The sequence below is a fragment of the Rhamphochromis longiceps genome, linkage group LG10, assembly GCF_057381845.1.
Source record: "Rhamphochromis longiceps isolate RC_006_pf linkage group LG10, R_longiceps_female_GT1.1, whole genome shotgun sequence".
Taxonomy (NCBI): Eukaryota; Metazoa; Chordata; class Actinopteri; order Cichliformes; family Cichlidae; genus Rhamphochromis; species Rhamphochromis longiceps.
Genome location: NC_140566.1, coordinates 26,420,071 through 26,557,859, shown reverse-complemented (window position 1 = coordinate 26,557,859; position 137,789 = coordinate 26,420,071). Strand labels below are relative to the sequence as shown.

At 40.0% G+C, this 137,789-nt stretch overlaps 2 protein-coding genes across 9 annotated transcripts; one reads left to right on the top strand and one right to left on the bottom strand.

Annotated features, from left to right (window-relative positions):
- Positions 1 to 27,532: 27,532 nt before the first annotated feature.
- Positions 27,533 to 108,038, bottom strand: LOC146661029 (uncharacterized). 6 transcript variants are annotated; one of them, XR_014913468.1, is made up of 7 exons: positions 107,932 to 108,038; positions 103,942 to 104,025; positions 31,669 to 31,796; positions 31,048 to 31,156; positions 30,729 to 30,789; positions 28,358 to 28,496; positions 27,533 to 27,904 (listed from the first exon to the last, which is right to left on the bottom strand). XR_014913468.1 is itself a non-coding variant. In XM_085419675.1 (7 exons), exons 3-7 carry the CDS (start codon positions 31,708 to 31,710, stop codon positions 27,832 to 27,834), a joined length of 393 nt encoding a protein of 130 aa, XP_085275801.1. In that variant the 5' UTR covers positions 31,711 to 31,796; positions 103,942 to 104,025; positions 107,932 to 108,038; the 3' UTR covers positions 27,537 to 27,831. The 6 variants fall into 6 exon arrangements, 4 of the variants coding, with proteins under 4 accessions (XP_085275801.1, XP_085275803.1, XP_085275805.1 ...); XM_085419675.1 differs by having other exon boundaries at positions 27,537 to 27,904; positions 31,048 to 31,125; XM_085419677.1 differs by lacking the exons at positions 103,942 to 104,025; positions 107,932 to 108,038 and adding an exon at positions 44,374 to 44,480 and having other exon boundaries at positions 27,537 to 27,904; positions 31,048 to 31,125.
- Positions 108,039 to 115,443: 7,405 nt separating this feature from the next.
- pitx1 (paired-like homeodomain 1) lies at positions 115,444 to 128,798 on the top strand. Of its 3 annotated transcripts, XM_085421125.1 has the most exons (5): positions 115,444 to 115,599; positions 116,687 to 116,741; positions 121,549 to 121,698; positions 122,840 to 123,042; positions 126,073 to 128,795. In XM_085421125.1, the coding sequence occupies exons 2-5, from the start codon at positions 116,696 to 116,698 to the stop codon at positions 126,619 to 126,621; spliced, it is 948 nt and encodes a 315-aa protein (XP_085277251.1). In that variant the 5' UTR covers positions 115,444 to 115,599; positions 116,687 to 116,695; the 3' UTR covers positions 126,622 to 128,795. The 3 variants fall into 3 exon arrangements, with proteins under 3 accessions (XP_085277251.1, XP_085277253.1, XP_085277252.1); XM_085421127.1 differs by lacking the exon at positions 121,549 to 121,698 and having other exon boundaries at positions 126,073 to 128,798; XM_085421126.1 differs by lacking the exons at positions 115,444 to 115,599; positions 116,687 to 116,741 and adding an exon at positions 121,235 to 121,440.
- Positions 128,799 to 137,789: the final 8,991 nt, after the last annotated feature.

The window sequence follows — 137,789 nt, the reverse complement described above, 5'->3', positions numbered from 1 at the left end:
ACCGCTGTGAGTCAATGTCACCCATGACTCTGAACAGCAGAGCAACACGGGGGCTTTGAAGGATGATAAAACAAGAAAAAATAACAGTGGTTGAGATGAGATTTTTAAAACTGCATAAGCTAATATTATAGTGTTTACATCCAGCTGGATTAGAAAGTTTTAACCCTAGTAATAGCATTAATGTGTGTAATGTTAATGCATATTTGTTGGTAAAATATTATGAATCAAGTAAGTGTAGTCTAAGTAACACAACACAATTCTGTGTCTGCTTATATGTTTTCTATTTAGATCTGTGGAGGCTGCAGCTTACTGCAGAACATCACTACGTCCCGTTATCTGCAAGGAAGAGTAAATATAGAAGAGGGTATAAAAGCTCTGGCTGACCATACCTGCTGTAATCATCTGTTTTTATCTTTGATATCAAGTAATTCATTTATTGCTTTAATCCATCTATATTTTGTCCTTTATATCTGTGAACCGTGAAACATTATTTCCTCAACAGAGTATCACATGCTGACTGACGGCAGCAATAATCCTCGGTTCTTTTGTCAAAAGGGACAAAACTCCCAAAGAGCTGCAGTTTTACAGCTGTGATACTGCATTATGTCAAAGAGAGGGGAAAGAAGTACTCATTTAAATTAAATTTTATTTATATAGCATCAAATCACAACAATGGTCACCTCGAGGTGCTTGATATCGTAAGGTAAAGACCCAACAATAATGCATAGAAAACAATCAACAAGTGGGAACCAAAAACCCTCTTTTAACAGGAAGAAACCTCCAGCAGAACCAGGCTCAGGGAGGGGCATCAGTTATGAGGGGAGGAAGACAAAACACACATTGTGGAAGAAAGTCAGCGATTAATGATAACTAAAGATTAAAGGCAGAGTGGTGTATAAACAGATAGAGAGTGAAGTGTTGAGTGAAGATGAAACACTTGGTGCATTATAGGAAGTCCCAGCAGTCTAGGCCCAGCTCTAACTGTAAGCTTTATCAAAAAGGAGAGTTTTAAGTCTAATCTTAAAAGTAGAGAGGGTGTCTGTGTCCTGAATTCAAACTGGGAGCTGGTTCCACAGAAGCGAGTCCTGAAAGCTGAAGGCTCTTCCTCTCATATGGTCCTAAAAAGACATGTTTGAGACACACTGCAGTCACACATACGTGACTTTCTATACATCCATTACTCCAGGATGTTTTTATGTTAAGAAAAGCAAATCTTTTGCCTGTATTCAGATCTGTGTCTGTCTCTGTGAATGAGACCAACAAGAAAGCTGAATCAAAAACTAGCTTTGGGGTGAGGAATTACAGCGCAGCCCAAGGCATCCATGTTGAATTACAAATTTAAACGAGTCATCAAAAGCCAGCCTAATATGAACGTGTGGACGGAGACGTAGAGTAGGGCTGGCTCTCGGGTTCTTTCTCGCCTTCCTTCTTGCTTATTCCATCCGTCAGCGGCAGACAAACAGACTGTGTGCTGTTCTTGTGTGATACATGAGCAGCTGTGGGTGGCCGCTGTGATGTCTTCATCCACCGTTTGGTGAGCAGTCAAACCGGAACAGAATTTCATTATAGTGGAATAAAGCGAAACCAGTTTTGTCCACCGAGGACATGAAGCCTCTGGGTTTTAGTGCAAAGAATGCTGACCTTGTAGCTCCACTTTCAGTGTTGCTCTGTTGTTTAAAGGGACAGCTTTATAACTTTAGGTTCAATTAAATGCCTTTACTAACTTATTTCGAAGAAAACAAAATGTGCAATAACCTCAGTAAAAATCTTCTGTTTAAGAATTGCGGCTGGATCTTTCAAAATAAACTCTGCTTCACGTTGACATTTGATAACAATCTGAGGATCATAAACTTTATCACTGGCTTAAACGTTAACACACAGCTAGGACAAATCTGTTACCATCATGAGGCTTTCTCTTTACTGCCAGGCAAATTAGCTTAACCTTTCAGTTTTAGCACTAGTCTGAGAAGGACACGCTAATGACGGGGCAATCAGATGTACTCTACAATTTGAACATATTAAACATAATTTCTGAACATTTTTAACATAGTAAAGAACAAATAGTTCCTTCTTAATACCATGCTGGGTTTTTAACAAGACCAAACTATTAATAAGAACTTCAGCACTCACCATGACGTATATAATGCATTTATTACGGCGTGGTAGTGGAAAAAACTGACCTGTTTCAGCCTGTGGCTTACCTCAGGTCTGAGGAAATTGCGAGCGTTGAAGTTATAATTAATATTTTGGTATTTTATTGGCTACACACTCATTAGATTGTTTAATTGCTTGGAGTTGGGCATGCGTTTTTTTTCTCCAAGACCAGCCAGCTGACCAATGCCAGATTAACATGAAGGATGAAACATTGCTGTGCAATTTGCAACATGTTGTTAGTAACTAAAAGGTATTAGTTACTATTTAGCACTACAGGAAAGACCTTGTGGGCATGAAAAGCATCACAAGTCCTGAGTTCAAATAAAGACTTTAGCTGCACAAGCTGCAACAGTGTCCAAAAGTTCATCCTCTGGGGAGCAAGAATGTCAAAAAACACAAGTCTGGCCACCAAAACCTTCTGGGGGCCATGGATATTCTGGGCTTGGTTATATTGCAGTATAATCAGGCAGAAAATGCTAACATGCTGATAATTTGTTGCTTGGTGCAGTGATGCAAACGTGTTCTCCAGTAGCATGATGTGATTAGCGAGAGTGATGCTGCGCTGAAAATGCAGTGGAAATATTTTTAGAACCTGACGTTTTATGGGTTCTGTTTGTTGAGCGGTTTTAGGCAAAGAGCAAATGAGCGATCACTTTTGAATGGGCTTTCGTTGTGTGTAGGTAAAGGGCTCATTTATTAAGCAAAAGGGGAATTGTATCTGCCAAAATGTAATCTCATCTTGATCTTGATAGTTTGACAAGTGAGAGATGGACAGAACTGAAGTCTTGGGTCTGACAGATCCTGTCTACACTGGGAGTCGACCCCTCAAAAAATTGTATATACTGCCCTCAGTAGCTAAGTCAGCAGGCTAGCCAGTAGGCTTGCCCATTCAACTTAGTGCTTGAGGGGGCAGCAAAAACCTGTTGTTCACCCTGCTATTCACTGTTTGATTAGAAATAATCAAATAAGCATATCAAATAAGTTTGATATGATTGTTCACAGTTCACTGCTTAAGAACTAATCTTACATTTTCTGTAAATTAGTATTTAGTTCTTTTACTATACATTTGCAGAAAAAAAGGATATTCATTAATATACAAATAATTTACATTAGTTGTACATTTACATACATGCCAGCTTCAAAAGGTCGAACTGAATGAGAATCATTCCAATAGCTAATGAGATACAGTACAGTATGGTGTGTGTGTGTGTGTGTGTGTGTGTGTGTGTGTGTGTGTGTGTGTGTGTGTGTGTGTGTGTGTGTGTGTGTGTGTGTGTGTGAGACTGCCATCTCCATCTTACTCTAGTGATTAATGAAAAAGCATTGCTGCAGAATCATAGATAAGGTGTTTACATGACAGACAAACATTACAGTGAATTTCTCCTGGGAACAGAACCGCAGGGTCAGGTAATGCATTGCTGGTCAGTTGTAAATAGCTTTTATTGGTCTTTCCAGGGTCTTTAGGGTCATACAGAGGTTATTCACCACTCAACCATCTCCACACACATATTCTCACACGACATATATGCTGACGGGACACACACACATGCGCACAGGCTCTATCTCTTTGTCTGCGGGGTTAATCTGAGGGCCAGATCAAAGGGTCAGGTCCAGAGATAAACTCCGGCCCCGGAGGTTCCAGCTTTCTTCTCTGCGTATATCTGCAAATCATTAAGCTCAGTGTGATTCACTGCAGTTCGAGCGGTGGGATTCTGGGCCAGATAGAGGAGGATTTGTTAGAGCCACTGCTATTGAGCCCACTGCCACTCATGCTGACGTTATTCTGTCGCTCAGCTTTGTGCCCCTGCATGTTCTGAACCAGACGTGCTCAAGACACCCGCAGAGATAAAAGAGTCTTCACCCCTGACAGGAGGGGATCTTGATGTAAACACACCACGCAAATTATACTCTCTCATGGCTTTGTACGAGGGCCCTCCAAGGAGGAATCCTTTTCAAAAGGCCAAATATTCAGCCAGTCGAATGTCTGGAGGCTTTATTGGGCAGAAAATTTTCAATGGGAAGCAAAGGGCTCTGCTTGTTCCTGCTTGACTTGGAATACTCTTCTAACAATGTAGACAGGGGAGGTTGAATGGGTACATGTGTCATCGCTGCTGACACGCTAAATGAAGGGTATCAAAGCATGGGGGTTTGGCATGAAGGGAGGGCCAGAATGAAGAGGGGGGGAAGGAGGCAAAGAGGAGAGGTGCAGGAGAGAAAGCCAAGAAAGAACTGGAGAGGAGAAAAGTGAATGGAGGCTGGGAGGCACCAACAGCTGGGCAGCTTTTCAACAAAGCAGGCCACAAAACACATGCAGCTGCCATTATGATTTTTAAAAAGAGGACTCGCCGCTCTGGCCTCTTTGGTCTCCACATTTCTTCATCACTGCGATGCTTGTGTGGAGGAGGATGCTGGCCTTCGGCTACCTAGGATCCCAACCTTCTTCAGAACAGCAAGAGGGCTCTCACCTCGGTGCTTTGACACCTTCAGAAACAGACAGGTGACACCAGGCCTCCCCTCCCCACCCAAGATGAAGAGGATAGAGAAGGGTGGAGGTAAGATGAGGGTTCACCTTGGGGCGAGCTTTAGCACCATGACTCATGCTCAGCTCCGTGTTGGTGGAAGTGTTGCTTTACCTGTGTCTTAGTGTATATATGATGTATACCTGTCTGTATTCATGCATGCACATGTGGAAGCCTGCACACTTTGAATACACAGGGAGGTGAGTGTGCGTTCGGTGCGTCCGACTGCTCATTCCTGCGATGCAGCACGGTGTGTAACTGGGAGTGAACACAGTGGGAAAAACTGACAGAAAAGTTCTTATACTCAATTAATGCCATAATTGATCATTAAAAGACAAAGAAAATGCATCAGAACTCCTAACTCACACATTTTCTTGCTGACTTTTGTAAAAATCAACAAAGTAAAATCAGCAGAAATCACTGTAAGTGTACACACCAACCAAAAAACTAAATGATATTGTAATTAATGAGCTATAAGTCAAGTGAGCCTAAAATATATGTACGTGCTAACAAAAGCACTACATAAGCAGTATTTTCTTATTAAATTTCCTTTTAATAACAAAGGGATTTAAAAATAATATTTATTCAGTTGTGCTCAAGTGACTTGAAATAATTTTTAAAATAGAACAAAGCCAACATTAAAGGTTTATCTCTTCCAGCTAGAATATTGTCAGAGAGCTGGAGACCATTTGCAGATTTGCATCTATCAGCATTTGGTTGGTGTTAGGCTGGTGTTAATTTCAAACACTGGGTGTGACCCTAAATCCACTGAAGCTGGTCTCAGCCATGCAGGCCCACTGACGCCACTTTCTTCAGCCAACTGATTTCCTGAATCTCCCGAGGCCAGAAGAAAGATGGCAACAGATGGAGGCATGGTGAGAATTGTGGACAATAGCGTGTTAGCTTTTCACATGCATCACTAGCAGCGAGAACACTTTAATATGGAGTCAACTGTCAAGTGTGTAACTTTTTTAATTATAAAGCAAAAGAAGAAAATGTGTCCCAAAGCATTACATTTTTAAATACTGTCAAAAATAAAATGCCTAGGGATTGTTATTGGACCTCAGATGAACTAGTTTTTCAGTGTCTTCCCAATCAGGAAAAATAGAAGTTTGCACCATTCCCTAAAGATCTCTATGTGCAATATCAGGAAAGAGTGTGTGTGACCCAAATACAAAAATAAATCAGATAAAGATTTTGACACGTTTGCACAAATTTAAGACGTCAGACATCACACATAAATTCATACAAGCAAAATGTTTCAATCCTAAACATCCTGCCTATCAATCTTGCACACACTCACATGGATACATCGGGGACAAATTGGAGTTCAGTGTCTTCGACATGCAGACTGGAGGAGCCAGGGCTCGATCTACCAACCTTCCTGCTGTTATCTGGCCGCTGTTGCCTCATAACAAGAAGTTTCTGGGTTTGAGCTCTCCTGAGGTCTTTGTTTTCCCTGTGTCACCTGGTGTTTGTTTTTTCTTCTTCTCCTGTTTCTATGCTATCTCCCCGAAAGTCCAAAGACACGCATGTTAGGTTAATTGGTAATTCTAAACTGGCTGTAGGTGAAATAAATAAGTAGATATTGTCACCAATGCTTGAAGACGAGTCTCTATGCTACATGATACAATAGAAAGATAAGTCCCCCCGTCAACGGTTCAACGACACCTTTGAGGGGACTGCACCTATCTACGGTTACAGCAATGTAGTTCATTTTCTGAGTGTGTGCTGTAAACTGTAGTTTATTTTTATTTTATTAATTAATTAGTTTATTTTTCAACAGGTGTCTGGATGGTATAAATATATTCATAATTCTTTAGAGGTAAAGAGCAACCGGTCATTATGTGGTTTGAATGGCAGGTAGAATAAAAAGCTACTTCTAGCTCCTCCTTATTCACAGAGGGTTGTCACGGTAAGGACAAATATCTCATTTGGCCGTTTTCCTTTAGACGGATGCACTTCCTGATGGAACCCAAAACAGATACAATCACGTTTGTATCTAAAAACACCTGTCTACAAATCAAAGAACAACCGCTTGTGATCACACAGCAGGCGATGGCTGCTCCTTATACCATTGTAAAAACCACAAAACTATGTGAACACTATTGAAAAAAAAATTACTTGGATCAAAGCGGCTTTGGATTTATTTTCACATGGTTCAAATGAAATTGTCAACAAGATCTGTAATGAGCTTAATCTCCATCTAAAGCAGTTACATCTGGCATCTACAAACAGATATCCAAGAATACTGGCACTAACAGACAACAGCACGTGCACAGATGGAAAATGCAAGTGTAGACATCATAGCTTACACGATCATCCCTCAGGTATCAGTAGGAAACTGTCTGTTTTCGATTTTCCTTTTGGTTTTAGGCCAGTGTTTAAAGATTTTTGTGATTTTTTTTTCCTTTTCTGAATCACTTCTTTTATAAAACATAGCTGGTATAATCATGAACTGCACCAGAACTTCATGGGCACTGTTTCTATCATCTACAACATCATAAATATGCTATTTCTGAAATAGCATATATGAACATTTCCACATAAAATTTCCATTTCATTAGGATTTCAGAGCAATGATGTCCACCCAATCCAAAGCTGATGACACTGGATCACTATTTATGGCCAAGTGTTGCATTCCCATGGCCACTCCAGGTCACATAGCTACACAACACAATTTGTAAGTTGCAATAACAGTTTATAGCTCTACCTATCTGATCTCCAGATCCACATCTTTTGCCAAACAGAATTTCACAATTTCAAAGAAAGTAATTTGCACTAAAATTGAATAAAAACATCCTGTGCCAGTGACCCACGTCTCCATCACAATACACAATCGTGTTTCCAAACACAGAGACAAAACAGACAATCAACCAGTGCCAATCACAAATCTCCAGAGACTGTGCCACAACAAACCGTAACCGAGACATCAGGAAGGATTTACTGCCAATCATTTGACTCGACCACACGATGGATGATTTTCACGCATCTACACTTTGATTATCAGTTTAGATAGAAGGGAGAAGTGCAAATGAGGGGCCATTACATCAAAATAATGAGTTGAAAAACACAGCCACTCATTATTTTGGCCCTGCTTTGAATCAGTTTAGGGTCCCAGTATACATTACCTTGGCAAAACCCAGCATAAACCCTGATAAGATGAAATTATTATTAATAATAATCATAATTATTTATTTATTTGTTTATTTTTCAACAGATGTCTGGATGGTATAAATATATTCATTATTTCTCAGAGTTAAGGAGCAATAGTTATATTTGTAATAATTTACCTTAATGCTTTACAGAATCTGGAACCGGTCATTATGTGGTTTGAACGACAGGTAGAATAAAAAGCTACTTCTAGCTCCTCCTTATTCACAGAGGGTTGTCACGGCAGGGACACATATTTCATTTGGCCGTTTTTTAAGCCGGATGCACTTCCTGATGGAACCCAAAACAGATACATCACGTTTGTATCTAAAAACACCTGTCTACAAATCAAAGAACAACCGCTTGTGATCACACAACAAACCGTAACCGAGACATCAGGGAGGATTTACTGACAATCACTTGACTCGACCACACGATGGATGATTTTCACGCAAGCCGCGCCAAACACTGCTTCTTACATATCTGCACTACGGATCTGTGCGAAAAATAATCATAAATAATAAATGACCCAGAGGGTACAAAATATTTTTACAGCACAGAACATCTAAGGATTAGTCAGGACGTGTCAGCTCATTGATTCTTAGATGTCCTGGGATGCATTTGGTTTCACATAAACGACCACCATGACACATAATGGCAGTGAGTAGTGTTGAATTTGGAGGAATTAAATCATCCCAGCGAGTACAAGTCTGTATCTGACTGAAAAAAGAAATGAAATAAATACAAATGCCACACATTTTCTTAACTGTTCATTTGATTACAGTCTTGGGGAGGCTACAGTCTAAAGACTCAGAAAGCTTTGAAGCAGGTGAAGAGGCTAAAAAACACAAGCGCACGCTGCATGCAGTCAAATTAAAATCTTGGAGGCCAAAAATACACACGCCTTAACAGATTTTAGCCTCTTTAATGCAATTGAAAAATGTCATATATCATAATGGGATTCATCGGGAAACTAGCGGATGATACCGTGGAGACAAAGACTATCACAACGTTTCCCAACCAGAAGCCGTGGGTGGATAAAACCATCCGCGACGCTCTGAGATCCCGCACCGCTGCCTACAACACGGGACTCATGACGGGGGATATGGACCCGTACAAAGCCGCGTCATATAACGTGCGGAGGGCGGTGAAAGAGACGAAGCAGCGCTACGGGAGGAAACTAGAGTCACAACTCCAACAGAGTGACTCTAGGAGCCTGTGGCGGGGACTAAGGACAATAACGGACTATAAAGCACCAACAACCGGTATGACGAACGCGGCCGTGACTCTGGCAGACGAGCTGAACACTTTCTATGCTCGCTTCGAGGCTGCAGCTAAGGTCTCCAACAATGCTAGTGTTAGCGGCGCTAACGGCTGCAGACAGGAAGATACTGCCAGCACCGGAAACGTGCTCGTCATCTCCGAGCATGAAGTAAGGAGAGCCTTCAAGAGAGTGAACACCAGGAAAGCAGCAGGACCAGACGGCATCCCAGGTCGTATCCTAAGAGACTGCGCATACCAGCTAGCTCCTGTGTTCACTGAGATATTCAACATCTCTTTATCTCAGTCGGTGATCCCCACATGCTTCAAGGAGTCCATCATTGTTCCTGTCCCGAAGAAACCCCACCCTGCTTCTCTCAATGACTATCGCCCTGTAGCCCTCACCTCAGTAGTGATGAAGTGCTTTGAACGCCTGGTCAGAGACTTCATCATTTCTTCACTACCAGACACACTGGACCCACTACAGTTCGCTTACCGTCCAAATCGTTCCACAGACGATGCCATCTCTCATCTCCTCCACACATCACTCACTCACTTGGACACTAGAAGGGGGAATTATGTTAAAATGCTCTTCATAGACTACAGCTCTGCATTTAACACCATAATTCCCTCCACACTCACCACCAAGCTGGAGCATCTGGGACTCAGCTCATCTATGTGTCAGTGGATCTCCAACTTCCTAACTGGCAGACCACAGGCAGTAAGGATGGGCGGACATGTCTCAGCCTCCACCACTCTCAGCACTGGAGCCCCCCAGGGGTGTGTTCTGAGCCCCCTGCTGTACTCTTTGTACACATATGACTGTGTGGCCACTACCAGCTCCACCACCATCATCAAGTTTGCTGACGACACCGTCGTGGTGGGCCTGATCTCTGATAACAACGAGACGGCCTACCTGAAGGAGATTAGGAATCTGGAGAACTGGTGCCAGAGGAACAACCTCCTTCTAAACGTCAGTAAGACAAAGGAGCTGATAGTGGACTTCAGCACTAAGCAGGAGAGGAACTACCAGACCCCCGTCATCAACGAGTGCCCAGTGGAGAGAGTGGACAGCTTCAAATACCTCGGAGTTCACATCACGCAGGACCTGTCATGGTCCTGTCACATCAACACCGTGGTGAAAAAGGCCCGTCAGCGTCTCTACCACCTCAGACGCTTGAGAGACTTCCAACTGCCCTCCAAGGTGCTCAGGAACTTTTACTCGTGCACCATAGAGAGCATCCTGGCGGGAAACATCTTAACCTGGTTCGGGAACAGCACCATGCAGGACAGACGAGCTCTACAGAGGGTTGTGCGGTCAGCTGAGCGCACCATCCGCTCCGAGCTCCCTGACCTGCACTCAATCTACAGCAGGCGGTGCTGGACTAAGGCCAGGAAGATCGTGAAGGACCTCAGCCATCCCAACAACAGACTGTTCTCTCTGTTGAGGTCAGGAAAGCGATTCTGCTCCCTAAAGACCAACACAGAGAGACTGAGGAGGAGCTTCTTCCCGCAGGCGATACGGTCTCTCAATCACACCACCACACAGTACTGACCCACACATATGGTTCTTACACACACACTGGACTTTCTGGACTTTGGTTTTGCACAACACTGGTCACTATATTCTTCATTTCCGGTTAATACTTGTACAGCTGCTGTTATTGTGTATATATTTATTTATATTTAGATTCCTTCATACATTCTTATATAGTTCTATATTGTGTATTGTGTATTTTGTTGTACAGTTATTTTATTTTCAACTTTAATTTATATATTTATCTTATTCTTCCCAGTTAAATTTACCCTTCATTCTAATTTGTGTTGTACAGTTATTTCATTTTTAACCTTAATTTATATTTTATTCCTTCCTAGTTAAATTTACCCTTTTTAATTTTTCATATTTATTTCCTATCTTATTCATAGCCTTTTCCTTTTTTGTTCTCTTTAGGTCACGAGCAGTTGTCCAAGCATTTCACTACATATCGTACTGTGTATGACTGTGTACGTGACAAATAAAATTTGAATTTGAATTTGAATTTGGTATTTCTACATATACATGGCTTATTTAAGCATGAACAATATAATGAGTAACTTAAATTTCTGGCCACTTTTTAAGGCCTAATTTGTCAACAAAAAAGAAGTTGAGACTGAGATATCTTCAAATGTGTTTGATCGCATAATGTTTTTCATCCTTCTGCTCTGAGATGTCAGGGGCTGCAACTTAGACTCTACAAACCAATTATGTTAGTAATTGTATCAAAAGAAAACCCTCCAACATCTATGGTGCAAACCTGTGCCATAGATATCTCAGCCCCTTTACACAACATGTACCACTGTGAGATAAGAAAACGACCCTGGAGACAGATTATGTCTGAGAAAATCTTTTCAGGGAAGATGGACAGGTGGAGCCAACCTGGTGGTCTTCAGCCTGGATGCTTTACGAGACACTCTGAATCACAAAGACTTTGGTCTGGGCATGAAAAGTGCATGTTTAGATGCATGTACCTCTGTGTTTATTGTCACACAGGTGTTTTGAGTCTTTATATATTTATATGCTGGGTTTTCATGCTTTTTCAGGCCACACATGTACACCTTTATCTGTGTGTTTTGGGTGTCAGGGTCTCGACACTTTAAGCTTCTGCTTTTTGTACCTTCAGGATCTGAGGCCTTAACCCATCCTATGCACACACAGCATGCACACAGACACACACACCACAGAGGGTGTACAGGAGTCAAACAGCAGCCCTGGGTGTCATCTATCACCTCTCAGAGTTCAAAGTCCAGCAGGACAATGGAGCTCAATTAGGAGCTTACAGGGGGATCTGGGCCTTTTGCTGCCAGGTTAACAAATACTGACAGGGGAGCACACTCGAAATCTCTCTGTGCCTGTATTTCTTTCATTTAATGCCTGCCTTTCTGTCTGCTTTCTATTATATGTAAAATCGACATTGTTTAACAGGAAATAAAGGCTGTTAGACGACTTCCACAGACTGTACAAGGATGACTGTACAAGATTGACAAGGATGAAGAGTCTTCACTATTTACCATTATCATCATTTCAAAGTCTATTACCTTATTGTGGAGTGTAAATGAATTTATTTTGAGTTTTAACAAAATAAATTGAGGTAACAAGTGTTTTGGTACTTTTCTTCTATTTTGTATTGATTTGTCGATAAAGCTTCAAAATGACAATAAATATCCAGTTCCCACAGCCCCACATTTGAATACCCATACCCTATAATAGTACATTTTTGAGATACCCCATTTGCAAAACAGAGAAGTGCAGTGAATCCTCATATTTAGGAAGCTCGTAGAAGTTAATACGTTTTTTCTGTCACACACACACACACACACACACACACACACACACACACACACACACACACACACACACACACACACACACACACACACACAGAGAGAGAGAGAGAGAGAGAGAAACCTCCTTCACCATTAAGCACATTGTCCATGGTGTCCCCACTGTCGGCATCCCAGTCATTGTGTGCGTCCACTGTAACTGGAGACCAGTCTAGACTGGCTGGCTACTACCTCTAATCCTCAGAAACATTCAGCTGAATCAATCTGAAACCAGAGAGCTGCCGTCACCCCTGTTAGCAGCCCAACAACACAAACACCCATTGTGAGGACAAACATACAAATAACAGACATCTACCAGCAGACAGGTCCTCATAATGCAACACCACGACTAGCCTGATGTACTGGTTTAAGTGGTGGTGGCACAACTAGCCGCAGATATGTTGGTTACTTTAATAAAGCAGCAGTAGCATGGAGTGAAGCAGGGATGTAGTACACATTTAACTGCAAGTTTCAACTAAAGCGCTTTTACCAAACTGATGCTTCACAAAACATGGTTTTAAATGTACTTGAATTTATCCGTTAGGCCATCAATTTAATTGAAAATACACCAGCAGCTGCTGAATTAATAACAGTTCATTGAGTAGTTCTCAAGTTCTAAACATCCACCACACTTTAATTGATCTTTGTGCACGACGAGCTGAAAATCAGTAAGCTAAACTGTATGTGGGGCTTTCAGAAGAAACTGGGAATATATTAACATAAACAAACACATGAGAGGAACTACTGAACAGGTTCTGTTGACTTATGGGCCACAATGATGCGGTCAGGGTTTATACAAAAATGTCTGTGGCACTCAGGAATGTGGTGTGGAAGAACCGGGCAGATTGTACTATGTCGGATACTTGTAACAAATGATTTTGTCTCTTCAAAGCAGAATGTAATAATGAGATGCAATGAGCAGCAGAATGGGACAAAAATGTTGATGAGCAGAGACACATGGTGACGAGGCGACAGGTGACCAGAGAAAATGTCGGCGATGGCCACATCTGTAGACCTCAGATCATCTTTACGTCCACGCTCTGGCTCATTCCACAGCGTGACACTGAGGGATGATTGTGAAATGACACTCCCTCACAGCCATATAACTAACACATGTCATTTGTCTTTAGATTTTTTTTCGGGGGGAAGATCATTTATGTGTAACCAAACCTCTGAGCAACATGCTGAAATACCTAGAAAAGGAAGACTTTGAAGGTGAATAAGTAAAATGACAACATGTCTTCTATTGTTTTTTAAAAAAAAAACCTACGCAGTGCATTGTCCATCTTAAACAGTAGTGATCCTATCACAACTCTGATAATTCTGATACCATCTTTTTTCCAGAAGTTTAACTTTCAAGGTCTTTAAAATAGGCCGGTAACCAAATGGGTTTAAAGGTCTTCAAAAGTGGTGCAGAGATTAGCACTGTTGCCTCACACCCTAAAAGCCTGGGTTTGAATCCTCTGTGTGGAGTGTGCATGTTCTCCCTCAGACTATGGATTTTCTCGAGGCACTCTGGTTTCCTCCCACAGTTCAAAGACATGCCTATTTGGTTAACTGATGATTCTGGCTGTTCACAGGTATAAATGTGTGTTTTAAAGTGTTAGCCCTGCAACAGAACGGCAATCCAACCAGAGTATACCTTGTTTTTCATTCTGTGACAACTGGCATAGGCTCCAGCTCCCAACAGTCCAGTGCTCCCAACTATTGCATGAGCATAAGAAAATTGATGGATGGCCTTTAATACATAGGTCTAATCTGGAAAATGCTTCTTTCCAGGGAAGATCTCCTTTTTTGCATAAAAATGATTGTAAACCATAATTAATTACATTAGAACATTTAAAATGCTGAACACAGATAAAGGTAACAGTAGAGTTAATTAAATATCATCACCATCTTGGTCATTTTTGTCACTACTTTTTTGAGGGTTAAAAGGTTTTCAGATGAAGTTCAAGTTTTGGCAAAAGAGCATTAAACTCATTAAATTTTCTCAACACAACTGCACAGACGTTGCTTCACTTGACCCCGTCCCCCAAGTAACCGTAGAGGAATACTCCAAAATTTCTACTAAACTCAATAAAGAATCAGGACTCAGAAACACATCGAGTGCACTGTGCAAATCATTCATGCACTAGCATCATACAGTAATCAGACCCTTATTTTCCATTACAAACCTCAATAAAGTTCCATTTAATGTCTCAAAATGTTAAGCTCTGTTCAGACCAAATGCACAGGAAAGTTTCATGTTAAAACAGAGAGCTTATTAATGCACTCAGTCACTCTCAGTCATGGTTAAAAGAAACCATTGTTGCATTAGAAGTGGAAAGCACTAACTTGTTGACCATTTCAACCGTTCTGCCTCAAGTGAGTAGAAATAAACAGTAGATGAAGACGCACAATGGAACGACTCCTTGGCCAGTAATTGTGTAGAGTCATATTTAAATTGGGATTAGAAATTAAATAAGTGAAGCAGAGAAAACAAAGTCATTCTATTTCCTTATTGGTTCTGAATGGACAAAAGTGATAAATCCCATGGCCAACAGATGCCTTTGTGATTTGAAGGTAAACATAGAGTACGCCATTTGCTATAACAACTGATGCCGGAGTACTGTGTCAACAATATTTTTCTAAAATCCCTTACCATGATCCGCACAGTCTACGAAGTCATATGTTATTCTGAGATTGTTCCTGAATCATTTTAAAAGCTTTAACAGGTTAAAATGAACAATTTTAAAAACAGAAACAAGTAAAATGTAGCAAAAATCACATTCATGTTTCCTATTGCCAAATCACGCCATTTTTTTTTGTGCAAACCCACCTGCTCTGCAGAGCCGGTAGCAGACATTATAATATCCCGCATCAGCCAGAATACAGTTGGCTTAGTAAAATGATCCTGTGGTTTTGTTTGCGAAATGTCTATTTGTTACCAGGCGTAATGTAAACAAACACTGCGGACAGACAGAGAAAGTTTTGTGCTGTGACAAAACCGGCCTGCGTGGAAACCACATCGTCAATCAAATCAAGAGCTCCGGGGCACAAAACCATGTTATATTTCTGAACTGTTTCCAACAAGGAAAGACAAAATTGTTTGATTTTTTAAATCTGATGATGTTTTCCTTCCCAGGAGCGACAAGCAACGCTAACTTTAGTGCTTCTCGCTGCTCACCTAGTGAGAGAGGATCACATTAATGGTGTAAATGGGCGCATGCTACACTGAGTTCGACTTCCCTCTTCTGATGGCCTCTGAGGATTGAGTTGTGTTTATACTATGACACCCTCCCATTTACCCCTCTCGTGTCAGCCAGCGATCCCAGCATACTTTAGCCGAGGACAGCTTGTTTTTCACTGTATAATCTGGGCCAGCAGCGTGACTCCATCTCTCTCTGTGAAGGGAGATGAAAGCGATGAAAGCGTCTGGGTCAGACGTGTATATTTGACTGAGGGGGCAACCACTCAAAGCTGGTCAAGATAAACCAACACTGCCTTTCCTCCCACCCTCTGTCCTCTCTCTTTCAGCCCTCTAACCATCAATTCATCCTTTTCTCATTTCCTCAGACTTGCTCACCCCACCCGTCACCACACCGCACGCTCTCACTATCACTCTCATGAGAAGAAGCTGGGAAATTATGAGTGGCTTCAATTACGGATAAAACAATTTCTGTCTTTAAATTCAGTCTTCATAAACCCCTGTAAAATGTTCAGCTTTCTGCTGAAGGACACGATTCAAAATCCAGGATTAAAAATGGAGCATTATATGCAAAAGAAATGTAGACACATCTTCATGTTACTAGAGGAATCAAGATCAGGTGAGACCCTGTATTCAGAGGGCTGCCATTGAAAAATGCTCATAGATGCCTAACTGCTGACCCAAAAAAGGCAGAGAGTATGTGATGAATAGGGACGACATTTAGGCTTCTCTTCTACTCACAAGGGGGTCACTACATTTTTATTCTGGATACCCTTCCCAACACAACTCCAAAGGGATTTGTGTATCTTCCCAGGATCAAACAGGGATCTTTCACTCATTAGGCAAATGGATAAACCACTACACTGTGGAGCCACTATATGAGGAAAAGGGTTGTTTTTTTTTAAGTGCTTTGAAGTCAGTTGCTAATACTGGTGTTCCACTTCATCGACATGTTACATAGGAAATAGCAGTTGCTGAGGTAAACTCCCTCACAGCTGCTACAGTAACCCATTTGGTGACAACAGTGCAATAGTTTGTCTGTCCACAGACCAACTGAGTTCACACTGAATCTCTCTGCAAGAAGAAGTGGGCATATATATATATATATATATATATACATATATATATATATGTATAAAAAAAAACACCCAGCACGCCCCTGCGGGCGGTTTATCCTTCAAGCTCGGGTCCTCTACCAGAGGCCTGGGAGCTTGAGGGTCCTGCGCAGTATCTTAGCTGTTCCCAGGACTGCGCTCTTCTGGACAGAGATCTCCGATGTTATTCCCGGGATCTGCTGGAGCCACTCGCCTAGCTTGGGAGTCACCGCACCTAGTGCTCCGATTACCACGGGGACCACCGTTACCTTCACCCTCCACATCCTCTCGAGCTCTTCTCTGAGCCCTTGGTATTTCTCCAGCTTCTCGTGTTCCTTCTTCCTGATATTGCTGTCATTCGGAACCGCTACATCGATCACTACGGCCGTCTTCTTCTGTTTGTCTACCACCACTATGTCCGGTTGGTTAGCCACCACCATTTTGTCCATCTGTATCTGGAAGTCCCACAGGATCTTAGCTCGGTCATTCTCCACCACCCTTGGGGGCATCTCCCATTTTGACCTCGGGACTTCCAGATTATACTCGGCACAGATGTTCCTGTACACTATGCCGGCCACTTGGTTATGGCGTTCCATGTATGCCTTGCCTGCTAGCATCTTGCACCCTGCTGTTATGTGCTGGATTGTCTCTGGGGCATCTTTACACAGCCTGCACCTGGGGTCTGGCCTGGTGTGATAGACCCCAGCCTCTATGGATCTTGTGCTCAGAGCTTGTTCTTGTGCTGCCATGATTAGTGCCTCTGTGCTGGCTTTCAGTCCAGCTTTGTCCAGGATTTCTGGATATCAGCCACCTCCTCTATCTACCGGTGGTACATACCGTGCAGGGGCCTGTCCTTCCATGATGGTTCCTCGTCTCCCTCCTCTTTCTTGGGTTTCTGCTGCCTGAGGTATTCACTGAGCACTCGGTCAGTTGGGGCCATCTTCCCAATGTATTCTTGGATGTTCCTTGTCTCATCCTGGACTGTGGTGCTGACACTCACCAGTCCCCGGCCCCCTTCCTTCCACTTAGCGTACAGCCTCAGGGTGCTGGACTTGGGGTGAAACCCTCCATGCATGGTAAGGAGCTTTCTTGTCTTTATGTCAATGGCTTCTATCTCCTCCTTTGGCCAGCTTATTACCCCAGCAGGGTACCTGATCACGGGCAGGGCGTACGTGTTGATGGCCCGGATCTTGTTCTTACCATTCAGCTGACTCCTCAGGACTTGCCTGACCCTCTGCAGGTACTTGGTGGTTGCAGCTTTTCTAGCGGCCTCTTCGTGGTTCCCATTCACCTGCGGGATCCCCAGGTACTTGTAACTGTCCTCTATGTCTGCAATGTTGCCTTCTGGTAGTTCAATCCCCTCAGTTCTGACTACCTTCCCTCTCTTTGTTACCATCCGACTACACTTCTCCAGTCCGAACGACATTCCAATGTCATTGCTGTATAGTCTGGTAGTGTGGGTCAGTGAATCGATGTCTCGTTCACTCTTGGCATACAGCTTGATGTCATCCATGTACAGGAGGTGGCTGACAACTGCTCCGTTCCGTAGTCGGTATCCGTAGCCAGTCTTGTTAATGATCTCACTGAGGGGGTTCAGGCCTATGCAGAACAGCAGTGGGGACAGAGCATCTACTTGGTAGATCCCGCACTTGATGGTGACTTGTGCTATGGGCTTGGAGTTGGCCTCTAGTGTTGTACGCCACATCCCCATTGAGTTCCTGATGAAGGCTCTTAGGGTCCCATTGATCTTGTATAATTCTAAGCATTCCAGTATCCAGTTGTGGGGCATTGAGTCATAGGCCTTCTTGTAATCAATCCAGGCAGTGCACAGGTTGGTCAGTCTGGTCTTGCAGTCTCAGCTGACTGTTCTGTCTACCAGTAGCTGGTGTTTTGCGCCTCTGGTATTCTTGCCAATCCCTTTCTGTGTCCCGCTCATGTATTGACCCATGTGCCTGTTCATCTTAGCCGATATGATGCCTGACAGGAGCTTCCATGTAGTACTGAGGCAGGTTATTGGTCGGTAGTTGGAGGGGACCGGTCCCTTCTTGGGGATCAGGACCGTCCGACCTTCGGTTAGCCATTCCGGGTGTCTCTCGTTAACTAGCAGCTGGTTCATGCCAGACGCTCGTGGAGTGCAGTCAGCTTCTTTAGCCAGTAGGGCCCTGGTGCTGTCCAACTCTTCATACTGGAGACCCTTTCTTGGATATCTGCCACTGTCCTCAGGGAGGTCGCTGTGGTCTGCCCTCAGATCCTCTAGCCACTGAGCATTGCCGTTATGGGTTGTGTCCTTCTCCCATATGCTCTTCCAGTATTGCTCCGTCTCCAGCCTTGGTGGTGCTGTTCTCTTATTATTATTGTTCCCTTGCCACTGAGAGTACACCTTTGCTGGTTCTGTGGAGAACAGCTGGTTTATTCTCCTGCCTTCTATCTCTCTGGTGTACCTCCTCAAGCGGCTGGCCAAGGCTATGAGTCTTTGCTTGGCAGTTTCCAAGGCCTCAGGTAAGGACAGCTTGCTGTATTTCTTATTATTCATGTAGCCCCTTCCGCCGGGGTTACTTGCGTAGTAGCATTCCAACAACGCCCTGTTTTCGTCTCTTGCCCACCGATGCCTTCTTGTTCCAGTAGCCCACTTTTCGTCAGGGTGCCCTGGTTCCTCAACACCTGACGCGGACCTTGTTGATCCGGGCGACGTCCGAGCCAGCATGCCTTCATATTTACAAACACATAAGTTAAGAAGAACAAGCTGATAAGAGATGATCGACACCATGTCACACTACACTGTATCTGTCTGTGTGTGGCGTGAGTGTTGTTGTATTTGCATCTGTATTAATCAGCAGATGCCTCATATTCCTGTACGCCCAGTGCTACCATAACACAAAACAGACCGTTGCAGTTAGTTTCATAAACACTGAACAGAAGAATAAAGAGGACTCTGTGTCTCTATCCCCAACCTCTTCAGCGCCCCCTGCACAACGCGATCTCATGACTTTGAAGCTAAAGACAAATAAACAATCTATTTAGAAAACAGCACCAGCACCACTTACTGTATAAATTGAGCATAATGAGCATAAGTCATGACAACCTGCAGGCAGAAATGGATCACCATCAGTCAGGATGTGGCTCAGAAGCTGATAAACAGCAAGGGTAAACACTGACTCTTTTGTTCCTCACTATATCATTGAAACATGTAAAACTGAACCTGAAGTGTTTCAGTGTATGAAACACAAGATTTGTCCCACTGCTAAAACTTTTGGCCATGACTCTGCCATCAACATCTTTATCATGGTTAGACGTGGTGAGCAAAATAAAATCAGCAAGATGAGTAATTTTCATAATTTCATCATATGGAAAGTTTTGCAGTGACTCCCAGCCATTCACCAAGTGACGTGTTCTCTCATAATACTCTCTTACTATATATATATATATATATATATATATATATATATATATATATATATATATATATATATATATACATATATATATATATATATATATATATATATATATATAAAAGATTGGAGTGTATACACACATACAGCAGAGGTCTGGGTCAAACACAGTTAAAGAGAACAAGCTGATAAGAGATGATCGACACCCTGTCACACTACACTGTATCTGTCTGTGTGTGGTGTGTGTGTTGCTGCATTTGCATCTGTATTATTTAGCAGATACCTCATATATCTGTGGCCTGGTGTTACCATAACACAAAACAGACCGTTGCAGTTAGTTTCCTAAACACTGAACAGAAGAATAAAGAGGACTCTGTGTCGCTATCCCCCAACCTCTTCAACTCCCCCTGCACAACGTGATTTCTGAAAGGCTTTTAAGCTATAAAGACAAATAAACAATCTATTTAGAAACAGCAGCACCACTTACTGTATAAATTGAGAATAATGAGCATAGCCTATGACAACCAAGCTAAAAACCTTTAAGCAGCTACATTGCTTCTGACTGAAAGTATTTGGCTTTTTAAGAATTGATCACACATTCTCAGTCACATTAAGATCTGGGGAGTTTCCATGAATCCAAAATGTTGATTTGTTGATCTCCGAGCCACTTATCACTTTTCCCTTGTCACATGGTGTTGCATCATGCTGGAAAATGCACATAGTCACCAAATTGCTCCCAGATCATCGAAAAAGTTGGTCTTTGATGAAATTTGTGTTGGTTGGACCTGAAAAAGCAGGTGGGCAAGAGAAACCCCCAGAACTCACAAACTGTGATTAACTTGGAGTACGGGTAAGGCAAATATGGATCGCCATCAGTCAAGATGTGGCTCAAAAGCTGATATCCAGCAAAGGTCAACGCTGTAAATACTGACTCTTTTGTTCCTCACAAAATCATAGAAACGTAAAAAAATCTTCAGAATTAAACCTGAAGTGGTGCAACGTCTGAAACACAAGATTTTTGCCAGTACTTTTGGCCATGACTCTTCTTTTCATGATTAGACATGTGGTGGGTAAAATAAACTGCAAACCAGCAAGACGAGCACATTTCATCATCACAGGCTATATGCAAATTTTTGTGTGGACGCCCGCATGCATTTCAGCTTGTCATGACTCGGAGACTTGGGTGCAGCAAATTGAGTAGAAGGGCATTAATTGTACACGAACGAAGTGCAAGCATCATCACTCTAACCTGTTCACAAAGAAAGCACATGGGCTGATGCAGCGGTGTAATGTTTACTGAATGAAAAAGGCTGAATATGTTTAATTTCTCAGGTATTTAGATTAACAACTTAATACCTAGTGTATCATATTTGATACACTGTCTGGGGTTTTTTTTTATTTATCAGAAGAATCAATAAACATCCTCACTTTCTGGCAATTATTTCATGGTTCAGGTTTTAAAGAGTTACTGCAATCCACTGTAGTCCAATATTTGCTATATATTTAGTTCCAGATATTTCACTGAAATTGTGACGCAACACTTCAGCCAACAAACACATTAGAGCCTTGCCACAAATTTCCAAGCCTTTGCATAACATGATGAGACATAAACATAGCAAAAGGACCAATGAGAGTCAGTGGGAGAAAGAGTGTGAGCGACCAAAAGGAGGGGTAATCAGAAGAGCTTCAGACCCAAAGAATCCAAAGAGAGGTGCCCCCCCAATCATGCACCAAGCCGACCTCGGCGGGAAATTGCACTGTTTATAATTAATGCTCAATTAAATTTGACATGGTCGCCCCAAAGCCTCTGTAAGGTAACAGATTAGTCTGCACAGCTGGTCCACATTGGCTGTGCTGCAGCAGACTCTAGAGTTACCATGTTAAGGTACATTCCCTTCCTCAATGATAGTATTTATGAGATTTGTTTCATCTCTCTCAGCCAGCCCCTGAATAAGAGAGAGAGAGAGACGGTAACTTCACCATTTGATTATAGCAGAGCAACCACTGACACTTTGTTAGCACACACGCAAACACACACAGGAGGAAATAATCTAGGGAATCCTTCTGCACGTGTGTGTATTAACTTCTTATTAACAACACATGTTATCTGAGGGGAGAAACAATATGTTGACAGTGAAATGCAGCGATGCGAAATCTGTGCTGTTATGCCTTCTGTCTGTGTCACTATGTGCAGATATTTATTTAACAAGGGCTTCGTCCATGTCTAACAAGGTTAGATGTGCTGCTAGGAGGTGGTAAAAGCTCTGGTCTTCTCTCGCAATGTTTGCCGTGCAATTAGGTGAGCAAACAGACGAGACTGATTTGTTTGTTGGATACAAAGATAATAAAGAGAAGAAACTTTTTTTAATGGAGTCTTTAGCTAATGAATTTTGAGCATCAGTATTGTGTACTAATCATTCATCTGCTCCACTTTGCTGTTACATGGTAGCATTTCAGGAATTATCTTTGAGAAACCATCTAGATCACTGTGAAAGAGTTGAGCTTTTACAGGAGATAGGCCAATAGTTAATACACCACATATTCACCAGATAATGATAAAATCCTTTTTCAATGTTTTAGTGTCAAATTTGAATTTTGACCAAAAGCCTGGGGTTCAAATCAGGCCTGGAACTATTTTTAAGTTGGGTTTTTTCTCGTTGTTCGGTTATGTTTCAGAAACAAAGCCACTGGGAAAGATTATGTTTTGGGTTCAAACAGGCAGTTTTACAATAGCAAACACATGTTGGAAAGCTGTTTTAACAGGTTTCCACCATGAAAAATTTTACACAATCTAAAGGTGAAAACTGGAGGTGTAACTAGAGCTCACATGTAACTATGAGCAATTATATGCTGCTTGCACATCACCTGTGATGTCATTATTTGTAGAAAGTTGGGTTCAAGTTTATTAGTATCTGTTTTAGTATCATTGAGGAAATACAAGAGTAAAAAAGTAAAGTAAAAGTGAAATAAAAACAAACAAACGATGAGCATAATGTTTATCTGATATTTAATCTGTAATAAAAATAAAAAAAATCTGGGATTATTAATCCTAACCATATCTCTTTTCAGCTCTATATCTATTTCCTGGAAAGGGAAATAGAACCTAAACTAAATTCTTTTCTTTGTTTACCCCATTTCTTTTTTTAAAAGAACCAAAAAAAATCTTTATTATAATATATGAAAATTTGTCTCATAGTAAAAAAATGTCATAACAGAAATGGTTTTACAAGCAGCTGATCTAAACATTCTTATATAAATGTCGCACATTTGGTGTTTGGTTTGACCTAAAAAGCCAAAACATTAACCCCTCATTGTCACTCATTCTCAAACAGCTTGCCTTCACCTGTGACATTCCTGCTCGTAGTTTTATATGCATACCTGTGTGAGTTCTGTTTGTCGAGCGGTCTTTGGTGTTGTTGACTCTTAGTCAATGTTTACCTCCCCTGCGTTGTGTTGCGACAGGAACTGCAGTGGACACACAGGAGGCCATCGTGATAAACACCTCGGCTGTTAATTTGGGGTTGGGATCTGTGGTAATCGATACTAAGCATTTGTTCACTCGCTGGGTTTGTGTCAGAGGAGAATTTGCATGTGCTGGTTATTGATCAATGTAATGACCTACATGCCAGGAAAAGAGGCCTTTAATCTGTGATCTGTCATGAAAAAATGTGGTTTTGTTTGGAGGTTTATTACATGAAGATCTTTGCTGCTGATACCTCGTGTATGCAGGTGTGTTTGACTCCCCGTTGATGTCTTCTGTCATTAAAGCAGAAAGTGCAACCTGCTCTAATGTTTGGATAGTGATGATGTTCAGTTTGTTTTGTCATGAGAGATACAAAAAACCCTGCATGATCTAAACCGGCAACGAGAGATCAAAGGTTAAATTAAGTTGCGGCTTTGCAACCTGCTAACACGACAGGATCAGTTACCTGTTCATTTTATAGTAACCCTTAAAGGAAAGACAACTACATCTTAGCTGTGAGAATACAGAGAATTTTGGGGATTTGAAATATTGTGCTGCTCTTTTTTTAAATACAATCGAGCCATTTCAAATCTTATAATTATACATTATACCACAGGATTGTTTTCATACTGACGTCACTCTTTGTTGCTTTAGTCAACTCATAACTCTCATAAATCTGAGCAATATGTTGCATGACGGTTCTTGACTTCATTGACCAAACATTTAAAAAGTATGGATAACAGAAAACATTAAACACGGCTCCTTCTGATCGAGGCCAAAAATACATACGAATACAAAGGTTAAAGTTCATATCAGTTGTTTTGTTTCTGGTAGCGTTTGTGTGCGTGTGTGTCATCATTCTGTTGATAGCTCAAAAAGTTTTGAATGAATAATATAATATAAAACTTTGCAGGGAGTGGGGTCATGTTAATTAATTGAAATATGGCTCGAGCCACCGAGGTCATCAAGCTCAACTTGACGATTTATTGGTCGAAAATTGACAAAAAGGCTAATAGCTTAAAAACTGTGATTCTTATAAGTGCGCTATGAATTGTCAACACATTAAAAGTATTGAATTAAGTATAAAGAATTCAAATATCATGTCACAGCTGACCTCTGATCTCTCCTTTAAGGTCAACAGATTTACCTGAAGGATAATCGAGCTATTTAAACTGTTTCTTATTGCCATTGCTTGAATTGACAACATGTAGGTATATGGGGATATACAGGGATTCTAAATACCTCATTACGTTGGACCTCTGACCTCTTCTTCAAGGTCAAACAAGGTCAAGCTTTCATTAAATTTTTTTTTAGAATTATAATTTTTTTTTGTATTTGTAACATTTAGGAAATGATACTGGTGTGTGGGGATTCTAAATATCACATTTATGTTCAAATATCATGCCACAGTTGACCTCTGACCTCACTTTTACATCTGCATTTCTTTAAAGTTGACCCCAAAATGTGTTGTTGCTTTTAAAGTATTTTCAAGAGAATGAGCTACCTAGTTAGTTAGAAATATACTGTAGTATATTATAATTATATAATAAACTCAAGCTTTATGTCTAGTTATTTACAAATCAATACCGATAATCCGCATTACCTACGCTTACACAATGTTTGTGCAATCAAAGGAAACCTCTGTCATGTGACACTTTTCTGATTTGTACTGCAATACAAATTTCTTTATGTGCATTTAAAAAGAACAAAGAGTACCAAGCCTTTAAACTATAAGTGATATTTAACCATAAATTCATAGAGCACTTTAGCCTATAAACCCAAAGCACTTTAGACCAAGACACAAGTCATGGTGTTTTTATACATCTAGATGAAATACTTTTATATGTTTTACTATTATGAACTGTTTATGGAGATTACCATAGAACAATAAAATAAGAATAACAGTGTAATAACAACCAAACAGCTTATAGTATTATTTGCTAAAGGTTACACTTTTTATAACACATTACAGTATTTTTACTGTGGCTATAAAAGTTAAAGGATGGCAACACTAGTTTTCATTGTCAGTGTTTTACTGTCATTTAACAGGGACATTTGTTATGGTGTACTTACACACATCTACATTTTTATGGTGTAGTATTTTATTATGTTTACAATTGGGCATTAAAAATCATAACATTTCAAAAACAACTATGTCACTGTGGAAATGAAATGCAACATAATGAGTAAAAAGTTTTACTAAACATCTAAAAAACAAATGGGGTTTGTGTGCGTGCGTGTGTCTGTGCGTGTCCTCAGATCCCTTGTTAAATAATTGTCTTTTGACTGAAAAAGTGACTTATCTTGCCAATAAAACGATACATTATGTTACATTTGTTATCAATGAAAAATGGTTGACACACAAAAAAAGTCTTCTAGTCTAATTAGAAAATAAAGATAATAAAATCTATGAAAAGTTTTACGATTGATAGCTCTAATTGTACTATTTGTCTTCATATGTGTGTACAATTATACTACATGGTTAAATAATGTACACAGACTAAGTTAACAAATCCCAGAGGCCCGGGTTGACATTACCTCAATATTTTGCTCACGCGTCACAGCTTTTGCTGTGAAAGTCAGGTCAAACTGGTCCGTCTGTCAGTCGGACTGCTGTTTTTCCACCCATAACCTGCCCAAGGTGTTAAAATGAAACTGACACATGTGACATGTAAGTATGATGTTTGGCGTCAGTGGGAGGCACGGCTCCGGGGCGTCCGGCTTGTGCGCTGCCTAAAAACTTAGACAGGAGCTCAAGTTATGCCTCATCGTTTGGGACAAGTGTGTGTTAGAAAATCTGCATGTCTGTGCGGTGCAATAAAGTAAAATATGTTTCTTTTAATGAGTATTTAAGGCCTTAAAGCTAGTGTGTCAATCTTGAAGATATGATCTGTGTTTAACGGTCTGTAAGCGACTTGTTTCACTATCTAGAGTCAGTGTTACTGACGCTGATGACATGATTACTGATGTCAAGCAGAAAAATGTTTATCATGTTTACTCATTTACCCCAGTGCTTTCAAATGCACAATATCTGCTTTTAAGACACAAACATAATGTACAGCTGAGAAAGGACTTTTTAATTGTTGTTCATTGAATTTTATCAATAAAATTTTTTAAACTAATGTTAGAGCACAGATTGCCAACCTTTACTATCAAAAGAGTCAAAATATCTTTTTGGAGCTGCAAAACATATTTAGGCCTTATAATAAGTAGGTCAGTTAAGTAGGTAAATAACAATTAGCCTTTAATGAACTAGTTTGCAGTGGGCTATTTATGATTATTTGAGACTTTATTTGGTAAAATGACATAAAGTCAACAACAAGAACAATTGTAAAGTGGTGTGAAAACATATTATAGTGTGCTGGCCTTCTTTGACAAGCTATAAAGTTATGTGAAATTAGACAGTCATAGTTAGGGGAACTCAGGATTAGCCATTGCCAGCTATATGTATAAATCCAGGCTAGGTACAACAGTTGAGGTTCATCAAAATTAAGAGGATAAGATGTCAGGTGGTAAGAAAGGGTGAAAACATTTGTTCGATGATCTGAAATACGTAAGATCTGGGGCAAATACTTTTTCACAGCTCTGCAACTGCACAGAGTCATGTGAAACTGTATTTGTTGACACAATGCTATGTGTCATCAATGACAGACATACAAAGAACAGCATTAAAATAGTTACCCCAAGCACACAGCTCTGGCTACAACCACAGCAGCTCCACTCACCTGCTGTTCAAACCTTTATTCGTTAGGGGCAGCCAATCAGAAGAATGTTGGTAGAGGTAGAGGATATGATAAGGGATCATTTCATACAGACGATGAGTTGAGGGGATGGCAGGAATAATAAGGATTATTTTAAATCATGTATCATACAAAGCTACTCAAATGGAAGAGTCCAAGAATAAGGAGCACTGATGCATCTCTTACTGTGGATTATTTAGACACAAACACACAAAAACACATCAATCATGTATTTTGTAACTGTAACTCATTTTATTTCTAAAAAGGGAACTCATCATTAACAAACTTATTTGCTTAACTTCCTTGAACACAACGTTACCAAATCAGTTTGTATCATCGCTGCTTACTGATGGGATACTGCCATGTTGTAGCAGCACATCATGCGTTAAAGATGATGAGATGGCAGATTGTTGTGCAACTCCGCCACTTCCCACTGTTGTCAATGTCTGAGAGGATGGATTTGTGAGTTAGTGTTTTCGAAGGTCTTAGTGAGAGCGGGACTGTTGTCCTTATCTGATCTGCATTTTAGCGTGGAGGAAGCAATCCACTGTCAGCAGCTGCTTGTGTAAACCAGGGGTGAAGCTGAGGAAAAGAGGAAGTGTCAGCTTGTGTGCAGAACAGGCTTAAGAGCATTTTCAATTCACACTGAAAGGTTTCTGCAAAGTTCACCTCCTGATGGCTGAGTTTGCCGCCAAGAGGCCAAATTTCTCTCCCGTGTAATGTTTTCACAGTAAGATAATGCATGCACACAAAAAAGAAGTTTTTCAGTACATAAATATGTTGCTGATTCCCAATGTGGTCTAAATGCTTTTGACTCTAAATAACCATAATACACATTTTATCTTTCTTTATTTGACGATTGTGAATCGAATATATTTGGGTTTTTGGAAAATGTACACTAACCACTAAACTTACAGCAACCTGTGGATAGAGACTCAAATAATGAGGTCATAACAGAGATAGGGTGAGGAGCTTGGTCATTTGAAAGGACTTTCAGATCAAAAAGACTCAGTTAAAGTGGTAAAGGCATCTCACTAGGCATCTTGCTGCCTCCTAGGTGATGTTTTCCAGTTAGTATCTTGGTGCCCCCCCGAAAAGCTGGAGGAAATGGCTGGGGAGTGGGAGGTCTGGGCATCTTTGCTTAGATCTGCCTCAAGGACCCGGATCCAGATACCTGGCAAAAAAGATGGATGGATCATCATATTGGAATTTAAAGGACTTACTGATTAATTGAGATAATAAATTAGATGTTAAAGAATATTAAAAACAACAATAGGTTCAAAGTCAAGATAAACAAAATACCTACTTATGTGGTGGTTTATTTATAATACAGTTAAAGTAAAACCAACATGTCTGATCCTGAGCAGACTTGTTGGCCGCTAAAGAGAGTTTTGTGTATTTAACAAACCCTTTTTATTCATTGTTTCACTTTATTACAAGTCATGAATTTACCAATCATGGTTTCTGGAAAGTACCTAAAATTACAGTTTACTGTAAATTTGTGTCTTTACCTTAATTGACTGTCTAAACAAGGTTAAAAAAAAAGAGTCACAAAACAAAAGATTACACTTTTAACTCTTCAGTAGCGCAGATCAAAACTTCACAGACTGAGCCTATATTCGTTCAACTTTAGCCCTGTTTAGAGATCCTTTAGGTGGCATTTGCTCCACAAATAGTTAAATGTTCTCTCTGATCCTCTGTAAATGTGGTCTAAAAGAGCGCAGTAAGCACTTACAGGTCTGTGCATGAGTCCAGAGCTGTGTGAGAAAGTGCTCTTTGTACTGCTGCTGCTGCCGAGTGCCAGCTACTCATCACATGTCACTGGTTAGAAGACTGAGAGAGCAGCTATTAAAAGGTTTTGTGCATATTCAGAGATTTCTAATGTTATTCAACTTGTAATTAAAGAGAAAAGGGATTTCTTCAGTGCGTGTATTTGTTTTAGACAGTTTGTATCGCCTTCATTCCTTTGGATTTTTTTATTAATAATGTGCAGTAGCTGAGCAATTTGCCAAGAAGATCTACAAAAAAGCAAAATAACAAAATACACGCAATTATTCCAAATTTTACTTAATAAGGCAGAAAACATTCCAGGAGTTTAATGAGGGTGACAATACATCCAACAAAACCAACATGAATTAATTTTATTAACATTTTCTCCAGATTTCTGCATGTTTGATATTATGCTTGATGTATTTAGTGCCTCATTAGTTTGTTATTCAGTAATTTTGTAAGTTTAGCTCGTCTAAACTAAGATATGCAATCAAAAAATTGAATAAATTATATCGCCATTATTCAACAGCCACTGTAGCAGTAATTTAAGTCTGGATTTGCCTTTGTGACACAAGCAGGGTCATGTCATCATGGGGGATGAGGAGGAGGAGAAGGAGGGTGTGAAGGCCAGCCTCCTCCCTCCTCCTCCCCTCGTTAGTTAGGAATTTGTTTACCCTCCGTCTCAAGCCGTGACCTGTAATGGACCACGAAGCCCTCTGGTCAACACTGGATTACCCAAGAGCCTCTCCTGAGGGCGAGGAACACACATGCACATGTGCACAAGCTACATACTGGGCGATAGGCCGTCTAAGCCCTACTGATAACAACCGTTACTAATGGCAATTAGCCCATTAGATCCTTGTTAATGCTCAATGACTTAAAGATAGTTTGGGTGAATGAATCTGGGAGTATTTGGTCAATGTGGCCTATCTCGTTTTACCTCTGTGTCCTTTTTAGAAGATATAAATCCCTGTTCAAACAGAAGGTGATGGTGATTTCCTCACAGTTTACCAGGAGTGATGTGGTTTGAGGAAGTTGGTCGATGAGTGCTTTAACATTTATGGCATGCAAAACTTTCAGAAATGAATATCGGAGAAGAAAGTGCCTCTATATCTGAGTTAGGAAATGAAATGAATCAGCAGAAATGACAGAATTCTGCATCAGATTGGGATTTGAGCTAATTGTAACTTAAATCAAAGGTCAGTAAATAAATCACTTTAATTAATATAAGGGAGCCTGCCATAGCTTGCTATAATGGCAAGTTTTTATAGTAGTTTACATTTCCATTTTTAACAACTACCATTTATCCATCAGAATACACAGACCACAGTGCTGAACACCAGGAGCCAGACTACCTGAGTATCTAAGTAAGTACCTAAAGCTTAAGTGGTGATCTTTAAATTTTGTTGGTGTGTTCAGTGTCTGTCCACCTCGAGCTCCATTAGAGGACTTTGTGTTAATCCGACAGGGATTCTGCAGCACCCCCCCACCAGCCCCAGGCCTCATACGTAGGAGATAGGATGGCCGGGGATGGTATGAAGGCTTGGAGGGAAGCCCAAACACTGCTAAAATAACTCACTAGCCTTTTCCCCCCCTCCCCGCATCCTTTCTGTGAGCAAAGACAACACACACATACCTGTTTGATGAATAGGAGTTTCTGCCTGGTCTGCACTGAAAACACCTTGGAGTGACTCATTCTATACACACAGACAAAGAAGAAGAAGAAGAAGAGGTAGAAGAAAGCACGTAAATGTAAAAATGGGGAGTTTTTGTGTTCCCTGCATCAAAAACATTTGCTTACTCTTTAATACAAGGCCAGAGTTGTATTGAACAATGTTAGGGAGTTTTTTCCCCTTGAAGGATGTAAAAGGATAATGCCTTTGTGAATATTTTGCCCCCCTATTGCCCCCCTTTCAATCAGTGTCAGTGCTCTTCCCTGACAGCAAAATACATACCAGTCGGCAACCATCTGTCAACCACTGGGAGGGAATAATGCGTGTTTGCCAACCAGTTTTTGAACTGTTGCTGCCAGTCTGTGGGTAAAAGTGGTCACAAAGAGGTGTCCTAGTTTGCATGGAAGACAGAAAATGTTCATCTTCAAAGGAAAAACCGTGCTTTTCTGCTGCAGCCAACACGTTTCAAAAGGCACAACTTTTACTTTGATGTTAATGTGCTCCATTCCCGGTCTCAGAATTTGAACTCAATGCCATCGATGACTTTGCACCTAATTGGTTGTATTGTCAAATAGCATAATTCAAACACCACTCAATGGTTTAATTTTTGCCAGTGCAGTAATTTGCAAAAATATTGATCTGTAAAGTAGATATTTTAAGAAAAACTGCTGAAAAATGGCAGAACAATTGCAATACTCTGTAGTAATTACTGACATACCGCTTTGATTAGAAGTAGTAGGAGTATTTATTAGTATTTATATCTGTTATGTTGCATGTTGGGAACATTTTCTGCATCATAAACAAGGAGTACACAACAGTACGAAAGTGTCTTGTCTGTGGATGGTGACCTGTGCAGAGACAAGTGCAGAGGTAGAGGAGGGGTGGGGTGAGTGGGTAAGCTACCTTGTGACGGACAGGAACGGATGAATTATGGGACTTTTGCATCAAGCCTGGTGGTACGGTTGCACAAAGTAAACTTCTTGGAAGGGAGTTTCCCTTTAAAATGCGTTCATTGGAAAAACAAGCTGGGTCTGAAACAAAGAGTAAACAAATGTAGATGAATAGGTGGACGACATGTTCTGTTTGGTGGGGCGAGGAGTGGTGAGTGAAAAGCAAAAAAGAAAAATGCTGTTTGACATCTTTTAATTTAGAGAAAGTTCACTGTCATTTCGTGCCAAGTGAAAATATCTACTGATGCACTCTTTATAATATGCCTTAGTCCAAAACAAAGCATATAGCAGTTGAAAGGAGACGTCTACAAGAAGATTTAGTGACAAATATGAAAATTCAGGGAAGAGAAGTTAAAACTGGGCAAATGACACGAATGCCTGTACAGTAAAGGCAAAAACAACTGAATAAACTCTTGCACAGTGGCCTTGATATTCAACCATTTACAACACTTAAAGTCATGATCAGCTTTTACCTGAAATGAGACCGATGCTCAAGTGGGGAAAAATCTTTTTTGAACAAAGCCTACAGTATCTGTAAGAAGTCATGGGTGCTGCAATGTTTATCAAAGGACTCGGCTGTTGTCAAAAAGACAGATAGTCACCCTTTGTCAACATTATTTTACGTAATGACCCTCATTATTTATTTGGTGACTACAGTTGGACTGACCTAATGTAGGCTGCAAGCACGTTTCTCAAAGCTCTGACAACGGCATTCTCTCTAATGACGCATCCAGCGTTTCACCAGGACCATGCACTGCATGAGAATCCAAGTGTGAAACACACTAAAGCAACAACGGCTAAGCAAAAGCTTTACGTGACACTTTGAAGTGCATTTCATCAGGAGATTACCGACAGGAGGAGGAGGAGGGAAAAGAAGATTGCTCTGAATTTACTTCATGGTTTTCTGGCACACTGTACACATGGAAAAAAGCACTGAAATCTAAATTAATGAAAGGAATTTGCCATTTCAGACGGTTTCGCCCTGTCACTAGTCTTGTCATGGTAACTGATGCCGTGAGCAAACACACTCCCAACAAGCACGACATTAAAACTTAGATTCCTTCAGTTGTTAATGTTTTACACAGCTAAGGCTCATAAAGCAATAGCAATAGCTCAAATGCCAAAGTATATGTATGTGTACGTTGGTTTGAGTCCGTGCCGTATTATCTGCGTGCACGTCTGATTTCGGGTCAGATGTGACGCGCTGCGCTGCAGTGCTTCATCACTGCACTGTGCAGCAGAGATGTTCGTCTGACCAGAAAACTCTGGTCTGAAGTGCGGAGCACGCTTTGATGTGAGCCTAATATGGCTTGTAAAAAGGGGGATCCTGCACTTTGAAGTGTTGCCTGACGCTGTCCAGACACAACTGCCTAAGTGTATGTGTGTATGTATGTGCAGAACTTGGGCTGTAGTAGGTCTGTGAATGTCATCCCAGACTTATAAAAAAGTGATGTAAACATTGGGAGAGAGGCCTAGATAGGAGAGAGGTCATGAAGGAGACTGCTGTCATAGACCAGGTTATTACGTTCTGCAGAGCATCCACTAATTCTTTTATTTAATTTTTGTATATAATTGAACCGTTAGTGAATTACGAGCTGTTTTTTTCCACCACAATTTAGGACAGATTTAAAGAAAAAAACTGCAAATGAAAAGCAGATTATGTACTTAATTGCTTTGCGCAAATTTTAGAAGTTGCTTCAGCAAGTTGGAGAGCTGCTGGAGGCAACTCTCAAATCAGCTACCATAAATCACTGCAAGAAGAAGAGGAAGAAATCAAGAAGGCTGCAATATTAAACAATTAAACAGCAGTAAAACATTAAACATCAGCCACTTCTTAACATACCTGAGGAGTACATAATTGATGCTTTATTTAGTGCAAGTTTGTTTTTGTAGCACTTATTGCAGCATCACAATTTTCATATATTTTAGTCCAAATATTGAGAAAGAACAAGATGAAAATGGAGAATGCAGCAGCTGGATGAAATATACATTTCGACTTTGCACTGGTTTCTACGAGCACTATTAACTATTATTCTTGTTTTGTTCATCATTTTATGCTTTAAACTTAGCGTTTTCGCCCATGTAGAGATTAATTTTCTATTTTCAAATTGTTTGGTTTAAGTTTTCTCCCTCTGGACATCACTCAGTATTTCCAGATTGCATTAGAGTTAACTGGGTGATTGAGAAATTATCGCCACAACCCTAAAGCTAAGATAGTTGTGATAAGTTGTGATAAATAGATCATATTATAATATATGTGCCATCTTGTTGGCAAAGTGATTTTTAAAGCATCAATCAAAATACCAATAACACTCAATCACTCTGATTGGGTATGGGGGCTATTGAGGGAAGTGGGAGAAAAGATGGAGAAACAAAAACACAATAAACAAAGAGTTTGTCTTTTAATTTGCACGTTCCTAAAATCACAATTTGATTTTTTTTATCGCACATAATCCAAATGCTATGTTGCATTTATGTATCTTTCCAAAAAGCAAACAGGCTTCATATCACAAAAACAGAAATCTATGTAATATTTTGTACACGTGTAAACATTAAACTTAAAAAATGTGTGACTGTCTTAATATATGATGGTTTGCAAAGACTTTATCTGACCAAACAAAGGTATTTTCTTTTACTATTTTATGGACCGAAAGGATCCTTTCACTATGTAATAAGCTCAAACAAAGATAAAGAGCTGTAACGACAGACATAAAAACCCCAAAGACCTTCAGATAACACATTAAAAAGGGAGTTACTCAGCCTTGGCTCTTCACAGCCAAGTTATAGCACATATTAAAAGAGCTGTGACTTTGAATGTGTCCGGTATATCGACCAGTGTTAGTTGACAGCAATTATTAGAAGTAGAGAAAACACCTTTAGTTTGCAAAAAGTGCTAAAAATTCACTATGAAAAGAAAATGTGAAGACTAAGAACATTAACATTAACTTTTAGTCAGATTCTTGCAGGCAGGACCTGGGAGTTGGTATGTTTGGCAGGGTGTGGTGTATAGGAGCTGGGGGCTGGAGAGTATAGATCACAGTGCTAGTGAGGAGGAGGTCAGGGCCAGTGCAACTAACTCTTCTACTGATTGTTATGAAGGGCCATGTGTCAGCATCCATCTGACCACTTTATAACTCTTGCCTGTTCCCTGCGCCTCTCCGGCAAAAGGTCCTAATGCATTCTCTTTGACCTTGCTGGTGTAAATCAAATATCTGGCCTCAGATCTTGTCGAGCTGCATGGTGCTGTATATGTGTGTGTGTGTGCGCGCAGGGGTGTGTGTATAAGGGAAGTTATGTGGGCCTGAGTGACTGAAAGAGATTTAAGAAAAGAAGGAAAGGAGAATACAGTTTTGTTACTGCTGCTCTCGAATGAGCTAACCAATCTAAAAATAGCAGATACCAGCAGCAGGAGCTATGCCAGAGGTAAACACGCATTCGGTCACATATATTTCCCATGTTAAAAATAAAAAGATAAGCCTTTGATAAGATGAAAATCCTATGATGAGGTCTGAAATGGAAAGAACTCGGTGCGGTTTGGGTGATAGTAATGGTTTGGATTAAAATAAGCACTTAGCAAGAGTTAGCAAGATTAATGCAATGATCTGTGCTAAAGGAAGTAATGCTGACAATCGGTTTAAAATAGGTATATAAAAAAAACAAAAAAACAGCCCGCTGCATTAAAGTGCAAAATCGCGTTGGCCACTCCACTGACCTCCATATTCCTGCACAGGCTTTTTGGCTCTGGAGCTATGTCACCAAACTTCCTGCTTTGCTCCACATATCATTTATATATAGTCTTTTAAGAGTGCTGTCTTTTGGAAAATTGTTGATTGATTTGGCCTCATGCAACCACTTAATGGTGCTTACCAACAGAAGATACCCATTGTTCATCATACCAGTGAGGTCTTTTTAATAGGAGGTCTCCATGTTCGGTGAGGAAAAGCTTGCATATGTGTTTTTTCAAATTATTCACTGGGAAAACTTCTAAAGATAAATAAAGCATGCTGGAGTGGGCGTTTCTATTGTGCTCATTTACACAGGCAGAAGTAAATAAAACTTAGCTCTGACCTGTGATGGCCAGAGATGGCTAGTGATCAGAGTTTGGCTCTGATCACTAGCCAATGTGTCAATGTAGGAGATGAGATACACACTGAATATTCAGATACACTGACACTATTTTATTAAATAAAAATGCATTGTGTACTCTTTATTTATATTAAAAAGGATACATCTGGTGGTTAGCACAATCACATCACAGCAAAAAAGCCCTGGGTTCAAATCCAACTGGCCAGATGGGACAATTCTGTTTGGAATCTGCTTGTTTTCTTCATTCTGCTACGACAAGGTCATAATTTGGCATAAGCAACATGAAAGCATGGATTCATCCAGCCTTGTATCAACAGTTCAGGCTGCTGCAGTGGTGTAATGATTTGGGTAATACTAACTCAGCATCATTTAAACTCCAAAGCCTACCTGACTGTTGCTCCTGCCCATGTCCATCCCTTTATTCCATCTTCTGTTAGCTCCTTCCAGCAGGATAACACAGGATGCCACAAAACTCAGATAGTATCAAACTGATTTCTTGAACACGACAGTGAGTTCACGGTATTCAAATGGCCTCCGCAGTCACCAGATCTCGTTCAATACAGCACCTTTGGAATGTGGCTGAACAGGAGACTGACATCATCAATGTGCATCCAAAACACCTGCAGCAACTGTGTGATGCCATCGTCTCAATATGGATGAAAGTCTCTGATGAATGTTTCCAGCACCTTGTTGAATCTGTGCTATCTGTGATTAATTACTGCACTTCTGAAGGCAAAGGGGTTAAAAAAAAGTCAGCAAAAATGGATGGTTTTTACCAACAAAATAGCAGACAGTCACAGGTCAGTGACAGAAACTAGCCAAGTTCCTGTCAAACTTGGCTAGTTTCTGTCCAAAGCTGACATCAGCTGGATGGACTTTTAATGTGGCGAGACATTAAATTTCCTGTGACACGGTTTCACTTTTTAATCAATCAACACCAAACACTTTGAGAAATGTACCATGCAACCACATCAATGTCTGCAGCTCGGAGAAAATGGACTTTAACCGTTAGTCCAAGCAAAAAAGAACTGACATTTAGCCATGAAACCACAGATGGTTTTATCCTCAGATTAATATTTTTTAAGAAAAAGTACTAAGAGTATAAAAGTTTCAAAAAAAAAAGAAGAAGAAAGAAATGAGATCCCTTTAACAATGACTCTATCTTGCTGCCTTTGTATTTTTTTTAAACTAGTACTTTGGCATTAACATACAATAAAAACACACTGTCTAAATCTAGAGTCAAATGTCTTGGTGCACTACTGGCCTGTGAGTTTGGGTGTGTCTTAAAATAACTCAAAGTAGATTTATACACTCCTGGACAAACATGTCATGCACGCAAAGCCCTGAAATACATCACATACAGGATTTACTCCAAAAACAAGAAGGTAGCAGCGGATCCATCACAACAATGATGTGAAATAGGATAAACATATCAATAATAATAATAACAACGGCAACCTTTCTTTTGTGGATAGTTTCCATGTCATTATGTCTACGATTGCCAGAAACTCTGCTCTCAGCATTCCCAGCATTCCCATGTAGCTCTTGACCCCTGACAGCCTTAAATTATTAACATTCCCATATGGGCTTAAACCCCCTGATCGCCGCTTGCAGCTACACTTTTCATGTGTTTTTCATATTACCGCAAGAATTGACACAGAAGATAAATATCTTATTCTTAATCAGGGCCTGTGTGTGTTTGCATTTTAGGCCTCTGACTTCCTGTTTATCTGTCTTGAAAGTCTCACAATCATGTACTAAATTTTACTTTTTGGAAAACTGCAGTCAGAAAACTCTTCATCTATCATGCCAAAGCCCTTGCAGTGTTCTCAGTGAGCACCTGAGGCCAATGGGGGGCAGTAGTTTGCCTCTTTCCACTGTAAAAACAGTGACTCAACTTTCTGCTGCTGTCTTTGTATCCAGGACCACTGACAGCACACAGGGGCCAACTGCACAATGGGTTATGAATGAGCTCCCATTTATCACAATTAATCAGTGGGCCAAACCCATTAACTGTCAGCCGGACGACGAGTTTGTCTTTGTAAGAATGACAGACTGCTTGACTGTTCAAATGCTTGAGACAGCCCCAGTCAGTCGAGGAAAAGGGGGTTTGAAACAGAGCTGGGATCTGTTTGTTTATGGGGTTTTTTGGAAAAAGTCACTCTTCTTTGTAGTTTCTTCAAAGAACCTTTAAAGATGTGTATTTTTTAAAAATTCTGAACAAAACCTGCTTTGTGATTTGATTAATCTGAAAACTACCCCTGCTTCATTTCAGAGCTCAAAAAAGCTTTTTAAAGTATATTTTGAGACACATATAGTCATTTTTCATGTACCGGTCCTTTTTACTCTAATGCTCCACTGCATTTTAGAAGAAAATATAGATTTTTTTTTAGCATTTTTCCAGATTTCAGTTATGAGTTTATTTTTTAAAAAAAAAACAGGATAAAATGTGAAACAAAGTAGCCACTTAATGTAACAGGATATTAATTTGTGGCAATAAGCTCAATTTAAATACACAAAAACAACAAAAGGGCTAGAGTTAGAGTAAATCATGTAGAATGAGTTTTGATGTGAGTTTCATTTATTAAAGTCTATTAAGAGTTGCTAAAATAAAACTACCTGTGCTGAATTTTTGTAACTTTTTCCTTGAGTTTTATATATTTTGAGTTCTATATGATATATGTTTAGATTTACAGCACATGAGCATCATTACATTCAGTAAAGTTTTGCCTAAGAATTTTTAGTATGGCGTGACCGTTATCCCAGACACTCTATGAAAAAGGTGGGGTGAGGACATTACCATATCATTTTGCATGATTTTTGATTAAAAGTAGCATGGATTAAACACGCGAGCCAGTGTAGCACGTGCTCGGTCAATAGCCCGTTGGTAACGTCTTAAAAGAGGAAGTCGAATGATAAGTATTTTAATCAAGTTTGAAAGAACGTCTGTAACATGTCTGAGTGGCCGAACTCTCAAAGTCTTCCTCAAACAAAACTAAATCTATCTTCTTTTCTGTTTTTTTCTCCCCTCTTTTCTCCTCACTATTCTCCCTCCATAACAAACACCACATAATGATTTTGGGTATCTGGTAGATCAAGCAGGGTTATGCCAGCAGCTGTGTGGTGGTTGCTGGGTTGCCAAACCAAACAGAGGGGGGCTCTCAAAGTCACCTCTGCCCAAACATACACCTAATCCTTCCAGCACCGGCCAGATCACAACTCTCAAAATGCACAAGACAGTTTAAAAATAGAGAAGGAGGACAAAGGTCAAATCTACAGAGGGATTTAAGGCCTTATCATTATCACGGAACAGCAGAACCGAGCTGCAGCCCTGAGAAAGTGCCTCTGTGTCTACCAGAGCTGGAGGCAGGACAGGAGGCCTGTGCATGACTAACAGCAGGCAGCAGGAGGAGAGACAAAGTAAACGTCCATACTGACCCAAGGCTTTTTTTCTTTCTTTTTTTTAAAACCAAGGTTAAAAATCCAACCTGTAATTTTGGGTAATATAATTACAAGTATCTTTACTTCTACTTTGTGTATTTTATAGAGTCAACACTAAAGGCCTACGGCTGCACCTTTAACCTCAAAAGAAGATCCTCAACAGCTCTAAATGTCACATTTTTATGTTTGGCCTATCACATCGCATATACAGCATAGGAACTTCAAGCTCACATGCAGACCTCAAATAAAATAATCATGAAAAGTCTGATAAACATACGTGCCTAAAGGTAGCTGTCTATCTACTCTAAAATAAAAAACTGTCAGAAAGCCTTCCTACTTGAGTGTACATTTAGAGGAAAAGCGTGAGGGCCTGCTTTTAACTCCAGGAAAATCCTTGGACAACATGAATGATAAAAATCAGGTTTTTCCTTACTGATCAAATGGAAAAATGCTGAATCTTAGTAACAAGGAAGCAGATGGCGGTCACGCAGTTGTGTCCTTGTGTGTGAACTTCATGTTATCAGCAATTGTCAGTATGAAGATCACTTCAGGTCTGATGAAAAGCATTTGCACAGGCCATTGAGGAGTGGAGAGAGAACTCCCAGCAACCATATCAAATACAAGCAGTCAGGGTGGCTCGAGCACTGGCTCTGGGCTCAGGGAAGGGCTGCAGAGCTGCTGATGGATACACGATGGAAGAACACTAAATGAGCTTTATTGGTTTGTTACGTTTGTGTTTTTAGGAGAATCAGTTCTGTTTTAATATTCATATTAATTTGGGGAAAAAGATTATACAAGAAATTCTCTGCATGTATTTTATATATGTAGTTTCAGTACTTTACACTTCAGTAAGTGCATTGTATTTGGAGTACATTCAAATGATGGAGAAAAAAAAAGTAGTAAAATACACATTATAAAGTGAAAAGCAACTGAGCTAAGGTTACCTTGCTGCAAACTGAGAGAAAAAACATTTTCTGCATCAATCAGAACCTTTTACCTCTTGATGACAGTGAAATCCCACATAGCCCCATTATGGTGAAGCTGCAGCACAACTTTACTCCAACCAGTTGAGGAATTTGATTAAAATTGTCTGGTTTTGTAACTAGTTGGCGAAAGTGACCACAGTGATATTAAATCAAAACCTATTGACATGTACTCATTTTTTTTTAATGAAATCTCCAAATCTTTGGCACACCAGTCATAATTCTGCAAGGCTTTAGCCACACCATGAGCAGTTAGCAGCTGGTTTATTATCACCTTGTTGTAGCTTAGCGTGTATACATACACTGTATACAAAGTTATTACAGACATGAAAGCACTTAAGCCCACTGAAGGAAAAAGGGTGTTCAGAGGCTTGATAAAAAAAAAAATCTCAGTTATTTCAAGGGGAGTTGAGGGCTTTATTGTTAGCTTTTGGCCACAAAGCTGGAGTCAGAGATGCTTTAAAAGTAAAACTCCAAAGCTGACCTTTAGGCTTCAATCAAAAACAGACCTTTGGTTAAAAATGAAGGAGGAAAGAAGGAGGGGAGAAGAATTTACCGCCCTTTAAGACAAAAAAGAAGCAGAAGAAGAAAGAGACTTGGCTCTGTGTGAGAAAGACATCATGAGGTTTGTTCAGAAACAAAAAGAAGTGAGCTGAGCTGATGGAGATTTAAACCTGCAGCAGAAACCTCAGCACTAATAACTGATCATTTTACTGCATTGTTTAAAAAGAGAGAGAAAAAGAACGAAAAAAGAAAAGCGTTCATGTCAGCAGTCTAATTACACTTATTTTAACTTCCTGCTCAGCTTTTGAACTAAAACGCCAAACACGTTTAATTTGACATGGCACTAATAAACAGACCACTGGTTAACCCATGCATGCAGTCTACCCACAGATGCTGTTAACTTTTCCATGACAGCCTTTATTGGGAGCCACCACTAAAAGCTGAAAATTATTTTGTGCAAGAAACGGCGATTAGCGACGATCCGTGTGCGTCTTCATTCATTTTAATATCGCGACAAGTGAATTTTCCCTCTTTGAAATAAAAAGCCACGAGCAACACCAAACGACTAAAAATCTTATGAGCTAATTTGCTCGGAATAAAAATCGGTTTTCCACGGATAATTCAAACAGGCAGACAGGCAGAGAAATCCGACGTTAATTGAACCTCGTTGACATTTCACTCCGCTTGTTAATATTCATTAAAACACGAGCAAAAACCTTTAATCAAAAGGAAACGTCGACAAGAGACGCTTTTTATTGAACCAGAGAAGACATCGGGGGTTAAAAATACAATTAGGATGACGTTTAGACAAAGTGGAGGAATTTAAGGGGATTAAAGCCAAAATAAGAGTTTTTCTTTTATTAATGAATAAAACAAACAAACTGTGACACACGTTGGCAGATTCAGGCTCAACTAAACGTGATTCATCATAGAAATATAAAAAGGGACATTTACTGTTTCATTTTGTCAGTTACGGTTGAAATATTTCTCAAAAGTCCCTTACCAAATCCAACTGTAACTGTAAGTAAGTAAACAAATCGTTTTTAATAACGGTTCCTTATACCATATTTCTAATCTAAGGAAAAATATCTAAAGGAATTTTAAAAAACTAAACATCAAAAAAAATATACACAGCGTAAAATTTATCTGGCCTTAAAAAGTGCCTGCGTGGTTTATTTATTTTATTTTATAAAATATGTGGGCATTCGTGTATTTATATTTCTTCCTGAAAATAAGGAACTAATGCTTCTTACTTCATACACACTCTTAGAAAAGTATAGGCTACTTAAACCTTGTCACTTTAAATGTCCACCTCCCCCGGAAACACAAAAGGACGGGAAGATAAGCAAAATAAACATTGCTTGCATCTCTAATCGTATTCTAAAATATTACAAATGAAGCTCCTTATTTACCAGGAGCAGAAAAATACCCCACTTAACGAAAATAATACTGGGAGAACATAATCCCGCACTTCAGTGTTTCTGACCCCAAAAAAGGCAGAAAAGAAGTCCCAGAGTGCACCGCGGAGGATATAAAGCGTCACAAGATGAAACCGTTTCGTTGTTTTGGTTCTCACAAAAAGAAGAGGAGAGAGATTATGATCCGAAAACATGAGGCCAGAAGAGCAAGGAAGATAAAAAGAGTGCAAATATCAGAAGTGATCATCTAACAGAAGCCAGAGGAGGCAGCAAATGTCACCTGATCTGATGGACACGGATCGATTTCCAGGCTTTAAACCTCAGTCTCCAGCTGAGGACGCATTATAGACATGAATCATCCCTTGGTGTATGCGTGCGCGCGCGCGCGCGTGTCATCGAATATTTGTCTTCCTGAAGGGAATTCAAGTATCTCAACTCATGGTCTTAATGCTTGAAATTATTCTTAGGTCACTGCGCTTTAAAGTCTGAAATATGTACGTGGATGCCCGCTCTTTTAATTAGACCCAATATATCTGCTGAGGTATCTATAATTTCAGAACAAATCATGTTGTCTCTTTTTTTTGTAGCCTGTCTGATCTCGAGAACTTTCAAAAACACTTTTAAACGTGCATTTATTTATTTATTTATTGAGCTAAATCAAATTAAATACATGAATGATTTGCAATTTAGGCCGTTTTTATTAGAAATGCATCAAATGCCAAAATGTAACATCATTTTTAGTGTTTATAACACCAATGTATATTTTAGTGTAACATCACTGCATCATGCAGTGACATTTATGTAGTCTTTTCTTTAATTTTTTATTATTTTAAATCTATTTTCATATACTTATATAAAAAGTGAATTAAAAAAATGTGAAAGCTGCTCTGAACTGACCCGAAGTGCAACTCTACTTGTGCTGCAAGTACAATCTTTTATTGTTCAGGCTTTCATAAAAATGCAGACAGCAAGAAATGGCTGTAAATCCCTTTGCTTCAGCAGTGAAAATTACTAGGAAACATGAATTTAAAGGAGATAATGCTAAAAAACAGAACAAAGAAAACCTTTTAAAAACCAAACAGCACGCTTTACAGAGCAAAGGGGTGAAACAAAAACAACAAACAAATAAAAAGAAGAATTTCAATGATGTAATAAGGACTTTAAATTTATACTGAAGTCTCCCACTATATGTTAGAGCACAGTCTTACCTCCAAACAGGCAGACAGAGTGCTTTATAATAGAGTCCTTACTGTCTTATAAACCCTGCCAGGCTGTTCGCTGGGCCAGCAGAGCCATAAGCCCCTCACACACACACACACACACACACACACACACACACACACACACACACACACACACACACACACACACACACACACACACACACACACACACAAAGCTCTGCCTGCCTTCTATAGGAGGCTTGTGCAGCAGATGTGGGGTCAGCGCTGCAGGGCCTTACATAAGGCCTCGACTGAGCCGAGCTGATCTTTTATAGCACTAAAGCCTCAACCTGGATCCTTTAATATTGTTTAATTAGTTTTCAATTAAAGCAATAATTACAAATGAATTCAGTTCAACCAAATAGTCCTAATAAGATTCATTAAAAAAAACCTTAAAGATTAGCAGATGTGGTTGTGGAGATAGGAAAAGACAATAGACGTGCAAAAAACTTTGCATGTAGAGCGGAAACGTCATCCGAAGCGTGTTTGCGCATTTTAACTTGATTACCTTTTTTATGTGAGCATATAAAAATTGAATCCTTCACAGCTTTGGAATACCAGGACCGAAAACCTCATGTTTCACTTATGTCAGTACTGGTCCGAACCCTTTTAAGGCCATTATGCAGGTTTTTGTGTGTTTTTCTGTTGTTTTTGTTTTATTTTTGTATTGAATTTGCTGAGCCAGGAAGACATTAAAAATGACTATAACATCTTGAAATGTGTTTTTAAATATGTAAACTGCCCCAAACCAATTAATCAAAAAAAATAAATAAATACAGGACCCAGCAAAAATGTACACGTTGATTAGGTTTTTTTCTCTGACCCCATGGTTGCTAACGAGCCACTGAGTTTACTCATCTTGCCTTTTTGTTGTTTTATGGTCTAAAGTAAAGGATTAGCATTAGTTAGAAAAGTAACCATGGCAGCATAATTACAAGCAAGTGTTGAATTGTATTGTTTATCCAAAAGTGCACCAGTTTCCAAAACATATTGCCATTCCTACCTGACTCTTAGTGGCGAGGCAAAGCCTTCAGTGTGTCTGGCTCAGGCGGCGGGGCATTTGAGATCACAGCTGCTGCAGAGCCGGGGGGAAGGCACCCAGCTAATGCAGCCAATTAAAGCCTAATCCAGTGATGAAGCATTGTCTCAGGAAGATAACTGAGCTGCTAAGTGGCACTGCTAATGACAAGGAAGAGGTGAAGATCACTGCTGGATAATGCTGAACACCCTGTCTTTGTGGAACACAATCAAATGAAAACAGTGTGATAGCGAGAAAACAGAGGTAGAGGTCTGGAGAACACAGCTGGATGTAACTAACAGGAAGCATGAAATCTGACAAATTTGCCAAAATGTGCCTTTTGGCAGCGTACTCAACGACAAACCTAGAAACTGCTTTGTCCTAATAAGACTAAATCTTATTTTGACACAGGATACTTCACCGTGTCATAGCTGATTTTTTTAGGCTGAAATCCTTTCAGTCAGAGTTTTGGCTGCCTTAGTTAGGAGTAGGATACAGGTAAACTGGTTTACTTTCCCAGGCATGACTTGTTTAATTACTAAATAAAAAGTAACATATGTAATTAATTGTTTTTGTATATAACACAAGCAAGCTTGTATTATGTGCAAAACCATTACTCGATATCCAAAAAAACTCTAAAAGGAGGCCGTGCACACGTGCAATTATGCAGCTAGGAGAGCTGAAGCATGCTCCACTTTTAGTGTAATCTTGCTTCTTTTGTGAGGTAGCTACACAACATTTTCTGCACTCCAGCTGCACTCCAGGAAATTAATTGCTCCTGAACCAGTAACACAATTTACAAGAGCGCACAAACACACATGAAGGATCTGAACCATCACGCACAACTTTTTGAAAACTCAGCTACAAAAAAGTACTGCAGAGAAAAGCATACACACTGACCTCCTCCAAAACATCAACACACCACACAGCCCGTACTACTGTGTTAATTCAGCAGGCTTCCTCAGGCTTAAGCCAACATTGTCGTGCAGATTAAAACGTTATGGTGTTTAGATGCAAAAACAAGATTAGCGGCAACTTCATCCACACCTTCTTGCTGGTGCAGAACACACAAGCAGCGTCAGAGAGCTCCATTTAGACAGTGAGGCTGCCGCAACCAAATATTTGACTGTAATTTTAAGGTAACAGCATGAATGTAGGGCAGAAGCTGTGGTGTGGTAACATGAGCTACTAGCCAACATTAAATGGAAAAAAATACCTTTAAGTTAGATTTAAAATGACTAAATATTGTGTGATGTTTTCATGAATTAGATAAACTGCTACCAATTAAACGTTTGTTGACTGCATGAATGCAGCATAATGGAGAAAAGAGTCCAGTATTTTATTTCTTTGTCCTTACGCTGAGGCTGAATTCTTTATTCTTGGTTAAACTAAACCTGCTACAGCGCAAAGAACAAAACACTCTGGATAAACATATCTAAGTAGCTCGTTACGCATTATTCATAATTACAACTTTACCTTAACTTAGTTCATTTAGAAAAAGACGTCCAAGCCTCTGAAAAACATGCATTTCAATCTACAAAGGCAGCTGGGTAACTTAGATGTTGAGAGTACAAAACATTTTAAAATAATATTTCAGCCATACCTTCTAAAATATGAAACAATCCTGCGCAGATTAACTGCATTGCTACTGTAATTGCAGTAAATCACAAATTTTTGCACAAATATGAAACATACATCTGAAGTTTTCTGCTCTCCTCTCTCCGTGTCTGTTTTCTTTTATTTCTGGGGGGTTTTCACATTTCATTTGTCTGCACACAGAGAATATCCATGTACAGTTTATCTGATGATGTTATGCTTGAGTAGGTAGTGTTGTGCATGGTTTTTATAGTTGCCAGGAAGCTCATATGCTACATACAAAAGTTCATATGTTCCTTTAACATTTAAGTAAACTTATCACGTTTACTTAACTTTCAACCCAACTTAATAAAATCTAATAAAGTATATTGCCAATTAACTGCATAAAGAGTGAGATCTGGAAAAACTGATGTTTGATGTGATTTAGATTCTTGATCTTATCCCTTTGTTAACTGTTTCAGGTTGTTGTGTCCTTCCCGCTGTTTCCTACCCGAGGGGGTTAATCCTGCTTGAAATACATCTACTGTGTCAACTTTCTCTCTGTGTGTTGTTGGCAATCTGTTTAAGAACTAATATTTTAACCTGCAGAGAGAAACACCCCACCCCGCTCATAAAAATGAGTGGATTCTCCCTTTAAACATGTAACACAAGCTCAGTAATCAGCCCTCCAAGTGCTTACAGGCGTAGCACTGTACAATCAACTGAAATTTGTAGGAACGGAAAGCCCTGGCAGGGCCCAAGCACCTGAGATCATGTCTGTTTTATTGGGGGATAAATGTTGCCATTGACATTGTGGAGGGGGGAAAACTGAGCGTGGTCGCACAACTCTAATTGGCTGTATTAACATCATCATTGCTGAATGCCCGCTCCTCCTACTCTGGCTCCAATTCCTGAGATTTCATTGGTTAAATCAGCATTCCAGTGCAATTTACAAGCTACCTCAGGGATATTTTTTTCCCTCTCCCTCCTTTACTAGTTTTTTTTCTTCTCTCTGCCAGGGCCTAACAAGCGTCATTGTGTGCATGCATGCATGCATGTCTTTGTGTCCTGTGTTAGCTCTAACTGTTTGCTAAATACAAAGAGGCTTTAAAGCAGTGGAAGATTTGAGTGCAACCAAGCCCACTGCGCAAAGTGTCGTTGGAGTGACGTCTTTATAAGTCATTTTTGGACGTACAGTTTTGGTCCACTGAAGGGGTTGTTTTGCAACGTCAGGCGACGTCTTATTTTCGATGTCTATTATACTTCTAGTGTTGATGTCCATAGGACCTCCGTGTACGGGCTATTTATAGTCCAAATGTGGTTGTTGTGGACATCTTTTCAAGGTTAAACTTTTTATACTGCTTCCACATGTATAGGCTCTGAAGTCCCCGGTTTCCAGAGGGTGGAGATGATGTTTTCTGTGCAGAAACAGTTTAGTTTGAAGGAATCTCAAAGGTGGCGTGAGCTCTCGACTTCAAACAAAAGTGAGCAGCTGCACAGGGGATTTGGAGCAGAAATGTCCTGAGCTTCGCACAGGCAGTTTGCAAAATGTGCACATCAACAAAGACTGTCGAGCAGATAGTCCAGTTCTTACATAGTCACTTGCACAAACTTCTCACACTTTCCTGCTACCAATCACAAACACACTCACTTCCTCTTACACAGCTCTTCACAATAAAACAGGAGACCAACCTCACTAAAACAAAAATATATTGCAAATGTTATGTTAAACTTATTAAACACATTGTACTCCTTTTAACACGAATTCCCTTTTTTTCTACATACTTTAACCATTATTATTTGACATTTAACATGGATTTCAATGTTTTTAATATTTCATAAAATCTTAATAAATGTCAGTTTTAATCTGATTACTATGGAACGCCAGGACTGCCATAATGAATTAATTAAATATACCATTAAATAATTAATTAAATGTGGCAATAATTAATTAAAATTGGAATTAATTAATTAAATAAATAGTTATGACACATGTAATTAATTAATTATTGACATATTTAATTAATTATTTATGTATTTCACATTTTAATTAATTATTGACACATTTCATTAATTATTGACACATTTAATTAATTATTTAATGATATATTTATTTATTTCATTTTGGCAGTCCTGACGCCTGGCTCTCATCATGAAATAATTTTATCTGTCAGCCTCACCCATCAAACTCAGGGGGCGGGGTTAACGCTGATCGAGTCAAAACCATTGCTTTGGCCTGGTGGCCATTGTTTCTAGCACACAACAACCGGCATGTGGAAGCTAACAGAACTGAGCTTTGAAAAACCCTGTTTGTGTGTTACCAAATACCGTTTTAATATTTTTTTTAGCCGAGAATGTAGTGGTTTAATCTTCATGTGTCTGGTCGGTTTGTCAAGATACAGCCTCTTTGCAAAAGTGTTTCGATGATTTCGGAGATGTCTGCCCAGTCTCACGGCAAAGCGTGGGATAGACCCGCTCGCCTCGCAAGCAATCCCACCGACAAAGCGCAGGCCCCGGTACACAGCTGTAGTAACCCCCGCTGACTTCTTTTACTGAGGTTATATTTATCGATGTTTTATTTCCTGATGTTCTTATGTGTCCTACGTGTTTCAGTCGCCAATTCTGAATTATAACTAACATTAAAAACATGTTTAAGGAGGAGAGAGAGCAAATAAATCTGTTTAACATCTGATCTTTGGGTTTTTGTTCAGTAATCAGCGTGACCTGTGTATAAACACATAAAAGAGATAACGTTGGTGTTTCCGTCATGTAGTAACTGCTGGCTTTAACTGTACAAAGGTTGTTCGACACTATGAAACACATACAGACTTCATGATGTTCGGCTAATATTTTTATTGTGAATATTAATCATGCTGACCTCGCTCTGTATACCACGCAGCGAGGTCAGCATATCCACGATATCCTCAGCTCCATGAGTTAACACAAAGTTTCCCAGCTGACTATCTAACTGCCAACTATTCCAGAGACGTGAAAATATACAGCATAAAGAAAAGTGTAAGAGACTCAGCAGCAGATTAGAATAACAGTTATACATTTAATAAATCACCAAATGAATCCAAGAAACGAGCAAACCTGTTCCGACAATTTGAATTTGTATTCCCTCAGCTGCAGACTCGCTGCTGTTTAAATGTTTGAAAAGGAAGATTAGATATAAAAAACGTCAAACATAGACTCAGTCTGCCTTCACATTTGATATGAGGCCAGCACGTATAGTGGCCTCAGCAGGCTATTACTGAAATACACGTGCTATATCATAAACTATGATATAAACAGGGAGGTCCTATTAACATGTTTAGTTTTAAAGGACACCTTCCTGCCTTTAGTCTCATTCATGAGCAGTATTAGTTTTCTTCTAACATCCAGAAGTCTGCACAATGTGTTTCATAGTTTGTAACAAGCCTTTGACAGGTAAACATAACATGACCGAAAAAGCAAAAAAAAAGAAAAAAAAAAAGAGAGAGAGTGTTGACATAAGAAGAGAAAATTCTCTCAATTATGGAGACAGACAAATGGTTCATTTATGTTTGATGTGTGTTTATTCCTCCCTAAATATCGTCGGTGAAGTTCGCCATGCATGTCAGATTTTCCTGCGCATTTTTATACCTCTGCCAACAGACAGAAAAAAAATCGCATTCTAACAGACAGCTGGTGCTTAGAATACAGTTGAATAACTATTAAAAAACAGATGATATTTAGATGATAGTTCAGTCTAACACATGTGCCAGTGAACCATTAAACGTCTGTGAAACTATGCAGTTATGAAACGTAACTTTAACCTCAGCCAAACCGATTTGCTCAGTTGTAAATAAAACAGCGAAGTAAACGTGACCCGACAGACAGAACCTGAGTGAATGAAGTCCAGCGTTTAACCACTGAGAGCTAAAACTCAGCTGAGGTTTCAAAGCTGTGTGCCGGTGATTGGACATCAGCCGCTGATGAAGCTGTTCGCCTATAAAGTGCTCTGTAAGGAAACGAGCTCCAGCAGCTCTGCGCTCGGGGAAAACACTATATTTACTTATCTTGTGCAGAAAAATGCGCTGACATTGCGTTATATCGAGCACCGGCTGCCCAGTTAAACTGTGACTATCACCAGGTAACTAGGCGTGTTTCTTGAATTAGCAGCAGGTGTTAAACAGCTGACAGATGAGGAGGAGGATGCATGCAGGTAAACTGAGGGTCTGTTGAGCTGATCGCTGGTTTCGTGAGAAAAATGTCAGCTCGTTCTTTATGTTACAGAAGCACAGAGACACAAGACCAGGCGGAAAGAGACGATCGTTCGGTGAAAATGAGAATCTGCGAATGCAACATGTGGAACACGGAGAGTGGAATATGTAAACAAACCGGTTAACGTAACCCCCTCGGTGCACTCTGCATGCTAACTGTTAGCAGAGCTAGTGAAATCTCTGAAAACATCTGAGCACTTTTGCAAACATGTTCTATGTTGACAACCTGACCAGACATACGTCGCGACATTCGCGGCTAAAACACTGTTAAAAGTGTAGCTGGTGACAGAAAAACGGGGTATTTTAAAACTACACCACCACCATTGCTGCTTGTGATTTGATCTGCATTCTGGGATAACTGGCTGCCCCAAGTCTACACAAGCAATCGATTTTCTAGGATCGACCTGTTTTGACTTACTTTGCACGGCAACCAATCAAATGTTAGAGAAGCTGCATGGGCAGCGTTAACCCCGCCCCCTGAGTTTGATGGGTGAGGCTGACAGATAAAATTATTTCATGACGAGAGCCAGGCGCCATGACTGCCAAAATGAAATAAATAAATATATCATTAAATAATTAATTAAATGTGTCAATAATTAATTAAATGTGTCAATAATTAATTAAAATGTGAAATACATAAATAATTAATTAAATGTGTCAATAATTAATTAATTACATGTGTCAATAATTAATTAAAATGTGAAATACATAAATAATTAATTAAATGTGTCAATAATTAATTAATTACATGTGTCATAACTATTTATTTAATTAATTAATTCCAATTTTAATTAATTATTGCCACATTTAATTAATTATTTAATGGTGTATTTAATTAATTCATTATGGCAGTCCTGGCGTTCCATAGATTACACACACATAAGTCTAATAATTAAAATAAACCAGTTAAAGAAAAACAGGAAAATTTAAAATAGCCAACAAAACAAAAAACCCCACATGTACTGAATAAATCAACAGGCTAACACATAATAAATCATGTTTGTTTATAAATGATCCATATTTATATCTATCATATTGATTACAACAATGTTGTCATTTGTAAATAAAATAAAAAAATTGTTAATCATGTAAACTCCCTGCATCATAGACGTCCACATGACATCCAAAGTTTAAATATTGAACATCATATTTATGTCCAGGTTGGGTCATAGTTGGACGTCCAAATTGTGGACCTAGATTGGACGCCGTACAGATGGACTGACAGGCCCAATATAGACACGAGTTCTAAATCTATCCGACGTCCAATGTTTAGTGAGAGGGCTGGAAAAGTAGCACTTGTGATCAGATTTTTAAAAAAGAAAAAAAGAAGCAAACTAATGAATATAAAGCAACAGAACAGCCTTTTTCAGATATGAACTGAATGTAGTTTAGCATGATGAAGTGAGGAAGCAGACGTTTATCACAGCTCTATGAATAAGAGTCTTCATAGTTTTGAAAAGTGAGCATTTTCCAAATTAAGAATTTATATTAACATAATATTAAGATTTAAAACAAATGAAAGAAAAGAAAAAAACAGAAAACCAAATTATTTGTGGCAAATGTGGGGGAGAAAAATGTCAATAAATTATTGTTCCTTTGTCAATATTGAGCAAACTAGATACAATTACAATTTGTTATACAGCACTATGATATTTGTGATTATCAAAATATTATGTTTACATAGCACAGTGCTACCAAAAGGATTCATCACAGTTGTTACGCTCTGCGTTGCTGTTATCCATAGACACATTTCAGGCTACAGGGTAAGCCACAGCTGCAGCACAGAATTACCACAGTATTATAAATCAATAGTATACAATTAACAGGGATTTGTACAAATAATCAAAAAATAAATTAGCTAACAGAAGAAAGGTTTTTTTCAGATCTTAGAGGTTTGTTATTTGTCACATTTTTCCCCATACAATCTGTGGTTATTTGTTGTTCTGTGGTTGCGGATGATCCCATTGAAAGGCTAATCTTGGAGATGCTGGCACCTTGTGGCACTTTATAATGGATGTGTAATGACAGCCGGTTGGTAAGTAGAGCAACGTGTCTGCCATTTTAGCATATTCAAAGTTTTGCGTAGTGATCTCCTTATGGTAAAGTCCAGCACAGATGAAAACCTAAGCGGGTTAGCAGGCAAACAGGTACAAAAGCGGAACAACCCATCAACAGACTAAAACAGACAGAAACCGTCCACCCAGCTCCCAGTGAATGCTGACAGTTCACAAATGTGCAGACACACCTCGTTAGATCTCCGCTGGTGTTCATTTGCGCAACTCTCCACCTACGCAATGAGTAGGATTATGGGAATTCGATTGAGTGCGTAGCCCTGCTGTATGTGCAGGCTGAGTATGGACTGGGTGATGAGCAGAAATCTAACAAACAATGGGTCTATTCATGGGCATTTTTTGTAACTGATTATTATGCAGCCTACTGGATATTAGCTCATCCCCAACACCGACCACTAATTTATTAACACCAGGCTGCCTTCTGTATTCTCAGCAGCAGGCTCCAAAGAGATAAAAGGTCCCACATGAGTATTCAACGTTTCTGCTTGTTCTATATATTTTTCTTCCTAAACCTAACCCAGTCGCAGTAGACAGCATAAAATAGAAGGGCATGTGTCTGCGGAGCAATGCAAAGCTCTTTAGTAATAAAGTATTTCCAACATGTTACTAACGCAATACCATTGCAGTAGCATGCTGGAGCCTTTGCCTCCATTCGTCTCTCACTAACTAACACCTACTCTCTCACATAGTAACATGAAAGATCAAGAAGCTTTGTGGGTCCTCTGTTTCATCCAAACCATCTCTAATCCCTGCGCAGGGATTGATCTCGTAAGGGGTGGGGGAGAGATCTTGTGGGTGATGGCTTCCCTCAGGTGCACTGAGGGAGCAAAGGCCTAATTGGGACCTTTAAAGCTAGTCAGTCCAGAATGACAGCTATTCTTTGGAAATCTGTCATAACATATTTAAGTTTAATTTGGGTCCAATTATGTGAGTTTCATCTTGGAATTATTTTATCAACATTATTTAATATTTCATAAAATTGCTAGTCTTCGCGTAATCCTGACGACAGGCAGACAGATAAATGGCACCGAAAACATTCAACCGCCTCCGCTCTCGTCTTAGAGGTTGGATTGCAAAAGGACAGTTTTACAGCACACACCAGAACAAATCTTATATTCTAATATTCCAGATGTCAAATCCTGTTTTCCATACTTCATCTTGAATTCAGGAATTGATCTGATTGAAGTGGAATCAGATCATTCTGGATCAGCTTGCATGTATATAGTGCATGTATAGGTTTTGTATAAAAAACAGTTACATCCTAAGCAGCTATCTACATGAGATATAGAAATGATAAAATGGACAGTGAGACATCTGTTGACGTGTCTAAGGGGGTGTTAGTTTTTTCAAGGCAGCTGCACAAAGTGAAAGCTTATTTTGTGTGGGTTCTGTGTCTTAATTGAGAACTGGCAAAATAAAGATGTTTTTGTCAGTGCTAAAGTAAACACAGTTGGGTGATAAACATTGATGTTTGATCCAGAATCAAAATCTCTGGTTTTGGCAGTGTGACTAGAAACTGTAAACCAAAAAAAGAAAAAGGAAGTGAAGGAAATGACAGCCACATGAAAGACAAACAAGAGAGAGCCAGTAAAGCTATAAAGACATAGAAAAGTAAACTGAAAAATAATCTTGGTGTATTAACCACATTAAAAAATAGTTCAAGTCATTATATGTTGTATGAATTATGAGGAAGTAATGCTCATTGTGGTACAGTCCAGATTTCATAAGCTGCTTCTGTGTGTGTGACAGATGGTTCTCGGTGTGACGACTGTCGGGATGACTCAGCATTCATCCATTAAAGGATTAGATATTCTGCAGATCAAAGCTTCAGCAGAAAAGCTCGTCTGCTCCAGTACGTCGCCTTTCTTGCCTAATTGTTTTACGATGCATTAGAAATAAAGCTAATCCAGCTCAATTACCCAAACAATATAAAACAAGAAGTACACTAACAACACTGTAAATTATTCTCTTGTACAAATTACTTTCATATACTAATTTATAATCATGTATTTGTTACAGGAAATGTATCTTGGGATAAATGTAATCATCACTGAACTTCAGGATCTTCATCTGTCGACTAAATACATAAATATTTGTGACAAATGTGAAGGTTTTTGCAATAAATTATCATGTGCTACTGCCAGATTCCTGCATGCATGTCACTGACATGAATTTTATTTTACAACAACTTTACTACAACTATTTATAGTAACTCTATCACTTCCCATCCTCCTAAGTGTTCATATGTGGAATTAACCAGCAGGGACGTGAAGTGTTTCAGCCCATACTGTTCAGTACCCGACTCTTCTGATATGAAGCCATGCTGTTGTAATAGCTATGACATATCAATCCCTGAAAACATGAAATCTCGATGGGAGCATATGTTTCATAGAATTTTTAGTTTTCCACTTTGCCTCAGTCCTTTGTAGATGAGCTTTGGTCCAGAGAAGACCATCTCACTTTCCCTTTTCAGGGTCGTATGGTTGTCATAAGATGAGAGGAGGGGTATATCCTGGACAGGTCACAAGTCCATTACATGGCTAACACAGAGACACAGACAACCACATTCAGAGCTCACATGCATGTCTTTAGAACAGACAGGGGCACACAGAGAACATCAACACACTGTAAGAACAAAGCAGGCCCCACCTTGTGAACATTTTTCTAAAAGCTGGTAAAAATGTTGATTGGCTTAGTCAGAAAATATTGTGCGGCACATTGTGACTGAAGAGAAAACCATGTAAAGTCGTTGGTTGGTCTATTAGTCAGATCAAATGATGTACACAGTTTTTATTTGCAAGGGTGTGAAAAAGCATCCCATTGTAGCAAATGTTAAAGGTTTGGCTGTGGAGTAACTCACATGTTCATCAGCAAGGACTATACTTCACGAACAAGTATGCATAATTTGGAGATGCTAGCGGTTTAAACCAAACAGTATTTTTCAAAGTGTTTTTCATACCATGGGAAAAAGAATGGATAAAGGCGTTTATACTGTACACTCTGGTTTAAACTTTTCCCAATGTTAATATTAATAAAATGTGTTCCCTCTACTTTAGCTACACGTATGCTAAAGTAAAAGTGGTGACATGAGGCATGAGCTACGTATCCCATATGTTGAAATTGGACAGCAGTGTGAGGAAAGAGAAGAGAGAAGGGGTGGGTATGGTGCTCGGGATAAAAATCAGGTAACAAGGAGTGAAGGGAGTGTAAGGGTGAGTCAATGAGATGATACAAGGGAGGAAGGATGGGACAGGGAAGTCTATAATCGGTTGCCTGGAGAGGATTAACCTGTCTGCCTCAAGCCTCTCCCTTCTGCTTTAAACAATATACCAAATACCTGGGTTACAATGGCAACTACCCTCTTTGCCTTTAACCCATAATAAAAATGATTAATTAGGCATGAGACTCCCAGTAAGGGAATTGTATTGTCTGCCTGTCCAGGTAAGCGGAACACAAGTTACTGTATGCTACATTAGCCTCTGCGTTTCCTGACTCCTTCACCACAAACACTATGATTAAAAGGCAGGGAAGGGCATTCCCTTCCTTTAATCTTTGGATTTAATTTTGATTGACGCTTTGAGACTTCATACCCCACACACAGCAGACATGTACACATTTCACCGCGTACACACTCCCAACCTCAGATGTAGCCGCGAGGCAAGCAGCTACTAGTTTGTGTGAGAAACCAGAGGCCGCTAGACACACAGAAACACAGACAAACACTCCTATGAAAAGATGAGAGCACACTTGCGATGTTCCCACCATGCCACTGTATGACAACTCACAATAGGACAGGAAATAACACCGAGAATACACACACCTTCATCCTGCATTCTGACTGAACAAACACTTGATTGAAAATAGTAAGATTAATGGATAAATGCTTTGCTCAATAGCAACAGTGCAATGTCTGACAATTACGTATGAGAACAAAGACTCATTTTACAGACAGTGTAATTGTGTAATTGCAGACCTGGGCTGTGGATGCTTGCTTTATCTGATTATTCATCTTACAACAATTGTTCAAATGTAATAATAAACAATGTTATGATGGTCTGAATAACTTGGCGGATGATCGATTACCTACTTTATACTTTTTTTTCTACCTTCAAAGCATGTGTACAACTCTGTGTTAAAATGTTGCCAGTTGAAACACTGAAACAACAAAAAACTGTAAAACTTTTTTTTTTTTTGCAGGACTACAGGAAGTACATTAGCTCCTCTATTGCAAGAAATGGGAAGAGCAAAAGCTACACAGTGGCGATTGACAACAACCCACCCATGAACTTCATGACTGATGTTGGATCAACTAAAGAGGCTGCTGATGATCCATGAAAGTCAGGCTTACCAAGATGAGTCCTAGTCATAACTTATAGTAACTCTCTTTTCTTTCTCGTAAAGTGTTTTACGCACCTGTGCTGAAGGAGTAAGCAAAAAAGATAGCAGATTAGCAGATAAGAAATCCTCCAGAAGCAAAGCGACAAAAATATAAATCAAAACAATGATTAAGGTTATGGTTCTTTTGCTGATAACATTTATGCGCATTTAAACACATTCTCTCACTGATTGAAATCTATATAAAAAATTGTAAAACAACAACAAACACAGAGCCTTCACTTCCCAAAACACATTATGAATCATATATTCATTCAAATCCATTATTAGAAAACATTGGCACAGTTTATAGACCGAGATGAGAGTCAAAAAACAAAAAAACAAAAACATATTAGTAGATATTCACTGCATTTTGTAAGACATTAAATGCTGCGACTCTTGCCATGTCCTCAACCCATTCTTGTATTGAGAGTACTCTACAGCACTTTCATCTTATCAAAAAACTCAATCTGCCTATCATGAAGCTAGTTTTTTTTCTCAGGACTAAATACTGAAATTGGGTCATCTATAATTGTGTCTCACTGTAAAATTTAAATGGTAATATATCAATAATATACCAATCTTTAATGGTATATTATGCAAGTTTGTTTATTATGACTCTATGTATTCATGTACAGAAGTAGATACACAAAAGTTAGTGTGTACTGTATCTTTTCTATGTTCCTGTTGTAGCAAATTTAATTACACTCTTTGTGTGATTCTGCATTTCTCCAACTAAATCACATTAAATGACAGGGTCGCATTGTGAAAGATATATCAGTTATATTCATACGTGTCAAGAAACTCATACACTTTTTCAATACACATCCGTGTATATAAATCACACAAAGAAAAGAAAATATTGTAGGTTTTGTCATCTCAGTCCCATTTTGCTTTCTTTCTCTCTTTGTTATTCATCTCTGCATTTCACAGAAAAAAAATCTGTACCCACAAACACTTAAAGTTCTCCAGGAAAAAATAGAATCAAATAAAAATGTTTGTGGCCGATACCCAGTGATGACTGTTACAGCTGAAACCCACATGCGGCAGAGCCACATACCTCATTAAAGACCCAGGGATTAATTTTTTAAACATCACGTCCTTAAACGTCCTTCTCACCAACTTTCTGAAGAGGAGTCTCTCGAACCACTTATGGGCAAGTCTGGACATACTCAGGATGTGTTGCCAAAAATACTTTAAATCATACCGAACATTAAACACTCATGGAGATTAAAAATGAATTTTTTGGTCAGTATTCTTAATATTTTGAAATGGCACAACTCCACAATAAAAAATAAATCAAGTTGTTATTTATAAGGTAAAAAAAAATGTTTGTTTCCATTTTCTAATGGAAACTTTCTTGATGCCATCATAGAAAAATTAGGGATGTTCATGATAACTAATTTGCAAATGGTAAATTTAACAGTAGTTAAATGAGAAAAATTAAAATCAGACAAGTCAGCCACTCTAATAATTTTAAATCCTAATTTAATCAATCAATCTATTTAATATTTTTATAACATATTTTTTTCAGTGTGTAGGAAGTTGTATGAAACGCTTAATCAAATCATGTTTTCAATTTGAAACTTTACATTGTATATAATAACATAATATCATTATATAATATATAATTGTATATAATGATACACAATGTCAGTCATTTATAGAGTGGCTAACCCTTAGCTAGAGTCCACATCCCAGTGCCGAATGTGATTAGATTCAGTTTCCGATAGTCAAGTTTATTCTAATGAAGCCAACAGACAGCCACTGTTTTTTGTTCTTTTTTACTTATGCATTTTTAAAATAATTAATTAATTTTCAACATTGTTTGATGTTTATCGTTCCATTCAGGGATACAGCACAGCTGTCTGTCAAGGCTGCAACACCGAGTAGTAGTGGGTGGCATATTAACATCTTTGAACCAGTGGCTGCCTTTGTATATTCATAAAATAATAATAATAATAATTTATACTTTATTGATCCCCGTGGGGAAATTCCTCTCTGCATTTAACCCATTCACTCAGTGAAGCAGTGGGCGGCCACTGGCCGCCCGGGGAGCAATGTTTAGGGATGGTACCTTGCTCAGGGGTACCTCAGGGTAGCCGTTCAGTGGATTCGAACCCCTGACCTTCCGATCATGGGGCCACCACTCTACCTACAGTAAGAAATTTAACCAACTGGGGGTGTTTTCAGTTTTTCTAGTTCTAGACTAAGAAAAAACATTGTATTGTGAATGCACAATAAAGTTACACCATCTACTAAGAAAGAATAAGATTTATATATTAAAAATGAAACAAAGGGGTATGTTTTTTAACTTTAACTTTAGATTTTGTTATGGAGAACGTTAAACTTAAGTCTTTTCTTCATTTTTCCATGTTCGTTTTAATATTCAAAGAATAAAGACAGATCTATAAATGTAATTTTCACCTTTTTTTAAATTATTGGCTATAATTACATTAACATTTTACTCATCAGGTTGATTTCTAAGGTTTAAAGAAAACCAGCTAACATCATATTCATTCCCACAGGGCAAGAACCACAAGCAGCCAGATGAGCATCAACCAACCAACCAATCATCTTAAGTGAAGAGAAACATAGCAGGAGTACGACAAACAGTCGAATGGCTTAGCAAAAAGAAAGGAGAGGAAAAAAAGAAAAGCCCATCAATCAAGTTGTCAGCTTGCCAACATACCAATCAAACAGCCATCCACTGAGGAGGCAACCATACCAGGCAACCACGCCTTGGGGTTTAGCACTGTGTGGCCTTCCACCACACATATTTGTACATTTCTGTGCCACATGGGATATTCAAAAGGCAGAGATTAATTACACGCAGCAGGGAGAGATTATGTCTTGTTTACCCCAGAAGAATGCCATCTGTACAGTGCCAAGCCAAGCCCAAAAAAGCAGACCTGTGACTGTACAGGGCTACCTGCTCGGGAGCACTTAACCCTATGCCACCCACATCCTGTCTGCGTTACACAGGTGCAGTCGTACTTTGTTCAACAAATAAGAGAGATACAAGAAACTGTTAGTTTCTGGAATTTGAGTTTATTGTACAATTAGACTATAGCTATGAAGCCACCTGAAATGGCATATAAATGGGCTGAAGAGGGCAAAGAAAAGTGGACTCTAACTGAACAGAGTGGAGCAGAACTACTTACTGTTGCTTAGATATTTATACCAATCATTTGCGGGACACTAAGAAGTCTAGACAGCGACATCAAAAGTTCTCCTCTAACACAATCTCTCTGGCACACTGAGTGATATATCAGCTATTGTTTATCTACATGCTGTCAGATCGTAATCAGTTTATTACAACCATCTAACATGACCATGTTCTGCTCTGACTTTTGCTGACTTTAGACATAACCGCCAAGCTCAAACAGAGAAAATAAACACATCCTCTGTGATCAGCCATGCTTGGTTAACATCACTGACAACAAGATGTATTTCATACAGTCATAAAATAGTTGTGTCACGCTACAGTTTCAGAAACCGACGAAGCATGGGCATGCCGCTTTTTGATGTAATGCTCTCCTGCTCTGTCAGCAGATGTGTTAGGAGAGGTGTTGCTGGCACGGTTGCTGTTCTGATGAACAGCTAATTGTGTCAAGTGTCTCGCGTGTTATGTTTGGTTTCATATTTTATCTCTGTGAGGTCTGACTATGAAGACAGCAAGGTGTGCAAGTCTTTATCAGGTCTTGTGATCCGGCATTAAACACACAGCTCAAGAATCTAGCATGCCTAATATAAATCATCATGGAAATGGATGGAGGTAAAAAGCAGTCGATGCATCATAGGAAAGGATATTTGGAGAGTTTTAAACAGCAATTTTCATCTTATAAGTCTTCTCTTCCAGAAAAAAAATCCTCTGTCCTGATTTCTTATTGTTTGTATACACTTCAATCTTTTAGATCACCAAGCAAATTTTAATGATAACCCAAGTTATCATAAAAAAATGCCATTTTTAAATGAAGATTGTCCCAAGTGAGCTTGAGCTTCAGGACACAAACTGATGTTTGGACATTTTCCTTCAGGACTTTCTGTTAGAGAACAGAATTCATGGTTCCATTAATTACAGCAAGTCATCCAGCAGCAAAGCAGCTCCAGGCCATCACACTATCACCACCATGTGTGACGGCTGGTATGGTGCTCTTTTTGAGAGATGCTGTGTTAATTTTATGCCAGATGTTTTGGGACTCAAACCTTCCAAAAAGTTCAACTTCTGTTTCATCAATCCAAAGATTGTTTTCCCAAAAGTCTTTGAAATCATAAAGATGTTTTTTTTTTTTTTCCTGACAAATATGAAACAAGCCTCTGTGGGGGGTTTGTGTGGTTTTTGCTGTGGAATTCTCCCATTGATTTTTGCCCAGTCTATTCTAATCATGCACACTGACATTAACTGAGGCAAGTGCAAACTGCAGGCCTCACCTCTGTATAATTGCGCTCACTGTGGTTTGCTGGAGTCTTAGAAATGGCTTTGTAACCATTTCCAGACTGACAGATGTCAGTGACTTTGTTTCTCATTAAAAACAGACATTTACACCACGCCATGATGTGTTGTTTATTGAAATCTTTTAGCCTAGTTCGTGTTGTCAGACAGGTGACTTCTTGATTCAACAGGTCTGACAGTAATCAGACCTAGGTGTGGCTAGTGAACTTGAAAAAAATTTGGTTACTCCCAGTTACTTCATAATTTAGCAAGAAGAGGGGCAATTACTTTTTCACATAAGGCCAGGGAGGTTTGCATAGCTTTAAAAACTGCATTTTCTAATTACTCAGGTTATCTTTGCCACAGATAAATTAACATTGCTCTGATTTTCTGAAACATGTAAGTGTGACAAATATGCAAAAAAAAAATGTCCAAATGGATTTTACCCTCAATATTTATTAGTTACTACTATTAAATATAGAACTTGGGTATTACATACTACAGTGCCTGCTGTTTCTTTGCTTGATGCACTTGCCTGGATGGTTGGTCTTCTTTTCCAGAGTGATGAAAAAACCCTTTGTGTTTGAGGTGTTTTGTCAGTTGCTACTTCTGCTCGTAATACTAATACTTGATTCATGGCTATGTAAATTAATTATGTACGCCTGATTTGGTAGAGAACTGGGTCATTGTAGATACAAGAGCTCATTAAATATTAAATGATAAGATCTACAAACACAACGTTAGTAATACCTGTTAGCCTTTCCCCTAGTTCCTCCTTGAGGCCATGCCCTGTTTGATGTTCTGGATGAGAGATAGTATTTGTTAATTCCGCCACTGGCAGAGACCTACCAGGTCAGCACTACCTCAAGTTGGGTCATGTCAGGCTGCCTGTGGGTGGCAAACATTACCTTAGAAATACTCAGATATGGAAGGAGAAGCTGTGGAAAAAAGGACAGAGGTGTGCTCTTTTCTGTATGTTTGAGTTGGGTTTGTACAGTTGTGGCCAAATGTTTACATGTATTCATCACGGGTGTGAATGTCATGGTACGTTTGAACTTTTAATGATTTCTTTAAACTGTTCTTTTTCCAGGGTGGATTTATTATACAGCATACATTTTAATGACTTAAATAAGTATTGGGTGCACAAGTTTGAATGTACTTACATTTTTTTCTAATACACAGAGGGTCAAATGTGTACAAATACATACATAATACTATACTGTATATTACCATACTATTACCATACTATAACTGCTCATATTTTGATTTATACTGAATAAAATAATGAAACTGTACTAAACCAACCAATCAGTAAAACCTTTAATAAATCAAGATAAACACATCACTATGGTTTCAGAACATAAAAGGAAATACCCTGTGCAATTATTAAAATTCTGCATTCAAGCCCAAATTCACTGCACTGCAATTATAGGTTTTTGAATTTGATATCATGCAGGCATAATTGGTCTTTCTGTTTATAATACTTGGTGCAATTTGTAAAGTCATACAAATAGACACAAGTGAAGCATGATGAATAACTTCACCTGCTGTGGCCTTGTTTGCCACCCCGTTCTTTACAGTGCAGCTAATCCACAGATCCACTAGAGATCCCTTTATGCATTCTCCATGAGTGGAGGTCTGCAGCTTTGAGCATAGGCAGCCTAACTGCCCCCCGTGAGACCAGCATTAGCAAGGGAGCCTGAGCCTGTCAATTACCCCCAGGAGTCACTAAACCCAAGCACATCGATGCTCTAACACAGACCTGCGCGCAGCCTTTCTTTCATGTTAGGTAGAGGAGAGGTGGCATCATGGATATGTATGACATGTACATACACACAATCACACACCCAGACAGCTGTGATTTCCCCAGGTAGCCTATCTAAGCCTGCAGAGAAAGGACTTGTCAGAGGCCTTGTTTAACAAAGATGTCAAAATGAGTGCAGTGCGGTGCAGCTGACGGGGGGTGAATTTGATTTTGACAGAGATGTTTCATCCTGTACTGCTTTGATTGACAAGCAGACAAGCTCCCAGTTTAACCCAGCACACTGACAGAGCACCTCCTGAATGATCAAGTGGTAACACAACTCAATTTAAGCAGCTGTTCACATTCAAGAGGTTTTGTGGGGTCAAAAAGGGTTTTGCATTTGAATCGACCGCAATTTTTGGTGTGTGCGTGTGCGAGAAAGACCGGTACATATGCTGGGCAATTTCAACTAAGCTAGCAAATGAAAGAATGGACATATCGGCCAGTCTAACAGTTTGGTTAAGACTAGAATATCTCAGAGCAACTAGATAAATTTGCTTTAAATTTTGCACATATATTCAAAGTCTTAAGAGCGTGAACATGCTGACTTTTCTCTATTGCCAAGAGCAGTAGATCAAATGGCTCACTTATCCTAAGAAATAAATCCAAATCTCTGGATCCATCTATTCTGCATCATTTGCCAAACAGCAGCAGGGTTGGCATTATCTTTTCATATGGTGCAGGCTGTGTACAGACACCTTTCCTGACTGAAAACGTATTGCCTCGCAGTCTTGGGCTGACGAGTTTGTGAAACCTTCTATTAAGCAGCTATGCTGTAATTTAAATCAAAAGAGCAGAACTTATTGGCTTCAATGATTCACTATATATAAAAAATGGTCATAGTCACCATGACTTCTGCTGTCTGCATTTTAAAAACCTCTATGTTAGCATTTTTGTCACTAAGTAACGAAATAAAAGAAATCCTACAATTGAACTAACAATAAGCACTAAGAATACTGAACTGATGTTTCAACCTGGAAAGGGGTTAAACCAGGGATGGGCAATCTCAGTCCACGAGGGCCGGTGTCCCTGCAGGTTTTAGATGTGTCCTCGAACCAACACAGCTGATTTAAATGGCTAAATTAGCTCCTCAACATGTCCTGAAGTTCTCCAGAGGCCTGGTAACGAACTAATCATGTGATTCAGGTGTGTTGACCCAAGGTGAGATCTAAAACCTGCAGGGACACGTGGACTGAGATTGCCCACCCCTGGGTTAAACAGCAAACATGCCTGAAATACAGATCAATAGATCAATTGCAACTTAACAATTTGCAAGCCCAGATGCCAAGCATAAACAGCCAAGAGGAAGACAAAAAGCTTCGCTATAAACACCCTGAAATAACTCGCCTGGAAATGTGATATGATGATATAAGGTAAGAGACGTTTACAGAAAATAAGAGACAAAGCAGCCAAGTGAAAAAGCGTGCGGCATCAAGTACCAGAACCAACACTGCAGAGCATTTCTTTGAGTGTCCAGTATGTGGTAAACTATATGTGTCAGACTTTGGCCCACAAGGTACACTAATGAATGGTACTAGGTTGTACTATACTGACCACAATAATCGATCATATACACCAGCGGTCCCCAACCTTTTTTGCGCCACGGACCGGTTTATGCCCGACAATATTTTCATGGACCGGCCTTTAAGGTGTCGCGGATAAATACAACAAAATAAAACTATTACCGGTACCGAAAAAAAGAAAATTTATTCATAACACACGTGAAAAGACCCAGGAAAACCGAGTAAATGATAAAAACGATAACAAAATCACACTGAAAACCGATAAAAACTCTGAAAACTATACATTTCACACCTGAGCCTCAACTCTCGCATTTTGAAACCTCAACTTTAGCGTATTGATCATGTAACAGAATAAAGAACATCAAAAGTGGAGCATCAACTTCTTAGATGGTCTGTACCTTACAGTACGCTGTGTTATTTGTCAGAAAATGCAATTAAAATGATCATAAAGCCACCAACTCTACCAACACGGTGGAAGGGTCTAGCTTGAGGTACAAGAGTTTTGTCCCAGCAGAAAGCGCCGGGCTCCTGCTTAATGTGTTTGGATACCAGTGAATCAAAGTAGCTTCCTTTTAAGCCTTAATACAGTGAGTTTAGAGAGAAATCAGTTTTTAGGAAGGAGGGGATTTGCTAAAGAGGCTGTGACCATGTTGATTTCGCTTTTTGAGTTTCACATTTTTAATCGATATAGAAATGCCTCAGTCAGTTTTTCCACTTTCATCTTGGATGAAATTAGTTTTCACATACAAGAAGTATGACTTCCATAACCTGAACTTAGATAACAAAAAGAAGTAAAAAGATTTTTGACTTTGTTAAAAAAAAAGGATGCTGCCTAAGAGAAACATTTTGACCTGTTACCTATCAGACCCCAAGCACTGCTAAAAAGGACTCCACCTTAATGAACTCCTGTGACTTTCTGGAGCGTGGGACGCATGAGAAATATCAAAAAGATGGGAAAAAACCACTAGAGATGTAATCCCCTCTCCTGAACCTGCCTGCAGCCTTTTGGTTACACTTGCAAACAAACGGTGTGTGGAAGAAAAAACCTCGCTCCTGTGGGAGGTGAAGACAACCCAGACAATGATTGGCAGCAGCTTAACAAAGCACCTGTCTGACAGACAACACGCACACACATGCACAGATACACAAACATGCAAACAAACACTAGAACATGCGCTATTCTATGCCACTACAAATGAGGCAGAAAGAGAAATGGTCTTTAACTCACTGCTGCCCTTCCAAATTGGTGTGAGAGGAGGAAAGGCGAGAAAGTAGCATTACAGCATAACAAAATGAGTGTGGGACATTATGCAGAGGCAAACAGTGAGCGTTCCTAGAAGAGGAGGAGAAGATGTGGTGACATCAGACTTAAAGCCCAGAGATGGGGCTTGTTAGCAGGAAGCTCTATTAGGTTCGCCTCATGCCCTTTTCTCCATTCTCCTTTGTGCTCCTCACCTCTCCCAGCAGACCTAAATTGGACTCCAGGACTCCACCTGACTCCCCTCCCAACCTGCACCGCTCATGTATATGCATCTCAAATCCCCTCTAGACACGGGCAGATAGGCAGGCCAGGCATAGCACTAGCCTCACCTAACAAAAGCAATTTACTGCGATAGACCGTTTGGGTCAAGTATCCTGTGTGTTCCCCTTCAATTGTTTTAATCAGGCCAAGGTAGCAGGAGAAAAAGGGCTCGGAGGCACCTAAAGGCACCTTTCCACTTGGCCATTATCCTCTAGTGGGTGAATCGTGGATGTGGCTGTTAAGAGAAACCGATATGACAGCCCATCTGTTAGACAAGTCAATTAAAAAAGATAGGAACTTTTTTAAGGGTGAAAAATGCATATAGACATATATGTTTTCTGGAAATTAAAGGACAAGTTTGACACCAGACAGGTGGGAGCGAATGCCAAGAGGAGAAAAACACTTGTTAAATGGAGACTTTGACATTTGTTATAAGAGTTGTTAAAGCTCTCTGGAGCAGACAAATGATCACACTGCAGAGTGAAAACTTTTTACAGTTGCCCTTTGGCTCCTTTAAAGTCCCATTACAAGTTGCTTTTCTATTTAAAGCATTTTCCAGCAAAGTGGTAGATTTACCAATACTGCCAATTTATAAGTTATTGTAACTTATACAAAAATAATGCAGCTATTCTTCAGTGACATTTATAGCGAAAGTTTAGTATTCGCCTGCTTGATGCAAGGATTTAAACACACTTGCAAACTGAGTTTTAAACAATTCATATATAGATATATATGTGTGTGTGTGTGTGTGTGTGTGTGTGTGTGTGTGTGTGTGTGTGTGTGTGTGTGTGTGTGTGTGTGTGTGTGTGTGTGTGTGTGTGAATAAGATATTTACAAGCCAAAGAATTTAACAGATTGCAGAGAAAAAAAACAGAACTACTATCTGAATTGTTCTTGTTGTCAAGTTTGATCCTGACTTGCATGTAGTGCTGATTAGCAGGCGTAGTGGAAGCTTCAGATCTAAGCAGCAGTTCAAAATGCTGGAAAGTGAAGTGATGCGTTGGAACTGAAGTGATGATTCTTTAGTGTGATATGTGTCATTAGCTCAGCTAAATCAGCTCTCATCCTGATTCAGGTCACAAGAGAACAAACAACAGCTGCAGAGACAAAAGACGAAAAATGCAGATAGATTCCACTGATCAAAAACAAACGTTCATATCCTCAGGCAGTCATGCCTTTACATGATCCACCTTTACAAAGACTCTAAATGTTTTAATATCTGAAAATCCACAGGTGTTGATTCTTCTTGGTGTGAGCTGTCACAGCCCAGTGTCTTTGATATCTCTTTGGCCCGAGGCAGCTTTACTTGAAATACAACCGACAGACCCCCTCACGTGAATTGATTAGAATTCTGTTTGACAAGCTCAGCGTGGTTCAGTAATAACATGGCATTCACCTGACAATCAATTCAGCTTTCTGCAAAATTTCAATGTTGATAATACCTTTTTTTTGCCTAGTTATTCTAATGGAGGTCATCTAAATCTACATCAGCAATTTAGGAATTCAGGAAAATCCAACACTCCACTCCATGTATGCAGGAATCTTTTAGTATCCTTTACACCAACCTATAATTGGTATCTATAGAGCACTACTGGATCAGTGTTACTCTAGATGTCACTGTAAGGTGAGGTATTTCTAACAAAAACCACATAACCTGTCACTCACTGAAAATTGTATTATAACACTCAAGAGTTCAGACTACTTGAAACCAGCAAGTCACAACAAATACCTTGAAAATACAGTAAGAACCACATGGGATGTTGTGAACTGACCTTTACAAAGTTGGCGCTGGTTGTTAACGTGCTACAGTGTACTGACAGATGCATGACTCACAAAAGAGTTTTGACAGACTGACTTCAGCCATGCATGTCTGAATCTAACAAAGCTCACAGAACTTACACAAACCATTTGTATAAAACAGCGTGGGTGGAATTTCGTGGTAGCTATGCCTGTACCAACTCCACACCCATATCTGAATGTGTTATATTTAACTATGACTGCAATCTGTTTATGTTTATCCCCCTGATGTTTCCTCGGAGATTCACGTCTAAGCTCTTTGACGAAATCTCAATAGCCGCTGCCTTGATAACCGTGAAATTGAAATTACAATCAGTAATGCTGATTCCATGACTTGGCATCCAGTGGAAGCATAAGACAAAAATGCCACTTTGTCCCTCACAAAACTACTTGCCTGGCTGTACGCTTCTTTTTCAAATGTGACAAAAGATTGGGAAAAAACTCTGAGAGGTAGGTATGTTCCTCCAGTGAGGATGAAATATGACAAGCCCTTAGTTTCACTGTGCTTTTTTATAGTTGCAGAAAGCATGAACACTTTCCATAAACTGTCAAAATGTTTAGAGCTACACATCTCACACCTTCAAAAGATGGCGTGCGTAAAATGGAGGATGATATTTGAAAGGAGTTATTACTAGAAACTCTGACTGGCAAATTCTGCTTCTTCGAATACTTGCAAGGCAATTGTCCATGTCACAGGCAGAATCAGGTTAAACCTGTAGACAAACCTACAGGAGCAAGAAGAATGTGTTGATCAAAAGCCACAAAGACTAAGGTTTCATCTTTTAATATTAGAAGTAACACAAGATGAGGCTTTCTGGAAATCATGACTTATAAAATGATGATCAAATATAAGCTATTCTGTATATATCTCCCTTAATGTTATAATGGAAAGCAGGAAAGCGCTTTGAACACAGCTCTGCACTCCAAAACACAACATCCAAGAAGTGACAGTAATATCGCAAACCTTCAGTAGCGTTATGAAAAGGATAGCCATCACAAATGACAATAACTGCCTCTAATCTAACATGCTGAACTAAATGCAAAAATGCATCAAGACGATAATGCAAAAAATAATGAACTTTATCTGCACACAAACTATGACTCCTTAGATGAAGGCAACCAATCAAAAACATTTGGCATGTTTGTGAAACTTGAAGTGAAAAGTACTGAGAATGAGTGATTTCGATAATACGTGCACTGAATAGTTTTTTCAAAATTCTCATGCCTATCAAAAACAGGCTCTCCAAAGGTGACTTCATGCCTTTCTTTGTCTTCGAGGTACCTCATTGGTTTAAACTTTCCATGCTCTGACACACCCAAACATTGTAGTCTTCTCCCTTATTACATCATGCAATCTTGCTCATTTGTCTGATTTACATAGTACACGGGTGGAGCATGGCAGACATCCTGAAACCGTTGAACTTCAGCCCAGCCTTAGAGGCTTTTTAAAAAAAATTGTAACTTTCAAACACAGTTGCGATTCTGTCAGGCAGCAGCCGGCGGATAAAAGATAATTTGATCGCTCTCTCATTTTCATTTAATGTCATGATGAGTCATTTGGGAGTGTTAATCATGAGCCACAGTTTACGCATGCACATGCATGCTCTTGCAATTGTCCAGCTGACTGCGTGCATACTAAAAAAAAAAAAAAAAAAAAAGCAGAATCAAAAACTTCTTCACATAATGTAAATCTATTTATTTGTGCACTAATGCCCGCACACTGTATGTGCATGATTATGTTTGTTTTGACTGTTCAATTCAAAGCCAGACATTAAGAGTAATAGTCTCCCAGGGTGTGCTCTAAACTAGACTTCCTGAATCTTTACTTGTTACTGCAGCTACTCACGTGTGCATGCTCCTTTGTTTTTGTTTGTGAGCCAATTCTTTTAACAGCAGTAACTGACAGGTCACGCTTCGGGGAATTCTGTCATGCTAACGAAAGGAAAGCAGACAGCGAGAGAGACAGTGCAAAGGACTCGAGGGAAAATCTGCACGGTGATAATTACACTGTCCTTCACCTCCTCTACTTAACCTCAAGATCATGTAGACCAAAATCGTTCTTGTCACTCTACAGGAAGCACTATCTGTGAGGTAATGATAGTCAAGCACTAAAGGGGGACTGACCTCTATAAGGAATATCAAAGATAGCCACAATAAAGTGTAAAAGTCCACTGATCTTGTTCTGCTCACTGTAAAATATGATAATGTTAATATGTACAACATATGCATGCACTTTATTAATTTAATCATCTTCATTTTTTTACTTTTAATTGTTAGAGTATCACTGCATGCTGCAGGGAGCAACTGCTTGTGATTAGGCTGTTCTTCTGAGGTAAAGATTTAAATCTGGACTTCGGGTTAATCAAGCGTGGCAAGAAATCCTCCAAAGTTCTTCAGCATCTCCCGCACACGTGCTAATTTTAATGGTGTCTTTGGACGAAGCTTTCTCAACCTTTATTCTCAACCCTTATTCTATACTCAACCATCCTTCAACCATGTAATTCACCACGTGCAGCTCTATGAAGGGATACAGATTCATAAACCAACATGCTACATTTACACGTGTTTGATGCCTAATGTAAACACCGTTGGTGTAAAATCTCTCTCAATCTTTCAGAGTGGAAATTATGTGGGCTGTCTGTAAGGCAGATTGTTTTTCAAGGGCTTATTTTTCGTCACAGGTTAAAAATAATTTAGTCATAACTCCTCCAGGGTAAAAAAACACCATAGCTGATTGAGGCAAACCACAAGCAAGAGTTTTAATGATGACCAGAGGCACGATTAGAAAGAGCGATGAAAAGATTAAACCTCAGACTATTTCAACAATTTCCCTTGTGTATCTATCTGAACCTTCTTGTTACTAAAAAAACTAAAATAAAATAAACTCTGCAGCAACTTTTTGAGGAATTTCAGAATTTCTGTTTCAATTCTGAATGTAAGTAGTTAATGTGGATATCTGTATAATCTGAATGCGGTCACATTCTGTGACTGTATTTTCGCACATTGTACACTTCCTGTCAAATTTTGGTCCTGGAAAGCTACTACTTGACAAAAGACAGTGGAGGCATAACTCTGATTTTACAGCATGACACTTCATCCATTAATTTGTGCACGTAAGAAGATCCTAAAGTGCTTTCTTGGGATCATCCTGCCAAAAATCTTTTATATCAGTTTCCCAAGATTGACTCAGAAAGCTAAATTTAATTATCTCTAGGCCTTAACAGATTAGTAAAAAGACTGTTGTACTCTACCATGAATTTACAAACTATAAAGACTATCTTTTCAATATTAGGTTGCAGCCTGTCCATAGTAATCCAAATCTTCTTAGGAATTGAAAATCCTTTTGTAAACTTCATTTTTTCTTCATGCTTGAAGTGGATTTAACTGGTGAAATCAATAGGAAATGAGGGCTTTCACCTGGATTCAGGGGCTCTTTTGAGTTTATGAGAACAGCATGTTGTTTTTTGTGCTCTTTATGTGTGTGAATACAACAAATAAGCATTGTGTGTAGAAGAGAGAAGCTTTCTGGCCAATGCAAAGTGTGTGAACACCTTGTTTTGACTAGAGCCGTGAGAGAATTGCCACTCTGCCATTGAAGCAGTTCGTGCGTGTTGATAGAGGCAGGTTAAGAGTGTCAGTCTTGCATCACGCGGTCGCCCTGCCTTCAATGTTGTTGCTACAGCTATTCAAATGCTCCTCTGTCACTTTGACACACCGACTGTGCCAGAACAAGAGGGAGAACGGTAAACGGGAAGAGCGTCTGTATGTTTGCGCACATGTGTATGCCAGCTTTCTTTGTAATCACATGCCTCTTTAGCTGAGTTATTGTGACGTTTCATTGCAGGATCTCTGCGCATCTGTGCATTTCAAAGCCCATCCTCACCGAAGTGACTTTGTGACAAACAGGCAAAACATTTAACTCGAGGCTGTAATGTCGCTGATTGAAGCCTCCATCGTTTTTTTGTGACTCGGATTTACCTGCTATTCAAAGCCACTGAACTTCTGCTAAATAGTTTGGGAAGTTATTACTGCCCTGAGCCAGGCTGTTGTTGTTGGAGTCCAAATGAGACAAACAAGAATCAAGAGGATTTATCTGATGCTGCCTTTACTTCATTGAAAATCTGCTTATTTTAACTGAGACTCGTTAGTTCAATCAGGTTAAGAAACATCAATCTGATTATAAAAGCCAGTCAAACAACTTAGTTTCTATCGTCCGTAAAGTAAGTGACCATGTTGAGTTTATAAATTAAGAACAGGGTGGAAAAAAGAAGAAAGAAAAGAAAAAGTTCTTTAGATCATCACCAGAAGTGATTCAATTAAATGTATAAAAACATTTACTCTTAAGGTGAGACGAATAACCATCATCCTGTTACATAGAAAGAGTCACCATCACAACGTCACTCTTTAGTTTGTGAAGCTTTAAAGACTTCGACTAACTAAAGAAGAATGCTTTTTGGTCATTTCCATCAGTTTTTTCGAGCGAGAAATGACCATTTGGACCAAGCAGACTGCGGAAGGGTAAGCTATCAGTTAATGCTAGGTTGCTTAGTTAGCAAGGTAGAACAACAGACTGTACGGGTGCATCTGAAATACATAAATGCCTGAACCGTTGATACAATTCAGGATGGATCAAGGCTTTCATGTTGCTTATGACATATTCTAAACACCGCAGCAGAAATCAAGACTCATCAGATCACAGATTTTCCACAGATTCCTGTTCTTAGCCCATCTGCTTCTCCTGCATTTGGTTGTAAAAGTGATTTTTTTGAGTTACTGTTTAATTCCTATCAGTGCAAAGCAGTCTGGCCATTCTCCTCTCACCTCTGACATCAAAAGATCATTTTTACTGACTTGGCTACTTTCTCCTTTTCTGACTGTAAACCATTGACATGATTATGATAAGTCCCCGCAGATCAGAAGTTTCTGAAATACTCAGACCAGCACACTTGGCACCAACAGCCATATCACGTTCCGATGCTCGATTGAACTTCAGCAGGCTGACACGAGCAGTAAAAGAAACTCAGTGCATTTAGACATGTAAGTAAGTAAGTAAGTAAAATTTATTTATATAGCACATTTCACAGATAAAAATCACAAAGTGCTTTACAATAAGATCAGACATACAAGTTAAAATTAATTAAAAGCCTGTTTGTATAAAAATGTCTTCAGCTGCTTTTTAAAGGAGTCAGTAGAGTCTAGACAGCGTAAAGACAACGGCAGAGAGTTCCACAGCCTAGGTGCCAGTGCCTGAAAAGCTCGATCCCCACGTGTTTTAAACCTAGTACGTGGGACCACCAGTAGCCTCTGACTTGAAGACCTAAGTGCTCGGGATGAAGCATGAGGTTTCAACAGGTCAGAGATATACTGGGGAGCATGTAGGCACATGTCTTAATGCCATGTGATTGGTTGATTAGATATTTGTGTTACCAAGCAGTTGAACATGTGTACCTAACAAAGTGCCTAGTGAGTGCATACTAGTTAGCGTTAAGTAACATAAAACAAAAATTCTAGAATTTCAACCTCCACAACTTGATCACAGACCCCTTATGCAGGTTGTTACTACAAATAATCACATAGCAATCACACAAGCCTTGATATTTGTCAAATAGCTGGATTTTTAAAAAATGCTCCACAATGCAAAAGGCGAGGTTAGTGACTCTAATTAGCCGAGGTGATGCTGAGCAGGCAGATAGCAGCAGTAGCAACAATGTACATCTACCTGTCAGTCAACATAGCCACACTTCTAATAATCTATTTTACTCTATTCCAAGACATGGTTTGTTGTAGAAAAGTTTGCAATTTCTTAAATAATCTTTTAATTCACCACACCATCTCTGATGGCAGGAATCTTACAGTTTACGGTAAGACTATATAAGACACTTGACATCTGTGACTTTAATAACAGTTCTGCCATAACATATATTTTGAAAAGCTTTGAGACATGATCGGCAGGTATTACAGTGAAATACTGGCATCATTACTTAACCTTTTAAGTATGCAGATTTTGTAGAACATCATCATCTTAATGACGCTGCATGATAGAGTGAACAAAACAATTTAGGCTAAACATTTATTATTCGTTAAGCAGCTGAAATCTACACAAACAACCATAATCACAACGTAGTTTCATCCAACGATTGATCTAGAAATCCATCATCTAATTACAAACTAAAGAGCAGCTCAGTGTTGGTACAGTTGCATCTAGGAAAACAGTGTTAATATATAATCTCAGGCACTTCTAAGGGTGGGCCGTATTTACTATACTGCAATAATACCCTATCATCAATTCTCTTTGTACTGGCGGATTGTGGCGGCTCACAGGATTACAGCAGGTAGTCTGAGTGAGGCACATTTACAGGTGTAAGCTCAGACTTTTGTCTGCACTTTGTCTGTGAAACCTGTGTGAAGACTACTAAGACAGTGAAGCACTGTGTTCTCTGCTGCTGCCTTAAGCACACAGCCAGGACCTCAAGCTGAACAGTGCAGAATCCAAAATGACCGGTTATCTCCCCAGAGGGGGTTAGAAGGATTGCGCAGGTATACAGATGTAAACTCTCTCTTCCGCATATTCTGTCACTGTCCTGTAGCAAATTGGCTGCACAGTTTTGTGATACAAATTCAAAGATGCAGTATCTCCAGGCCCGGGAGCAAATCTCAACACATGGCCTCGTCAACAGAGATCGAAACTCAAGCAGCGGAGAGACAGGATTACATCTGCGCTGCACCATATCCAGTCAATCCCTACCTTAACCTGCACATCCTGTCCTCTTCTGCGTCTGCTTCCACCTCACTTACATGTGCTGACCGGGGTGGCTCCTAACAGACTAAATGAGGGCCACTTAGGTGTCGGCATTAGGCTTAGATATCAGAGTGACACACTGAGGACTTACAGTAAGTCCACAGTAAGTCCTTACTCTCTCAGTGTCTCTTCCTCGCTCTGTCTTTCCAGCTCTTTCTTTTCTGTTTCATGACTTTTCCAGTCACGCTTACCATCTTTGTCTTTTTCTTTCTTGGCATTTTTCATGCATTCGTCTACGATTTTAGTTTTTATTGTTCTCTGTTTTCCATCTCTCCAATCACGGCTTATCAAAGGCTCACATGGGGTTTGTGTGCAATGACTTCAGTTGCCATGTTTGAATAGTTCAGGTGGGACTTCACCTTAACATGCTGTCAAAACAACAGTATCACTGTCACACCTGAATCCCCCTGGATTTTTACCACAATCATTCAGTCACAACACTCCAAAATTTGTTAATAAATAGGGAAGCAAAGAAAGTTTGTCTCGTAGAATGTCTGCATATGGACAAAACCCCCACAAACGATAAACATGAAAATAAAAATACACACAATAAAACTTTTCATTTTCATGCACTCTTTATGCAGAATGGCACTACTTTTTGGTAACTCTTAGTTCTCAACAGTAGAATTAATCTCTACAGTTCAATGTTCTTCATCATGAAGGAGAATGCACAACGGAAAAAACATTTTGTTTGTCTGCTTTCAGATTATTTCGTCACTTCGGCTGAAGAGTATTCTTCATAATTTCTGTTTTTATTAGAGAAGCTATGCAGTGCAGGGTTACAAGTTGTCGGAAAATGTTGACATTTCTCTTTAATCACATGCAATTTTCTCTTAGGAAAAGAAAAGCAACCTAAGGAGGATCAAGTCCCACACTCATGGTTTTCAACAGCTTGCGCAGAATATCTAAAAGAAAACAAGGACTCGCTGAGAAAGGCAAAGCTAGTGATACAGATATATAATCAGTTTTAATTATATGTATGGTGGGGAATACCTGGCTTCTGGCCCTCCTGAAAGCCGTAAACTGCCACTGCGGTCACGTTTTTTGACAGAGGTAATCACGTGGGCCGTAAAATCTCTTTCGCTTTTTTTGTTTGTTTCTTTTATAGCTGTGAAAAAAGCAAATGATTTGTTCTTCACACGGTTCAGTGCTGAGGTCGCTTAAAACGGTTGATGATTAAGATATCCCCCTTTGTTATATATTGATTACAAACCCAAATCTGTCACACACTACATGATGGCTCATTAGGTTAAAACACATACAGGAAATAAAGGTCTTTTCTTTTCTACTTTTGATTGTTTACACCAAATGGTTCAACAAAAATCCTGCCAAGTGTGTACAAATAGATATTAATGTTACAACCATGCCCATGCACAAAGGGCAGAAAGATTTCACACGCACACTTCCACAATTAACTCTTTTTTTGTATGATGCAAATAAACAGCTTTCTTGTATATATTAATGATCTATCTGGTTCCACTCTGGCCTCTGCTCCTTTCAGGTTTTACTTAAAACACCACTAAACATCTAGTTTAGGGTATGGCTTATGGAAATGGGTGTTGAAACAACATGTGAAGTTGCCAAGTGGTTCCAAAGCGCAGGAGGACTGCTCGACTTTGACACAAAGTTTGAAAAGTAAACCATAAGTCCAGCAAACAGACACCATCCTTTAAATAAGATAGAACGGTCCCTGTTAATGGCTCTGATGGCAAAAAAAGTACTTTAGGTGCTCCATTACAAAGTTTTGCTTTAAATATGTGTTAAACCGTAAGCTTATACTGATGTGAATGGAGCTGCTTGATGTGAAAGAGACAAGTCTCATCTCTTTAAGGTGCAGTCACAAAGATTTGCAATTCCATCCATGCAAAGTGAACAGCCATACCCAATTTAAATTTGGCTGACCTCTCCTTCAAGCTTGTGCATCTCTGGCTGCTGTTTTTAAGGTTTCTCTCTGACAGTGCGCTCTGCATCTATAGTGCATCGGACATCACATTTGCACTGAGAACAAACAGTGACTTCTGATTCAAACTGACCTGTTGAAAATCATCACTGCTTATAAGAGTGTATATATGTAACCAAACAGCAGCCTTTAGTGGGCATGTCAAGGTGATGCATTGTATCAGGAACTAAATCAAAAGGAGGCAAAGTTATTCCCACTGAAAACGATACGTACAGATGAACAGAATCAACTATTTGAGATGCAAAGTAGGCATTTTGTTTGTTTTTAAGGGCTCTCTTTGGTTTTCTTTTTACTTTCTTTTTCACTGGTTTGCACATTGATTCAGGATTAGACTGCCAGACTTCAGGCAGGCCAGGCATAGCACTAGCCTCACCTAACAAAAGCAATTTACTGCGATAGACCGTTTGGGTCAAGTATCCTGTGTGTTCCCCTTCAATTGTTTTAATCAGGCCAAGGTAGCAGGAGAAAAAGGGCTCGGAGGCACCTAAAGGCACCTTTCCACTTGGCCATTATCCTCTAGTGGGTGAATCGTGGATGTGGCTGTTAAGAGAAACCGATATGACAGCCCATCTGTTAGACAAGTCAATTAAAAAAGATAGGAACTTTTTTAAGGGTGAAAAATGCATATAGACATATATGTTTTCTGGAAATTAAAGGACAAGTTTGACACCAGACAGGTGGGAGCGAATGCCAAGAGGAGAAAAACACTTGTTAAATGGAGACTTTGACATTTGTTATAAGAGTTGTTAAAGCTCTCTGGAGCAGACAAATGATCACACTGCAGAGTGAAAACTTTTTACAGTTGCCCTTTGGCTCCTTTAAAGTCCCATTACAAGTTGCTTTTCTATTTAAAGCATTTTCCAGCAAAGTGGTAGATTTACCAATACTGCCAATTTATAAGTTATTATAACTTATACAAAAATAATGCAGCTATTCTTCAGTGACATTTATAGCGAAAGTTTAGTATTCGCCTGCTTGATGCAAGGATTTAAACACACTTGCAAACTGAGTTTTAAACAATTCATATATAGATATATGTGTGTGTGTGTGTGTGTGTGTGTGTGTGTGTGTGTGTGTGTGTGTGTGTGTGTGTGTGTGTGTGTGTGTGTGTGTGTGTGTGTGTGTGTGTGTGAATAAAATATTTACAAGCCAAAGAATTTAACAGATTGCAGAGAAAAAAAACAGAACTACTATCTGAATTGTTCTTGTTGTCAAGTTTGATCCTGACTTGCATGTAGTGCTGAAAAATCCTGCCAAGTGTGTACAAATAGATATTAATGTTACAACCATGCCCATGCACAAAGGGCAGAAAGATTTCACACGCACACTTCCACAATTAACTCTTTTTTTGTATGATGCAAATAAACAGCTTTCTTGTATATATTAATGATCTATCTGGTTCCACTCTGGCCTCTGCTCCTTTCAGGTTTTACTTAAAACACCACTAAACATCTAGTTTAGGGTATGGCTTATGGAAATGGGTGTTGAAACAACATGTGAAGTTGCCAAGTGGTTCCAAAGCGCAGGAGGACTGCTCGACTTTGACACAAAGTTTGAAAAGTAAACCATAAGTCCAGCAAACAGACACCATCCTTTAAATAAGATAGAACGGTCCCTGTTAATGGCTCTGATGGCAAAAAAAGTACTTTAGGTGCTCCATTACAAAGTTTTGCTTTAAATATGTGTTAAACCGTAAGCTTATACTGATGTGAATGGAGCTGCTTGATGTGAAAGAGACAAGTCTCATCTCTTTAAGGTGCAGTCACAAAGATTTGCAATTCCATCCATGCAAAGTGAACAGCCATACCCAATTTAAATTTGGCTGACCTCTCCTTCAAGCTTGTGCATCTCTGGCTGCTGTTTTTAAGGTTTCTCTCTGACAGTGCGCTCTGCATCTATAGTGCATCGGACATCACATTTGCACTGAGAACAAACAGTGACTTCTGATTCAAACTGGCCTGTTGAAAATCATCACTGCTTATAAGAGTGTATATATGTAACCAAACAGCAGCCTTTAGTGGGCATGTCAAGGTGATGCATTGTATCAGGAACTAAATCAAAAGGAGGCAAAGTTATTCCCACTGAAAACGATACGTACAGATGAACAGAATCAACTATTTGAGATGCAAAGTAGGCATTTTGTTTGTTTTTAAGGGCTCTCTTTGGTTTTCTTTTTACTTTCTTTTTCACTGGTTTGCACATTGATTCAGGATTAGACTGCCAGACTTCTACTGCAATCCATTTGGGGAAAGATTTTCTACAGAAAAAAAACTTTCCTGCCATTGTACAACTATACACAAGACACTGAAGAAGCACGAGTATTTTTGGCCACACTAACACAAACTTGGCCAATCACCAGTTCTCCTCACACAAATGGCAACCTGTGACATCTTACCCCACACAAGTCAAGTTGTAGGGCTGCAGCATGATTCATCATTCATTACAGACATGCAGTTACAAGACATCAGTTACACAAAGCAATCTAGAAATAGCAGTCAAGCTTAGATTTGGGAAGCACAGCCAAACAAAATGATCTGGAAAGACACACCAGTGAGTTCTCCCACCTTACAAACACACTACAAACCAAAGGTCTCTAGGACAGGGGTGTGCAAAAGCCTGCTTAGACCTCATACATCTATGACCCCGTACCTCTATGCATGTATGCTGAGCCATTTTACAACCATAATCTAACATCTTCAGCACAAACTGAACATATTATTCATTATATAGGAGGTGCCGAATGTGTGAAAACTGAATGTGATACAGATGCGGCTTTTCAAAAGACTTAGCGTGCACGAACACCATTTGCCTTCAGGGTCTTTTTGTTGTTGTTTTTTCTGCTGCTACAGCCTGTAACAGTGACTATTAAGGACTCAACAGCTATTTATACCACTCACAGAGTCTTCTGAGGAAATGATTATCATTGATGACACATTTGCTAAAATATATCCTCAGAATCGCTAATATTGTATCATTGTTGTGACACAATACTAGCGTTTGAAATGTATCCACTTTCATGTAAAATGACCTGCAAGCATAACAGGAAGTTTTGGCCCAGATATCTGCTGACTTCATCAGAAACTCTGAAATATTGCCCATGGTTCCCACAGTCATCAGGTCATTGCTGATGAGTTACTATGTTGGAATCACACTGAACAAGGTTTGTTTACTTCAGGGAAAAATAAAGTAACAGCATTTAAAAATGTAGGAAACACTATGTATGACTTATAGGTGAGAAGCTGCCGCTTTTTTGTTTTCCTATACGCCAGCCTCACACAAAGACAACAACAGATCATTGTGAAAAGGAAAGAAAACTGAATATTAGTAGTCTGATGTGCATTCATTCATAACTCTGAATTTAACTGTACAAGTTCATTTCTTTTATCTTATCGTGCCCCACATGTACATAGCTATTAGGCTCTACAGTTATGCAAAGTGTGTTGTGCTATATACTCTGGAAATTAGTACAAGCAAATGCTTTGCATTCACTCACTGTAACAAAACATATGCACCACCAAGCCAACGGTCTCTATCATATGCCTGCTGAATCTGAATAAAAATACACCTTCAATCTATAAGAACAAGAGCAAAAGGGGGGGTGAAATGTAAGCTTGTCTCTCCTTGATCTCCTTGCCAATTTATTCCACCTGTCTGTCAGCACTGCCATCCATCTGAAACATGAAGACAATGATGAAGCTGTCTCTCATTTGGCAGCTGTGGCTTCTTGTCAGGAGCCAACCAGTTCCTTTGCATGCAATGCAGATGCCCCAGCCTACCTTGAAGCAGGCCACTTTTCATTTTAAGCAGGTAGAGCTGGTTGGAGACAATCAGAAGAGGTGTAAATTTAGTTGTAGCGCTAAGAAAGGGCGGGGAGTGCATGAATTAATCAGACAGTGTTTCTGAATAGCCTTGACATCTGCATACAGAAAAGCAATCAGACCAGCACCGAGCAGAGAAAAGACTGCTACATGCTAGAGATCTTTAAGAAAATGCCCTGAAACCACTGGAAGTTCCAAAGGTCAGGCACGCCTCCTGAGACAAAACAAAAAACTGCATCACGGTGACGCATCCTGTGTGCTTAAAAACAGTATTTGAAAAGTTGACAAAAGGGCAGCAATTCATAACATCAAATGCTGAAACCGCCCAAAGAAAGAAAAAGTGCACACCTACTGTAGAAATGTCCTTAAACACAATTACCACATCCGTATGTGCTTCACTCAATTAGACCACAACTCTAACAAACAGGATATTTTCTCAGTTGACATCTTCCAGCAGAAAGGTGTAACCTTTTGTTAACCTTTATGTAATCCCGCTTGAATATTTATTCACTTAAGCACACAGCTTTCACTTAAGTCTTTTGTCTTCTATTGTTCTGTGCTGATATTTTATCAATTGTCTATTTCACATCAATAAACCCACAACTGTGTGCTGCTGTCTGCTGACCAGCCGGGCAGTCAAGCTCCATTCAAAAGTACTTTACACACAGAAGTAAGAACTGTACACTTATAATATTCCTGCTATGATTCTCGAAGTTGATACAGGAATTCACGTCTCAGCTAAAACAATTCAAGTGTCCAGCTAAGTATTCTCATAGATTTGATAATGTACAATTTGCTGTCTGACAACTAATGCTTGCTTTATGGTACTGTGGTTGTGCATGTTTGTGTAGGTATTTGCCTATACAAACCCGTTCGTGGAGGCAAAGAGTGGTTTTCAACTTATGCAAACATGCCCCCGTGCAGTCCTCCAAAAACCCAATAGTTAGCAGCTCACCTACATGTCAACCAGTCAAATAGCTGACTGGTTGACAAGTGGGCAGAACAGGGAAAGGAGCAACTGAGTTCAGTAGGAACAGAAGAAGCATGAAAAAATTATTTCTTTGTTTTTAACACTCGTTTCATTTCAGCTGTTTGCATATTATAACGTCATTGTAACATACATTAACGTTATAACGTCGCTCTTCCCCGTAACCAACTGTCGGACCAGCAACAGCACAAGCAAGAGCAGCCCACAGAGCTGTTGTACCACATGCCATGGTGCCAGTGCACTGCAAAAAGAGAGAAACATGTTCAACCCATCGGGTGGTGGTAAGGTGGGCAGGAGTTTTTGTGGGACTTTTGTGGGAATGATCTCACATTTTGAGATTGTCCTACATTATGATTGGCTCTTGTTTTCCAGGTAGGAGGAAATCAGATCTGGTCATGATGTGTTTTGGTCAAGACCAACCAAAAAGAAATTACATAGATCCAGGACACCATGAAAAGGCTCAGTTACCTTGGTGTCCCCTCAGTGTGCTGTAGGCAGTAGTTAGGGGACAACTACTATGTCAAAGCCTCACATCGAGGTCTGGGTGGCTCTGAGTCTGCCGAGCAGCAGTAGTATATGGATGAATGGACAGATAGCTTTTAAAAGCTTTTAAAAGAACAAACACTTTTCTAAAGTCTGGCTATAATCCAGCAGTTGTGAAGAAAGCAAAAATAATGTTGTTGTTCAAAGGCACAAGGCAGGCATTTTAGCAGAATTTGCTGAACATCAGCAATAACAAAGCACATGAAACTGTTTCTATTTAGGGGAAAGTTGGTGGCTTTCTTCCTGAAGCTTTCTTTTTTTCTTTTTTTTCCTAATTTGTATGGAGATAATATGACACACATGTGAGCCTCACACAAAGATATTCTTTGCCCACATTTTGCTTTTTGGGATACGGTTCCCCTACGAGATGGCATTGATGGATGGAATCTCAGCAACTAAAGACAATGAGGAAGCTGCTGTTTGACATTCTTGGGGAGACATCTTCATCAACTAAATTGTATGAGGGAAGCAGACACTAGAAATGATAACTGGATGAAAGACTCTCCGGCGTGTAGCTCACAGAATCTTGAAACAAACTTACAGATGTGCACACAATTTAGAGCAAATATTTCCTAACGCACATATGCGTGCACATACACACCAAAGCACTTAGACGCATAAATCTTGTGTACAGACTCTAATCTTCTTGACTGAAGGGGGAAGTCTCTATAAGAACATGCTGACGGCCTGTCAAAGGTGTCCACTTGTTCTTCAGTTCATAACAGAACCAGCCTTAAGATCTTGAGAACAAAGACTCGTGGGAAATGACCTATTATAGGACACAATTTAGTGTAAATTAATCCAATACAAATTTTCCAACAACAGCCCGCATAATCAGGTGTTTAAACATCAGTAAACCCTTTGTATTTATCAAACAGTACACGGGAAACACAGGAAAAAGAAGTAGATACTTCTTATTTCTTTTACCCATGCTATGTTCAGAAGGATGGCAATGCTGGTCTGCTGAAATATCTCAGCAGCCACTGCATGGACAAGAAAGTCATTTTCACTCATTAAATCCAGACACTATCAGGAGGATCAGTTTTGGACAGCAACCTTAAATCAGTTCTTAACTTTGGTTGGTTTAGGCAAGCAGCAGGTGGTTGAGGAGGCAGGAAACATGACTCTCACGGCCACTCTCTGAAATCACCAGATAGTAACCTGTGCCAATCTTGCAAGGGCAAAGTCACATTACATTACAAAGACTTTGTACTAAAGAGCTGGCAGATTAAAGACTGTGTAATGTCAAATCCAACTAAATCATATATTTTCATTGTCACATACAGGTCTGCTGGATGATCTATGAAAATCAGTCCATGCCAGCAAGTAAAAAGATCACTCCAGGCTGTTTGAGATGCTTAAAATACTCAGCTTTTAATAATTCTTCATAAACATGCTATGTTCATAAACATTTATCAAAAACAATGAATTTTGTACACTTGGACAACACATGTGCTTAGGTATAAAGATCAAAAGCAAACAAGAAAGTAAAACTTTATTTATACAGCACGACGTTACAGGTGGAAGCACAATGAATAAGTTACCACAAATACTGCAGCCACAAAGCTATACAGATACAGTAAAAGTAAAACAATAAACAGGGGTTAACAAAAGAAATTGTATAATAAACAAGCATAATAAACAGCTTAACTTGCAAACCACAAGATAATATTTACAATAACTCTGAAAGACTCCTAAGATCCTAAAGAAAGGATATGTCCATATGATATACTGATAGCTCTGACTTTGAGTCCAACATCAAAGGCCAGGTTTAATAATGCTCATGTAATTGCATTCAAACCGGTCAATGTACACGTGTAAAAATCAGGTATCCAAATAGTTTTGGCCACAATGTGTAGATAGCTCCACAAAGGAGACGGAAATAAGAAAAAAATGATTTATTAATAAAAGTGTAGAGATGATGAGAGGGATCTGGCGATCAGGGGAACATTCCAGTCTGAACCAAGATGATGAAGAGCCAGAGAGAGAAAAGAGACAACAGATGTGAAGAGGAGTAGCAACAAGCAACAAGGGAAATAGGAGGGATAGAGAGGAAAATCAGAGCAAACTGTAAAAAAAAAAAAAAAGTATCACAGTGACAGAAAAGGAAGAAGAACTAGCAGGAAAGAATAGTAACAAAAAGGTAAATGAAAGAGTTAAAGGGCTGCGAAGAGAGAGGTGGGTGAGAAAATTGCAAAGGGATTAGAGAAGGAAATACGAAGACGGCAAGAAAGTTGCTGAACTAAAAGACTGAGAGAAAAAGAAAGATCACGAGGGAGGCAGACGTGACACAAAATAAGACTGACACAGACGAGGGAGGGAGAGATAAGGGAAGAGAGAGGAGGTGGAGAAAATAAAAAGAGGAGAAAACAGCTTTCCTAAGCCAGCCAGGAGGAGAGTGCCAGCTGTGTTTATCTGACCTTTGACCTGAAGGCCACTCCAATCTCTACAAGACCTCAGTCTGACTAGCAGGAGTACACAGACACACTCTCATGTATCTCACAGCAGCACGGCTGCAAACAATGGATTACTGGAGCACTACTTTACCTGATTAAAACAGAGCAAAGGTTAGATCCACTGACTGAGCATGAAATGTCGTTCATGAAAAACACACCTGCAGGAAAACTACATTTTGCCTTCACAGCAGCACTAGACCATCCGGTGTATTTACATCTCTCAGATTGGACTAATTTTAAAGATATAATGCTATTATCCCAAATACATACAAACAATAAACAGTTATATTAAAGAATTATATTTATATTTTATATTTAGTTTGTTTGTTTGTTTGCTTGTTTTAATCAATTTTAAATCATGCTTTTTATTTGTTTTTGTTTCTAATGTCTCTGTAAAGCACTTTGAACCACCTTGTTGTTGAATTGTGCTATACAAATAAACTTGCCTTGCCTTGCCTTATATTATGTTTTAATAGGTTAGATCATAGGAAAGCCTGAGAAACTCTGACGTTTAATCAAACACTGCTTCCTTCACCTACATATAAAGAATCAGTGGCATCCTGATAATTCCAGACTTAAACAGGCTTATTTTTCAGACATGACAAAACTTCCTCACAGACATAAGAGATGTTGCACAAAAGTTTCTTTCAACCTGAGTAGTATCAATCAGACTGAGTAAACTGACTTATACATGAAAATAGCTTGAGTATGAAAGAGCTGAATTGTTTTAATTATACCAAAATATTGAATTTAAATGATGTTGTAATAAATAAGATTCTTTAAGCAGTGTCTAAATAAGTGTGAAGTGGACAAAAACTGAAGGAGGGTACTTTTTGTTTTTTGCTTTTTGTGCCAGAAGACAAGAGCTGCTCCCTAATCCTGCAGCCCTGGCCTCTGGCAATAAGTTTCTCTCACACACAGACACACACCTACACACAATGCATAGCCCAGATCAAAGCTCAAAAGCCTCCCCAGACCCCCTCCAAACTCCAAATTTGTCTCTGGGTTTCCACATCGTGCCTCTCTTTGTTGCTCTTCACAATTAATTTGTGTTTATCCCGTTTCTTGCGTATGAACCTCATCCATCCCCAAATGTCTAATGTGTTGTCTCACCATGTTCCCTCTCTTTCAGATCCACATCTTTCTCTGTCCCTGTGAAATATGTGCAGCTGGATTTAGCTTCTTCCTCCTCAGCACTCAACTCAGCAACCCAGGAGAGAGAAAGAGAAGCAGCTGGTTTGACAAAACAGGAGGAAAGGATAGATGGATGGAGAGGGGGAAGGGGTAGAATAGAGGGCTATGGATGTAGATAGGAAGAGAGATATAGGGAGTGGGAGATAGAGATATATGGCAGAGCGTGACTAAGGAAGAGTGGGAGAAGGATGAAAGCAATGACTACAGAAGGGAAGGGGAGCGATGTGAAGGTAAATTTGTTCCCAGTATCTTAAGCATTATGTCCATGTTGTACCAATATGATATTTTTGTCCCAAGCTGCTCTACTGGATTGAAATCTGAGGCTTGTGGAAGCCATTTGAGTAACTCATGACAGAAAATGTTAAAGAAATGCTCAGTTTAAGATCTATTATTGATATCGATTTCAATTTCAATTCAATTCAATTCAATTTTATTCATATAGCGCCAAATCACAACAACAGTCGCCTCAAGGCGCTTTATATTGTAAGGTAGACCCTACAATAATATATTCGGAGAAAAAAACAACAACAATCATATAACCCCCTGTGACCAATCACTTTGGCAACAGTGGGAAGGAAAAACTCCCTTTTAACAGGAAGAAGAACCAGCAGAACCAGGCTCAAGGAGTTGACCTGATTCAAACCACTGCAGCACAGTACCTGTAATACCTACTGCGTGCTCTAATTGCGCTAATAGGATATTATGGTTGACAACATCGAACGCTGCACTGAGGTCTAGCAGGACAAGCACAGAGATGAGTCCACTGTCAGAGGCCATAAGAAGATCATTTGTAACCTTCACTAAAGCTGTTTCTGTGCTGTGATGAGCTCTGAAACCTGACTGAAACTCTTCAAATAAACCATTCCTCTGCAGATGATCTGTTAGCTGTTTGACAACTACTCTTTCAAGGATGTTTGATATGAAAGGAAGGTTGGAGATTGGCCTATAATTAGCTAAGACTGCTGGGTCTAGAGATGCTTTTTGAGTAAAGGTTTAAATACAGCCAGCTTGAAGGCCTGTGGTACATAGCCGATTATTAGAGATATGCTGATCATATTCAAGATTGAAGCATTAATTAGTGTTAGAACTTCTTTGAGCAGTTTTGTAGGAATGGGGTCTAAAAGACACGTTGATGGTGTGGAGGAAGTAATTATTGAAGTTAACTCAGAAAGATCAATTGGAGAAAAAGACTACATAAATATAAATGGTACTAAGAGTAGCTGTAGATAATATTACATCTGTGAGATGATTATGGGTATTTTTTTTTCTCTTATGGTTAAAATTTATTTGTGAAGAAGTTCATGAAGTATTACTGGTTAACGTTAAAGGGATGGTTGGCTCAACAGTGCTCTGACTTTTTGTCAGCCTGGCTACAGTGCTGAAGAGAAACCTGGGGTTGTTCTTATTTTCTTCAATCAGTGATGAATAGTAAGATGGCTTTGTGGAGGGCTTTCTTATAAAGCATCACACTATTTCTCCAGGCAAAATGATGATCTTCTAAATTTGTGACACACCATTTCCTCTCCAGCTTACGAGTTATCTGCTTTAGGCTACGTGTTTGAGAATTATACCACGGAGTCAGGTACTTCTGATTAGAGACCTTAGTTTTCACAGGAGCAACAGTATCCAGAGTCGTACGTAGTGAGGAGGTGAAATTATTAACAAGAGAATCAACCTCTGTTGGAGTAGCGTTCAGGTAGCTGCTCTGTGTTGATACAAGGCATCTAAGATGACAATAGTGGGTGGATTATATTCTTAAACTTCGTTACAGCACTTTCAGAAAGACATCTACTGTGATTAAGTCTACTCTCCACCGCTGTGTAATCAATTATTGTAAATGTAAGTGTTATCAGGAAATGATCAGACAGGAGAGGGTTTTCAGGAAACACTGCCAAATGTTCAGTTTCTATTCCATATGTTAAAACAAGATCTAGAGTGTGATTAAAGTGGTGGGTGGGTTCTTTTACATTTTGAGAGAAGCCAATTGAGTCTAATAACAGATTAAACGCTGTGTTGACACTGTCATTTTTAGCATCTTTAGCATTTTGAGATTGAGATCGATTTATTATCTTTATTCAGTTGACTTGCATTCAATGATGAAAAATAAAGTAAATAACACACCAAAAGGGTGTAGGGCGAAGCTACAGCTTATATAACACCGAGCCCAATACAACAATCATCACGTAACGTTAAAGAAATTAAATGAACTATATCTTTAAATCTGGATATAGATACCCCAGTAACCCCAGTAACAGAATGACACTTCTAATTGATGCCAACCTTGGGGTATTCAAAAATACAATTTCCTATTGATTTGCTTTCATTATGATTTTGAACAGCTTGTTGATATTAAGTGGTAACTGTCTATTATATGCTTTGTACATAATTTGAATTATGATCTACAAAATCTTTGAGTTTCAGTATATTTAACTGAATAAATAATGGATTTGTTGACTCTTGATAGGGTTTTTTGTTATCATTCTTATGGATTTTTGGCAAAACTTGATGTTTGTCTTGTGTTTCCACACACCTCAGTAAGTCCACAGTAAACAGTAAGTCATATATGGAACAATACGTGAAGTAATTTTTGACATAAGAATTTTCACTTTGTACAGTACTGGAATAGATTTAGGCATTTTAGCTTTGGCATAACTTATATGCAATTTCTGTTAGATTTGTTATCAACACTAACTCCCACAAATTCAGGTTAAAGAACTTTCGGCTTTGTTCATTTTCATTTTCATTCATTTATTTTCCCTTTTCCAAGGCAAAGGGACAATTTATTAGACTCAAGCCATTTTTAAACAATCAGTAGACCTACTGATTTCCAAGGTGTTTCAATTTTCCCAGCAACAAAACAGTTGGGTCATGAACAAATAAAATACACTTCAGAAACCTGGAAAACAAATAATGCAAACAACAATGGTCCAAATACATAACCCTGTGGCACCCCATACACTACCCTTAATGAACCAGAATCTGTGTTATTTATATATGCATATTGATAAATGTCATCTAAATGGCCAATCATACAGAATTCCTGCTTAATTTGCTTAAAGGTTGTGATTAGAGATGGACCGATCCGATATTACGTATCGGTATCGGTCCGATACTGACCTAAATTACTGGATCGGATATCGGAGAAAAATAAAAAATGTAATCCGATCCATTAAATATCACGAAAGCACCTCACAAAACTTGCAACACGCAGTAACTCACCTCAGAACGTTAGCACGTCGGAGCAGTATGCATCACGTGATAGAGCGGCTGTGGCATGCGGGACCTGTCGGTGGTCTGGATAGCATGTGGAGCTTTGCTAGCAACCCGGCATTTCATCTCCGACAAAGTTATCCCCGAGAGAAGTAAAGCAAGTGTGTAAGTCCATCTCTGAATGTTTGTAAAGCATTCCTGCGTTAAGCTTACCAAACGATATATGGAGCGACTGCCTCTTCTTGCTGCGACTTCAATCATGAAACTGCTTAATGATCAGCTGATCAGCTTTTCTGTCGCGAGTCCGTCTCTCTGGTTTGTTTTTGGCCCACTTTGCACCAGAAAGAGGAAACCAGCGGCTGAACAACAGCAGCACGTTTAAGCTTGATCAGCTGTTGTTAGAATTTATTTATTATTACTTTCTACTCAAGGATCTTTTTCTACGTAGCTGACGCTGGTAACTGTGCAGGGGCGGATCTAGCAAAGTTTAGCCAGGGGGGCCGATAGGGCATTAACAGGGAAAAGGGGGCACAAAGACATACTTTTCTTTCTTATTCTCATTTAAAATGTCTAGCTTTTAATAAATAATTATCCGAATCTTACACCCAAAGTTTTAATTTGATGTAAAATGAATAGAAGTCAATTACTGTATATAGTGACTATTAAGTCTAATATATTGTAACGATGGTTAAGTGTTACTGGACAGTGACATGTTGGTTTTCTCTGCACACTGTTGTTGTTCCTTTAAGATTCATGTTTGGTTGGGCTGCAGGAAGTAGTGAGGGTGGTGTACAGGAAGGGGTAGGGGGACCTGGTTGTTCTGTGTGTGTGCCAGGCTGAAGAGAGGTGTAGTTCGAGAGCGCTTCCCCCTGAGTTAACAACCCGCTGGCTTATGTGCCGAATAAACGGACAAACTGAGACCCCAACCGTCTGGTTCTTGTGAACGTTACATTGGTGTCAGAAGTGAAGAAAGAAAAAAGAACCCCAGAACGCCCGAGACCCTGTTGCCGGCGACGCTTGCCGTTACGAGACGAGGATGTTGCCGGGCAGGATTAAGAAGGAGACGGAGGAGAGGGAGGTTCGTCCGCGCTCGCCCGCCCATGGAGTGAGGGAAACGGCGCTGCGGCTGTCTGCCGAGGCTGGATTTTCTCCAGGTTTGACTAGGCTCGGGAACTGTTCGCACAGCGGCCGCGATTCCGGCGGGAAGGAGTCGACCTCGCTTGGCGCGCCGTCACGTGATGTAAACAAACATGGCGGTGCCCAGCAAGCTGCAGCGAATATAAAAACGCCTAAGTTCAGCGGCAAGACGCCATGGGAAGTGTTTATCGCACAGTTCGAGCTGTTAGCTGTTGCAGCTGGCTGGTCTGAGGAACATAAAGCTCTCCAATTGGCTTTGTGCCTGTGTGAGGATGCAGCTGCATGCCTGCTGCTGCTGACCGAGGAGCAGAGGGGAGATTATAATGCTCTGGTCGGAGCACTTCAGAGGCGCTTCGGGCAGTATAACCAACCAGTGCTGCTGAGGTCGGAGTTCCACAACAGACGCAGATTGCCAGGTGAGCCCCTCCGCATTTTGGCCCATGAAGTCGAGTGCCTTTGCCGGAGGGCGTATGACAGCATGCCACCATCAGTGCAGGCGGAGTTAGCTCGGGACCAGTTCCTGCAGGCCCTGAGCCCTAAAGAGCTCCGCATGCAAACTCAGCTTGCTCGGCCGGCCACACTCAGTGTGGCCGGCCGAGCAATATACTGGTTGGTTATAGCGTTGGAGAGGGAGATGCTTGCAGGATCCTCTGGGGGCGCTGACGACGCACACGTGGTGAGGGCTGTGTCAGCACCTGTGGAACAGATGGAGACGCCAGCGGGCCTGTGCAGTTTGGTGCAGACAGCTTCGCTGCAGTCGCCTTCCCCTCAGGCTGGCCCACACCGCCGACCTCAGAGCTGCTGGGGATGTGGACAAGTCGGACACCTCATCAGGCAGTGCCCCAAGCTTGCAGCGGTTCAGGGAAACGCCCACGGGCCCGTGTAGGCGGGAGTACACGGGCCTGGGAGAACGACATCCCCACACCACCGCCACCTCCACCTGGTGCGGCCATCACTGTGGGCTGGACCCAGGTTGGCGGCTTTTGCCATGTTCCAGTGATGATTGCGGGGGTGTCCTGTACGGCCCTGCTGGACACGGGATCCAATGCAACGCTGGTCCGACCCGATATTGTCCCAACCGGAGCTGCTGTACAACCGACTAACGTGCAACTTAAGACTGTGACCGGTGATCTGGCCCCAATGAGAGGGAAGGGAGTGTTCCAGTTCAAGGTGGGGGACCTCGGTGTGTCTTATGCTGCCTGGGTGGCTGACGTGCAGGACGCCTGCATCCTTGGGCTGGATTTTTTACGAGCCATTGGTGGGGTACTGGACTTAGGCAAAGGCCTCCTCGTACTCCCTGATGGGAAGAAGGTGCTGCTTATTCCTCCCCCGGTCTGCACAGCATCTGCCGCGGCGTCCACCTCCACCGCAGAGACCCCTGCAGACCCGCCAGCAGAACAGCGAGCGGAGGAGGAGGAGGAGGAGAGGCTCTCAGCAGTGAGGAGTATCTGGTCAAAGAACTGTGAGGGGCTGACTCCACAGCAGCAAGAGAGTCTATGGCAGGTACTAAAAGAGTTTAGTGACATTTTTGCCCTGAAAGAAAGTGATGTTGGCTTGACACACTTGGTAGAGCACGTCATTGAGACCGGGGATGCCCAGCCTATTAAAGTGCGCCCCCGCCGCCTGCCCCTGGCTCATCAGGAGGCTGCAGACAGGGAGCTGTGTGAAATGATGAAGGCGGGCATCATAGAACCATCTGATAGCCCGTGGGCCTCCGCGGTGGTGATGGTGCCTAAGAAAAAAAGTCCTAGGATGCGTTTCTGTGTGGACTACAGACCACTCAACAAAGTGACGAAGAAAGACTCTTACCCCCTTCCCAGGATTGATGAGTCCCTCGACTTAGTAGCCGGGTCCTCCTGGTTTTCCACCCTGGACCTGCGGAGTGGCTACTGGCAGGTGCCACTGTCCCCGGAATCCAGACCGAAGACAGCCTTCTGCACTAACAGGGGACTATGGCAGTTCAAAGTCCTGAGTTTTGGCCTTTGCAACGCTCCTGCGACCTTCGAGAGGCTCATGGACAGTGTGCTGGCTGGCGTCCCACGGCAACGGTGTCTGGTTTACCTGGATGATCTTCTAGTGCACGGGAGCTCCTTTGATGCTGCCCTGGATGCCCTGAGACAAGTGTTGGAGAGGGTGGCGGCTGCAGGCCTGAAGCTGCATCCCGACAAGTGCCACTTCATGAGGAGGGAGGTGGAGTTTCTGGGCCACAAGCTGGGTCGTGAGGGCATCAGCACTTTGGAGGAAAAAATTCACACCATTACCGAGTGGCCCACACCAGCAGACCAGAAACAGCTCAAAAGCTTCCTAGGACTGGCGTCTTATTACAGGAGGTTTGTGAAGGGCTTTTCCTCCATAGCCGCACCACTCTTCCACCTGCTGCAGAAGGACCGTGACTTCATCTGGACACAGGACTGTCAGCAGGCGTTCGACACCCTCTGCAGATCGCTGACAGAGTCCCCAGTCGTTGCCCCCCCTGACCCCGCCCTGCCTTTTGTCCTGGACACTGACGCAAGTAATGTGGGGCTGGGAGCGGTGTTGTCGCAGGTTGGACCGGAAGGGGAGAAGGTGGTGGCGTACTTCAGCCGGGTCCTGAACAGGAGCGAGCGGCGCTACTGTGTCACACGACGAGAGCTGTTGGCTGTGGTGGCGGGGGTGAGACACTTTAAATACTACCTGTGCGGCACAGCATTTGTTGTCAGAACTGATCATGCTGCCCTTCAGTGGCTGATGTCTTTCAGGGAGCCAGAGGGACAGGTGGCTCGCTGGCTGGAGGAGCTCCAAGCCTTCAATTTCACCGTGGAGCACAGAGCAGGGACGCACCATTCTAACGCAGACGCCCTCTCTCGCCGCCCATGTGCTGCAGCTGGCTGCCATTACTGTGAGAAGCGAGAGGAAATAAAGCGGGAACTCACGACAATAGACGGAGCAGCACAGCTCGCCTGCAGGGTTCTTCTGGTGGTGGATGCAGCGGAGTGGAGGGCATGGCAGGAACAAGACACAGACCTGCTGCCGGTCCTGCAGTGGCTGGAGAAGGGGGAGCAACCCCTTTGGGATGAGGTCACTGGGTTTTCCATCTGTACCAGGGGGCTGTGGGCCAAGTTTGCAGCTCTCAGGCTGAAGGAGGGGGTGTTGGAGCGTGCCTGGAAGGATCCTGCCACGGGGGAGGAGAGGTGGCAGGTTGTGGTGCCAAGGTCGCTGAGGTCAGCTGTGCTGGGAGCCTGCCATGGGAGCACTGGCTCTGGCCACTTTGGGGTCTCCAAGACTCTTCGCCGCCTCCGCCAGGGCTATTACTGGGGTCAACAGCGGAGGGATGTGGAGGACTTTTGCCGCAGCTGTGATGCATGTTCCTCACACAAAGGGCCACAAGACCAGTCCCGGGCTCAGCTTCAGCAGCAACCAGCAGGAGCCCCAATGGAGCGAGTAGCTGTGGACGTCATGGGCCCATTTCCTCGCACAGACAGAGGAAACCGCTATGTTCTTGTGGCCATGGACTATTTTACCAAGTGGCCGGAAGCATACGCCATCCCAGATCAGGAGGCTGAGATGGTCGCTGATGTATTAGTGGAGGGGATGTTCAGCCGCTTTGGAACAGCAGAGACCCTCCACAGTGACCAGGGGCGTAACTTTGAGTCCAAGGTATTTGCTGCCATGTGTGAACGCCTTGGGACTAAGAAAACCCGCACCACCCCACTTCACCCCCAAAGCGATGGGCTGGTGGAAAGGTTTAACAGGATGCTGGCCCAGCAGCTAGCCATCCTTACCTCAGAACACCAACGGGACTGGGATTACCATCTTCCCCTTACCCTCATGGCCTACAGGTCGGCAGTGCAGGACTCCACCCAATGTACGCCTGCCCTGCTCATGTTAGGGAGAGAGCTGAGAACTCCTGCAGAGTTGGCTTTTGGGAAACCCCCGGACGCGCCAGAGGCACCACCGGGCCGGGACTACGCAAGGAAGCTGCAGGACCGGCTGGATTCTGCACATTCCTACGCCCGAGAGCAGCTGGCGAAGGCAGGCCTGCGCCAAAAGAGGAATTACGACATCACCACTAAAGGGAGGCACTTCCGTGCTGGGGAGCTGGTGTGGGTCTACAGCCCAAAGAGGAAGAAGGGACGGTGTCCTAAACTGGATAGCAGCTGGGTGGGGCCTTGCAGCGTCCTAGAGCGAGTGGGGGAGGTTGTTTACAGGGTGCAGTTGCCTCCTAGGGGGAGGATAGTAGCGCTGCACAGAGACCGGATGGCCCCCTACAGAGGACAGTCCCTCCCCTCCTTTCCAGAGGGACGTGTACAGAGCGTCCATGACCCTGCTCAGAGGGGCCCCCGACCGGGGCTGCGTTCCCCCCCCTCGGACTCTTCACCCCAAAGCCCCGAAGCTCCGCGTCCTCCTCAGGGGCTCAGGAGGTCAAGGAGGGAACGTAGGCTACCGCCCCGCCTCAGAGACTGTGTCGTTCCCTCGGGGACGAGGAACTTATTGCTGGGGGGGCAGTGTAACGATGGTTAAGTGTTACTGGACAGTGACATGTTGGTTTTCTCTGCACACTGTTGTTGTTCCTTTAAGATTCATGTTTGGTTGGGCTGCAGGAAGTAGTGAGGGTGGTGTACAGGAAGGGGTAGGGGGACCTGGTTGTTCTGTGTGTGTGCCAGGCTGAAGAGAGGTGTAGTTCGAGAGCGCTTCCCCCTGAGTTAACAACCCGCTGGCTTATGTGCCGAATAAACGGACAAACTGAGACCCCAACCGTCTGGTTCTTGTGAACGTTACAATATATACCCTAGTAAGCTATAGTACTTTTTCCTTTGGGAAGGTACCATCTGTGCAGTCTGCAATTTTGTTGAAGAAAGATGTTGAATCTATTTAATATTTCTTGAAAAATAATTGATTTCTGTGCATTTTTTTTCCACACTGCATCAAATTAAGGTTGATTACGTTGATTAAGCATCATGAGGTGGAGTGTGAGGGGTGGTTCCCTATTTTTTATTTATTTATTTTTGTTGTTGCTGGGAGTTGGAACCCTATTAGTTAGGTTGCTTAATATTTACGCTAAGTGCTCTTTAAAATACCAGAATAGGGAGGATGGTGTAGGTTTAAGTTTATTAGATTGATCAGTATTGCTGAACTATGAAATATATATTTTTTTGCATATAGGTATAACAGAATAGCTTTAGTGTAGTTGTTGTTTTAAACTTGAGTATGAACTTATACAAAATGCAGCAAGATATTAAAAAAAAACAGTTTTGTTGATTAAAAAACACTATATCGGATTCATATCGGTATCGGCAGATATCCAAATTTATGATATCGGTATCGGTATCGGACATAAAAAAGTGGTATCGTGCCATCTCTAGTTGTGATTAAAAGTATCAAATGCTTTTTGTAGAGCCAAAACACCTCAACGGTGTGTTCCTTTCTGTCTGACTGTAAAATCAAAACTCATCAAAGCGGGAAACATTTTTAAACCTTCTACTATCCAGTGGTAAGCCTGTTTGAACTGTAGCCTCAGTTTCCTATTCTGACCTGACAGGAGTGGCAACCACTGTGGTCTTCTGCAGCTGTAGATCGTTTCAAGGTTTAATGTGCTGTGTGTTAAGAGATGCTCTTCTGCACACCTTATTTGCTACAAGTGGTTATTTGAGTTAACATCAAAACAGTCTGATGCACATACTCCAGAGGATAAAGATCTCTGGCATTTTCTCCCACAGAACTGCTGCTCACTGCATATTTTCTATTTTTCTCAGTTTTTTTCAGCACTTTCTCAAATACTCAGACCAGCCTATCTGACACCAACAACAACAACAAAGTCACTTTAATCACTGTCCTTCCCCGTTCGGAAACTTGATTTGAACTTCAGCCGGTCATCTCCAACATGTCTACAAGCCTAAATACAATGAGTTGCTGCTATGTGATTGGCTGATTAGATATTAGAGTTAATGAGCTGTTTGACATGTACACCTTATGAAGTGACCAGCGAGTATATGTAATAAGGTCAGTCAGAAAAATATCTGTGCCCATATCTTTCAGTCGCAAAACTATGACTGTGCTGCTTTGCTAAAAACAAACTGTAGTTTTTTGGGTTTTTTAAATTAACATTAAAAGAGGGCCATTGCAGAACCTTTTCATTCTGGCCCAAGAGTTAATGCATCAGGACCCCCAAAGTCAATAAAGTTATTTTCAAGGAAATGAAAATGAAAAATAAATAAATAGAATTAAATATTGTCAGTCTATTTGATGATTTCAGATATAATCTAGTCTGGATCAGAGTGATAGATTAGTTGACTATCTGTATCTGAACGGCTGTTCTTGAGCCACAGCTGTGGATTAAATCAGTATGATATTTAACAACTGCTATTTGCAGATGTTGCCACATGTTCATGTTTAACACACCTAAACAAGAAGATCTGAGTCTATATGTTCACAATTGAAATAAACTAATAACCTCTGGACATGTATTTGTTACATATAGTGAAAATCCATGGCACTGTTTCTTGCGATATATGCCTGCTTGCTTGTGTACGTGGCATTTCTCACATGCACATAAGAGACTGAATAAGAGCTTGTAAAGTGCAGATATCAAAAACACTGAACCAAAAGACAGAAAGCAATGTCAGATAAGTGCCTCCAAAATTCAGATTTAAGCTCAGTGTAGACAACAGCTTTTAGAGCTGCTGCCAACAACAACTATCAATGCCGAAGAGGAAAGAATTCCAACCATTCAACAATATACATTCCATTTCAAAAAAGAGGACACACAGCATCACAGACACGGGCCTGAATGAAAGAAAAAGCAAAGATCTCTGGGATTATAACATTTAACTCATCCTCACTCACCACAGATGGGAACACTGGCTGAACATTAGCAGTCTACATTCATCTTTCACATCATTTAATCACACCTATACTTAACATATTAATTTGGCATTTGAGGATTAGTTTAGTAAATTACAGTGGCGACTGTTGATTTCTATGATAGATCGAGTGCTTTGGGTTTTAGCACACCCGCTCTAGGAATGAGTCACAGCATTATACTTCTCAGACTGAGACAAACAGAGATTACTGGGCTTACCTACTGCCACACAGGTAGACACTCTGTCAAACGCATATTCACAACACACAGACACACACACACACACAGACAGCAGCTAAAGCCTTAAGATACACACAGTTAAGCACAAGCACCGAACACATGAAAATGGATCCAACACTGTTGCAATCCCTTTGAACTGCTGCTCAATTTTGCAAGAAAACTTGTTTAATGTTCTACCTCTTAGAATTGAAAGCGCCGTTTCAGTTTAAGGGTTATTTCCCCCTTTTGAAAAGAGCCTTTACGTCACTTCAGAAGATGCATTGTGAAAATTTTGTCGTTGCCTCTTATTCATATAAAAAACATTTAGCAACTTTGTGGTTTCCATGGATCTTGGGAAAGAGGTTCGTTGAAACCACTGGATTCTGCTGAAATGAACCAGGAAAGACTCTATACACGGTAAACCCAGAAGAGTTCGACCATAAGCAAACACGGATATCATGATTTTTGTTATATAAATTGTTTTTAAGACCACAGATTATTTATTAATCACCAGAAAGTCTCTATTATTTTTAGCCCCATAGCTTTTTAATGAGCCATATACGTATGCTTAAATTTATTTTTCCAGCAAATACTTTTAGTACATTAGTCATTTTTATATTGGAATAGCTGATTTTCATATTCATAATTCTACTTAAAAAATCTTAAAAAGTTTCAACCAAATTTTGTTCTTTTAAGAAAATGACGCTGGATCCACAATCTAAGTCACATAAGGAGCTGCAAAAGTTCTTTAAAGCTTTGGGGGTTTTTTAATGTATAGCTCAAATAATAACCTTTGACAAAACTGTTGAGAACAAAATGTAACCGATTAGGGGGTTTCCGATGAGTAATGTCTTCAACATTATTTCCCCATTTAAAAGCAGTACTCAGCATCCCATTGAACCCTGCTCAGGGAACTTTTAGCGATGATGTCGTTTGAATGCTGCTGAGCCTACAGCATACGTAACGACAAAACAAAAAGTCTCTGTGGAATAATACCACTTTTTTTTACTGCAGAAATTTTGATTCGTCATAGCAGGAAAAGAACAAGTGTAAATAACTGACTTCCTTTTAAATGAAGCCGTTTTAAGGGCTAAGCTCACTGGTATTGCCGACATTAAAAAAATGTTTTTATGCCGTGGAAAACATTAAATGTCAAGAACAGGGTTTTTTTGTTTAAACAAACATTACATTGAGCTTGTTGAAGTAGAAATATATATTTTTTTATAATAATTTAATATTCACACCATTAATAAATGTTTAAGGTTTTATAAGGCTTGCATGTGTCATAGTGTCCAATTTTGATTTCTGGATATGACTGGATACCAGTCATATGAAAACATTTTAAAGGTTATGCATATAAGCTCACAGATATTGTCACCATTAAAAAAACATGTGGTTTCACCCTTTTTGTGCTTTTTGTGCTGTGAAAAAAGTCATATGGCAAGAACACAATAATAATTATTATTATATGTATAGATACATATAATCTTATCTCCAGTAATAAATGTTTATGTGGTTTTATAGTTTTTTTAGACTTGCATCTGGCTCTGTTGGATTATGATACCTGCTTACTTGTAATTTTCCTATTATGTTATAGGCAAAAATGCCTGCTTTAATGAGTAAATCATACTATTACATATAAGTCCTTTGAGTAAAAATATGAGTAAAATTTAAGCATTTCTGATTTATTATGTTCTGAAATTTTCTTTTCCATATGTACAAAGCTGTCACAACTCACAAACCAAATTTGAAAAGCACAGATTTATATCCAGTTCAATTTAAAAAGGTATTTCATTTAGTTACAATTAATTTTATTCCAAAAAAGAAAAGATCAACATTTTTACATTAAAAGCTGAAATGAAATAGTTTGTTCTTGTAATGTGTGTCAATTACTTGTACATGATAGATAAAATAATAAAATAAACTAATATTTTTTTAATAATTTAAAATAATTAGATTCATTTTAATCACTTTTTTGTTAAACATATTGCTGCATTTAATATAGTATCGATTTTTTTCTGTCGATACTATACTGTGTGCAAGGAGAACTTAACATTTGATCATAGCAGATGAACAGAACAAGGATTTGTTTGTTGTTTTATTGCCAAAACAATTTTTCACTTATTGATGAACTACTTTAAAAGATGAGTTTTTGATGTGAAGGCTGGATGTCTTCTTCAGTGTTTTTCCACCCAAGGACATGCTATGTGTTGCATGAGCTAAGTCTCTTAAAAGCTTTAAAAAAGAAAAAAAAAATGGACCTGATGTTAATTTTGATTGATTGATTTATCCTTTTTCATGTCAAATAGTTCCCAGAAAAATGCAATTTAGATCATTATTTCCACTATGTGTTCATGTTGCTATATACCATCAGTGACAATAACTCACAGGCAGGACCTCATAATAAATGCATGTCTTAAATGACAAATTGCAACACTTACATTGCATATAGATGGAAACAAAGAAGCACAGACACACAAACACACAATGCTAACCCTAAACCCAATTCCTCAGCCCTCTACTGCGTATTTTGTCTGCTCCTCCTGAAAAACTCATTAGTCACACGTATTTACATTTGTACACAAATCCGCCCAGCAACAAACACAACAGGAGCTGTGGGCTGTCCTTGCATGTGCAATTCACATGCATTCATGTAACAGGCCATTCAAAAAAACCTTATGTGTACAATTACACGGTCAGAAACACGTGAGAAAGTATAGATGGATGGACACACTTATAGACAATAATTTCAGCATGAGCACTATCTTATAGGAAATTGTACTACACAATTGGGGAAAATGCGCACACACTGGCAACACTGGTGGTCCTGCTTGCAAAGAGCTAAAGCTCCTTTTTTTTGTCTCTCGTGGGAGGCCCAGACAAAAGCAACAAACTGACAGGTAAACAAGCAGTCATGTTTGGGCAGACCTACCTGAGTAAAGCTCTCACCCTTCTCAGCCTCTCCCATCACACCCTCCTCCCACTGTCAGGAGCTCCATCCAGTGGTTTTATCTTCCCAATGCCCCTGCCTGGGTCTACGATTCATGTCTGAAACCTCATCTGCCTAGCCTTTAACTTCGTACCTTGATGCAATCCATAGCTCTGAAGGAAAACAGAGCTCTCAACTGAAACTGTTAAGGTGCTACACGTGAGATGCCTCGCAAGTGACGTAACAAAAGCAGCCATATTGAGCTCCGCAGCTCTCCAACTGATTGCATTTACAATTGCAAAACTTTTGAACAAAATATGTTCCAGCCATCCTACGTGTTAATCTGCAGACATGCAGAAAATTGTGTTAGTGGGTATAAATGCAGTGCAAAGGTTTTTATGTTTTTCATCATTTAACAGCTTCAGTGTGTAAAGAACATTACAACATTTTTACTAATAAGAACCTACCAGAAAAAATATTTGACTATATATCCCCATTGCTCAAAAAACTGCAGGCATACAGCTATGATTTGAAAAGAAGGACACTGAAATTGTAGTGGCTGCACATATTCTGATGGATGCAATATATTATAATACACTATGATGCCCACATCTATCAGCATAACACCACTAGGCTATGGCTCTAAATGTAGGCCTGCATTTTCATAATGCATTAATTTGGTACAACATGGTTCGGAAAAGAGACGACGCTTAGCACTGCTGTGTCTGTGCACAGTACATCATAATTCAAAATATTCACTTTTATTGTAAAACTAGAAAATGAAATCGTATTATTATATCACAGATTCCTCTGAAAGTAGCGGTGTCAGCTGACTCTCTACCTAAAATCACTCAGAATCTATGTAAAGAACTGCCATGACTGCTTCACGTTTCATTTTGCAGACTTGTGTTAACAAGTTAACTTATGTGTAAATGTTTTTCTAAAATACAAAATACCTCAGGGCTTGGATTTACATACTTAACATGACTCCTAAGAGGATCAACAGTTCCAGTATCATGTTCACTGTGCAGATTGGGGCAAAGATGTTTAATCTTACAAGCTACAACAAAACAAAAAAATGAAGACATTTTTAACAAGACAGAACAACAGCTGAGGCATTAACCATTTTTCTGGGCAGCATGAGTCGCTCTGAATGGTCTTGTTTAGTCAAAGCTGGTAATAAAAGTCAAATGTCAAAAAATAGCTTAAAATCCATATTGAAATCAGAGAATTTGTAACAGATATAATATATAGATATATAAAGCACTTTTAGATGCTATAATATGAATTTGGCATGGCACATTGTCGATTCAATGTCTTTCCTACCCAACAATAAGGTTTTAATTGCAATGCTGAATTGTGTAAAAATCTTTTCCGATAAATTCAAACCAAAAATAACATATCACCAATCTTCATCGTTTGCATTGCAACATGTTTAAAAATGCCACGAAACCCTGTATGTTTGTCAGTTTCGACATGGAAACTGAACATGCGTCACACTAATTGACAAATATTGATCAAACCAAGTAACCAGGCCATTAGGACAGTGACATTTTGTTTGATAAGTGTATTATACACTGCTATTTTAAGTGCACAGAGATGAACACACATACACACATGCAGACACACACACACTCAGGCAGCAAATCCCCGTCAACTTCAGCCTTTCCAAACAATTCAAAACATTTGGGAATAAAGTCGAGCAGCGTAAGACAAGAGTCTAACAAAAGCCACCCACACCTGTTTTATCACTGGAGTGTGTTTCCCTCCAACTAAACATTGGAAACGGGTTTGCTCTTTTTGCACAGCAGATGTTAGACAAGGGGAAAACCACGACCACAAGGACAGAGAGGGAGGAAGAGGCTAATAGTTCTGAACTGAACTATTGAATAATGAACTGAATGAATAATGTATTTAGAAATTTTGTACAAAGACCCTGCTAAAAGATAAATGATCAGCGAGAAAAGGTTTTCTCACCTAATTATTTAACACTTTTTTAGCTAGATAAGAATGGACAAGTTGCTTTAAAATGATTAGAATAGATTTCATTTTAAAAAGTAAATCCTTTTAAATTTTAAAAAGGATTAAAACACACACACACACACACACACACACACACAACACAATCTTTTACTGCCACAAATGTAGCCAGTCTGATATCAGCTGGCATTTATGGTGGCTAATGTTAGCCATTTTCATATCCCATAACTGAATTGGTTTGCTAAGTTTTATACTCTTATCCATTTCTCCCTCTGTTATGTTATGACATCTAAACATCTAAACACTCTTATTTCCTGCTCAGTTAGTACCAAAACCAAATTAAAATCGCCAAGGATATGTCATAAAAATATTTTAACTTTTTTTTAAGTGGGACTTCATTTACTTAAGCTACTTAATTTTATGTTCAAATTGTCACCAAACTGTACAGAGGAGTCTGGAGAGTTACATCAGTGAGTGCCTACAGCCATCTGTAAATCATCCGTAAGGCTCTGTCATGGTTTGTGGCTACATTTCAACCAGTGGTGGATCTTGTTGAAAAAGGGTAAAATTATAAACACAGACAAGCACCATCGGATTGCAGCCAACATCCAAAGCAGAGCTTTGGATTTCCTTCAAGAAACTGGCCTTTTGCCTTTCCACGTTTCAATAAATCACAGATTATGCATTGATTGATCGATTGACGGATAGATTAATGGACGGACGGACCATCCTTTATCGAAAGTGCTACCATAAGCATTTAGAAAAGACTATGTTGGGGAAATTTCTTCAAATTTAACAAGAATGTTCACTTTGATTTAAAGATGACGATGGGTTTAATGTCAAAGAACACAACGATCTCACAAAACACATTTTTGCCTGTTGCATAAGGATTCATAATCTAACTGACAAGCTTTCATAGAAAAAAGTCTAGCGCAAGGATAAAATGATGATGATGCAAAAAGTCAAAGGTCAAGGGTCATATTTCAAATTATATTGTCACAGAATGGCATAGATATAAGCTGTAAGTGGACACAAGCATACAACAGAGACATGATAAGTCTAGTTTAGTGGTAACTCTTTTAAAAGAAACAAAAATATGTTTATATATATATAATGGAGACATTAAATTGGAAGAAGTCAACATAAAAGTGTGTCTCTCTGAGAAAGTGAAAAATGGCCCATTTTGTTATTTTGTTAGAGACATTTTTGCATTTCAACATATTAAAATCTGCTCATCTGCTCAGCTTGGTGTCTGCACATGCTTGGTTTATTTAAATATATAGTATGCACGGTGCAGCACAGGGGTCATAGGTTATTTTTTATTGGAATCTTCATGATCAGATAAAACTAACAGAGCGAAAGAAGAGATGAACTCTGCGTCACACAGGCAGCCATGTGAATCTGCTGTTGCGTGTGCTGCTCTGGGAAAATGCATTTTACCGACTGAAGATAACCAGAGTCCCAGCAGTTCATCCTCCTACTCCTCCTCCCTATTTAACCTGGGCTGCTGGGTCAGGCTACTGTGTGTATGTGCTGGTATTAGCGCATGTATATACCTGTGTTGATCTATACCTGTGTTTGTGCATCTGGCTCGGCGGTGAGCATGGGAAAGAACGAGGGCAAAATACAGAGAAACCAATTAAAGGATGAATGCTTTACACAACATTTGCACCTAAAAATCAAGAAGTACAGCAAATTTTAATCACCAAAGAAGTGATTGTGGTGCTGTTTCATACGCCTTAATATTTATAAAGGATTGGTTTTATCCCTCATAATCAAAACACTTTACAAAGAGAACAACCAGACGTACAGTGCTTTCACAGAGTAAAGGCTCAGCATTTGAGTCTTTGATTGATGAACTAAGAAAGGTTTTTATTTCTCCGCAAATATGTTGCTGCTTTAAATAGAAGTCTTCTAAGGAATCTCCAGCCTCCCTGCACCTTTCTTGGCCTTTTTAATGACAGTGTTTTCATGATTTTTATCAGAAACCAGAACGTGAGAAGGAGCTAAAGTGCTTCTTGCTAAAGACTCTCGTGTAGGACTTTAAAACACCAGATACTGTTTTATCTGGCAATCAAGATAAAACTGCCAGAGTGAATTCACTGCTCCAGCTATTCCCACTCTCCATTCCCATACCTGGATCATGTAGAATTCCCAGAGAAGGGCAGTAAATTGTCCAGCGGGGAGACGTTGTCCTCTCCCTCCTGAATACCTTTCACCCTGAGAAAACGAGACAAGAATGGAGGCATGTTGAGTTTCACCCATGTGTCCTTTCTGAAAAACACATACATCACTTTTCGTTTTTTTTCTTCTTTTTTTTTCCATGGGAGGCCTGAGGTGGAGTAGCGTCTGCGTGTGTTCATGTAAATATCTGCTTGAATGCATTCAGTCCATGACTTTCTCAGGTCCACCACCTACTATATAGAGATGAATGGGGAGTGCGGTACTTTCAGAGAAATTAAATATGTGGTTGACCTTTTGTTGATGGACAAACATTACTGAGGCTCCAGAGCAAATATGAAGGAGGCGGATTCAACCTCTTGTTCAGTTTGCAACGTTTACTCGCTGCAGAGAAGTTCAAACCTCGCCAAGAACATGTCAGCACCTCTGGCTAATGTGCAGGATGTGATATTTATGTATTGGCATCTCAGAAAGAAATTAAATCCGCAAGGCGATGCTGTGGTCAATTCAGGGTTTGTTATCAGCTCTCTAAAGGCTGAGGTGTAAGTCAGTGCACCATATGGATGACTGGCAGACTCATTTTTACTGGTGCAGGAGGAGTCATTTGCACTATTTACCGCTTAACCAAGTAAATGTCGGCACCTTTAATGTGACAGTGCCGTAGCAGGTAATGCTATTATCATATTTCAAGTACAAAACAGACCAAACCCATAAAAAGCGGGATATCTAACAAATGGAAGGCTATTCTTTAAAGTTAAACTTCAAAGATTTTGTCCATTAATCAGAAGGGAAATATTCCTAAACATATCATCAATATTTTCACATTAAAGAAATTCTTTAAAGATGAAAAATCTTGGTTACTTGACATAACAAGAACACAGGAAGTCACTGCAGCCACCTGAGAATGATAATGTCCTGTGAATTACTCAGCGTGACAAAGGTGCAAAGAAACTGAATTAGCAGAAAAGCTCTAAAGTGGTTTGTGATCAGGTTTTTTTACACATTCACTTCATTTGATCCCAACTATTAATCACTGAGATCTCTCCTCACACCATCTCAGTGAAAAAAATTTCAGAATTAGCATCACGCGGTCTGGCAGAACTCTGAGCCTAGTTCTGCCAGAGGTTTCTTCCTTCCCACTGTCGCCAAGTGTTTAGTCATCTGATTGCTGGAGTTTTTTCTATATTATTTGACGGTCTTTACTTGATAATATAAAGTGCTTTGAGGTGACTTGTTGTGATCTGGCACATCATGAATAAAACTGAATCAAATACCTATCTTCACCATGAAACTGAAATAACACAAGATTATAAGACACCCAATCTGATCTGGGAGCATCATGGGACATAAGGACACCTGGGCTACCTTAATTAACCCCCTGCAATGTTTTGACATGTAGTTGTAAAGAGACATCTCTCTCATAGGGTGAGGTCCATATGTGGTCCACAATGGCCAAAGCTATTCTAGTAGCATATGATAGTTTACATAGTTCTCTGTCCAAAGAACTATGCAAAGATTTGCAGTGAGTCATGACATGATGCCGAACATCCCGTGAGAACTGTGTTTACTTATATGATGCTTTGGCCAGTTTGTCTTTTCTATTCTGCCGTAGCTGGACAAACTTGTCTTTGAAAAATGTTCCTCGCCCTACTGGCAGAGCGAGTACAGGAACATTTGGATTCAGATGTATAAATTAGCATACAGCCTAGTCAGTAAATGAGCTCAAAGCTGCAGTTATCCATATATCTGTGGGTCCATGCACTTAAACCTTTACCCCTTGGAGCTCAACTAGGAGTAAGCCTTGAAGCACTTTTCCGAACTGAGCTGTTTCAGGCCTGCTTATACAACAAAATTACTAGGTTTGCATAGTGAACATGGTCCCTGCCTGTGCAGCTACCTGTGGAAAAAACCCAGAAACTACCATCTTTATTGATATATATTGAAGAGGCAAAACTCATCACACAGGCGAGGTCATCAGATGCCATCTTTATGGGGGAAAGAGTTAACGTGCAGCTGTGCGAGTATCTCAGTTTGCATGTGTGTGTGTCAGTCTGTGCACATGCACACAGAAGTGTGTTTATAACTGTTTACACTCTCCGGCTTTGCTCAGCCTGGTTCCTCCGAGCAAGCAGGTACACCAACAGGCAGGGAGTCCATGGCAGCCTCTCAATCATGTCTCCCTCCTTTTTGTTTCTCTTTTTGTTTCTCTCCTTCGCTCTTGTGTGACGGCCCACAACGTCGCCCCGGCCTGCATACCTTTTCAGCGCTCGTGAAGCGAGACTACTAATGCACTTGCTGCTCTCTTTGCCGCCTCATCGGCCCACACTGAGCTGCAAACTCCCGTGACAGCACAGGAGGCTCACTTTGTTTCATGTTTGCCCAAAAATTGTTTCAATATGTATTTTTGGGACCGGTGATGTTTGCATAATAAATCTTTGTGTCAGTGGAATACAAAGAGAGCTATAGGTCAAAACCTGGGTGGGTCACACTCTCTCTCTTTTTCCTCATTAACTCTCCTCTACTTTCTATTCTCTTTCTTAGCCAAGTTGTTTTTCCAGCCTGCTGTCAGTAGGTTTATATAGGCATGGTGCAGAGGCTGGAACTGTCTCTTTTAACAGTTCTCATTCTCCATGTATCGTTATTACACGTGGCCAGGTACAGTAAGCTGGAGGAGTATTTGCAGAGATGCACAACATGAAACAGCGAATCATGCTATGAACATTTTTCTGCCGTATGACTCAAATACAAAGCAAGACTGAACATTAGCTGTTTCAGTGTTCCAGAAAAATCCATCATCAACCTGAGTAAGCTTCGGGCTCTTTGACTAAAGCCAAAAACAACTTATTTAGAAATTACCCGTCAATTACACTTCCATTATGTTTAAACTGAATTTTTTTGAGATGGCCAAAAGAATTTTTCCTAATATTGTGCATGATGTGGTGAAGTTGAGTGGACCAGCAAAGAGTGAAGTCACGGTAATGTGCCTTAAATGGTGGGAAACCAAAGAAAAAATGAGGAAGTGGAGAAGCACTGACTGACATGCACTGTAGAGATAGAGATCAGCCCAACACCTGGCTAAAGCTGTATTTTTTTTTAAGTAGCAGAGTACCAGAGTTCATTCTCTTTAAAACAAATTCTTTCAGTGTGTTAGTGGTTTAAAAACTGTTTGTGAGGTTTCTATATAAAAATACTTCATTAAAATAGAACTCAAGTTTAAGAAATATGCTTCTATATAAAAGCTATGATTTTTTTTTTTAATGCATTGGCCTTGTTGCACAATGCCAGGCTCAGATTATGAGAGTTTTGGATTTAACATTTAGCAACAATCCACCCCTAATTAGATTTCCGACACTGGCCTTTGCACTCTCATGAGTCACTGGACTCCAAGGAGGCTGTGTATATTTTTAAGCAGTAAAAGGTACTAACACAATTTTTCCTTTAATGTTCAATATGAGGAATAAGTACAAAATTATGTAAAATTTAATTTAACGAAGTTTGAATGTTTCCTTGCTTATGTTTTAACATTCTGGCATATATGTGGTACAGTGGTGCAGAAGTTGACACTTTCACCACACACTGAGGTTAGAACCTTGCCCTCCTGGACTCGTGGTCACTAAAAGTAGAAAAATGACATGTATGCCAGTCCATTTCAACCAGTAAACTAAAACTTTTTTGAAAAACACAGTTGCACAAATAACTAACCTCTGATATGGGTATGACCACAGTGTGCACCACCCCACTGGGAAGCCTTTATACCACAATAAGGCTACATTAAAGTAGGCTAATTTCTATTTTGAGAGTGCCAGTGGTCATCCCAGATTATCTGGTAACCTCCCAAACTGCTTGCTTGCATGCTGATAGTATCAGCTGCGACAAAGACAAATCTGAGACCCATAATATCAAAGGGAATATAAGCGACCATACTGTTGGCAGTCAAAGTCTTACCTTGAATAGACAACTTGTGCTGACAGTGTCTATCCAACCACTTTGTTGTCAGTTTAACCTTGTGTTTTTCCACCTCACTGCAAAGTAATGCTGCTACAACCACAGCCTCCATCTTTGTTTACATCTACGCCCCCATGACATCACGTGAGGTCGTGCGTGTTGTCCTCTGACAAGATGACGATTATAATTTCCTGCAGTGTGGATGTTATTCTATTATTGCCAAAGTCACTTTGAGTGAGAGTAGAATATCTGTCAAGTTTCTCCTTACATGTGTGACCTGGCCCGATTTCCAAATAGTTTAGTGTTTTAAAACTTCTGTTATCTGATCCTGGCATTACTGATAACTGGAACATCGAGCAGCTGACAGTACACAAAGGTATGAAATACTATACTGTTTGTAATCTTGTATTTGTTGTCATTTTCTGTGCAAAAACTGAGCGGTTAAAGGCGCTATCACATAAACTGTATATAAAAGATGGCCAAAGTCACGCACTGGTTTGCAAACTCCTTTTAAGGGGTTTTCCTAATTTTATTTTCTTTATTTATTAGTTATTTATGTTTTTGATTTGTTTGGGGGAGGGGGGGGGGGGTTGCACCTGAGGTGACCATATATGGACAACAGAGTGGACTGCTGTTATGGAGTTATCAGCTAATGCTAAGTGCCATAGAAAGTTGGCATTGACTGTGTGAATTCATGGCAAACAGAAGGATGTCTGCTAAAAAGTCTTAATATACAGGCTCCTTAGAGTACCGCATGGTCAGCCACATTGTTCCTGAAATAATTACATAAAAAGTGATGTAAAAGGGCTTGAAGCTCAGCAGACATCTACCAGCTATACTCACCTGTCCTGGTATCCAACTGTCAATCAAAGCGGCCACAGCCCTAATAATGCAAACTTGAATTGGATTAACACATTTCAAATGGAGAGGTCATAAAAACACTGTTGCTTCCATACTACTGTGGTTTCAAAGGGATGAAGTAGCTATTAAAACAAAAATCTGTTTTTCTACCAGGTTAAAAAAATGTTTAATGTGTCGTGCTGCAAATGTTTTAGCACGGGAGCCAGCCTCAAGTGGCCATTCCACAAACTGTGATTTTGGCACTTCTCATTGTACTCACTGTTCAACAACTTCTTGGCAACTTCACCCAAGCAAAGCCTCACAGAAGCAGCATTTTTCAGAATAAGAGCTCTAAAAGCCCCGCTGTATACTCAAATGAGGCACATAACAGATGAATGTGGAGTTTTTAGTTTCAACGCTGACTGAAATGAAAACATGGATGAGGATTCTGGGTTTGAAAAGTGAAACCAATACACAATTGGCTTAAATCTGCATTCTTTCCAATTTGTCAGCAGGCAGCAACTCCTGTGGTTGCAAAAAGAAGCCAGATTATACAGATATTTATAAAAATAAAAAGATTGCACCCTCCCTCGATTTAGTTGAACACATGATGGTATTCATTTCTAAATTGTGGTTTCCATTTGAGTCAAAAAGGAGGATAAAGTAGAGTATGCTTTACAAGTCACTACCATCCAAGTGTGCAGTGCTTTCAGTCAGATCAGCCTGTCACTCGTCACAGCCGGTTTTAAAAACCAAGATGGTGATGGCTATGCTTCCTACATAAGTTGGTAGTGAGAGAATGAATATCAGACTGCCCAAATGCAGGGCTCTAAATGAGCAATCGTGGTTTTCTCTAATAGTTTATTTTGTAAAGTAGTTCATCATATCAATTTTAGAGGCGATGATAAGTTGGCACTGTGTTCAACTTATTTCTGCTACACACAAGTGGATAAGTAAATTAAATACTTGAGGTTTATTCTGTCAAGCAAATAAACTGCCATGGTGAGAAAACCCATCAAAAATCAGTTAAATCATCTGAATGTGAAGCACCAAAGTTCAGCCACTTTCCTGCAAATCCGACAGTCAAAACCCTGTAACCAGAGCAGCCACATGACCTCGAGGTTTTTATTGTCCCTCGCTGGTGACAGAAGCAGACTGAGAGGGGGAAAAGTGGGCGGACAGTTTTCCTCGACGAGCCAGAGCCTGGAGTGAAAGCGGGTGAGAGTACAGCGAACTTAGTGGGACGAAGCAGGACAACGCTATCCCATACACAGCAGAGTGCTATAAGCCACCACCATAAATCTCAGATCTCGTCCACAGCTAAGCTTTTTCAGTGCTGTGTGCTGCTCCAGAGGCCAGAATCCAGATGTTGGAGAAAGAGATAGTAAATAAAACAATCTATCAAAACTGAAAACGGGGGAAAAATAGGATTTTTTTCATGTAGCTGATATTAAAAAGCACAAATTCTCTACCTGTTTTAAATCATTATCAAATTAAATAGCATACACAGCAACAGGCAGACATAGAGAAACTCCCTCAGTGAGTGAAATCAGTATGTTAATCCCATTTGGGATAACAGATATTATAGCACCACTGGTCCATTGTAGCTCAAGGTGTTCCTGAATAAAAAACAGGCCTGCTCCTCTGGATTAGTTTTTATCATTTATGGTGCACGTGGATTGGAGGGATAAACAGATATGGAAGCCTCATTGTGGAACAAATATCTGAGGCTTAACATCTTATCGTCCAGAACATGGCGATGGCTTATTGTTTAAGACTCTTTGCCTCTGGACATGAACTCCTGCTGGATGCTGGTGATCTCTTGTGTCAATGCTGCTACTGCACGTTTCTCAACTTTCAGCTGGCTTGATGAATAAAATGTAATAAGAGAGCACCGAGAGATGTGCAGCTACTGCGTGAAGTTTTTTGTTTTGTTTTGTATTTGAGCAGCTGGAATCGAATGCCAACTTAGACCTATAAACTGGAAATGAAGGATGGACTATAATGGCTTCCATTGGTTAGTGAAGCCTTACATCGAATGTTTACAGAGGGATAATACACGCTTATATTGTGGTGACTTGTCAGTAATAATGTACATAATCAGTATACCCTGAATTCTCCGTGGCTCCGCTTGACTTTGCTTTTCAGACCTGGAAGCTCTTTCTGTCTTTTATATATTTTATAATTTAACAATTTATGCATAGAACACACAGAATTACTCAGTTTCATAGCTGAAATTATGGTGTCAGGTCAGTTGAAGGAAATTAGGTCAGTGTGGTCGGCTGCTACAGATATTACTCCAAATACTGGAAAATGGGGTTCACGCAGCTAACCTGTTGCAGCTATGTCATCCAATCAACATGCACAATAACTCAATTCAGCTTTGATTTTGTCCTGTCTTCCTCCCCTCGGCAGATGGCTGCTCCTCCCTGAGCCCGGTTCCTTCGGGGTTAACCTTCAAGATCAATAAAGTTTTATTGAATTGAATTCTATCGAAGGTTTCTTCCTGTTAAAAGGGAGTTTTTCCTTGTCACTGTCATCAAGTGCTTGCTCAAGAAGGTCGTCTGATTGTTGGGGCTTTCTCTGTATCATTATAGGATTTCTACCTTACAATATAAAGTACCTTAAGGCAACTGCTGTTGTGATTTGGTGCAATAGAAATTAAATGTCCTTTTATTATTGTAGCTAAAAAACAATCATACGTATTCAGCTGATCGTTTTCAGATTTTTGTTTTACAGTACTAATTTGTTATTAAAGTCAGTCTGTCAGATATAAAAAGCATGAATGAAATAAGATGAGTAAATCTTATTGCTTTATCTAATAAAGAAGTGAAACTCTGTCACTCTGGTGCTGAGTAAGGCTCTCCAGGTCAGCCGGTTTTAGTTTAGCCAGTGAAACATTACAACAAAAGGAAATATCACTTAGTCAGCATTAAGTTTATGCTCAGATGAAAAACTGGAAGCTGGACGTCCGATTCTCATCAGCACTAAGCCCGAGAGAGCTGCCGAGTTTGGACAGAGTGGAAAAAGGGAATGATGCCTCCTCTTGAAAAGATGATCTATGCACCAGACCTGTTTATGTTAGTAATCTCCAAGCCCAGTGTAATCAAAACATCACTAATTTCACTGCCGATTGGAAACTGTGACATCTGTGTTTTCAACACACTTCAAGGGGGACTTCTTCAAAGGGGGGGGGGGGGGGGGGGGGGGGGGGGAGGCAACTGGGAAGCATCCATTCCTTATAATAACCCTAGTGATGAGAGGATGACTTCATCCTTGTCCACTTAAATGTTTTGAAGAGGATATATCCACAGTAGTGGAAACTTTATGCAGTAAATACCTCGGCATTGCTTGCTGAGAGTGTGTATAACAGGCTGTCGTGTGTCCGTCTGAGCATCTGGGCAGGCTGGCTGGTTGGGTGTTTAGCTTGTTGACATGCCGGCAGATTCTCCAGCTCTGCTCTGAGTTAGAAGGTCGGCTGTGATGTTACAAAAGGTTTTCCATCCCGTCGAGCAGCCTGGCGTCAAGCTTGCAAGACCTTCCTGATTGATTCTACAGAGTCTGGATTGCACGTGGTGCAAAAGCACTTCTATAAGCCTCGCTCAGCGGAAATGGGCCTTAATGCAACCAGCACTGCTTTACTATGATCATCAGGGATGTGGCCATTGTGGAGCGTCACTGCTGAAAAGGCCACAGTGAAGAGAAAAACACAAAAATGAGAGCCTTTTCTTTTCTTTCCGTTTTTTTGTGGGCTTGGCGAGAGCAAAAAAAGACAATAAATATAAAATGTGCAATGCTTGGTGTGTGTGTGTGTGTGTGTGTGTGTGTGTGTGTGTGTGTGTGTGTGTGTGTGTGTGTGTGTGTGTGTGTGTGTGTGTGTTAAATGTATCCCAAACACACAAATTCACCCTTCCGACTTCTCCAAAAAGCAATCTGGCATTTTGTGCACTCTGGGCTTGTTTTTTTCCACCTCTCAAACTTGGATTAGCCCTTGTGTTATTTAGGAATAACTATTTATGCTGCAGAGGTGACCATCAGACAGCTCCTGGCCACAGATACACACCTCCTCCCCCTTCGCACATACACTCTTAACAGCCCTAACAATCCCTCCACCTATTTGCACAGGAGAGAAGAGGCCACTGCCTCACCTTCAGGGTACTACTTAACTCTTCGAGTAACTCGTGGAGTAATCACAGCATTCTCCTGCCAGCCTACTGCCTAATTAGAGTGTGAGCATGTGTGTGTGTGTGTGTGTGTGTGTGTGTGTGTGTGTGTGTGTGTGTGTGTGTGTGTGTGTGTGTGTGTGTGTGTGTGTGCAAGACAGAGAGTAAAAGACTCATTATTTAGCATCCCAGGTCTCACAGGTTGACAATTACACATGCTTATAGAGTATTATTACTATTTTTTGGATACAATTTCATACGAAGTAGCTGGAGTCAGTATTGGAGTCTAAAGGAGCCATAACACATTTACTTTGTTGCTCCAGCCAAGCAGAGGCACATGTCTGAGGCATAAAGTTGGTTTAACTGCAAACTTTTAATTTACATTAAAAGTAAATTAATTGTAAGTTATTATTGTCTTTTACCATAATAAACTTGGTTGTGACAGTAATATCCAGCAAAAAGTGGCTCCTGATTCTAAGCACAAGCACCTCCTGGCAGTAAATGATTATGGTACAAATTGTCTGGCTTTTCTGCAGTTTTGGGTCTGTGGATTCCTTAGTATCTCCTGCATGCACAGGATAAATATTAACATGACCAGATACAGCCTTCCCTGTCTCCAAGAGGCACCTTGGGAAGCAGGTCTCTCCGAGTCCTAAAGGGAGGCCTGCAGCTCGCCTTTAATCCCTCCGGGATCCCTCTCTCAGAGCTGGGCTTTGCTTTGTGCGCAGCTCTTGGCCGAGTTAAAAAGGAAAGTGTAAGGGTGGGACAAATTTCGCACTTTCTCCCATGTCTCAGGCCAAAAGAAGGAGCTTGTAAATTGAGTATGTGAAGCTGGAAATACTCCCTGCCACACGAACTCTGCGGTGGTTCAGTGGTGGGGCCGGCTGTGTGCGTGGGCTGCACAATCTTGGCTGCGGACGCTTGAAATCCGGCCTGAAAGTGTGTTTTGTCCCAAGGATCATCTATCTAGCAAAGACAATTAGGACTTGTAATAACTTTTCAGTCACTCATTTTTCTTTTAAAATAAATTTCTTTTAGGTTTTTTTATTATATTTTCTTTGTTTTATTTTCATTCGTGGCCTAATCGGTGATGCAGTCCTTCCACGGCTACGGTGGAACTACTCTAATCTCTGTCTGTGTTTCTTGTGGCCTTCGCTGTTACTTTGCGTCTTTCTTCATGCTTTTTGTCCGTTGATACAGCAACGCTGCAGAGTTTACCCGACCTAAATCTTCCGTTTATTTGCTTTTGCAAGAGTTGTTTTGTTGGCATGGCGTTTTTACTCTATTTCTCGCTCTCTCTGCAACCGCTCACGGACACACAAAGGCCTGAATGGCTTCGTCTTCCTTTTACAGAAAACATTAGCCTAATTATTTCCCCTTTTTAGGGCGCAAACGCTTGTTCACAACTCGGTCATATTTCCTCCATTTAAAACCTCAGACCATTTTTAATGGGATGCAGATCGAATGTTTTACTTTGAAGGACAAAACAAATCTGGACCCTGCGTGCAAAAATGAACAATTAGTCGTTAAATAATCATCTGCTAACAGAGAGGTTCACAATGGTCAGACGGCTTATTGTTTGCCGACCCGGTTCATTATCGAAGAGGAAAATACGGCCAGTGCGCAACCACGCAAAAGCCTGATGCCAACTTATAGAAATAAAATGCTGTCGCCTGTGTCAGCAAAATATTGGGATCTTTTCGTGCTTGAAAAACAACTTAAGTCATTACATTAAAATAAATTAATTAATTAAAATTAACCTATGTGTTACACAAAACTTTAAGATGTGTGGTTGTGTGTGATTTACAGTTTTTGGTTTTTTAAATTTATTTAAACTGTGATAAATAAATAAACAAATAAACATTTATCTTTATCTTTATATGTATACACACACACACACATATATATATGTCTACATATAACAGGATGTGCGTCTTCTTTTATGTGAATTCTTCAAAATAGATTTTTTTCTTTCCTCAAGCTGATGGTCATCGGTGTGAGGACAAACACCCTCTGATGAAAATCAAGAAAACTCTTCTCACCTTTTTTTTACGCCGAAACTGTCCTTCGTCAACGCCACACACACACACACACACACACACACACACACACACACACACACACACACACACACACACACACACACACACACACACACACACACACCAAATAGGTTTATTATTATTACATCACTTGTTGCTTTCCTATGTTAAAGTAAAAGTCAGAAAAAGGCGTTTGAGAACATATTTTGCGGAGAAGAAAATCGTGAATTAAGATGGGGAGGAAGAAGAAGGTGACGTCAGGTGATGATGGCAGCACAGGTGAGGAATTCAGTGATGTCTTTTTTTTTTTCTTTTTTTTAAGAAAAGTTCAAATGAAGATGCGATGGGATGAAAAGGAGACCAGTGATTGGGGGGTGACAGCGGGGGAGGTGTTGGTGGTGGTGGCGGCGGCAGCGGGGGGTTGCGGTGTGATGACGTCAACGCTAGGCGTGCAGCAGAGCAGTGAAGAAAACCAAGGTATCGTCACAGAGACGACCAAAGTGCTGATTACCGCGGACGCAGCATTTACGCGCAGCTGACGCTAAAGTGGATTTACTGAACACCTGCATGGGGAAACCGTGAGGGTTTATTCCGTTTTTCTGTCTTCTGCTGGGAACCAACTGGTGAGTAAGGCACGCACGGTGTCGTGTCAGGTCAGTGGATTTTAGCTGTGGGAATTGGTCAGAAGGTGTCGGCGGGCAGGTCGCTCTGTGCCTTTTAACACTTCAAGATATTGGGAATGTGAATCAGAGGGGAAGATGTGTCCAGCGTGAAGAAGAAAATAAAATATTTAAAAGCGCCGACTCCTTTAGGAAGAGCATGCTGTTGGCCATTTGGTTTTCAAAAACCTGGAGTAGAGACTGAGCGAATAGAGCTTTGCGCACAGCAACGATTTCTGGCATAGAACTGCAGCAGCGAGTGTGACAATAGTTTGTCTGAGCATTAGAGTCAGCCAGCTGCACCTTACAACATTATTCCCACTGTAGCCCAGAAAAACACTACATTAGATACTTAGAGTAACTAATATAGAGTACAAGCGTGTGCGCGCACTGAAGCGCGAAGGACGAAAGTACGAAGGGTACTGAGTAAAGATTTACTGAGGACATAAAAGCAGCAAAGGGATTCCTCTAGATAAGAGGGTCAATCTTTCGCTCTGTGTGTGTGTGTGTGTGTGTGTGTGTGTGTGTGTGTGTGTGTGTGTGTGTGTGTGTGTGTGTGTGTGTGTGTGTGTGTGTGTGTGAGAGAGAGAGAGGGGGGGGGGGGGGGAATTGAGGGTCTGTGATGGGCAAGGGAGAGGGTGTTTCTCATTCTGCGAGCCGAAAACATGAAAATCCTTTCTTTAAAAACGAATAAATATTACCACAAAATTCGCGTTATTTTTTTTAAGTTGTATTAATCAGTTTATTAATTTTGCTATTGTCCTTAATTGTCTTGCATGTTTCTTCTCACAATCAATTTTAATACAAATGTATTAGCCAAGGGTCCAGAAAGAATTAAACTTGCTGTTGTAGGATTGTGACACAGCCTGCTCTGACTTGTTTTTTAAACAAACTTTCATTTATTCAATATTAAAAAAACAACAACATTGTAATGGTAACTATAATATGATGTGGTTTAATGAGAATAGGTGTGTTTAGCCTCTTTGATTTTTTTTTTTTTTTTATTTGGAGGAGAAAGTTTGATTTAATTGGGGTTTTTTGTGTTTTTCAGGCAACTGGAATGGAACTGAATCTGTCGAAGAATGTGATTTCTTGTGGGGAATCTGGTATGACATTTTTCTGTGCTCAGTTTAACATGTTGATTATGTTTGACTTTTCAAAATATCCATATATATATTCAGATCCACGGTGGTGTGGTGGTGGTTAGGACTGGGTTAGAATCCGGCTGAGGCGATTTTGTGTCGAGTTTGCATGTTCGCTCCGTGTCTCTGTGGGTCTCGGATTCCTCCCACAGTCCAAACGCAAGGATGTTAGGATGACTGCTGATTGTGAAGTACAAGTCTAGAGTGAGTGGTTGTCTGTATCTCTGTGTTACCCTTGCGATAAACTGGAGACGTGTCCAGGGTGTACCCCGCCTCTCGCTCTATGACAGCTGGTATAGGCTCCAGCCCGACCGCGACCCCCAATTGCATAACCGGAAGAGAGTGGATATTGTGATTCATTAGCTGCAAAATGATTATGGAGCTCTGTGAAATTGGCATCGGCAATAGATAAATAAGTACATATACAAACAATGAACTTTTTTCATCTTTCTGGTGATAAATCCCAACCATTTATCTTTTAAACACTAAAAACAAAAGGAAAAACGAAGCAACATCAAGCCAGATGCTACAAACGACACATAAACATGCCAATCTGTTCAGTGGAAAATATTTCATTTAATTTTTTTCTTCAGATCCAGCAGTCGTAGCTCACATAAAAATAAACCAATCAGTCTTTTCTGGATTTAATCACAACAAAAAACCAAGAATCCCCCATTCGTTAAAAAGATACGTAAAAAAGTTGGAATAATTTCGAGGTTTGGGGGAAATTTAAATGAAACATCGTGTGCAACCTTTCACAAAACGTTCCCCGAGGAAATAATAATATGCAGTAGCAATCAAGTTTCACCCTAAAAGGCAGTATATGTATATTTTTATGTTTTCACATATTAAGAACCACTCTCTTTTCAAATATCAACACCGCGTGTATGTAAAACTAAAAGAAACGACCGAACGTGTGGCGGACTGGCTCTGGTTTAACAACGAATGAAGGGGTTTAAAAGGAAATTTTACATATTCTTGCAGTTTAGTGGATTTGTCCTATGGGTGTTTCCCTGTGCTGGCTATTAGACGTTGTTTTATTTACACCTGCATTCCCTGCACAGGCTGTTTATTGGTTGTCAGACCTCAGGTCAAACAGGCCTTGGACCAAGCAGGGAAACCATCACCAAGGCAATAATCAGCTCTGTCCTTCTCCAGTTACGCACCGTGTCCAGTTACATCTCCGCTGCTGTACTGCTCTTGAATCAGCTCGCCAGCTTTAATTTTCTATATGCTTTGTTTTTTCGGTCCTGTGGTTAGCTTTACTGTGCTCGCTTTCCCTGGAGAGAAAAATAAACCAAGACTGTATTTTTGTGTGTGATTCACGGCGTTCGCCGAGTTTATTTTCACTTCTTGGGGGGAAAAATATGAGTGTTTGCTTAGCCACTGGCCTTTAACCTGTCCTGCCGGATGGAAAGGCTTTTTAACTCATCCATCACACGCAAGTGCCCTCCAGAGTGCTGGAGGAGCGGGACGCGGGCATAGATGGAGGCTGAGGAGGCTGGGTATTTAGATTACCCCCATCTATCAGCCAGGAACATGTGGACAGAACAAAGTAGAATTCATAAGAGCTCCGCCATGGCGAATCTCTTTGTGCTGTAAATCCCATAATATTGACCTCAAGAGTCACTGGGTTTATTGTTATTTTTTACCGCTGCTTTTGCTTTTACTACTTTATGGCACATAAGACTTTTTTCTAGGCTGATTTTAGTTTTTCAGGAGTCCGCTGCAATCTTGAAACAAGCTAGAGCTTTAAGCACTTCATTGATAGACTATCTCCCACTAAACCCTACCAGCTACCAACAGGTAGTCTCTTTCACTCAACCTTCGCAACCTGAATAGTAAAGACCACCTGCTGGTCACGAGGTCCTCGAGTTCACCTCATCAACGCCTTTTCTGCTTTCTTACTCCAGAGTTTAGATGCAGATGAACTTTTGTTGTTTTCAAATATTGTGTCCAAACCATTTAACCATCTTGGAATATGAGTAAGCAGGTAGGCGATGCTGGTGTCGTGCCCAAAAGCACTTCGGTAAGCTGCGGCGGTAAACTTGTTGACTGCGATCCTCAGTAGGTTAAGGTGACGCATTCATATTAGCTAGTCAAATACTTATGCCATAGTAATACAACAGTTACACACTGTGCACTAAAAATTTAAAAAGTTCGTTGATGAGTTTCGCTGTATTCAAATTTCTTGAGTGCATTCAGTGTAGATGTCTATGAAAACACGTGCCACTCTCTCTGTGCAGAAAGGCTGAGCAAATATTGATGAACACGGCAGGTGATTTCTGAGAGCTAACACAATTCTTTGCCAAAAAAAAAAAAAAAAAACCCTTCGGGGGCGTTTTGAACAAAACGAGGATCTCGTGTCAAAAGTCATACGCTCATACAATGGCCGAAAGTCTTCGACCCTGGCGCCTGTGACAGTCTGACTGTCTGTCAGCCTGAGACTCTGAGGCCTTATGTGCGACTCTACCTGAAGGAGGTAGCAGACTGGCCGAGCAAGCCAGCAGGTCAGCTGGTCTCATATCGAAGATGTGGCCAAATTATACTGATCTTTAATCAGCTTAGAAAGAGAAATCTGGAACTCTTTACATTCAGTAAACCTGTGATTTCTGGTCACTCAGAGGTGATTTAACTCAATAAATTATTATTGCCCGTAAGTGTTTGTCATATTATAACAAAACACCTACAGGCACATCACATTTAAATAGAAAATATATTTATCTCAAATACAAACTCAAACTTTCAAATAAGAAATGTGATTTATACACTCTGTGCGTCTAATGACTCAAACCCTAATGCTAAATGGAGACTTTTGCCCACAGATTCCAGTTACACGAGTAAAGGCCTTTACATTTTGCTTTAATGTAAAGGGTTACTCATAGTGGTCTGAAACAAACGCTTTTTACGCTGGCCTTCTTTTCTTTTACATTATTTTCAGCTTTCATGCGCAATTTGGTTAGGCAACGAAATACTTGGTTTGGTGGATGAAAAGCTCATGGTTTGGGTTAAAACAGAGACTTCTTGGCGAGTCTGTGGCAGAATGCCTGCAGAGCTTTTCTCATGCAAAAGTTACATGGAATCTATTTCTGCCATCCTATAAAAGAGCCCCGCGCTTGGGTAAAACTTTAAATATTATCTAACCTGCATCTGTGCATTCAAGAAAGACAAGAAAATAGCCAGTGCGACACAGACTACGATCAGCAACTCAGCTCTTCAGTTTTGCACACGGACACATTACAGTTCACTTAGCTCTAAAGCACCACGAGTACTGCGCATACCTGAATGTCAGATTATAATCCCTGTAGCATCTAATTTAATCTTACTTGTTTTCCATCTTTAGCGGGATGAGGTTGGTTTGAATTAGCACTGCTAATGGATACAAAGACGTTATGTTCTGGTGATGTTGGGGCTCCTTTATCAAGCCACTGCTTGCTGCTGTTTGCGCGTCATAGCCAACAAAACGCACAAAAGTCAAATGTGTCATCATTCGCAGCGGTCCATTTGTCATATTGCGGTTGTCACTGAAAGGCTGGGATCTATAGCGGTTGGATTCTGAGTGCATGTTGTTGGAGTTTAAATATATTATATCAGTAATGTCTGAAGTGGTGAGGTGGTGGCTGTTTAGGCAAAGTGCAGGGCAGACCGATCTGCTGCTGCTGATAGATTACTTATTCTTTGACTGATGTGGTTCAAACGATGTGGTGCACAAAAAACAGCACGGACAAACACATCCTGTTAAATAATGAGAGATGTAATGTTCCGTGTATTACTCCCGATTGTCTCTTTGTGAATGAGCGAGCTGACAGAGCGACTCTTGTCAGGTTACAGCGCTCGTATTCACGCACACAACGAGCCTGATATCATCGAGCACTTTTCATACTGGAGACACAGTAACTGGGCAGGACCGTGTTGGATCGCAAATGTTTATTCAGCTCGGTACATATCCGAGATATACATTGTGTGGCCGAGCGTGTGTGTATAAGCGCGCCCAGCTGCATTGCTTTGGACACATTTCAAACATCCCTGCGCGAATAAAAGGCCCCTTTTTTACTCCTGAAAGCAAAGCTTCGCTTTGTGCGCTCTCGATAATTGACAAAGCGTACACTGCAAAAAATAATAAAATGAAATAAAATACAAAGTAATAACAATAACTAGCCTTAAGACTAACAAATGAGCAGACAGCCACCGTGGCAGGTTTTTTGTTAGGAGTGTTTAGCAGATGAGTCACCTCTTATAGTTTCGCTCCACTCACACTGGAAGAAATTTCCTGATCTAAATGCGACATATACGTCTAATAAATCTAAAATTAATTAAATGCACCTTTTCACTTTGTTAAGCGCGACGTCAGACTTTGTCTTGTCTGGGTGGGTATTTTCTTGCAGCGGTCACGTTTAGTGGGTGGGACTTGTTTTGGGGAGGTTTAACGCAGCTAATGGGTGGGTCTGATGTGAGGGTTGGAGAGCCGGAGCTTGTTCTCAGTCACAGCGGGTGGAAGCTTTTCCTTGCTGCGGATAGAAGGAGAGCGCACAGGGCTGTCACTGCTTCAGAGGAGGGGAACGGGGCCGTGTGATTTTTTTGTCCTTTCTTTCTTCTATTCTCTCGAAGCACGTTTTGCGTGGAAGAACAAACGAACCTGCATGGTTAAATATCCCATGTCGTGGTGTGTGTCTGAGAGCGGGTGGATGTTTTGTAGCGTAGCTCTGAAAGAAAGCCTCGCGATCCACAGGATTCACCCCGTTTCCTCTTTTTACGCACCCTTCTCTTCAAGGTGGGATGAATTTGGACAGAATTGCAGAGGCAGTGAGAGCACCGCCGCCCCGCGACGTGGCCCCCGCGTTTCATTTACAGAGAACTTCAAACAGCAGTCGAGAAACTGTAGAGAACTCAAGCAGCGAGTCTTCAGACACAGAGTTGGCAGGTACACAGTCAGAGTGCTTTTAGCCTCTCCATTCTTTTTCCCACTGAGTGCTGTAACAGTTTATTTTACGTGTCCGTAAGCATTTTTACGGCGAACTGTCAGAGAGGCATCTCCAGCACTTAAAAGCTACAGAACAAAGAGAAAGAATATTTAACTTTTATATCCCTTGTGTTTGCTTGATTTATTTCCGTGTGTCACCGGGCAGCGTGCACGAAAACGACAAACTCTAAAATGTGTTTCCATCAAATCTTAGTATTTGAGTGTGTTTGTGTTTGTGAGCGCTTTTTGTGCAGTTACTCCCTATTTTTTGTTTACTGTGCTCCCAGAACCAAACATTTGGCAGGAACCCGAGATGTGTCAGGGAAAAATGTGCAGAGCAGCCTGGCCTGCTGTCAGTGAATGCATTAGAGCAAACTATAAATATTGGAGCTATCCACAAATCTAAACTAAAAACCAAGCGGTCTGTGTTGACAGTTCCCGGAGACACTTTTTATTATTCAGCTTTTCCAAAATTTTAGGGGAAAAAAACAGAGGCCTTTCTGGCCTTTCTTCGCGTATTTCAGGGCGCACGAGAAGCAAATAGAAAATACACGACAGTAAATCGTTTTAAATAACAATCTTGAGTCGTGATTTTAAGCTTTTTTTTTTGTTTTTAGGAAACTCTCAAAATCCTAGCTCCCTTTCTGTGTGTGCGAGTGTGTGTGTGTGTGTGTGTGTGTGTGTGTGTGTGTGTGTGTGTGACTGACCTTTGCGCGTGTGGCCTCTTAAGTTTAACGAGGCAATTGTTAGGACACAAAATACAAGACAGTTGGGAGATAAGAGTGGGCAGACCTCATCGTAAAGATATTGATCTCTAAGCGAAAACCGGAGCGATCCGATGGCTAACTCTGACACACGTTTGTGAATGTGTGACTAATTTGTTTCTGTTCTTTTGAGGTTTATTTTTTATGAATGACTTCGTAAATAAATTAGCCAAAATGGTTGGTTTCATCGCGGTGGGTCTTTTTCAATTGCTTTACTTAAAAAAAAAATCCACGTCGTTGTACTCAATCCTCTTCATTGTTTAAACGTCCCTTATTTGCATGCCATTCAAAATATGTTATAGGAGTACTGCTGTTTCACACCGGTTTGTCACCTACAGAAAAGGAAAGAAACGCTGAACACAGGAGCGATGACGGAAACGCGGACGACCCCAAGAAGAAAAAACAGCGGCGGCAGCGGACTCACTTCACCAGCCAGCAGCTGCAAGAGCTGGAAGCCACGTTCCAGAGGAATCGCTACCCTGACATGAGCACCAGGGAGGAGATCGCGGTATGGACCAACCTGACCGAGGCGAGAGTCCGGGTAAGATAGCGGCCGTGCGTAAACCATACGAAAAGTTTGAATAAAGACAAGCTGGCCAAGTAGACGCTCATCAAAAACAGCAATTATTAAACTTCCAAAACCAACAAAAAATTATAAGAAAATGAAGAAGATATTTTTTAATAACTTAAAATTATATATTTTTTAAATTGTCAAAATATGTAACTTTTGAACTTGGTTCCACAAGACTTTTTACCCAATTTCAAGTATTAAAAAAACAAAAACAAAATGAAAAACAGAACTTTGTAGAAATTTTCAAATAAGGATGTCACAGACTCATTTATGCTGTTTGTCAGTACAGCGAGAAATCAGATGTATATTAAAGTCAGTACATTTCCCTGAAGGTTCTGAATTCATGCGTTAGTCACTATTCCTATTTTTAACAGAGTCCATGTCACATACAGACTTTGGTGACTTTAAACGGATCAGAAGTAATAAACTAAATCTGTGATACATTTCAAATACACGCTTACGAAAATCCGTCTCCAAAGACCTCGGAGGTTTTCAGCAGAATATTGTTAACATATTAAGTTGCAGTCATCCCTGACTGTCAGCTGTCAGCTACGGTGCATCCAAAAGTAAATCTACCGTTATTACAGCACGTGCACAATTCCCAATACTGGCACAGAGAACGTTACAGGCCTTAATGGCACGCAGTCATGTTAACACGTCTCGTGCTGAAAACTCAGAAGAAAGATAAGCTTTAAAAAAGAAAGTAAGGAGAAAAAAAAGTAGTTGAATCTGTTGGAAATTGCAGGTCCTTTCAAAGGGTGTATCTGCTAATGTAGCCAATGGATGATTCGCATTTTGATGACATCATCGAAAATCTGGACCCTTGTTTTTTTTTTCTCCACGGAGAGCGTTCACGTCTCTCCTCATATATATATATATATATATATATATATATATATATATATATAGATAGATAGATAGATAGATAGATAGATAGATAGATAGATAGATGGCTTTTTAAAGAATATGACTTACATGTATTATATTTATTCTAGCTACATTTTTAAACTGTTTTGAGTAAAAATGAATCATAACAATAATAATATAATATTTGAATCAGCACAGTTCTTATAATATCTTCAGTTTGAGGTGTAAAATGAAAATAAGTTGCTTTTTATGCATTTTGAGCCAAGAAACTCACTGCTGTCACGAGCAGGTTCAGATTTAAACAGCGACTTTTTTTTTTTCTTTCGTTCCCCTTTTTCATTAGGAATAAAAAAATAATAATATTAGGATTAAAAAAAGGGGGTGATGGTACGCTGAATGTTTGAGATTCAGTGAAATTTGAAATAATTGGAAATATTTTAAAGATCAATTTACATTAAATAAGATGCAATTATGATTTTAAATATAATTTCATAATATTTACAAGCACACTTTGACACGTCAGTCATTATACTCATATTCTTAACGTGGTTTTCGTCGTGCAAATGTCATTAAAATCCAAAGCATGCATTTTATAGTTGGGTGCAGGAAACTCGAGGCTGGGCTCTGCAGTCTTGAGTGTTTCCTCCACAGCTCTCTGTCACATCGCTCAAGTCTTTGTGGACAATTTGTCGGCCGCACAGTGTTCCCGCACCACTATAAATAGCTTCCGCGAGGCAGTCTGGTGATACCAGTTGTAAATTGTTTCTACTATGAATTAACAATGAATTGGAGAGTAGCGACTAGTATTTTGTTAGGTTTTGATAAGGTGTGAGGATATCCAGAAGCGCTTTTCTGTTTCATTTCGAGTCATCCGCGGAGCCGTTCGAGTTGCTCTGTGAACCTGGTTTTACGTCTGACTTACACAGACACACACGCCTTTTATTTACACTGATTTATCTTTAGAAATACTTCTTATTTCATTGTAAGAAATGAGGCCAAAAAAATCTACATTAATGCACCTCCATCTTAGATCTGGTGTAAACACACATTCTCGTTGTGATGTACAAGTGTGTGGTAGTCTTATACTAATATGTATAATATCAAAACACCTGGAAACAGTTTTCATAAACGATTTAATGTATTTGCTAGTTTATTTGTAAAGGGCAAAATAGTCTACAGGAAGGAAAAATTACATTTGTAAAGAGAGTGTCGAATATATTGTATAGTCTATATGAATATAACCAAAACGAATTTCTAACATCAGTCCACTGATTAGGATTAATACATCCCGCAGTCGTCGTCCACATGAACTTAAAGGATGTCCACTCATTCAGTCTCGCTGATTTTGTATTTATTTTACCGGGTTGTAGCTCGTCAGCAGAAACTGCTCCCCCTGACTCCAAGGCTAGTTTGTCGACTCGGGTATGGAAACTCTGAATATGCATTTCACTCAAAAAAGGATCCTTTCTTTTTAATGTCCGGATTCATCTTAATAAGCAAAAGTAAGTAACTGTTTTGGTATTTTTAAAAAACAAAAACAAAAGAAGTGCGTGTTTCGTAACTAATCATAAATTAAAAAGCAGTTGTTGATATTTGACATCTGAGAACATTGAAAATGGGACCGCAGCTGAAACTGCTGAATATGCAGTGGGCCTATAAAAGATTTTAACTCATCAACAATTAACCGCTATAAAATTCAAAGATAATTTAGTTAAAAATGCCTTTATTCTGTAATGGGTTTGTTTGTTTGTTTGTTTGTTTGTTTTTATTTGTTGTTGTTTGTTTCCTTTTAATGAAACGTTTTAAGGCACCCTAGACACTAACTCACCTTAAAGGCAACAATTCAAGGGCACCAAAGCGGGGTCTGAAGCTTGTTGCCACAATATATGTGGAAATAAATGATTCAGACATCAATAAATGATCATTAGTGTCGTTTTAAGAAAAAAAAATTACACTTATGCTTCATGAACTGAATATCACACGAGCTTGAAATGCTGCTTCGGATGTGGACTCGAGTCATTCCTGTATCATCTGTAGCAACGTTGCAGGTTTATTTTATGACAAGAAAATTAATTTTACATTTTACAGCGTTCTGCTGTGGTTAATGCTCACGGTTCTGTGTGTCCCTTCCAGGTGTGGTTCAAAAACCGCCGGGCTAAGTGGAGGAAGCGGGAGCGGAACCAGCAGATGGACCTTTGCAAGAACAGCTACCTGCCCCAGTTCAGCGGTCTCATGCAGCCTTACGACGACATGTACCCGGCTTATACCTACAACAACTGGACCAACAAGGGCCTCACTCCGGCACCGCTGTCCACCAAGAACTTCACCTTCTTCAACTCCATGAGTCCCCTCACCTCGCAGTCCATGTTCTCGGCCCCCAACTCCATCTCCTCCATGACCATGGCCTCCGGGATGGGCCACTCCGCGGTGCCCGGCATGCCCACGCCAGGTCTTAACAACATCAGCAACCTGAATGGGATCGGGACATCCGGCATCAACTCAGCTATGTCATCATCGGCTTGTCCTTACGGGCCTCCCGGCTCACCGTACAGCGTTTACCGGGACACTTGCAACTCCAGCCTGGCCTCTCTCAGACTTAAATCCAAACAGCATCCAACATTTGGATACAGCGGCCTGCAGAGCCCGGGCTCCAGCCTGAACGCCTGTCAATACAACAGCTGACGGGCCAAAAGGGGGGCCTTAAAAATACAAATATATATATATATATAAATATGTGATAAGCGGACACGGTGTCATAGCTTATGGGCTACCTGCGGATCAGGGGAGGGGGGGTATCAAAGACGACTAAACTGGATTAGTTGCAATCATTTTTTATTTTTTTTTCGAAAAAGAAAATGAAAAAGAAAACGTGGATAATGCGGGTTACATGTGTTTACCAGTGAACTTGCACAGCAGTTTAAATGTCCAGGTTTTTTGGATTTTTTTTTTTTAATGATGAAGACGTGTTACATGGCTGCACTGTACATATCTAAATGTAAATATATACAGGTCTAACATGTGAAACAGACGGTGGGATTTTTTTTTTCTTTTTTGTGCTTGCTTACTCTTGAAGACTGACTCGACCAAAGCGAGGATTTGCATCAAAATAATAATAATAACAACAAAAAAATCGAGCATGTAACGAATCAATGAGAAAACAGAAGAAAATCCGGCCTTTACTGTACATACTTTATACTGCTTCTGTGTGCTTTCTATTTACCGCATATGCAGGGTGACTCCACGACGCCTCCCGTTTGAAATGCTTTTCATTTTGTTTGCTCCAATAGAAAAAAAGAGAGAGAGAGTGAGAGAGAGACCCTGCATGTTTAACTTGAGTGCAACGTGTTTTGTACAATAATGTAAGACTTTGCAGAAGTACGTTCATTAGCCTAAACTGTATACAAAAGGTGATTCAAAGTCCTCATGTGTTTATGGTAACATGTTTGTTTGAATAAACTCCAGGAAAAGAGAGGTTTATTTCAAGTACATGTCTTAGAGAGGTCTTTGTTTAAGGAGACAAGCACTCGGGCTCCGGGTTTCCCCCCTCAAAACATGAGAAAAATAAATAGGTTGGCTAAATATCCCCAGCGTAGTGGTCCACTTAGTTTAAGGGAAGGGGAATTACCTTAGAAAGATGAAGAATCCTTTGCGGTTATTTCGACAAAGTGGAATCAGTCCGAGCTTTAACTATAATATTTGATTTTATGTGTTTGTTTGTTTGTTTTTTGTTTGTTTGTTTTTGTTTTTTGAAGCTCCTTTAATATCATTTTTATTTCAGAGGAGGGTGGGTAGATAAATCCACCTGACCCAACTTTGGGACCTCAGCAGCTACATTTCTATGAACTGCTCTCATTATTATTTGGTCATCGTGTTAATGAACACATCTCAGCGCTCACTGGATTTTCCAGTAATAGATTTATGGTTAATTTTACTCGACTTTTGCTCCCTTCACTCCCTATACAGAAGATTAGATTGGGGGCTCATTCAAACCTGGCTATTCTGCTGCAACACAGAGCTATTTCTGTCTGCGTACTAAAGGACGGAGATTATGTCCCACTAAAAGGATGATTTCAGATCACCTGAAACCTGAGCTGCTTATTAAGAGTTCCACCAGCGTGTGTGGAAACCTGGAGTGCGCATTCAGGAACATTAAGGACTGACAAACACGGCAGTTAAACTTTCTGGAAGGGGGCGAAAAATGCTGAATACACTGAGCAGATTTCACAAAATAAATAAGTAAAAACATCTTCAAACACACCTGGAGGGAACATTTTATCTAATTACATCTACATGGATATTTTGTGGGCTAGAATCTTTTATTTGCACCTCCGGGGGGAGGAAAAAATGCAACTGGCGACAAGCCCGTGCACACAAAATGATTTCAGTCAATACCCTATCTTGTTTTCTGACACCTGCAGAAATCCCCATATCTATATTACTCACCATTAGACTGATATTAGTGCGCTGCTGGAGCAGCCACCAGTGTGTGCTTTAACTGATAGCGCTGGGTCTTAGAGGATATTGGATTAGAGGCAACACTTTAATAAACAACTGGATAGTGAAAAGAAATGATTTATATATACATATCTCAATAAGACAGCAAACTCCAATGTAAACTGAAAATAATTTTTAACTAATACTAATACTTTTTATACTTTTTAGTTACACGGTCCACACAGCAATTTCCTTAAGGTAATACTCACCTTCTGACATTTTGTATCAAATTCTCTGTTTCCCATGCTCAACTGTAAGTTTACCTTGATTCTGTGGTTATTATTCTCAATACTTCGTGTAAAATGAAGGTGTCTATGTAATTTAATAAGCATAAAATGCAGTGTGACTCAAGCTCGTGTAAAGTAAGTGTGAATGAATTATGTCTTCTAAGGGGGCTTCATATTATTCTTCCACAACTTCGTCATAATTGTATCTTGACATAATCTTACCTCCACTCTCAGCACATGACCGTTTGTGGAGATCTTCCCTCTTTTTAAAGTCGTTTTATTCATTTAAAATGAAATATCAACATGGGGTGAGTTTGTGGCTCTTGGATGGCTCTCCAGATCCGATTAGATATGAGGTTATGCTCCTTTAAAGGACTATTGCACATTTTTATTACAGTTTTTATTTCTCTAACCTTCTGCTGTGGCCTTGCTGACGCTCTTTTGTCATTGAGATTTCACTATTCACAACAAGTCACAACAGTCATATCAACCGCGTGCCCGGCTGCAAATTCTTTCCTAGGGCGCGCCTGAGCGCACGGACGCACGGAACATTTACTTAAGACGGGCATGCGCACCAGGTGTATTTGCAGCCATCCGCTTTGATTTAGAAATGTTTGACGAGAGGACAACGCGCAGCCAAAGACTCACGGTGATTCGTAACAAAAACAAAGCGCGCAGGCGGTCGTAAACCTTTCCCATAATACCCGTTTCCAGTCGAAAATAAAGACGTGAATGCGCCCGAACCTGGAGGGCAAAGTTCAACACGCTGCATTATAGCCGGTAAATATTTGAACTAAAGTATCTCTGTTGAGGAAATCCCCACTGCTCCTGAATTGTTGGAGATACAAGAATATAATAAAATAGAATAGAATAGAATAAAAAGTAAACCAGGTGTATGTTCACTGTATCACTTTCTGCTTGTTTGGGTCTACAGGTTCCACGGAGGTGTGCCCCACTTGGGAAAAACTCCAACACATTCACAGCACATAACCAACACTTATTTTCACTTCTCCAAATTCTGCAACTAAATCTAGCCAACATTTCATGACCAGACATCCATCCAGATACAAACAAACTACACCTGGTGCGGGATTAATAAAATAATAGGTCATCATTTATGAGATAAAGCATTTAAAATCGTCTTTCCTTATATACAATGACCACATATTTTTTTGAATATCCTGTTAATTGCATACTATTTCTCCCCAAGTGCTCGAAATATACTTGAGTGAGTTCTGCTAAATTCCCACATTGCATTCTGCAGACTACACAAACAGGGAAATGTGACACACAAGAAAGCAAGTGTGACTACTGCAACCGAGCCAGCAATAAATAATGATAATGGTGTTTTATCCCATTTTGAGCCCCTTCTTTTACCCACATTACAGAGTTAAAACACAGACCAGATGTAATAAAAGAAAAGAAAAGACAGAAAATGTTAGACAAGACATTAATTGATCAACTATATTGATAATAATTTTGAAGAATTACAAAAAAACAATCCAACTGACTGCTGTTCCTCATTTGTGAAGATTAAGTGCATCTCTCTGGTTGCTGAAGAAAACAAGACATTTAAAGGCATCCTTTGAACCCCACAAAAAAGAAAAAGAAATGCTAGCAGTTTTTAATGGTTTTCTGCAAATCAGATGGAGGGGGTGGGGTGGAAAATACCTAAATAAAACCTTAGTGGAAGCCCAGCAACTTGAGACCACCGCAGAATATAGCAAAAGGACTCCAGTATCACAAAGAAATTCTGCTGGATTTCAAAACGATTTCAAGGACTGTTTCTGAACAGTGGCATGATAACTCGTAGCTAAGCTTTTAAAATGGCTAAAGCCTTAAAGCCGATGCTAACATGGAAACAAATAAACACAAGAAAATCTAAGTTCAATTTGTAAGCAAAGCTTTATTAGTAGTTTTATTATAAAATCTACAGTGATATTAAATAAAAAATACTAGTTGTTTATGAAAAAGCTTTAAAATACACCCAATCCCCACCTCACATACACACACTAGTCGACATCATTACAAAGAAGCAGATTATCAGTCATAGTTGTGAATTTTTTCCACTGCAGTGCATTATCCTTTATGAGATGGTGCTCATTCTTTTATAAAGCTGTATTTAATTAGTCAAATTCTACTGAAAATGTTGCAGGTGATGTTCCACAGTAGCACAGGTCCATCCCAGTGTCTCTGATCACATGATAAAGCTACCCAAACAGCATTCTGCGTTGGGGGCCCGACAACATAATTTCTACCCTTGGGCCCTGTAAGAGGTTAATGTGGCCGTGGCTGAAGTTTCACCATAGTGGGCTATGGAGGAAATCTTTTCAAGCAACAAGAAGACCAGACTGAAACGGTATTTGCTGACACAACTGCATAAAGGAGGAAGCAACATTAACAAATGTAAACAAAGGCTTCATGAGTGTGGCGCAGTTATTAGTATTTGACAAGTCGAATATACAGCACTATGGTGAAGGAGTCCAAAACTTGCATTTAAAGCTGTTACAGGGATATTCTACCCATTGTGTGACTGACATTTGCAATCCAGCCCATCTAGAAACAAAACAATCTCTGCTAAACCAAGGCCTCCCCCTCAACTTACACTAATGCTGCTCAGCTTCTGTTTGTTTTCTCCTTCTGCTGCCACCAGGTCCCTGCAGCAGTTCACATGATCCTGAAATCTGTACTACAGCTGCTGCATCCTGTAAACATGCCAAGTCTCCGTTTAGATCCAAAACTTTAATTTAAATAAAAAAGCCACTTTGGTCTAATATGACCCCATAGACTTTTTCTCACAAGGAGATCAACATTTATTTCTGGGTGTAAGGATACTACTATAAAACCCCAAATGAAACATAACTAATGATGGCTTTCCATGGCATTATGTTGATTTTGAGCAATAGTAGACATATTTCAGTGTATTAGGAAGCCATTAAAATCCAATTTCAAACACCTCAAAGACCTGAGTAGGGTGCCATCCATCCTAATCAATGTCTCATCTGCATCTATTATCAGCATATCAGCAAATTGTTGACAATAACGGGCTTCAAATCAATCAATAAAAGCAGATACTGACAGTGACAGATAACATTTTTATAGCCCCATTCCAACTGTGTTTAAATCCCTGCACACTGATTTTGAAACCACACTCAAATTAATCTAAAGCAAGGACTGTCTGGAAAGTAGGAAAAGGTTTACAATGAAGTATTTATTCTCATTCTTCTCTAAGACATGTAGTTTTTTTACATTTCAAATAACTATGAGAACAATAACCGACATTCATAGCAAAGTAAACCAACAGGCTGAATCCTGAATTGCTGCTCACATCAGATTGCTTCTGGATTACTGTTGCCATGAAACATGTATCACAAATAGTAGCTCAAGATGCTGCATGTTTTGTGCTTTGGCTCATTTCAAACACTTTGGGTTTGAGATTTCAGTGAAGAGGAACCTCCACAGCGCACACACAATTTAAGCCACTGTTTAGTTTTCTGTTCTGTGTTATGTGTCATTATTGAGCGAGCTAACCGCAGCTCAGCCAAACTGTCATGAATGATAAACTTGCAGCAGCTGCCCCTGTTGCTGCCATTGTCCCGGTTTCAAATATTCAAATGCAAGCAGTTTGTAAGTCACATTTTCAGGTTTCGCATTTTTGTTTCTTTCCTTATGGAAGCGGCCTTGAAGTGCGTTCTAAAACACCTTTTAAGAAATCCGAACCATCAGTTACTTTTTTGGTTCACACTTATTTTAAAACATAAAATCTAGTTTATATTTGCCAAATGTTCAGATTTGACATCTTTTTGCATAATATATAGTTAAAAGGGAAGACCACTGTTGTTGTAGACTCACAATCTGTCCTGGATGTACCTTGCCTCTCTCCCCATAACAGCTAGGCCTCGAACTGGATAACTGCGGATGGATGGATCAGTAACCTCCTATCCCATTAACTTGAGCAACCAAACTTGACACATAGGCATATTTAATGCTCCTGAAGGTTCCTTTCTATATAAAATATTATGACAAGATCAAATTGCCTAGCAACCACCTAACAAAAGGCTGAAATGACCTGTTTTCAGCTTTATGCACCTACAAGACCTTATTAAAGCATATCATTTTTATTTCACGAACATAACATCTAATTCATGCTTCATAGGTTGCATGAAAGGTTGACTGAATTCCTAAATAAACAACAACTTTTGCATGAACAGTACAGTTACAGGGGAAAAAATGGATGCCACAGAACTGGTTAACCAGTTATTTAGAAGATCGGTACCAGTATGTCAGTGTAAATAACACAAGCCCATAATTATAAAGAGTTACATGTGGTGTTCCACAAGGCTTGGTACTTGGTCCTTTATTTTTATATATAAATGATTTATGTAAGGTATTTGTGAATTTATAATGCATATTGTTTGCTGATGATTCAACTTTGTTTGGTTGTGAAGAAAATCTGGATCAACTGCTTGATACTGTCAACAAATAATTCGATACAGTCGAGCAATGGTTTGCTATAAATAGGCTGTCACTAAATCGAAGTAACACAAAATTCTGAATATTTGGAAATCAACTAATAATACTAATAATAATAACAATAACAATCAACAAATTTACATTGTGAAACTGAAAGTATATCCAAAGCTAAATTCATCATATAACATTAGATCAGCGCTGATCTTTCACTATTTCTAGCTCTATATTTATTTACTATGATATTTGTCTTGTTTTCCATGTCTTCATTTTGCATTATTATTATTATTATTATTATTATTATTTGTATTCATTTTGTTTTATTTTTTATTTTACTTTTGCTTTGCATTCTATTGAGCACTTTATAACTTTTTGCTTGCTCGCCATTACATGAAAGACATTCGCAAGCTTCCAGTATGGAATAGTGAAACAAAGCTCTCTTTCCTGTCTCCATAAAGACATTTTAAAGACTAGAATGCTGACTGTGACCCGCAACACTATTACTAATGGCTTAAGTGGAGAAAAAGAAGCAAATATCCAAAACAAAAGAATGATGATTTTAACATTCAGTAATGTTCAAGTGTTATTTTTATTTTAATGTAAAATGATCTTATGACAGAAGATCCACAAATTTTATATCTGCCTTAAAATCAAGTGATGTCATGATACTGACAAACGGACAAAGCCTCCAATGCTGCCAGTGACATTTACCACGAGAGAACATAAAGCACAAGCTCCCTGCCTTGTCAGCATCGGGAACAGGACTTTCCATTTTCAGATCTTATCATCATCATCAGAGGTGCAGCCTGATGTTGAGTGGCATGTATCTGATTCATGTGTGGTTCATGTGCACACGATCAACGTAAGGAGGTATTTTTAAATTCAGCAAAACGGCTCCAATGTCAAAAAGACTGATGTTTCAGAGGTAACAAACAAAGCACATCATGCGATGAGTTGTGTACAGCCTGCATGACATATGAGGGCAAAACAGCTTCGCCCTTAGTACAACTTCCCTTGAACAGAAACCTGCATGCCGTTGCAAAAAGGAAGTTTTCATAAACTGTTCATTCACAGATTTCATTGTCACTTGATATCAGAGGGTGAACACGCGTTTTTCAGGTATCAGGTTTATGAATGTGAGCGTACTGCTATAATAAAACAATTGGCCAAAAAATAAACCACAACTTGAAATGTTCTCAACATGTCAAATGCATTTATAAAAACCTTTGCTTGCTGGACGAGGAAGCCTATGATTGCTTTATTGCAGACAATGAATGATGGTGGTTTTTATCTACAGAGGGGAAATTTCATGCCATGTATCCATTAGTGTTTGAATAAGATCGTCAGATTCATGAGTCTACAGTTTGTGACAGTTATGGAAGAAAACGAGAACTGCACAAAGGATGAAAATAAAAAAACCTAAACGCTGATAACTGTAGGGACCTGTCTCTATAGTTTGGGGTTTTTGTTTGTTTGTTTTTTAATCAAATATGCTTCTTTAACATTGATGATTTCGATGCTATTTGGTGCTATCATTACTTTGGGAAGTTGAGAACAAAATTGTTTTTGTTGTTATTTATGTTTTGGGATATTTATGTGTTTGTGTGCTTACCCTGCAGGTCACTAAGAGGTAGATTAATGCTCCACAGTCCAAATCTTTAATCAGAAAACAGGCTGAGGTCATTAACAGGTGATCACTCAGTGGACCAAACATATCCAGCAAGGCATAGTCAACAGGCAAATCCAAGAATAGTCCAAAAAGTCACACACAGGGTGAGAAATAACAACAAAATGGGGGACAAAACCAAGGGATGTCAGAACACTTGATTGCAAGGGGTACAAGTCAAAGAAGTATATGTACACACACACACACACACACACAGGAGTAATTAGCTCAATGAACAGGTGAGGCAGACTGTACACAGGTAACATTAATGAGGCTAGGACAAGCGACCACAAAGGAGGGAAATTGACAACTGTCTAAAATGACTATGATTAACAAAATATAACAGAAAGTGGATAAACAAACACTCAACATCACGACACTAGGAGTTTGATACTTGACTCCAATTAAGAGATGCTTAGAGTAATATACTAGGGTTTGTTGTGTGCCATAGTAGCGGAGTCTGAGTCCTGTGACAAGCTTTAAAATGGGTATATCCAATAAGTATCTGGGTTTATTTTTCTTCAACCCAATCAGGATGAATTAATTAAGGGAAAAGGGCAAAAAAGGAAATATTGGTGCTGATATAAAAGTTTGTAGCAAACTAGGTGAGAAGTAGTTTGCACAACACTATCCTGAATAAAATGTGCTGTTACAAAGGGTCACAAAAAGCGAAGGAATACATTTCACCAAGAAGAGAGCTAGGTTATTGTGGTGGGGTGTGGCTTGCGGATGCCGTGCATGGAAGACGGACGCACCTGCACGGCATCCGCAATCATGCCCTGCCTACTTAAATATGGTACTGGGTCCTGGAGTTTTGTTGTTGATGTGAGTCGGGCTGTGCGCTGCGGAGCTGCAGCTGACTGAGTTGAGTGTAGCCAGCTGCCGTGTGAATATTGTAAGAATAAAGTGTGTGAGATGCTGCAAAGCATGAAGGTGCACCCGGGTCTGCTGTGGGTTTATTACAGTGATATACATTCAGGTGCTGAAAGACATTCAGTGCATATCACCTTCAGACAGTTGTTAGACTTTTTCAACTGTATCAAGTGATTTAAATCTTTAGTTGGAACTTACACTCGCCAGCCTATTCATTATGTAAGGCATACTAGTATTAGGTTGGACCCCATTTGGTTTTTCTTTAATTTTAATGCCAACAAGGTGCTGGAAACACTCCTCAGAGATTTTGGTTTATATTGACATGATATCATACAGATGCTGCAGATTCAGAGACAACAATACTCAGGTATCATGTGGGGTTTAAACACTGCTCAGTTGGTACTAAGGTGTCAGAGTTTGCCAAGAAAATATCCTCCACACCATTACACCACCAGCAGCCTGAACTGTTGATGCATGGCAAGATGGAGTTATGCTTTCGTGTTGTTTACGTCATATGCTGATCCAGATTCTCTTATCTTGTATTATCTCATTTTGGTGAGCCAGTACAAACTGTAGCCTTAGTTTTGCATTCTAAGCTAACATGAGGGCCAATTGGGGTGGTCCTCTGCTGCTGTTGCTCATCTGCTTCAAGGTTTAACATGCTTCATATTCAGAGATGCTGTTCAGGATAACTTGGCTGTAGCAAGCAGTTATTTTGTTACTGTTTATTTCCTTTTAACTTGAAGCTAACTGGTCATTCTCCCCTGACCTCTGACATCTATAACACATTTGGCTCGGGAAGTGTCACTCTTTTGTACAGTCTTTTGCAGCTTGAAAAAAGAAAGCAACTGGACTTCTTTAGGTTTGTGAAGCTGTTTCCCTCTCATGCAAGAGGCTTCTTTAGTTCTAAAAACAAATAGTTTCTAACCAAGTCTGCAGATTGCAGATCATTCTCTCTAAACCTTAGAGATGGTTGTGCAGGAAAAACTCAATATATCAACAGCTAAACAACTAGAATCAACCTTTTATTCCCCAATCTGATGCTCAGTTTGAACTTCTGCAGGTCATGTTGGCCATGTCTACATTCTTAAATGAATGGATTTGCTGCCATGTGATTGGCTGATTAGATATTTGCATTAGCAAGCAGCTGAACCTGAACTAGTTGTACTTAATGAAGTGTATCTACTTCACTAAACCGACTGTGGCTGAAATTCACAACCAGAGTAGGAAAGCTTGAAAGCAGCAGAGAAATGTTGCTTTTTTTTAATGTGACCCAAGGTATATATTTTGGAGAGAACTTTCTTATGTTGAATATTTCGAGACTAAAGTCATGGTTAAAGAAAACACTTTTTTAAAAAAGCTGCTATGTGGACATGCTGGCTGAAAAAGTATGGAAAAGTTGATGGTATATGTAGAGGCTCACTGAGGTGGCAACAAAACTTCTTGACTCAGACACCAGCACACGAGTATTTCCTTGTGTTTCCCACGTTAACGACATAACCAGCACCTGAAGAGCTCGATGTATATTCAGGATACACTCAAAGCCCAATACGTTATCTTAATTAATGAGTTTATTTTAATCAAGCCAAAGTCAACATGTAATATTAAGTGATATAACAAGCCCAAATTCAAGCTGCGCTGCAAATTACACTTTGATTTATGGAGCTGAAGATTTATTACAAAATATTGGCTCACACAATCAAAAAGAGCATTTGGCCAATACGAGAATATGGTTGCAAGCCCAAGTACAACAGCATGAATTACTATAATTATATGTGTCCTGAGAAAATTATGTTATTACCTCCAGGACTCTGTCTCTGTAGCGCAATAATTCTAACAAAACTGACACATGACTGTCATTTTGGGATTAGTGACTATGCTGAGTCGAGCTGCTAGGACTTCACAGCCTAGTCAAAGAAAGCTGTGGGTGGCTGAGCAAAGAATGAAGCACATTATATGAAAGATATCAACATTATTTATTTTAAAAGACCACCAGTTATCTGACTTCTTGACCTATATACCTCCATCAAAGCAGTGTGTGCAAAGTTACACTGAGAGAGATGGATCAAAATGGAAGAAAATGAGCAAAACTGCTGCTTTCTCTTTGTTGGGTTTTGATG

What these genes read in the sequence shown, in the direction of transcription:
- pitx1 (XM_085421125.1), top strand. Translation starts at nt 116,696, where the DNA reads ATGGAACTGAATCTGTCGAAGAATGTGATTTCTTGTGGGGAATCTG. An exon ending in TTCAGACACAGAGTTGGCAG is followed by an intron (nt 121,699 to 122,839) that starts GTACACAGTCAG and finishes TGTCACCTACAG; the next exon opens with AAAAGGAAAGAAACGCTGAA. An exon ending in TGACCGAGGCGAGAGTCCGG is followed by an intron (nt 123,043 to 126,072) that starts GTAAGATAGCGG and finishes TGTCCCTTCCAG; the next exon opens with GTGTGGTTCAAAAACCGCCG.
- LOC146661029 (XM_085419675.1), bottom strand. Translation starts at nt 31,710, where the DNA reads ATGCAAAAGTCCCATAATTCATCCGTTCCTGTCCGTCACAAG. An exon ending in TGACAGATGGTTGCCGACTG is followed by an intron (nt 30,790 to 31,047) that starts GTATGTATTTTG and finishes CTGTGTGTATAG; the next exon opens with AATGAGTCACTCCAAGGTGT. An exon ending in AACTCCTATTCATCAAACAG is followed by an intron (nt 28,497 to 30,728) that starts GTATGTGTGTGT and finishes CTTTTTTGCCAG; the next exon opens with GTATCTGGATCCGGGTCCTT.